The following is a 144,179-nucleotide window of genomic DNA, read 5'->3' as shown; positions in this document are numbered from 1 at the left end:
ATAATCCAAATCAACCATGAAGGATGAAGATGCATAGAAGGAAAGGGGAAAAAAAAAAACCCATCCCGAATCACAGCAATGAAGGGATGTGTTCAAACAAACTCCGGTGCAAACTGCATTTGGGTTTGCTCCTAAGTAAACAGAGTGATTGCAAGGAAAGGGATGGCTCAGCTGCCAAATGCTTACAAAGTGGCTGCATAACCTGGGAGAGTGTGAGGAGCTTTGTCCTCTACACGCAGATGTTTGTTCTCTTATTCCTTCCCCTCTGCTTCCACGTCCTTGTCCTCCTCCTGCGGCCCCGACAATTCATTAGTTCTCACCTCAGACTGCAAGCAGGTCCAGAGAGAACAGGCAAGTTCATTACAGTTTGGCACAAGGAGTGTGTTAATTGTGATACAGCTAAAGGCTGTTACTGCAGATTTAAAAAAAGGACGAGACACCTGTCTCCAAAGCTCCAAAGTGGTGACTTCAGCTTAAGCTGTGGACCCCAGAACTTGCCTGGTCATGAAGAAGCCCATTATTGACAAAGTATGGTGGAACATGAAAATAATTTATTTCTTGAATGTAGGGGCTTAATTTATTTTTTTTTTAACTCCAGGTAAATCTGAAAAACAAAACAAAAAAAAAAACACAACAGGGGCAGGGAAAAGGGGTATAAAAGCATGACTGGGCTATGACAGTCCTTTCACCTGAGGTCAGAAAGGTTGAGGTGCTCTCACACCTTTCCTCTGTGCTTGCATTTTTACGTTAGATGCAAATATTTAGGTAGTATAGAATAAGATTTACATTTCTGTTTCATACAAATTATATTTTGAGAATTAGAACTTTTCTTAATATTATATCCAAGAGGTTTTAGAGCAAACTTCTGACAAGAAGTAGTTGGAAAATTTTATCAAAATGAGCTTTAAAATGGGCCTTAAAGATATTAACAATGAAATACCTCAAGCAACCTTGGAAAATGGTGAGGATACTGTGAGTAGGGTGTAATACCAAGTCCTATTTTCTTTCCTACACAGAGAGGGAAGATTCCTTGGGAACTGCTAGAAAGAAGTATAATTGTATAAAACTGCAGCATTTCCCAGTTGTCAGAACTTTTGGAAACTCCAGCAGTGGAGGGGAATCAGGCCAGTACAGGGGTTGAGATTCTACTGGGGGTTTAAGGTGTGTTTTAGAGGAGTTCCATATCCTGCATGATACATAATGAAGGCTGAGGAAGAAAAAGCAGCAGCAGAAAGAGGCAGCTTGAGAAGGTGATGTCTCTCTGGCTTCAGGAGGTGTTAAGCAAAGCTGAAGCAGGCCTTACTTTGTGAGAAGAGTAATAAAGTGAATACTCAAGTCAGGTGAGCATCCCCTCCCAGCTGCCACTGCTGAAAATCAAATGGTCAAGCAGCAGCTAAAGGTCTGTTGGCTGTTCCCCCTGACCAGTCTGCCAGAGACTGTGCCAGGAGCCTCCAGAGAAATGCATGAGGTTTGTCTGCTTGATTTTTAACCCTTTTTGTGGGGATGGCACCTAGAGAGCATCTATTTGTGTAGTATGGCAAGGAGCAGGGAGGTTCTTAGTGACACCAGCCTACAGCCTGGATCTGTGTGCACCGTGGATAAGTGCCTGTGGTCTGTCCTACATTTAGAGTTTGGGTGAGCTGGATGAGTCCTGTTCTGCTCAGGAGGCTTATTTCTTACAAAGGTTTCTCTGAGGGCTGCCTGAGAGAAACCTCTTGCTCCTCTGAGTGCCAAAAGGAGGAAGCATGAGGTGTGTCAGCTCCCTGGGGCCGGAGTAGCAGGAAACAGTGTGTAGGCACAAGTTCAGCTTGTTTCGAGTCTTTAAAAAAAAAAAAATCATGATTTTCTGTTCCAAGTGATTCCTGCTGGAGGAGATGAGGGGTTTTCTGGTCTTTTAGTGGGAGCCCTAGTCTCACAGCAGGTACAGCTGGTCAATGTGCAATTGGAACTCGGGTTACATCTCTTGTAAATTTTCAGATATGGAGACAGAGAATGTTCAAGGCAGATATCTCTCACTTTCCAAGCACAATGCATGCTTTCCCTTCTTTCTTCAAATGCTGTTCCTTTTGGAAATCTCTGTGGAGAACAATGCAATAATCAGTTCTTAACATCTAATTATGCCCTTCCCTTTACAAAAGAAGCTCATATTCTTAAATAACACTTCCTGGCAGCAAAGAGCTCTGTGGCTCACTTTGAAAGAGAGGGGAAAACAATGCAACCCAACCCAAATATCTTCAGATCATTAATGCACAGGGAATTGGGTGCACAATCCTTTCTTAGCCTCATCAGTAGATGAAAATAATACTTACCCTTGAGCGCCTGGTGATGTTCTTGTACCGAATGCTGACAATAATCTAATCAGTTAACAATTCTTACTCTGATGATCATTTTCCTGTGAATTGTTTCAGGGGTAGGAAAAAAAAAAAAAAAGAAACAGAAAATATAAATAAATGAGGCTTTCTTGCTGGAGAGATGATGACTTACCAAGAGCCTACTCTTTACTGCTTGGTTTCTTGAAACAATTCAGATTCTTCTCCCTGCTGGGTGAAATGTCAACCTGCAGAGCAGTAAGCTAAAAAAGGCCGTTTACACTGAAATCTTGCCCCTGTTTTGCCCAGAGGCGTTCAATAGCATAAGTAAAGCACTTGAGGTCTGCAACTACTGGCCTACATGGCAACTTCTCTTTGTCTGTATTTCAGGAATGGGGTTGGGTTTTTTTTTTTAATATAGAGAATGTTGGGGGGGGGGCGGGGGGAGGGGGTTTGTTTGTTGTTTGTTTGTTTTTTTGGTTTTTTTTTTCTTCTTGTGGAGTAAATTTCAGCCCCCAAATGTATGATATGTGCTGCATTTGGTGCACTCTCCCCGAGGCAAACCAGGGGATCTGTAAGTGGTACTATTTTTCCTATCAGCCCTGGAGAGTAGTGTGGCAGCCCTGCGTGTTATTAATGGATAAAATCTGAGCAGCAGCCAACCCCAAGGTGAACCCTATGCATTTAAAACATTTCATCAGACAGCTAAGTATTTTTTTTTCCTTCACTACAGCGGATATCTCTACTGCCACCACTCAATAGATCCCGATAGAAGAGAGCAATAGCTGGACTCACTAATGTGAAAATTGATAGTATGAGCTCTCCAATGAAATATAAACAGCCCTGTGTTTCTTAAGTGTCAATATCACGGGGCTGGGCTGAGGAGGTGGTGTGGTGGATTAACCCTAGAATTATCCAGGAGGGGGGAGAAGCTGGTAAATAGGAAATATTTGTCCAATCAGCCAGGGCTCATTTCTGAAGAGGATAAGATGGGCTGCTGTTGACTCCCAGCTGCTGGCAGCCAGAAACCCAGCTCCACCTCCCTGCCCCTGCAAACTGGAGTGTTTCCGGAGGCACCAGGAAGGTCACGCTGGACTTGTCTGCCCTTTCCTTTCCCCCCTCCTGATTTGTCTTGAAAAATTGGATAAAAGAGAGCATGAGGAATGGTGTGAGAATCAGGGCTGCAACTTTGCAGACGCCTTTGCAGCTGCTCAGACAGACAGGCTGCACTGGGAGCAGCTCCTGGCAAGCTGCAGTGCTGCTGTCAAAACAGTGCTCATTAGAAGAGCAGCTTATTCTGGAGGGAAAACCTGCAGCATGCAGAACAAATATCCTTGCTTGAGGAGAGCTGAGACCTTGCACTCTCATTCCCTCTTACAGAAGCTCTTAACACAACCAGAAGGGCCCCTGCCAGGGAAGGCAGTGTCTGCATTTGGCTGTTTCCAGGGGTCAGACTGCCTCAACTCTTTCACTGTTGCTGTTTTCATGTATGGATAATGCAGAAATGCTACTTAGCACCTTCTGCTCTGGCTTAAAAGCTACAACCAGCCAAGACCACTCCTTTACTGATATCAGAATCACCTCCTGGTCTCCATGAGCTGGACAGGGCTAGGTGTGGGTTACAAATAGCCCAGAGCAATGTTGTTCTTTTGACAAAGAAATGGTTTCCATGGAAACTTTTAAATATATACCCAAGATTATGTAAGTTTATATCCAATATACCTCCAGAACATTTATATTGCTAGGTTGCAGAAACACATTTTTAAAAAAGAAATTACTTAAAGTTCTTTGGCATTTGTTCTTTTTGAGAAAAACAAGCAATTCTGCATACTGCCTCTCAGTATTTAAACGAGAAAATTATTGAGCTAAATGTGGACAAATGGGTGCACAATAAACCCAGTTTTCACTTGCAAGGGTTGTGGGAGGAGTGAAAATAATAAAAAAATACAAAAGGCAACCTATAAATCATTGCAAAGTCACTAAAAACCTCTTTGCAACAATATATTATATAAAGTGCTTTTCATGCCTCTGTGGCAGGAGACTTGGACTTTTTATCTTGAGTTTCTCTTCTTCAGCTTGTTTACTGAGTTTTCAATCTGCTTGTTGAAGCTTAAGGACTCTTCTACTTATGAGTCAACCCTGGAACCAAAGCACACAGTGGAGGATCATACCTAAGTTGAGTGTCCTTAATCCTGAGTGAGCAGACTGAAGATTTAGGAAACAAGCCAAAAAAAGACTTCAGGGGACTGAGAAGTCCCTTGAGAGGAGGGGAAAAGGAGGATGTTAGAAGGAAGAAATCACTCAGCTGCACAGGAAGAAATGGGACCAGGGGTCTCCCTCCCAGCATTTTAAAATCAGCAGGTTTTTGTAAGTTAAGCACCCACAGATATTGGTTTATGGTTTTGTCTATGCAAAGGATGTGTTCAGAAAGTCCCAAGTCATCAGGAAACTTCTCATTAGTGGCACTGGGAAAACTTTCTCTGTACAAACCCTTTCCCTTCCTGCACAAAAAAAAAAAAACAAAAACAAAAAAAAACAAACAAAAAAAAACTCCTGTGCAAGCTTTAAATTTAATTCTCAATGCTGCAACTCAGAGCTTTGGTTCTGTTGGAACCCAAGACTCAACTCAGTTGGAAAGGAAGAGGAGATAACAGTATCCCTGCTGGACTTCTTCCTGTTATTCGGTGAAGAATTTGAAATATCAAATAGAAATAAAATTTTTTTTAAATCATCTGAATTTTGAAAATTTTAGCCTGGACTTGGGAAAATTAAGTCATACCTTAAAGAGGAATGTAACATTCAGATTTATATAAAAATATATACAGAAATATATACAAATCAAAAGCATATCCTCCCACCCCAAAGCATAAGATTGATTTAAATATAATGAGGTTGCATCATTTAAAAAGGTAGTTAAGTAGATAGCAGAGGAAGATTACTGGTGGGTTCCTCATTCAATAATTAGATTTCAAGCTTCCATTTTCTTGTGTACAGACAAGGCACCTTTAATGCAGTCTGAATTTCATAGAATATCAGAAGCAGAGGAAAACACAAGACACCAAAGAATCATGAAAAAATAGGACAGAGAAAACTTTAAATTTGTGTCTGTAGGTTTGGTTAAGGGAACTCTGAAAAGTCCAAGAATTGATTGTCTGCTTTAGGTCTGCATGGACTTGTTACATGGAGGAACTTCAGCTTTTGAGAGGTCCCCTCCTGTTGGAAAAAGATGGAATTCTCATTAGTTTGAAGAAATATTAAGTGGAACATGTGAAAATAGTTCATCTGGTTTTTATACTTTATCAACAATAAGGGGTTTTTTTTTGTAGAAAAAAATCCCATTCTCTGAGCAGCTTCAGTGTGAGCTTAGTTTTCTGTTTATTATTAGTGAACACATCCCAGACTTCTACTGATGTGTTTATTATCAGTGAATCAAAGCTTGATTGATAAAATAAACTAATGTGGTCAAGAGTTGAGCTATTTGAAAAGTTTTTCTGAGTAGCTGAATCAAAGCTGAAGATAACCTATGCCAGCTTTCACCTCCTGGCTGGATGGAAAAAGGCAATTAGGAATCTAATTCCTCTCCACTGATAGATATTGAGAAAATCATCCTGGGCATCCAAAAGGAGCAAAGCCAACATTAGTCTATGAGGGATGGTGACCACTGTTGAAATCAGGGCTCTGGTATCCTCATGACATGGATTTTTACCTCTCTTTACTGTGTTTTCCTTTCTTCTCTTAGAGCATTTTCATGAACTGGAGTCTTGGATAGTTATATGGATACCCACCTCTGAAACTGGCATTAGCTAGGCAGAAAAAAATGCCAAAACCAGTATAAAAGATAATTTCACATGAAGGAAAAAACCGAAGGAAAGCAAGGCAGACAAGGCAAGAGAAAACAGTGAAGGTGGAAGAGGTTATGTACATATCTCATTGAACCTCATGACTGTCATTTACACCTGGACAGTGGCTGGATCATGGAGCAAGGGTAGAAATATGAACAGTGAATCATTAATAAAAAATGAAATGGTATTTGCTGACTTTTTAGCTGTGTGTGTTCTGCCTGGGTCCCCAGGAGGACACCTGGAGCTCAGTGACCATGCACTGGCAGACATTTGTGTTTCTGTCAGGTAATTTCAGGGAAAGGCTGATGCCTTCTGGAGCTGTAAATGTACAAGCAACAATTCCTTTCCATTTTCCCACTGAGCTTTGCCTACAAGCACACAAATTACTCCCTCTTGGCACAGACTCACACCCCCAGGAAGGAAAGGGGAAGCTGGAAAAGCATCTTTAGCACTGACTTGAAAATGCTTTGCAAATTGTCACAGGTCTACAAAAGGATCAGCCAAAAGCTAGTCCTTTTCCTCTGGGCAGTAGTGGCAATGTAAACCTAGCAGGAGTGCCCCAGTGCCCAGAAGTTCTCTAGTATGACCTGTTAAATGTTCCAAGAAAAGACAACATTTCTTGCCTGGCTTCACCAAATCTCTATATAGAGAGTCCTTAGATCTTAAATATATTTTAATTTGGCCTCATATTTGTCTGTCTGGAAATTATATTTATGATAAGCAGTGGATGTTAACTGGTCTCTGCAAGGAGAGGCAAATTTCACCTGGATTTAAGAAGCACTTGAATAGAAGGAGGTCTGGTTTTACCCTGCCAGTCAGTATCATCCGAGGACTGAGAGAAGGAGTGATGGGCACACTGTGGAAACTTTTCAAAACATCTCCCTTCCAACAAGTCTGTAAAAACACTGAGCTGAAAGACTTGAAGCAGCTCACTTGAGACTCATTTTCAGTGTGGTTAAAGTTCTGAAACCCAGACTGCAGAATCTCAGGAAGCAGCTGGGTTCCTAATTAAAACAAATTGTTAATAGATTTAGCAGGCCAAATTTATGCTCTTCAATTAAAACCACTGCAGGGCTTGGTGTGTGCTTGTGTGTGCTGGAGATGGGTGAGAGTTGGAGGAGTTAGGGGTGTGATGTGTGAGGGGCTGGGTCAAACCTCTTGTCCACAAGACAGGTTAATGGATTCAGAACCTCTCACTAACCAGAGTACAACAACTCCAGAGCAGGAGAGTCACGACCAACGTGGTGTCAAGGACACTCCATACATTCGATTCCTGACCACAGACTGTTCTTCATCTGTTTTCAGACTGCCTTCATCCTTCTGCATGAAGACAGACAGGCATTTTCCTCACAATTTTTTTTTCTTATTTGAAAGCTACAAAAGTTTCAATCAGCGTGATGGGTCCATGCTATTGTTTGGCTGGTGGTCACCCAGCATGAATTAGTCCTTCAATTAGCCCTGCTTTTTTCTGTGTGTTGTTGATTTTCACACTTCAGACCAGAGCATCCATTTGCTTCCCTAGAATGGCTCTTTTGTAGGCGTTTCAGTAAAACTGGAGTAAAAGCAATTTTGTTGTTGTTGTTATTTAAATTATTTTTATAGTATGACAATAATTCTCATTACACCAAATTTGATGAAATGATTTTTATTTCCATCTTTTTTCTACTGAGACAAAGATTGCATCTGTATGTTTTTGTTGCAAGAAAGAAAGAAAAAAGCCATGTGTTGCCTCAAAGCATTAAGCTGCCGAAAAGTTCTTTTGTTGCTACCAAAATGAGGCTAGCAGCTCATATATCTGCTTTTGAACAAGAATAAGCTAAAAACTGCTCTCATTTTGTAAAAGCTAATTTCTCTTTTCAAGTTAAATGGAGACTATGTCTATAGATAATTCCTGCTCCCCCCCTCAAAAAAAAAAAAAAATCAAATTTTATGTTTTCAAAACGCTGATGAGAAAATAAACTTAAAATGTGAAGCAATTTTAAATTAAAAAAAAAAAAAAAAAAAAAGAAAAAAAGGACAGGAGACCACATATCTCCCCGAGCCTGTCCTCAGCTGATCACGGGACTCTCACTGTGCATGACCCCTGCATGGTGCTCAAATGAAAATAGAAGCTCCAGTCCCACCTCCAGTCCTCTGACTGTATAGATATTTATTCATTTGTGCTATAAATGGGGAACTTGGGGTTATGGGTTCACTGTAGCAGATTCCAATGCAAAATTGGGCCCCTCTCTATATACAAACATTTGTAACAGCAAAAGACTCTGTGGGCGCTATGGCTAAATGCAGGCTGGCTGCTCCATCTGCCTGAAGATTTGCTGCGACGCTCATATTTAGTGCATTGCCTTGCAAAGTGCTTCCAGAGACATCTCAGTGGCAAGCAGACAAAATTCTCTTGCATTGTATTATAATGTGCAGAGCTGACCTGATTTATCCTCGCTCCCAAGAGCAGCGTGGGGAACGGGCGGTGTTTTAGTAAATTTTGGGAATGCAGCAGTCCCAGAGATGCATTTGGGGTTGTCATGCTGGCAGCCAGAGGGGAGGTGGAAAGGGGGAAAAGCTGGGTAGATTCCATGGTGCTGCACTAAAACCCTGGAAAGCTCATTTAGTCAGAGATTAAGCTCTGGAGCTAAATCTGAAAGTGAGAAAGGAGAGGAAAAGCTATTGAAAACTGAGATTCTACTGCTGACTATGGAGGCCACATGACCCTGACACATAACTTTTACTGAGTTGACTATATCTCACTTCCTTTAAGTGCCTGTCCCTCCTGCTCACTCTCAAGGACTTGGCCAATCTCCTTTTGTAAATAGAACAATGCTTTATATTTCTCTATTACTCTGGAGTGACTATATCAATAATGCAGGAAAGGCATCTGTCCAGCACAATGAGATTATTTTTCTGATTTCGGTTGACAGTTATGGTAATAGTTTGGCAAACAATCTACTCCACCATCAATGACCACAGATTACAGCTGTTTTTAAAAATCTCAGCCCCTCCTGGAAACTTAGAAGATTGATTACTTGGACAGAAAGAGACAGAAAGATGTGTCAAAAGCTTTTATGGCTGAAACTTTTAACTCTGTCTTGCTCCCATTTTTTTCTCCCCCTCCTGATTCTGAAAGTCGATGTGCAGCCTTATGAGTGCAGTGAGTAAACAAGGGACCGTGCTGCAAAGGGAATTGAGGAGCTGCTCAGCACCAAAGCCTGTGGAAAGCAGGATGGGAGGTGTGAAGGTGGCTGTGTGTCCCTCCAGAGCTGTGGAGGACAGCCAGGGCTGCCTGCCTTGTCCTCTACATGTCCTGTGGTTTGTGCTGCATCCCCTGTGCCTGTTGTCCCTGTGTTTGTGAGGCAGGACCTGGGTCAGGATGGTTCCTGCTTATGGGAATCTCATGGAGGGCGGGGTAAGATTTGTCCTTAACACCTGAATTTGTTCCCCTTCGTGATTTCCTTGTCCTCTCATTGAGCAGCTAGAGGATTTGACTGGGAGGCACCTGCAGGTTTGTAGGAAAATCTCTGAGAAAAAGCAGTTTCCTTTCATTGTACATATTATTTATCTCACGTGAATCCAAAATGGGACCTTACAATCAAATACACACCTTGCAGAGCTTAGCACTACATTAAAGGACTCAGAACTACCAATAGCCAGAGTGGAAAACACACTGTTTTGAATGTATGTGCCCTTTATGCAAGGAACAGAAATAACACCATGAGATCTGTGTGTCTAGCTAGCACTGGGATTTCAGATAGCAAATGTTCACAGTGAACTGCTCAGGGACAAATTTGCAGAACAAGAATTATCCTCAGAAATTATTCAGCAGATATTTTCAATTTGAGTAACAACAGAAGAGAGAAAATCAGAGGGTGCTTGTGGACAGGGCAATGAAGAGAAAAAAAAAGAAAAAAAAAAAGAAGGAGGTCAATTCATCAAATAAATTATTCCCTATGAATTATTCACGCAGGTCTAACTTAACTGTTATTCCTACTTTCCCAGCCTCACTACAGGGGTCGACAATAATACAGCTTTGTCAGTTTCTGGACTTTGATATTAGCAGAAATAGAATCTCAGGGTGCAGTTAGGTCTGCCAGAGTCAGTCAGGAGGTGAATTTGGTCCTACAAGTTGATTTTTCTCACTGGCGATGACTTTGGTATGTTATCAGCCATCATGAACGCAGGAGATGCAGTCAAGGAGGTTAGTCAGAAAAAGCTGACAATTACAGAAATCTCCTGATATTTCTTTTCCTTCTTAGTTACAGGGCAGAAACACTCCCAAGCAGTAGTGAATATGGATTAAGAATCTGGCTGCTCAAATTCTCAAATCTAATGTGGGTTCATCTGTCTTATGAACTCTTCACCCAAGCCCCAATTAGTATTATATTAGCCTCATAAAATATGGGATTGCTGTGATCTTACAACACTCCAAAATGGTCTATTAGCTCCCCCATTTCCTGATTCCATCAGATGAGAATGCCTGCAGTAGATCACTTGAAGGCATTACTGAATTAATTCAGAGAGCTGCTGGGGTACCCGGGATGTCGATCATGCACAGGGAACTTGGGGACTTCTATTACACACCCTCACAATTTCACACTATGAGTGCATGCAAACATGATCTGAGAACTTGTGCACCCAAACACAAAGAAACTAAACCTTGACCTCTTGCTGAAATTGATAAAAATCAGGTGCTTAAATCCCATGAAGAAATAGGGCCACAGTCTCGTGAATGGCCTTGGACTAAGTCCCAGGCAAATGAGATTATTATTCTGGACAGTGTGAGCACCATATTGCACCATCATATATTCTGAGCATAATGCAGTTTACAAACAAGGAATAAGTTATCTCCACTTTTAGAGTTCCAGATCACACAGAGGATTTTTCAGGTGGGCTTGAATAATTTTTTTTTTTTTTTTTTGGTAGGTCTATATAATCATTTCCTACTGAAAATTACTGACAATGTTGCTTGAAAAAGCCCTCTGTTAACTAGGAATATTTTTCAGAATCTGACTTCAACTAGCATTTGAAAATGTAAGTGAAGGTCTCAAGCCAGGAAGGTGTTTTGAAGGTTTTAGCTGAGGTGCCTGTTATATAATTCCATGGCACCATGTAAAACCTACTGCCATTTGTGGAGTCATGGCATTGCTTCCTCTGAATCCTTGCTAAATCAATCCAAAGTGCCATTTCCCATCTCCTTTCCCAATCATGGCTCATTAAGCATCATGCAGAATGTAATCTATTAGCAGCGATCTCCTTGGCTGGTGAGAAAATCAGTTATGAGTCGCTAACTTTTATAAAACAGAAAAAAAAAATAAAAATAAAAACAACATTATAAGGCCTGCCACTATTAAAGAGATTGAATGCAGGAGGTGTGTATTTATGCCATTGAGCCAACTTAAATGTTCATAAAGACGATGAAACTTCAGTATCCTGAGTCGTTGATTTCAAGCTTCAGGTCAGAGACAGATGACTTCATGCTGAGATTTATTACTAAGAGGCAAAGCTTTGGAGTTTGTGTCAAGGTGGGCTCATCCATCACTGGAAGAATTCTGCCATAATATTCTGCTGTCAGATCCCATCTACCCTTGATCAATCTATCAGTCGGCCTGCTTAGGAAATTGTACATAAACCCAATATAATCTGATTAGACATCCAAAAACAGCGTCGCTGGTTAATCATGCAGGTAAATTGTAGTGTGCTAAATGTGACTCCTTTCCCAGGGCACACACGTTGTGATGGGGGAATGTCCCCAGCCTGGCTAATGAATTTCTCATTCCTCTGTGCCTGGGGAATTGGTGTTAGAGCTGTGTCCCTGTTAAAAATTCAAATGCTTGGAAATCATTCACTGTGCGTGTGTGAGGCACTGGAGTTTGTGCTTGTAAAGCCTGGCTGTTGATTTTTAGATGTTTTGAGGTGAAAATATTGATGTTTATCAGCAGGTACAGGTGATGCTTTGTTTCCAGTGAATACTGTAGTGTTATCAACATCTGCTGGTACCTGGTTGTGAACTCTGTGATATAAATACTTGGACTCTGATCCAGGAAGGTGCAGTAGTTGACTTAAAAGGGTCCTCTGCTTTCTGTGAGTACTTAAAATCCATACAAGCAGAGACAACCCTGTCCACTCAATTGATCAATAAATCATGAGAACTCTTGAGCTACTGCAGCTCTGAAATGAGGATACAGGTGGATGTTGTCCACCAGAACTGCAGGAAACATTTCCTTCTGATCTTAGTCATGTCACCTCCCAATTCACTTCCAAGGAAAAGCTCAGATCATGCAGTCCAGACCACACCCTTGGCCCTATGATGCCAGTTTCAGTGTTGGGTCCTTCCAGGGCATAGCTTAGATTTGGGACTGCTGGGTTGCAATTCTGAGTTCCCACAGCTTAGCAACAGATGCTGAGCTTCAGTATGGCTAAGACACTAAAAGAGGAGAATTTTCCAAAATGAGGCAAACCAGTGAACTGTGCTGGCAATATAATTCCATTACTCTCAAAGAATTTGAGTCTGTTACAGCTAGTCATGTGGAACAGAGTTATCTCTTAAAGAAATACATTGATTTTTTTATGGTTGTTGCTTACTAATTATTATTACTATTATAATTATTATTGATGATAATAATAATGATAATTATTATTATTTATTTATTATTAGTTTGATGTGAGAACATTAAAGAGCTGGAGTAATGGAGTTAGGTAGCAAACACATCTCTAAAGTGAAAGAATATTCGTTTTCCTGGGGTGAAAAATAAATCTCCTCATAGTTGAAAAAGTGATTCCCAGATAAATTGATGTGAAATGGAATTAGGAAACACTTCACCTCATACAGGGTGTCCCCTGTGGCAAGCACAATCCTGAAAATTTCCATTAATTAAGGGTTTGAATCCAAAGAAATATCCAAAGAGATGAAGACTGAGGGTAAGGTGAGACTTGAAGAGCTACTGAAAGGAAACAGAAGCTCACCCCAAGATTTTTCTTCCAATGTCTCTGACTCACCTGTTTGGATAAGGAAACCTGTGCAGATTGTCTCGACACGCAGAGGCTGCTGGCCACATCCTTCAGCTTTATCTGAGTTTCTCTCCAAAAGGTGGCACAGACTCAGGACATGGGCAGTGCCATGATGAGAGATGACATTTCTCATCCCTGCCTTCTATTCATTTCCCAGTCTGAATTCAAGATTTCTGGAAGAGCTCATCAAAAAATTCCAGGGGAATTATTCAGATATGAGTTACGAGAAAGCCTGTGCAGGTACAGATGATGAAGGAAGAAAAGGTGGAGCCCAACAGAATGTAAAAATTTCCATCCTATTACACACAGGATGTTGCACAATGCAAGCAAGAAAAGAGCCTGAACAGCACCAATATTTATAATATCCTGAAGCTGAGTTGTTTGAAAGTCCAGCAGGAGGGTGCACTGAAGCTTAGCATCTATGTTTCAAAATAGAGGAGGAAAGGCAAAGAGAGCCAGGGACATTTTCCCTGGAGCCCAGCTCTGAAATGCCAGGCTTTAATGATTTTGAAAGAAACACATTTCAGCACTACCGTGGCATGAAGTACAGTGGAGATGCAGACAGGAGCCTGAGCAGATCCTTCTCCTAAATACCTGAGGGGAATTCTGTAACTGCTCCAACCTGCTCAAGTTCCTCCCAAGGGCAAAGTGTTAACAGTGTGGTGGCCTTGCTGGGGTCGGGTGATGCTGTGTATTACACCACCAAAATTGTACGAAGCAGCTACAGGGGGATTAACCACAGGTATTTGACAGCTGCTGTTAGGCTGAACTTTGCTTTGGAAATGAATACCAAGTCAAGCAGCATTGTTACATGAAACCACTACCTCAGATCTGGGTTACTGACCTGACAGGCCCTCCTTTGTTAGAGATTAAATTATTTGGATTTTTTTTTTAAACGGCTCCATTAAGGTAGAGTGTTGTGGTTGCTGCTTCAACTGCCTTGCTAATTTTTTATTCCCTCCAGGGCATTATTTTGAAAACTCCCCTGTATGTCTCTAGCCAAAATAAGTACACTCCATGGTAAGCATTGCCTGGGCATGTAATCAATTGATTTTTTAATTTTTTTTTTTTTTATGGTAGCAGATGTTTATCTGTCTCTGAACTGCTTAAAATAGCACAAGACCTGGCAGCCTTATGATCACATGAATGTTATAAAAGTGCTTGAACTTCAAGGACACTTGCAATGGCTGGACAAACCATTCTTTAAAAAATTTTGCTTTCTTCCAGTAGTGTCCATGTCTTTTGAGGTACAGTGATTTACTGTCAAACCAGCACCCCACCCTTGCTAGCACCAGGAAAATACATGAAAGTTACATTCCAGTAGAAAATCTAGGTAGCTCCATGACGTGCCTTGCTTGAAAGAATTCATATATATATCTTTCCTCTCCCCACCACTCACTTCTGGCTCTTTGTTTTGAGGTTTCTCAAGAGACCAGTTGCCTGGAAAATATGATGGATGAACAAATAAGCTGGGGGTAGAATTTTTTATTTGGGGATTTTTTTTTTTTTTGGCTTTTTTGTTTTGTAAGACTTTCCTACCTTCTGCAGATCCTTTTTAAACATGGTAAAAGCATTCATTTTCCTCAGCATTTAAACCTCAGAGTTTAATTCCCAATGAGGGAATGGCAAAAGCCAATGGACTGTGTGGTACATACATGGTTTGGATCTGTACCATCTTGCTGTGCTGAGCTTTCCTTGTCACAATATTATGGTGTAATGCAAATAACTCTGAATAACCCCGTGGTGGCTGTGACCAGGCTCAGGCACATCACTCACAATCCTTTATCTATGCTTGAGGAGACTCAGCTCTAGATTTTTCAGAATGTGTTCCCAACACTGTGTTATACTTTTTTCTTAAAAGTAATGTTTTGAAAACCTACAAAATCATATATTTCCTCATAAATTTGTCAGGGGGGTATAGAAGAAAGGGGCTGCTGCTGTTCCTTCATTTCTTTCTCATAGAAAACGAAAATTATATGTGAAAATTATATATGGGGAAACCATGACTAGTATTATCAAACTAAATATCCTACAAAGATCAGTAGAAACTACATTTCCATTGGTCCTGAAGTCTGACTTTAGGGCTCAACAGTACAGAATTAACTGTAGATAACTAACTTCAGGTCAAATTTAGTAGCGGAAGGTGAAACGGCCTTTTGCTTTCTAATTAAAATCAGTCACTGGATCCAGCCCCAGCTATTAAATTTAATCCAAGAGTCTTGCCCAAGATCACAAAGGCAGCAGGAGTACATCACAGCAAGAATTGGCTCTGGTCTCTTGGCCCCAGCCACTTCCCCTTCCTCCACCCCAGCCTTCTCTTTTGTGCTTGGATTACTCCTGTCTCTGCAAGTGAGTATCTGGCATGGGTGTTTGTGCATATCTGGACATCACCAAGCCATTTGGGTTTTGCATTAAAAGAAAAGCAAACAAAGGGAACAGTTAACCTTCCCCCACCCTCACAGCCCCAGTGCATGCTCTTTACTGACCATGGCATGCTGAATCCATTTGTTTTTATTAACCAAACTCAGGATCGGTGGGACAGCTAAAGGGGAGGAGGCAGTTATCAATAGATAATCATGCTGCTGTGGATTAGAGCCACTTAGCTATCTATTGTACCTTTGCTCTCCCAAGGGTCTGATTATAACCCTTGGCTACGCTTTAGATGATGTTAAAAACATACTAAAGCAACTGATATCCCTTCCAACCCCAAAGCACATGCTAAAAAGGGAGATTAATCTCCTTTGGCAGCTGGTCACCTACCTGGTGGTGAGCCACTTTCATTAGAAGAGGAAGGGCAGGGCTGTGTTATATATACTTGCTGCTAACTATACAAGTATGGGAGACATGTGACTTCACTGGCTCCGTGCTGGCCCTTGCAGCCTTGCTCCTGGACAACTTTGCCTGTTTATTGAAAAATGATTAGGGGCAGGAGAGAGAGAAGCTCATCAGGCAACTATTATATGGGATAGCTAAAAACCAAAACGTCCTGGCCCTCTACCAGATTCCACTAGAGTCATAAAAATCCATCTTGTGGACATGCTCACGTGAGTGTGGTGAAAGGCCTTTGTCAGTGCAATAGATGCAGAAGAGAGATGCAGAACAGTCTGATGTTTTCCCCACACACAGGGTAGTCAGGAACTCCTTGATCTCATCTCCCTTTCAACTCCTTCTGCGGCCTTTAGAAGGTCACTTTGCTATTTTTTCTCCATCTGGAAAATGGGAATAAAAATAAATCACATGCTTATCTAACTATCTCCTGGGGTTGGTGTGAAGTTGTTCATAAAACACTTTAAGCATTGAGCACGCTCTGTAGGGCTTGCCTTTATTATGAACTTTGTAAGTGTGTCCCAGATGAACCACTGCTGATGGGAGGATATTACTCCCACAAATTTTTCTGCCCATAGAATCTGGCAATGCAAGGGGACAAGAAGGCAAATGTTGAAAACACGTGGGGAAAAACAGTAATTATGGGTAAGTTCAGAATAATTCCAAATTATTTAGTTAGCAGGTCTGCCTGATTCACTGCATTCAGCTTCCTTTCATGCTCTCAAAACAAATCAAGAACCCTAGAATCTTTTCTGTCTCCTTCACCTGCATATTCCCATTCCCAGAGGCTGTACTGGCACATTTCCATGGCCATCCTAGAGCCCTGTGACCTTTCCTATGAGACAAGAGGCACAAGATACTCCATGTCCTCCAGTAATGGTTGCCTTCTGCACCAGACAGCTGTTCCTCCAAGCTTTTCTGAGGCTCAAAGTGGCAACAAAGCCACAAATGCCACGTTCCAAACACAGCTGTTCTAATTGGGCAGTGTGCTCTTCTTCCAGTTGTGCTCTTCTTCCACCCCTTGACAGCTACTGCCTCAACACATTTGGCACTGACACACAAAGTGTCACCTTGTGTTGACAATGTGAAGCCTACACTCACTGAGGCCGAGTAGTTTTCATGTTTGTTTATCCTATGAGAAGTGCTTAACCATAAAAATTCGAACATTGGCTTCCCTTATCCATTTTCTTCTCTGTATTTCACATCTTCAGATACTGAAATTTAACTTTTTTTCCCCTTTTAATTCAAGAATAGGACTTAGATCCAAGGATATTACTCCCTGAAGGAAATAATCAATAACAGGCTTTAGTTTTTTTCATTTATCCTTTTTTCTTTTTCACCCATTCACCCCCCTTTTCTCTTTCACTGGAGAGAACCAAACCTTTTAATACCCAGAATCCTTCTGACCCATCACTAATTGTTCCTATTTTTTAGGAGAGCTTGGCAGGTCTGGTGACATTATAGAAAAAGTCCTCCCTAAAGAGCACTGCCAATTTCAGCTTTAATTCCATCAGTAAACAACTTTGACTGTGTTGGGAAAATTCCATTAATCATTCATGTTCTGTGAAGAATGATACACAAAGGAGCTGTCAAAATCAAGCAGCTACTCTCCATTTGTTTGGTAATTAAGAAACTCCAGGCCATTCTGATGGTGCAGGGATGAAAATTCCAAGCCCAGCTAGAACCACTTCAAATGAAACTGTACAGAATCACCTGCACTTAAACACTAGAGGCCAGACTTTAAATCCCTCCTTCCACTTCTGTACTCTCAGTGGGTGTGTTTAAGGTCACTTGCACATCTAAATCCCCTATCAGAATTTTTCATGTTTAAATTATGTCAGCTGTCCTTGCAATTATTTGTGGGAATATTTGTGCACCAGGGCCTGAGCAAAGAATATCATAAAAACATGGAATGAAAAAGGAACAATAATGTAGGTGGGTAAAACTTCAGGCTGTGGGGTTTGTTCCTGAGGTTTTACTTTAGTCAGTGCAGTTTTCCTAGGACCCATCCCTCTCCTCTCCCCTGTTAGTTTGTCCATTGCCTTTCCTACCACAGGACATCTGATCCTTGGATTTCAGTGCATTACTTCTGAAGTAATTCACTATGGAAAATGGGGTATAATCATAGGATATCCTGACTTGGAAGGATCATCAAAGTCCATCTCCTGGCCCCATGAATCACACCATGTGCCTGAGAACATTGTCCAAGCTCTCCGAGAATTCTGGCAAGTCTTTCCTGGTAGGAGAATCTACCTCTCAGTCATGAAGTATAGTTGGCTTTTGAAAAATAGTTAAAGGTGACTTCTTACACAATGATTCTAAACTTTGGTGTGAAGCCCTTTGTTCAAGTTTCAACTGAGGTGGGAGTTAACACATTAAAGATATTTTAGGATTATGTCAGACTGGTCTGGATAAGTATTCAAAACTAAACTCTGCCTTCTTTGAATTGACAGGCTTTGGAAAACAAGGCAGAATTTGCCAGGGTTCTCCTTAAGAGAACTGCAATGTTTCTTGGTGAATTGCTGGTGAGGGTCCAGCCTATGTTCACATTGGAACCTGCACTTAGTTTATCTTAGTTTATTGTGGTTCTATTCAAGGAAAAAAAAAAAAAAAACAAAAAACAAAAAACTAACCAAACCATCCCCCCCCCCAAAAAAAAAACTAAAAACAAAACCCCCAGAAAAACCCAAAAAACTCCAAACTAAACCAAATAACCTGCTATGTTTAGCATGGTCTTTTCCAATCTTAACAATTCCATGATTCTGTAATGAGGAATAGCAGGGTGAAGGGTTAATTACACAGGGCAACAGAGTATAATTTCACATGCAGATTTGCTCCCACAGTGCTTCCAAGTAGGCTAAAATGGTAAACCTGGGTTGCTGAATTAGGCAATGATGTTCAGAAAGAAATGGGCTGAAAGATGATCGATTGACTGATTTAATCACTGCCCTTCTCTTCTTACTAAAGCAGAACTAGAGGTTTACACATAGAAACTTTGTTAAACTTTTACACTATAGGAAATTACTTCTGGGGATTTTTTATTTAAGCCAATAAATATTTGCTCTTCCATATAATAATTATATATGATTTTTCATGAATCAGTTCTAACACATTTTTTATCATAGAAATAGCCTATCTAGTACAGATATAAAAGCACTCTGTGCTACCTAGTGTCCAACTGCTACCTAGATGCCTCCCTAGAAACTCCAAATCAGGCAATTAAACCCTGTGAAGCCCATTCACTTTTAACTGATGGTACAAGCTCAACTGAGGCCCTTCAGAAGAATCTGTGCCTCTGGGGTTTGTAGTACTTCATGCTGCTGCCTTGGCTGCCTGGAGCTGAGGGCAATGTATTATTTATGAGAATATTATTAGATCAGCAATGATGATCACTAATTCACTGGTGGTGCTTGATTCTGGGCAGATGTTCTGGAATCAAAGTTGTCTGGAGAGATCTGCACAGTGGCCTGGTTTTTATGCTGAGGTCAGATTGCCTTGCAGACATTCCAGGCAGCCTCACTGGGCTGAGCTGTGGTGGTGATGGGGATCACCTCTGAATAGCCCCAGCACCATCACCCTCCTCTCCAGCTGCTCTCCTCTCCCATCCCAAAGACACTCCTAAATGTCCCCTGGACAGTTCCCAGACAAGAGGAAAGTCTCCTCTCAGGTGGGACTGGACCCTAGCAAAATAATGTAATTTTTTTTATTTTTTTTTTTTTTTTACAAAGTTTATAATCCCACTCATTTGTTAGGAACACAATGCCAGAAACACATCCACTTTTTGACATTTAAATGTGACCTTTCCTTAAAACCACAGTGTACTCTCTCCCTTACATGATGCTGGCTCTGACATTCTTAACCCACTTACACAGGACCAGTGCAGCTGAAGACAATCCAATGATGTAACAAACCACATTTGAAGAGGTTTTAATTTTTTTCTCTTCAAAATCTGGGTCTTGCCTCTGTTCTCTGAGGTCCTCATAAACACTTCCCTGGCTCTGTCAATCAAGACTGTAAAACTCCTAACAATTTGGAACAATGCAGGATCATTCAGGCTCACCAACTAAGTGGGATTTCTTCCTTCTTGTCCTAATATTGATTTCCTAGAAAATCATTCTGAAACCATAAGTTGCAATTTTTGGGGTGGGAAAAGATAACTAGCTATTTAGTTCTTAATCTAAATTAAGAAAATCAATCAATCAGCATGTGCTTCCATTAAAGGGCCATATTTATTTAGGATTAATTAGGGTGGTGTTTCCAATTATCCATCATGCCTATGAACAAGTTAAAATGCACGTTTCCTACCTGCTGCCAGGGAATAGTTATTATGTGCCAGCTGAGCTGCAGTGATTTGCTGCAAGTGCATTTCTAAGCCTGGGGCAAATGCAAAATTATGCACATCACTTTGCCCTCTATCATGGCAGGCTGAGTTTACCCTGTAAACTGGCTTTTCCTTTCAGATAAAAGCGTGCCTAGGAATGGTTGCTGCAGCTTAGCTGACTCATGCTAACTTGTTGAACTGTTGTGATTTGATCATCTCTTCTGTTTTGTTTTGTTTTGTTTTTTTAATGAAAGAGGAATTTTTTGCAAGCTCCTCATTCTCTGAAGCTGTTCCTTAGGATAAAAAAACCATCCATCATCAAACTAGTGACACAACTACAAGAGTGGGCAAAACTGCTCTTCTGCATATTCTTGTAGCTTATGGAAGGCATTTAATAAATTCCTTGATATCAGACAGTTTTAATCTACATGGCTGGTAATTGAGATTGCTACTTGGCATACATTCATCCTGCATCTCATCTCTCCCTCCTATGTATATCACATCATATCTTAATTAGAAAAGTGAGTAGGTCTGCCTTGGAATACACTAGGAACATGCCTCTTGAGGAAAAAAAAGCAAAGTCCTGTTTCATATGCCATTTCTTTTGACTACAGAAGAAGGATCAGAAGTTATAGCATGTACCACATACCCATGAATTTTTCTACCTGATGACAGTGGATGTCCTTTTCAAGAAAGAATGATCATCATTTTAGTACCTAAGTGGCAACTTGTTGAAAAGACTGAGGAGCTGAGGTTTTGCTGTACCCCAGCAAGTCTGGAACTGCATTTGGAGGATGAGTCAGTCAAGCTGTCCAACATGGAGAATCAGATGAAATCAGGCGTGGGTTCACAGGCTGAGTCCTAAACCTTGGGAAATTACAGGCCCAGAAGGGGATCTCAGCATAGCAACGTGGCAGAAATAACATATTCCACAGCAAAAATAAAAATTCTTCCAGCTCACAGGTCTCCTCAAGACAAATCTCAACTCCTCTGACCACAGCCCTAGAGAAAAAGAGTGTCTTTGATTAAAAAACGTGCTACACATCCACAGATTTAGAACCTGCTTTTCACAAACCATATTAGGCAGCCTTTTATTTACTAATCCTAAAGACAAAATAGTTATAGCTGATCAGACTCTGCATACCCAAACATAGGGACAGTCTGGGACTTGGCAGCCAAAATTTCAACAGGAAAAAAACTGAAGGAAAGAGTCAGACTGAGGAAGGACTGGTGGACAGCTGTAACCTGGAGCCATCCTCAAGGAGGGTAATCTGGGAGGAAATTATTGCCTGGCTCTGGCACCTGGGGGCTGCCTCCTCTCTCTTTCTCATGGTAGCTGAAGCTGGATGGTCTCAGCACAGTCAAGGGATTCCCAGGGACTGCCTGGTTGACTCTGCAGAGACATAAGGATTTCTGCAGCACCTCAGCTCTATGTGGATGGCTTTGAACAGCCTGGTGCTGGCATTGCTCATAGCCTCAATGATGGCAAAACCAGCTCCTTAAATTGCACAGTTCTGGTATTTAGCATAATGTCAGAGCACTCCTCCTCTGCTCTCCCTTCCACCACTCCTGCCTTTCCTTAGGCACACAGGAAAGCCTGTGATACTTTTTTTTTTATTTTTAATTTTTTTTTAATGACCTGTTTTCAGTAGGGCACCTTAAAGGTCAAGTAAGACATTTGATATATTTTAACACAGGCAGCTTTGGAGATGAACAGATTTGACATATTTAAATAAAACATCCTAATAGTGTGTTCTGGCCTTGAAGGCCTCAGGCAGCATACATTGTATTTGTTAGACACTATGGCTTAATTACTCTCATAAATGAATTATACCCATTTCAATTTAAAACCATAAGTGTTGCATTTGAACTAGGGTCAAATTAAACTTTCTGTCAATTATGCAGATTACTTAAGCAATTATGTAAATTGTTAATAAATTCTTAAATGGAGGGAATTTTTTTTTTCTGCAAAAATATATATTTTATGCATTACCAAGCTTACATATTTTCAGCAGATGAAAGTATGGGAGAAAAAAAAAAAAAAAAAAAGAGTGTGGCTTTAAATAGCTCACTTGGGATTTGCTGCACTATCTCCATCTCAGACACTGGTGATTTGGGGTCACCTGCTCTCCAGCTGGATCAGAAGGGGCCACTGAGTTAATGCCAGGGGATGGTTTTCCTTCTTTCATGGCATGAAAAGCACCACCAGGCTTAAGGCAGGATGCTGTGGTGGTGACAGCCAGCACTGTCACAAGCTGTTACACCTTCCCAGAGGTCAGTGTAAGCTCCCCCTCCATTCTATACTTTGTCAGGCATTTCCACAGATAAAAAAGCTTTTGGAAGCAGAGACTGTATTTTGCTTCCATTTTCTTTTTTATTTAAGGTCTGCCTCCTTCACTGAGGAAGAAGCAACAGCTCTGCTATTGATTTAAGTATATACTGGTTAAAGTCAAGAACAATGAACATATAATCAAAGTAAAAGCCTTTCTTTTCTTTCTCTGGATTTGTATTTCCTTCTGTTCTCCAACCACTGAAAGCAAACTCCTAGTCTTGCTTCTGTGAGGAAGAGAGTGGGATTACACTTAGGAGCATGGAACAGGCCACTGCTTGCTGGATGTGCTTTGATGTAATTACACTGAATTTATTTCTGTGCAAGAGTGTTTGGAATTTTCAGGGTTCCATTTTAGTCCTGTCATTAGGAGGCTCAACTCTCCCAAGACCTGCTACTCCCCTCACATCCACCAGTTTAATGCCAGTGTAACTCAATTGACTTAATTAGAATTACACCCTGCAATGAGAAGAGAATCAGGTCCATTAACTTTGGTGGGAACTTTCATTAGGACTCAGTTCAGTCTCCAGGGGTTTCTAAATGAATTAAAGCCACATCCATTTTGTGCCCCCACAGAATCCCAGGAAGGTGCAAGTTCCATTTCTGTGTCACCTCCGCCCATTTGCACTGACTTGCATGTTGCTGTTATTGAATCCTGCTGATTTGTGTTCCTCCCAGGCCAATTTTTGCCTGTCAAAAAACCACAGAGGTTTCCAAGCCTCTACAAAGACATGTCCATGATTTATCTCAGCCTGGCACTCGACTCACAGCTCAGTCCTGTTTCTACCGTGATGCAGTTGTTCCAGTGCCGGGTGGGGTGAGAACTGGAAATCCCACCAGGAAAAACAGGAAAGCAGACTAGTGGTTGGGTCTAGGAGTTCAGGAGCTTTTGCATCTCAGCTTTGGCAAGGGCAGTGTTCAAACCCAGAACTTGGGCGTTCCCAACTTGGCCCGTGACTAATTGAAATCCTAATAAAGGAAAGGCCTCTGCCCTCAATCCTCCGGGCCACTTACCTTGTGCAAATTAACATTTTAACATCAGTTATAAAATGTGCTACATCTCTGGGAGGTGGGTGGAGGGGGACATGAGGGAGGGGGAAGCATCTAATGCAATAAAATATGCATATCAAAGCCCAAAAAGAAATAGGGAAATTCAATGAATGCTAAATTATGGATCTACAGAGGGTCATCTGTTAAAATCTACACAGCAATGTCTTTAAACTCCAGAGTATTAACCAAAGGCACGGGGGCAAACATACCTGGCAACCCTTTACTTTTTATTCCTTGTGACACAGAGAAAATACTTTATGAAATACTAGATGAAAAGGCCCTTTCGAAGCTACTTTGCTTTTATGGTGCCTTTCTCTTGAGCTGTTCTGCATACTTAAAAGTCAGAGGCACCTTGAGTGGATTACATTTTTATTTTTTTTTAAAGTGCATTATAGCTTTTTCACAGCAGCCGACGTAACAGCCACCCGACCTGCGTTCCCAATGCCTTGTTGTCATCATGATAAGCATTTGCTGTGATAGGAAGGCAAAGAGAATCAACCTTTTTAAACACACACAAAACCCTCGCTGCTTTGTTGAAGCAAGCAGCAGCCCCAGCTCACAGGGATACACAGGGGCTGTAGACAGAAAGCTATTTAGAGCATTGAAAACAGGCTTATTACCCTGCTATTTTTTTGTGCACAGGATTTTTTTTTTTTTTTACCCTCCTCTCTCTCTCTCTCCCCCTCTCTCTCCTTTTTTTTTTTTTTCCCTGTGACATTAGAGAGTCCGAAGTGACATACATTTTTTATAGCTTCATAAAGTCGTCTCCTGACCGGGTCACCCTTCTCATAACTAGGGAGCAGAACGCTTGAAAAAAGCCATTCATCAACGTGAAAGGAGCCGCTGTCTACTGGCTCCAATATGCACACAGTCTGGCAAGATTCAGCTCAGTGCAAATGCTAAGTTACTCCTTTGCTAATGCCAAATGACCCGCTCACTTCTATTAGCACACAGAAGGGGACAAGAAGGGCATGGCTGCTGTCCGTGTCTGCATAAATGCCTCTCCAGACGCAGACCAGGATCAACACTTCTTGCTAAATGTACTGAACACGTTAAAAAAAAAAAAATTAGTTTCATATTTATACTAATTAAATATTCAATTAAACAAAGATAAAATTACGGGAAGAAAATTTGTTCTTGCCTAATGGTCTATGTCCCATTTATTACTTTTCCGCACATATACCATTAAAAGCTCTGCGAAGGGATGCAGGATTGTTACTCCTGGTTTACGTCTTCCCCTTGCTCCCCCACAGCTCTTTGTTCTGATCTGAGCCTGGAGGACTGGGGAGGTAAAACCAGGCAGAAGGACAAGTAGGCTTCCCTTTTTCTGCAGGAAAGCTCCCCAGTGAAAGGGCTGAACACAGACATTTGCAGAGGGTTTGCATAAGGGAATACACCAACACATGGGAAAATGGGAATGATTATCCTGGATAAGGCCTCTCTTTGCTATTAATGATGACCAAGACCAGATGCCTCCAAGGAACACCCTGGAGACCCTCTAGTGGGCAACTCTGGGATGACCTGCCAGGAGAAGAAGTTTCTTCCTGACCCTCAGTAATTAGAGTTTAGATTTCTGCCAGGGAGCCCGAGGGTTTATCCCAACCCCTTGGAAAAAGTGTGCTGAAGATGTTCAAAATGAACAGTAGTTTTTGTCATTATCAAAATAAATGTCAAATGGCTTTTTCAATCTTGCTTTGGACTCCAGAGAGGCTTTGTGGTAATGAATCTGATAGGTTAATAAGTCACTGGGTAAAAAAGCAACACCAAGGAAACTGTTTACTTTCTCAAATTTAAATGCATTTCATTGTTCTTGGGTTATAGGAAGAGTGATAAATCATTCCTTGATTTAACTTCTCTAAGCTGTTCATTATTTTGCCAAACTCTTTCACTCATCTTCTCTCTGACTCACCATTCCCCAGTGCTAAAGGGTCCTCCTGGTTTTCATTTATGCTTTTAAGAAAGAATTTCAATGCTTTTTTTTTTTTCTGGAATTTCTATGAATTTCTGTTCTGTATAATTTTGCAGACAAAGCAATTATAAACTGTTTATTCATACAGTATACTGGTACCACTACCTTACAGGTTTATTCCAAATGTTCTTTTTTTTTTTTTTTTTCTGTTTTCATGGAAGCTCTACATTTAACCATGGCTTTATTCACCTTTCCCTAATACTCAAAACTTCTGTAGCTTTCCTCTTTTTTTTCTCCCTTGAAAGATTGTAAATACAAGGGAACTCTGGAAACTACAGGTCTGTAATCAGAGCTGTGTGCTTATCTGGGATTTCCTTTTTTTACCAAACGTGAAGGTTTACAACAGCTGCAGGTTTGGGGGTTTTTTTTGTTTGTTTGTTTTTTTGTCTTTGTTTTTTTTTTTTTTTTTTTTTTTTTTTTTTTTTTTTTTTGTGGTTTTTTTCTGGGTTTTTTTTGGGTTTTTTTTGTGGTTTTTTTTTTGGTGGGGTTTTTTTTGCTTGTGAAAGCAGAATGCTTTTGCAAGAATAATGTAATAAGGCTCTTTACCTAGAGAAACCTGAGTTCACTGTAGCATTTCATTAGTACAAATAATATGCTGAGTATTTTTCTCATTATTAGACAGAACTAATTGTCTTCATCTTTTTCCTGGACAAGGCACTAGCTTTTAAAATAATGTTCATCAGAAAGTCATTTTCTCAGAAGCAAACTGGGAGTGTTTCAGCAGCAAGTAGGTCCAGAGGAAAATTAAAGTGCATTGTTAGTGCTTCCTGAATAATTTTCTTTCCAGAACTCACCTCAGCAGATCTCAGATATTAAGTGGAGGAGGCAGGCTCATCAGAAGAGGCTCTAAAGCTTTTGTTTTGAGGCAATCAACATGGTGTTTCTTATGGGCCTTTCAGGAGCTGTCAGTCAGAAGCAGCTTCCCAAACTGCAAGGATGCACATAACACTGCAGTAAGACTATGCTATGAAATTCAGAGATCCAACCAGAAGGGGAGGAAAAAAAAAAAAAAATCAAGCTCTCATGATTCCAAGCTTTAGGTCAAAAGTCCCAATGGAAAATTTGGAAGGCCTTATTGAGCCTTCTTCTTTTGTTGTTGCTGTTCAGGAATCTTCTCCAATGAATAACACTTCTTTCTTCACAAAGTCATTTTACAGTTAGATACATGAAGGTCAAAGAAAGGCAAGAAATGTGGGGGAAGTTCATGTGTGGAGTCAGTGGCTTGAACACAAACTGCTGACCCTGTTCCCTGATGCAGACGTGTTGCTGCCCTGCTTTGAGCTGCCTGTGCAGGAAATGGAGTAAAACAAAGATATTTGGGTGTCAAGGCAGCCAGGCTGTAATTGCCAATTACAAAAGAAGACTGTGAGGCTGCACTATTGATTGAGTTTTTGGAAGAGAAACTAAAGTAAACACAGTGTATTCTGTAAGCATCATACCTTCATTGTGCCAAGTTAGATAAAAAAGGGCCAGAGGATTTTCTGCTATAAATGGAGTTTGTCAAATGCTCCCCTTGACAGCTGAAAGTCTTTCCCCCAAAATGGTGTCTCTAGAAGGGTTTGCTTCTTTTCTGTGCCATTTTTCATGAAGCAAGAACCTCACAAAGAGAAAACAAAAACAACAACAAAAAGTTTTGATTGGTTTTGAAACAGATTCTCCTTAAAGTCCCAAATGGTTTCCAACTGTTTCAGATTCAAAGCAATTCCGAGTGTATGTGGAATTTAAAGCACAGAATTGGGCCATACAAATGGATGGAGTTTGAGCACCCCTCATTGCTCTTCTGCCATCATCCCCGTGAATGTTTTGTGACACTGAAACTCTGAAGATGGGAACTACCAGGCTTTAGCAAAGGTCAAATGTCTGCTTGGATCAGCTGGGTTAAAATTCACCTGCAGGCTGCCTGTCCTGTTCCGAGGCTTCTTCATCCTATCGTGCTTCCAGATGTCTCCCTGTTGTTTTCTGGGCATATTAAAAATCACACTAGAAATCAGCAGAGAGCAGAGGCTCCCAGTCCTTCAATCCAATCTTAAAATACAAACCATAAAGAAGAGTTATCTGTAAAGCAGAAGGGAATTTGAGGTTTCTTGTTCATTGCCAATGAACTCTTCTGAAGTTTCAAAAATTGTCTTCTAAAGCAATGAAAATGTAACTTCTTTTGCTAGTTCTCATGTTTTCTCTGCTAGATTATTTTTTGAGTATAAGTTTTCTTGTAAGATTTGCTAAACAGTCTAGTTACAGCCAGATTCATATTCACAATTTCGTTTGGTTTCACTGTGACTTACATATGAATTTGTGGGCAGAACTGGATGGCTGAGTAATTTATAGAGAAGGTCAATACTAGATTTGTGTGAATAATTGATTTTTCAGCTTGTTTGTGATTTTTTTTTTTTTGTAAATAGACTGTTTAAAGTCGAGCTGAAAAAGAGCCTTTGTGAATGTCCTGAATGCCTCAGTGAGTTGAAGAAAAAACAATCCACAGTGAAATATTTTATTCTTGGGAAGTCTTAATTTTAATTAACTTAAAGTGTACTGAGAACAGAGTGATTCAAGTTGAAAAAGAAAATTAACAAAACGTTACAGTTTTTCTTAGACTTCTTCAAAAGAAACAATTTGGTCAGTCTGACTTTTTCTTTTCTTTGCTCTTAAACCAAAAAGACATTTTGAAAGAAGCTTTTACAACCAAAATATTTGTCTAGCTGTAACTATTGCTGAAAAATGACTGCCAAGTGTGAAGAAATTAAGTTTTGTCTTTTCTGTAATTTCTGTTATTCTTCAAGTCTTTGGTTTTGCATATCAGATCTTGAGCTCTCAATTTAAATGTCAAAATATATTGAAATTAAGAGTGACCTGAAAGAAAATATATATTGGGTTCTGAGCAACCCTGGGTGCCCTAAGGGGGGGGCTAGACTTGTTTTAATGCAACTCCAATTGTTCAATTTTAGTTGAAACTCTGAAAACAAGAAAAACAAAACCAAGTAGAAAAAGAAGCAGCATTATTGGGAAATAACCCTTTTTCTCCCGATCAGAGGTCTAGTCCTTTCTCAGAAAAATATTCTCATTGACTTCATGTTTCTGTCCCTGAGGTCCCACATTGGATGTGATATTGTCCCCTCCAGACTCTGTATAATTTTCCAGCCACGCTCTCCCGACAGCTCTCACATCTCTCAATCACACAGCGCTGCAGCCTCCAATTCCTTGTAACAGCTTTGCCCCAATCTCTCGTTTCCATTTTTCTGCATCCTGCTACTTCTCTCTCTTTCCCCTGTCCTATCTTTTGCCTCCCAATCACATCTTGCTGTTGGATCACTTCATGCTGCATCCCATTTGCATTCTGAATACCAGCAGAGACAAGGTACCAATGTCGTGGGACATGACCCGCAACATTTAGATTGAGACGCACATTTTTGGATCACTCACCCTAATCCCAATTGAGATGAAACACATCTGAGCCACAACTTTGGCAGATGGCTCACAAATCAGGTGTTTTCAAAATCCTCCCCCTCCCCAAAAGTGGGAAGTATTTGTGTATGCTTTGTAAACTCCAAAACTCCCCTGGTGACAAAGAGCCTGGCTGTCTCCTCGGGCATCCAGGCTGGGCTTAGTTTTCAGGGAATTTCCCAAAAAACTTATCCTCTGTTTTCTGCCTTGAAATATTTTGGAAAGGATTTTACAGGGCACTTTGGGGGAGTGCTTTTTGTGTCTTACTAGTTTCTTGTCTTTTTCCTATTTAATTTTTGGAGCTCACCTCAACCTCTTGCTCAGTCTCCTGTAGATAATTAGCTTGAATGCCATTTCCATCCGTTGTGCTAATGTGAAATCAGACAATGTCAGGAACTGGTAGAATGGGTTTTGAAATGAGATTGCTTACTTTGTGAGTGTGCAGAGAGGATTTTTTTTCCCCTGGACTTGGGGAGCCACTGGGGAGATTGCTTCAGATATTCTTTCACTTACTTTTATGAACTACATTGTATAGAATTTACATCAAGTCAAGACTGATACACAAATGGCTGAGAGAAGGGAAAAACAACCTCACCCAAATCCCTTCACTCGAAACAAACATCCATGAGAAGGTTACAAAGGGTAGTTACGAATCATTTGGAAACTCTTGTTTTTCAACCATCTTTTAATAGTTGCTTGTCCCCCTGACAGTTGCTGCCTGCCCTCTTCCCAGTGGTGTCTGTATCAGGCAGAGATGTGTTAATCAGCTTTATGAAGTTTGACCATAGCAAGGCTCCTGCCTATACTCAGTCAATCAGGGTTTGGCCTGATGGTGCAGCTCTCCTCTTCCCTGCTCCATTGGTTGAGTTCATTGTTCCAACATCCTTGGTGGAGTCAGCCGGGAAGGGATTCTGCACGAGGTCAGGGTGCCTCTGTTTCATCCTTCTCGTAAAGTCTGAATGAAGCTTTAAATAAAGTGTCTTGTTATTTTTCTTCCTGATTTGCCTCCAGATTCCTGGGAACAAGGGGCTTAAGTCTTGCCCAGTGTTGTAAGTCGGGAGGAATGGCCAGAGAGTTGCAGATTTACACAGGCATAAAACAAGTGGAAGTGAGACCAGAGTCTCCAGTTCTTTTATCCCGAGCACAATGCCCTTTTGCCTTTGCTCTGTCTTCCACTGAAAAGAAAGATCCCTACACCCACCACCACATTGCTTTCCTACCACCTCATTACTCTCCTCTGAATGCTTCTTGCTTTACCATTTCAATGGGGAACGGGTCCAAAAAATTTACAACCTCTGTCTTGTCTCCAGGGGAGGAGAGGAACCCTGGAAGGTGCTGGGTGAGCTCACCAGCCCTCCAATCCCTCCTATTTCCTGGGGAATGTGCTTAATATCTTCTAGGCTGGGCCCCGTCCTTGGGCTGGGATCCTGTGTGCGGGTCTGTGCCCTTGTGCTTGTTTGAAGTCCTGTACCAGAGCGTGTCAGTGCCCGTCCCTGCCCGTATCAAGGCTCCAGACACCCAGCGAGTGTAAACCAATCTTCCCAGCGCGTGATGCATGCACAGCAATTTGTTAAATTTCCACATATGACACCTCCTTCCCCCGGCAGCCCTCCCCACATTTCCTCTCAGCGTAGTTGAACTTTAAAAGGCCCAGGAGAAAAAAGAAATAAGACTTTAAATAATTTATTTTGGAGAAACAGTCAGTGAAGAGGAACAAATAATGTTTCACTAAAAGAAGCGGGACCTTTGACACTCCCCTTTTCGCTCGGGTACCTGAAGGCCTAGCCGGATTGCATTAGTGAAATTTTCATTTGATGGCATTTTAATATTCTGCCTTGATGACTTTTTAGCAACATTTACTTTCAGAGGTCTTGAGTGCTCCCTCGGAGGAAATGAAACATGTCAAAGCCCATTACAAAAATCAAAATTTAAATACCTCGGCCACGTTGGGGCTCACACACAATCCCATCAGCGCTTAAACTGCGGCTCACAACTACTCATTCACTTGCTCAGTTGGTAATGAGTACATTTGATGAAGCATTCTGGGGTCATGGAACATACGTTAGTGATCTAAACTTAACCCATTGATTGCTTATCCACAGAGGGACCAGGGGAGGGGGTATTTTATTGAAATGTAATGTTAGAATAATTTCCGTCAGCGCTGAAATAACTTTTTTCTTTTCCTCTTTTTATTTTTTATTATTTTTTTTTTTTTTTTATTTAACAATTGCTTTGATGAACTAGAATGTTAATAAGCATGATGGGATGGCTTTTTATTTAAGGTGGGGAGGAAGGAGCCAGGCTGGGAATACAGAGCAGTTAGCTCAGTTCTTCAGCCACTCAAAGGCAAGTACAATGCTGGGGCTTTCTTCCTTTGAAATCTACATTTGAACTTCACTGGCAATCTTCCTTGTTTTAAAATCTACCTTCTTTTCTTACTGAAATATTGATTGGCATGATAGAGGGAAATGGAGATGTTCAGCATGATATAGTAGAGTAGTATAAAGAAAATGCTATATTATAAATATTATAGCTATAATTCAGCATTAAAAATTTCCATGAAGTATCTGCACTACATAAATCCATCTGTAGGTAGAGTGCATTTGGTTCCAGTGTGAAGGTTGGATTTTCTGTCAACCGTTCCCCTTTTCTCCTTATTTTTTAAGATGTCCAGAACAAATGGATGAGAATGTACATCTTTCCATCCTTTCTCCTCTCCTTCCCCTCAAAAATGGGAAGCCTTTTTCTGCTGTATGCTTACCTCATCTATGAGATAACTGTGATTTCAGTACCCCAGTGTTTTGCTGTTATCATCCTTAGTGCGTGATCTATAATCAGCAGCTCAGCAGTAGCTCCAAAGGTCATTTCAGGATTTCCATCCTTAAAGAAGATTGGCTTCACACTGCTCTTTGGCACCTTAGTCCAATCAGCACAAGCTTCCTTCATTTTTCCAGTAATTTGTGTCCTTTCATTCACATAGATCATCTCCATCTTCTTCCTTTCAATTCCAGTGGTAAAGCCAGCATTTAGACAGCAAAACGGATGCAGAATCCAAAAGCTCATTAGGATCCAGAATAACCTTTTATGCAGGAAAGGCCACATATCATAAAATCATTACAGACAACTTTGCAAAAGTTTTTTTCTTTTGCATCTTTTGCACTTTCTTCCAGCCAAACACTTGTGTTCCATAGTAGAAGCTCACATTTCAGCCTTAAGTGGCTCCTGTACTCATTTTAGATTTGCCTCTTGGAGTAATCCTAATCAGATGCACTACTGATAATTTTGAGGTGTTCAGTCTTTGGCACTGGAGTTACAGGAGTCATGAAAAATGTCTTAACTGAGTAATCTGTTGAAACAAGCTGCAAACTCCTCCATGTTAAGGACAAATAAAAATCTGAAATCTGGAGAATTTTGCAAACATGCTGAGCAAAATTCAGGACCCACACTGAAGTTCACAATGCACAATCACCTTTAGACATGATTTCATATGTGAGTGATAAGATGCCAAACAGCCCTTGAAGATGAAGGAATGATCAAACTTTGGAAAACAGTTTGGATCTCACCTGAATATCAATGATTCTTTTAGCTGATGGGAGACTTTCTCCTCACACACCATTAGATAGAGATTAGACTGGGCTGGCAATTCCCAAAGGCAAAATACAATAAAAACATTGTACATGGGGAAGGTTGTAACCCTTCCTTTTGTTGATAAAAGAGTGGCATAACTCTAAGGATTCATAACATTAAACAGTTGTAGGTATTGTGAGGAGACCACTATTAAATTGAGTCAGGCCCTACCACTATTTTGTAGTGGGCTTTTATTGCTAGGAGGAACACAGAATGCAGGAAGCATCTGGAGTGTAAAAGCTCTTTCTGGGATTATGAGGGACAAGTGGTTCAGTGCAATTTATACACGCTATAAATGTTGTCAAAAGTCCAGTTGTGGTCTCTTCCCAATTACTCTGCATTGCACTAACCAGAGAGGAGGAGGGAAAATGCTGATTGTTATAAACAAACTTTAGGAGCTCCTGCTATTCTATCTTGCAGTCTCTTTGGATATGACACAATTCATTTTGGCCAACTTAGCTGTAAATTATTTTAAATTTTTTTTTTAGTCATCTTCAAGAAATGTGCCTGCAATCAATTTTTTTCAAGAAAGAATAGTTAGCAGGAGCCGGTTTTAACCACATCTATTTAGTTAATGTCAAATAGCAGTGCAGGCAGTTAGCAAACTGGGGGAATTCTGTGCATTTGTGTAATGAAAATTTTTGGCATTCTATGAAGAGAAGAAGGAGGCATATTCTCAGAACTTGTTACAGATTCTTCACTCATCTGTGTTGGTAACTGGGTAAAATCAATACAGTGTGAATGAGGGATCCTGAAATCAGGTAAATGGGACAAATATAAGGAGGCTTCTGAAATTCTTATTCTTTGTGAGCAGCGTCAGACGTTTTGCTTTTGCAGAATTTGTCAGTATATCCATTACCAAACCAGGGAGCAGAAATTGATCTGTGAGAGCTGTCCTCATCACACAGTAAGAATGCAAAGCAGAGGACCTCATGTGCACTCCAGACTTTGACGTCTTCATGCTCAAGCCCACAGAAAACAGCAGCCGAGCGATTTGACTGTTGTGTGATAGATAGGCACTCTGAGACAACATCACCACTGAAAAGCAGCCTGGTTGCATTTGCCCTGGTTCTGCCAGTCTGACTCAAGACCTGCCCATGAATTTGTTGACCCGTTTCTCCCTCGTTCTGGTGCCCGCCCCGCACACCGCGTGCGCAATAAATCCATCGCGCACGATGCTGCTCTGCTCTTCTGTAACGTGAATTTATGCTAATGGCTGTCTGCATATGCTTATATCACATATCTATATTAAACTTAATAGTCTGTTACATTGCTTCTTAACCCTGTGTCCACACATGATTAACTTTTCTGATTTCTTTCAAAACCGTTATTAACACAGTGTAGCATTTCACTCAACATGTCACCAACTTTCTTTCCCTGCCTGATGCAGGAGTTGGGGTAATTATGCAGCCCTACAGCTCTGGCAAGTAACACTGTACAAAGAGAGTTAGGAGTTTATTCAGAGATTTGGGTAGCTGCGTCAATGTGCACTTGTGTACACTTATTTTTCTTTAAGGATAAGTGGTGATAAAGGGTGATCTTCCAAAAGCTGCTTTTCAGCAAAGTAATTCTTCATTGCATTGAGTTAAATAAGTCCTTTTGGGTCCAGATGTCAAGTTTAGACAAAAGACCTTCAGCATCTTTACATTTGTAACGATATTCATTAAAGTCTTGAAAGTTGGAGTTTAGGGAATCACTCAGATGACATGGAAGTAATTTGAAAACCTTCCTAGAGCCCTACAAGGAGACAAGGTTGAACCACTTTGACAATTTGATGATCACAATCATAAACATTCTTTTTATGTTAATATCACATTAATAAAATTAATTTACATATAGCATGAAGTATTGTCTTTGCTCTTAGACGCATATTTTCATTGGGAACTCCAATGAAGCTCCTTAACTTTCTGCTCAAGGGTGCACTGACACATTTTCTTCCCTCAGTCGTGGCTCTGTTTGTGGCTGTTAAAAGCAAGGAAGTTAGAGCTGGAAGGTTATTCCATATAGCATATGTTCTGAAGTCAGAATTGCAGAGAAAACTCTGCAGTTTCATTTTCGTGACACATTTTAAGGTTAAAATGCTACTGTCATTTATAAGCCTATGAAATCAGGAAGTTGTGCTGGAACCCAAAGGCCTTTGGAAAACTCTGCCTGCTGCAATTCACACCGAAAAGATGACTTTGGTATTTCCATCATATTTCATCTGTGGCTTTTGAATTTTAACTAGTTGGAAGATGGGACAGCAAAGAAAAAATCACAACAAATTGTACATCATCTCTACCTTCATGCAATGTACTTGATGCATAAAATAATGGGAGTAATAGGCACAGCCACTACTTTTGCTGGATGAGGGTGATTATTACTACACAAGATAAAACAGTGGTTTCCAAATCAGCAGCAGGGACAGCAGTCAGGAGTTTCTAGTCCCAGACTCCACACCTCAGTGGGTTTCACTCTCTACACTCCAAATTCCCAGGAAAAGAAGAGTTTTATATAGATTCAAATAACAAAGTGAATGCTGAAGTAGTAATTATAATAAGATAATATCTGAAGGTCATGCCAATACACAGGTGAATATATGTATGAGCCAGGTACAAATTTACCACTGGAAAGTCTTTTAGTGTCTCAGCCTTATGGCCACTTTTTTTTTTTCCTTCTCCATGCCTTCATAGTTTTGAACTTCCTGTGTGTTCATCACGATATCTTGCAAGAAAAACGGTTTTAAGACATTTTACACAAATCACTGCATAAACAGAACCATAAGGTTTTACAGGCTTTTCTAATAGCTGCATGCTAATTTCAAAGTGCTTTTTAAATTTGCTATTTATCTTGCTTTAAAGCTTTGTGACAACAAGATAGAGCAAATAGCAATAATAATAATAATAATAATAATAATAATAATAATAACCAGTAATGACAGTGGTGATAATTTTAGTGGCCCAAAATTAGACTGAATACGTCCCTGTGGATGTTCATCCACGACATTTAAATCCACTTCTTATGAACATAAAGGCTTCTCATAACTCACATAAGCAAGTGGTTGTTCTGTGGCTGATAGGACAAAGCTGTTTCAAATTCACTGTAAACTATCACAAAAAGGATCTTTTTCATCAGACACTAAACAAGGATAAGCTATCAATGAGTGTTTCTGCTCCACAGGCAGCTCTATGAAACTTTCTGAATGTGTGCTTGATCTGTTCTAATTACCTGGAGAGAAGTAGATCCACCTTCAGCTGCAGAGTTGGAACATGGTGCTCTCTCCACCACTGCTCCCACTTCTCCAGAACTCATTTCTAGCTCATGTAGATGTTAGGAGCAGCCTGGGAATATTACCAAGGAAATTCAGTGTCAAAGCATTTTTTTCCAAATTTGAACACGACAAAAAGTAGTATCAGTTGACAGGGTGTCCTTACATGTACCATTACTCTGCAATTTTTTGTTGACAACTGTTATCACTGTCTTGAACCTACAGAGCAAGCTAGTGTGTTTGTGTTGTCTATCAGTCTTGATATATGCGAAGTAAGGGGAAAGAAAAAATGAAAACTAGTGGAAAAGTAGTGCAAATAAACTCTAGCACCCATGCCATTTTTTATTTTCTGGTTTAGCTCAGTTTGTACAATAGCTTTATGAAGCTCATTAATGACAAATGTTATTTATTCAGCCCAATTTTGAAATCAGAAAAATAGCTTTTTTCATAAGATTAAAGCCGATGAAGAGAAATAGATTTTTTCTCTTTTTTTTTTTCTTTTTCTTTTTTTTTTTTTTTTTTTTTTGCCTGAGCAGGGATTTGAGAGGTGAACTATAAAAGCCCTGGTCTAATACAGTGAGCAGCTTGTATTCAAAAAACCTTTTCAATTCCATGGACAGGTAGGAAAGACAGGGTATCCTGAGGTGCTTTGAAGGAAACAGCATCAAGCACTCTGCTTGCTGAATGGACTGGCATTTTTTACACTTACTAAGGGGACAAATACATAATTTACTAGCTTATGTGCAAATGTACTTCTAGCTTCTGCTGGATCAGTTCTGGCTCACAAACTTCTGCTCCAGTACTTGAACTTACTTTATCCTTTAGTCTCTGGCCAATATTTTTTTATTTTTACTGGATCACAGTTAAAGTGATAAAACTATTTCTCTAGCATTATGTAGGGCTTCACTGGCAGCCACAAAGCTATGAAATCATTGTATCATCATGCAAAATAACTGTAAATGTTGTTTTTAACTCTAGTCCACTTTAAAAAAAGCTCGCCAAGGGTATTGGAGATAACCTAGATTGAATTGCTCAGATGATAGGTCCTGGCTATCCCAGAGGTTGGGATATATCTGATCCAGAACAGTATCATGTTTAAATACAAAACAAGTGGCAGCCAAGTCTTTATGAGTTCCCTAAAATACTGAGCTTTCTCTGGTGTAATGCATGTAGCCATTATGAAACAGATTTGGCACTAAGGGGGCAAAACCAGAGTGGAATACCAGAGTGCTCTTGGGATTGATTGTATCACAGCAGTGAACAAGGGAAAAGGAAAGGACTTTTGCTAGTGGAAAAAAAAAGTCTTGGCAACTCAGGGATGTGTTGTAACAAGAACTTGAATAAAATAAATAGGGAGCATTTTCAGGCTGTGGGGGCTGAATGAACACAATCAATCTTCCCTGGGCTGGAAATGCATGTCTCACCCACAGCTCCCTCTACTGAATTAAAATCCCATGGTTACTTTAGTTACACAGGGACACTCTGGCACGGGACATTCACTGGGGACTCCATGATGTGTATAAATATATATGGGATTTCTGAGTGGAAGGTTTGTGGGAGATGAAGCCTCCCACTTGCACAAACAACATCAAGAGGCAGCTTGATGTGGGCATGTTCAAAATTCAGGAGCCTCTCTGTTGAGACTGGATCTACATCCAGGTCTCAGCATGGGAATAAATTAGTCATTAAACTAATACTGCACAATGATTTTCCATGTCTCCTGCTGGCATGCCTTACTCTTACCTACCACTTCCTTATCAGTTCTTTAAGTTCTCCTTGCTTCTAGATTCTCACTTAAATTGTCCCTTTCAGAATGCTTTTGCTTTTCCTACTTTAAAGGAATCATGAAGGAAATAGCAGAAACTTTGTTTTAGTTGTCACTAATTCTGTATTCATTTGTGTTGTTACTTCACAATTATTTGAAGGGTCTTGAATTTTGGCTGGGGGAAATGCTTTTCTGCAAATTTCAGACCTCATTATGTAACTTCTGAGTAGAGAACCTGCAGTCAGGACTTCCAAGTGCAGGTTCATCCAAGTGATAGAGGAGTTTTGATATTGTGGTTTAGGGAGTTATTGTGCCCTACTTTGTGCATTTGACAAGTGTCATGTGGCTTTTTGGTTTTTTAATTATTATTATTGTGAAAACACCTAATATGAGCCAAGTTCATGCAGACTCTTGAATAAAAGATTTCATTAAAAACCTTTGTGTGGCTATTTATTATGCTGTTGATCCCTGGAAATAGAAGATGTCATGTGCAGGAGTCAGACCTTCAGCTCTGTAGAGTTTCTGCTAATTAAATTGCTAAGTGTGTCTGTTATTAGGAAAACCATGAGAAATGCAGCGAGGGGAGGGAGAGAAGTGCCCATCTTGTCCTTTCTCTGAGAGCAGCATTTGGAGCACTCCGACCCCCGGGTCTCAGAGAAGCTGGTTTCTATCCCATCTTAGCCAAGGAGAGAAAAAGGTGACGGGCAAAGAGTCAGGGCTGGGGGAAGTGTGTGGCCAGGAGTTCATCTGGAGACTTTCAGGCAAAACTTGCCCTCCTTAGACACACACTTCACCCTCTCCTCCCCCGGCAGCCCCACGCATCTGACATTTCTGTCAAAAGATACCCTGAGCTGCCCCTCCTCCCTCCCCCTCCTTTCTCATCCCTCTGCCCTTTTTTTTCCCCCCTCTTCTTTCCCCTTATATGTGAATAGTGAGAAAATGACTGGAAACAATGTGCCAGTTTGCAGCACTTTACACTGAGGCCCTTTTCTCCTCTCCCCTGACTCGCGAATGACTGAGAGTTGTTTTATTGTACAAAGATTCTCAGAGAAAAGAACTTTTATTTTACCCAATAACACAAGAATGGGCAACGGGCAAACAGTTACTGCCTTGTTCCCAGCTGCCACTCAGACTGCAGTGGGGGAATCACTAATGGGGTCTCTGTGCTGCCTCTCTCCTCTCCTCCGTCTCTCCGTCTAGTTTGGCTCGCGCCTCACTTGGCTGCCCATGAGCCAGGGTAAAAGGCTCCCAAGATAAGCTGCTCCAATGGGTTTCATAACCCCACCTATAGTTTCTCAGGGCAAAAAGATTCTGGTTTTTTATCATCAAGACTTGGCAGGCAAGCATACAGCAGGGCAAGGCCATGGATGGAGTGACACAACTGGTGATTTGTCCCTTTGCACCTTGGAAAAGTGGAACATAAGAGAAGAGCTGCAGCACAGGGTGCTCGTGTTAAAAAAAAAAAAATTACAAAATCATTTCACTAATACTTCATCGGTTGATTCATAGTTGATATCTAAATGTCAGCCTTTTACAGCTTAATCATGGCTTTATTAACCCCTTTTTCGTAGCTGAAAGGCAGGCTGACTAGAAGGAAAGAATAATAAAGATTGGAGGATGGGGAAGCTGAAATGTGAAGAGTGAATTAGACTTGTTTAGAAAAGAAAAGACTAGACAAGAAAAGACAAGCTGGGAAAGAAGGGTGTGAAAAAAAAACCAGAAAACATCGTGCCATTGGCTGTACAAGTGTTTCATATTCTCGGCAGCAAAGTACGAAACATAGTTGTTGGAGACATTGAGAATTTGGGAAAAAAAACAGCCTCTACTTAATTTCATCCATAATTCTCAAAGCTCATCTGTCATTTAAAATCCTTCCAACTTGTTATACACCAAGTCCTTGACTATGGATAGGATTTTTAGAGTCTGATGGAGTTAGGTATTTAAACTCAACGAGACGTGAATCGTCACATTTCCTTTGAAAATCCCACAGTTTGGGGTCTGTTTTGATTTGTTTGATTTAGCAGGATGTCATTAGATTAGAAATAAAAACATAAGGGGCCAAAAAGTTTTCACAATGGACGAATGTTTTCCTGAGAATTTCTAGCCATATATAACAGAAGTAAAACTACCTATACCTAAAGATATGGGACACCCTCTTATTACAGTACTTTACTTTTGCTTGCTTGTTAACACTTCCTATTTTTTTTTGAGTAAACTTCAGGTCTTAATATTAATTTTTATTGTTTATATTTTTCAGCAAAAAAAGTTTTCATTCATTTTGGGAGATTGAAAAGGTTTATATTGCTTGCCCAAGTTAAAGAATGTGCACTGACATCTTCACATGGGACACATGGGAATTGAAGAAAAATTTGTGGATATGTCTTTCATTATGAAATTTTGTCATGTTCTCAGCATATTTCTTTGTTGGGAACAAAATCTTAATGTTTTTTTCCTGTAGTTCCTAACATGAGCTTCTGCTCTGGATTCTCCTAAGGATCCCTTGGCTTCACTAACCAGGTAGAAAGAGGAGAATAATATCATAGAAATTGTGCCAAGAATAATAAATTACTGTTAATGATAATATCAAATCTATAACTAATAAATAGCTATAATATCCTTTATATATTAAGTAAAAAGCAATTGACATGCATTTTCTGGAGAGAATTTCAAAATTAGTGTTAGATCTGTTGGAATTTTTTTCTAAATCCTGGAAAAGCTGAGATACTCTTACTAAGGAAGTCCAGGTGCATTGAAATCAAACTTGCACTAGGCGAGTTGAAACCCTTTCTGTATGGATGCAAGATGGTTTAAATATCTTAATCCATTCTTGAAATATAAAGTAGGTCTTCTCCAGTTTCACTAAAGCCTCATGTGCTCTGTGCTTCAAAGGTTTATTTCCATGACTGTTTTAGGTGCCAAGTATGAAATATTGCATTTGTCTTTCATCCTATTTAATCTCTTTCTCCCTCTTACTAGGGACAGGAAACACTTATTTAGGAAATTGCAAAGATACAGGCAGGTATCTTTGAGTTCAAAGGTATCTTTCCTAAGCAAAATGAAGATTTTAGTCAATAGACAGCCTGTATCTGGTTGCATTGATTCTGCCCTGTTTTTGTTAGCATTGCAGAAAAGGAAAATACATTTCATATTATCCATGTCAGAATTTCAGAGGTGCATATCCCTGCTTTCAGTGGTAATGTTCCATAGACTGTACTCAGTGGCAATATTCTGGAGAGATTTCAGGAGGCTCTTAGAGAAGGGCTGGACATACTTCAGTCTCAATGTCTGTACAGGTGCAGTACCAAAACTTCTGGCTTGGTGAAGCAGAATATAAATTTGGTTGTACCTTGGTCACAACAGAGTGGTCAATGCCTGATCGAAGGCACAGACAGTTCAGACACAGACAATTTGCCTTCTGCACATCACTCATTTCAGGGATGCAGATTTGTGGACCAAATTAATTTGATATAGTCATACGGGAAAATTAAGGGTGGGGCAACAACTTTGTGTGTAAAGAGCCTATGAAAACATCAAATTCCAATTAAACCTTGATGCTTGGCCAATAAATTTCTCCAGGTAAGTGCTGTACATTGGCTTAGTCTCCTCCCTTTCCTGCTCACACAATCTCCACAGTGAGTGTGATCTTAGTTAACTGTTGCTCAGGTTGTAACTCAGAGAAGCAATTCAGGCTGCGAGAGCAACATTTCAATTATGTGAATAATCAAATTCAAAATGTTATTTGAATAATTTGAGTTCTTAAATTAAGCAAGCACTTTTTTTGCAAGTGGTCTATAAATTACATTTTCCGCTACATTGGCAGTAAACGGGTAATTAATATCTCAACTTTTCCTTCTTAATGTTGATTTAAGAAAAATAAAATAAGCTTAAAACATAAATGAGCTTTGCTTTCACAGCTCAAACATTACTGCCCCTTCTCAGCTGGCTGTGCAGCTCTGCTGGCTTTCTCTTTCCCATAACTGGATTAATACAAGTCCTTCTGTTTAATGTAAATAGAAGAATTTTAGAACTAAATAAAGTACAACTAAATGGTACTATTTTTTTCTGTTTATTTCAGAGAAAACATCTCTTCTTCTTCAAAATTAAATAATTTAATTTGTTGCTTCATGTCCTGTACCAACCAGGCATTTTGGTTCATTTACCTAACATCAAGTTAATTTAAATTTGACTACTTTCCTGAGAGAAAAAAATGTACCTGAGTTAAACTGTTACAACAATAAAAATTTAAAGTGTCATAAATGGAAAGAATATTTTAAAAATACGTCATCCAACTTCTCAGAAAAGAGTGGTGAAAATGCCCTTATTTTTTATTTTGCTGAAATAAAAAGAGTCATTCAAATGGATAACATGGGATGAATTTTTAATATTTCTCAACCAGGGAGAAGATATTAAGTGGACCACTGGGTGATATAAAGAAGGGGTCGCCAGTGACTACACCCATAGTTTAATCAGCTTACCCCTACTATAAATATTATGCTGATAAGGATGTTTATAAGAAACACACTTGCTCAAAGTGTGAAGGTTAAACACATGCTGTTCCCTTTGCAGGGTTAAATGTAGTGAAGTTTCACCTAAGTGACAATAAGATATATAAAAGACAGCAAGGGAGACAAAGGGAAGGAAAAAAACTGTATGTTTCCAAAGCTGCCCTTAGAAATAGTAGAAAAATGCAGGGAAATAAAACTATCTGTTTCAAAAGGATTTATACTTTTCATTTTTATTTAACCAATTACTTTTTTAAAAAATATATATAAAGCACCTATCTTAAATACCTTTGAAAACATATATATTTCCTATAAACTGTGAGGAGTGCATAGGAGGCAAATTATAATCATTCTTTATTTGATCACTTCTTTTGTTCATCCATCCATCATTTAGTGAACTGGCTTTGTTTACAAAATGTTTTAAAAAACAACTCAAAATCGACTGAATTCTCTTTTTTTTTTTTTTTTTTTTGCCTCTCAGACTCTATTTCCTCAGTCTCTGCCTGGAGCTACAAGCTGAGCCAGCAAGGTAGTGTGAAACTAGTGAAGTATCAGAGAGGAACAGTGACATTTACATCCTGGATTGTTTTAATATGGCACTTGGGAGATGAGGAAGGGCAAAAAGTGGGGGGGATCTACATAACTGAAAAGAAACTTCAAAATGCAGGAGAAGCCCTGATACATACTCAGCAGCACACAGCCTTTATATCACAGTTGTTTAAAATCTTCCATATGAAAAGTTTTCTATGATCAGAGCTCATTTGGATGCATTCAGTTCTCACATTTGCTCTGTCAGTGTCAACCCAGAAAAAACCTGTTGGCTGCTTGAACAGAACCTGAATTCAGTATTTGTTTGCCCCACTACATCTCACAGGGTACTGGAGGTCAGAACCTGCAGGAACCTTGGCCACACTCTTGTTCAACCCTGCACAAACCCCTGTAGATCCCACAGGTGAGCCAGTGTTCTTCCAGCTGGCATGCATTTCCAGCCCTAGGTCTTATGGAATGTTTGAGAGTATTTAGGTGATTTTCTATGTGTTCAGTCAACCTAAGGAGGTATTAGACAGGTTTTTTTTTTTTGTTTTTTTTTTTTTTTTGAGAAGATGAATATATGACCAGAAATAATTACTCCATCGTTTCCTACTGGTCAGAATTGGTAGTTGGTTAATTATTCAACAGTCTCTGGTGTTGCTGCCAAGCCAATGCTTTCTTCTCAGAGAGGAGCAGACAAGCTTGTTAGAGCAGCTTTCTTTGGACTGGCACTTTTATGTTGATATGGGTTTTATTGAGATGCCAGCACTTTAAGTTTAGTTTATTTCTTTATTCTCTTATTCTCTTATTTCTATCATTAAAAATGTACAACTTTCCCTGCATATTTGTGTTGTCAAGCTAAACTATATTAAAAATACCTTGGTTACAGTGTGCCATTCTTTTGCAGAAAATTATATGCAGGGTTTAATGTCTTAGTGGAATTGTAGAATTAATGTGTGCCTCTTTCCTGGTGCCGTATGTTGCTGTTTTCCACTCGTATGGAAATGCAGGTAATCCTATGCCCTCTGTGACATGGGCAAGTGCTTTACAAAAATGCATCTTTGACAGTTATCTTTCATACTTTAACATGACCAAAGAGTGAGGCTCTTAACCAGTAGGCCTTGTACTACTTTGGGATTGGACAAAAGGCAGGAGTCTTGTGATAGTAGTATCCATTTATGAGTTTGTATTATCATTTCATAAGGCAAAACAGAAGGTGATATAAGCCCACTGCCATTCCTTAGTTTTTGACGGAACATATTCATCAAAAAAGCATGCAGTCCCCTGAGCTTGCAGCCATATGCTACAGGAAAATGTCACCAGTTAAAGATGTATTCATTTGCTGTTTTGAAAACTCTGTTTGATATTCATGCATTCCAAGTGTTTTGACCTAGATTTCTGTAGAGGCATTAGATCCAGTACTGAACAGGAAGCTAGACAGCTGTTGCTTGTGTAGTCAAAGGAAGAATTTAAAGTAAGGGGGAAAAAAAAAAGAATAAAAAAAATGAAAACATTTATTAATGCATGCCAACATTTTGCACAGCCAATATGTTTAATACTAAATTAACTAATATAAGCATATGGAGATGCATTTGTTGCAAAGCTTTAAAGAAAAGAACAAAGAAAAAAGTTGGATGTATCTGAAGTTCACAGAGAATAGAATTTGCACTTTATCCTATAAATGAAAGCCTGGTGAAATGGCAACATACTTTAATTATAAGCTACTTGCTAATGTCACAACATTTAAGTTTGGGGGCTATATTGTAGTACAAACCTCTCAGTGAATGCCTTGCTTAATCCAGAAATTTACAGGTAATAATAATCCTTCCTGATTTTAGTTGCAGTCTATTTTGCACTGAAGTCGTATAAGCAGTTTGCTTCTGGTACTTGTAGGTTCCTTTCCTGTAAATCCAGGTACAAAACAGATGTAATGCAAATGTACACATCTAATTATTAAATTCTGGCATTCATTGTACAGTTATGTCAAAGTTTCTGCATTTTGTAATTACTGGATTTATACTGACATAGTTCATCTGATGCCTATAGGTCCTTTGGCCATTGGGTAACAACTGTAAATAGCATGGGAAACAAATATTGTCTCAGTTTGAGAGGACCTTAAGGGGGAATTCATCTAAACCAGCTTAAACCAGCCAAAATTTAGATGTCAAAGCTACTTGTCCAGGTTGTCTCTTCATAGCTCTTTGTAGCACCTACTGCAGATGTCTTTCTTGGGCTGGGCTGGAAAGGAGCCTGTTCCTTTCCTTCGACTGTCAAGGGGATTTGGCTGATTTGTCCAGATTAGGTGCCAAACCTTAAGACAGCTACAGACAAGACATTCTCCTTTAACAAGGAGGTAAACAAGTCCAAGGCTTTTTTTAAGTATTAGAGGAAAAACTTTTTAACTATTACATTCAAGCAGTAATGTGTTACCAATTTCAGCATTTTCTGGCAATGGATTTTATACTAAGTCAGTTCAAAAATAGAGGAAAAAGTGCAAATAGCTCTCCTACCTAAAACAGTTTTCATTTTTCCAATGAAAAATACAAAGATGGATTTCTCCTTTTCCCAATTTCTCTTTTCCTAAGTGTTTATCAAACAGTTTATGCAAACACGTTTCAGCTTATGGTTTATTTATAAACAGTTCAATTTCATTCTCCACAAAGGTGTGGAATTGGTTATTTATTTATTTACTCACTTATTTATGACTGGGTGAATGAAACTTTTTAAACGAGGGAAAAATGAATGAAGAATAGTGAAGAAATGATGCTGCAGTTCAGAATAAATAAATCACCAGGTCTAGATGTCATGAAATTGAATTCTTCAGTATCTTTATGAATAGTCAAGGTACTCATGGAAGCCTGTTGACAACTAAAAACCTGGATATTCCATGAGGTAGTTGAGCTACTCACACACAAATAAATGTATGTATTTGGTCTCAAATGATGTCCCATATAAATGTCCAGCCTCTGAGTTTGGGTGTGATGTAGTTGTTGTGGCATTCCCCATTAGAAGTGGTGCTCAGGAGGTGGTGACCTTCTTGCACTCTCAGAAGCCAGTTAAGGGAAAAACTTTTTGGGATCACCAGTCACCAAATATGATCCCACAGGTGTGGCAGAAACATCACGCTACAATTTCAGAAAAATGAGTAACACTTAATGAAGGTATTTAAGAAAGGCTGTGGAAAGATCATGGCTGTGAGGGGGTGGGTTGAGCAGTGATAAGAAACATAAGCCTTTGGTGGTTGGGATTGCAGGATTTTGCAACCAGAATAAAAATAACAAGAAAAGTCATACACTCTTCCTTTTGTGTTGATTTATGAAAAACTATCTTCCTGGCTGCTAGAGAAATTTCTCCTGTGAAGTAATCAATGAAACACTGGACTTTTTGTCAACTGTATAACATCTGTGTAACATCTCTGTGTGCAGCCCTTATTTCCACAGAAGTATCTTAAAAATTTATTCCACGTAATCCTGTTCAGTGGTGATTACTGTTGACAGTGAACTTTGATATGTTTGATACTTCCCTTTTCCAAATCAATCAACAAAGTTAGAGGTTTTTCAAAGTCTAGTTGATCCACTGGACTAGGCTGGCTGCACAAAAGAAATGTTTGGTTAGTCTAACATATGGTCAGCTTTGACACCCACCCAACTGTCCATGAATTCATTTCTGTCTGGATCATCTAGGCACAGGACCAGGATAAAGCTTGAGCACATTTGTCTGGTAATAAGATGTTTCAATCCTTCCACCCTTGCTTTCCCAGTCAGAAGACACTTTGCATCTTAAACTGACATATTTTCAATTTTTATAGTCTACTTTTGCAAGATCCTTCCATATGGTTACAGCTAAAATTCACAGAGGCTATAGATAGCTGGGCCAGTCTTTGTATTTATCCAAAATATGTCCGGTTAGGGAACAATACCTCTGTACAACAAAACAGGAACGAATAATGGGTTAGTTCTTTGCTAATAGCATACCTGACACAAAATATCTTGTTATCCAGCCTGAAGCACTTAGGAATTAGCAGTTGCATACTGTGCTATAGCCAGTTTGAACAGATGGATTTAGAACTGGAGACTCAAATATATCCCTTTTTGGAATTTGTCTGCCTAATTTACTCATGTTACTGTTACAGAGATACCAAGATAGCTGCTGCTACTGCTCTGCACTGTATTTACTCGGCTGCATTGCCACACAGAAATGTGATTCATAGACTCACAGGAATTGCAGATGGAAGAGCCATATTAGATCATTCAACCCATCTCCCTGCTGATGCAGAATTGCTCGCTACAGCTACAGTACATTTTCTAGTGTTTTGTCTGGTCTAGTTGTAAAAGTCCCCTGACATGGGACTTCCACTGCTTCCCTTGGGAAGCTACTCCACAGTTCATCTTTCAAAATTGGCATTGTCAGAGACAGGCTAGAGAACTAGAGGGACCATTGACCTGTAGTCAGTAGGAATTCCTCCCTTTCTAATCACTAGATGACCCTGCATGAAGATGCTGCACTGTCAAAATCTCATGGTGCTCATGGGCATGTCACAGATTTACAGTAATGGACATTTTGTCTTCTCATTTGCAAGATGAACTTTGCTTTTTCAAACCTACCAACTTCTGTTCCCTTTTTATTCCAATCCCTCTGGTGCATTTGCCAGCCCCTAACAAGCAATGGCTTGATACTAAAAATCGATCTGAAGAACCTCAGTTTCTGTCTGGATCCCTGAACTTCTAATGTAAAGTTCAAGATTTTCATTCTCACAGATTCCTGTCCAGTTGTCAGTGCAGGACTTTCCCCTCCTCATATCAATGATATTGCCTTTCTGGTTGCTCCTTTACTGCTACAGTAGCCTTTGGTTTATTCCATAAGAGTAAGACAAAGGAATTTTCAGTTTTCATCTTGTTCAGAAAAAGTCTGGCCAAGGAGGTGGGAACTGTCGTCAATCAACACCAGTAAACAATTTCTCAGAATGTCAGAAAACTTAAGAAATTGGGGAAAAAAAAGACTTGTTGATTGAATGAAACATTGCACTTAAAAATGTGAGTACACTGTAAAAATGTAAATAAGCAGAGAAAATATTTAGAAATGGAATTTTGAGCATCTCTTGACAGAATACTTTATTTATCTGACTTCTTTATATACGGAGAAAAAAAAAAAGAATAAAAGTACAGGGAGGCAGTTCAGTTATCTGTATGTATACTGGCTTTTCATTCAGCATCTCTCCTAAAAGAGGTGATATGACCACCTCCCATCCTTCCTGATTATCTGCTTTTATTATGACTTACCAAAACAAGGCAGGCCAATATTTAAATATTTCCTTGAAATCAGAGGGCTCTCTGCTGAAAAATTAGATTTCTCTACAGTTCAGGAATGGTAGGAAATGGAGACTGGAAGATAAAAACTAAAAAAAATTAAGAACAATCAAAATTTACACAATATTAAATATGCATACACTTTTTGGTGAATTATACTTTTTTCCCATGTTCTGAGCCAGAACTGGATACACCAAATACCAAGCAAAAGGGGCAGTTGTGTCAGTAATTCTAACTCATCTGGAAGCAATAACTTGAGTGAATCACAGAGTAAATCCTTATCTGATGAGATTTCCAGCCCAATTCTTTTAGACAAGAGAGGTTCAGATAGTTCAGATAAGGTTTGGCAGCTGAATTGGTATTTGTCCCAAGCAAACCTCCAGAGGTTCACCAGTCACTGGCAATAAATGAAAGTCTTTATCAGGTGATGGTTGTTTTGTGGTCAGCATGAGATAAATTGGTGGTGCCAGCCCAGGTCCTGGGAGACAAATGTCTCTGTCCAAATGCCATCACCAGCCTACTCAAAATCCCAGCAAAGGCACTGGAACATGAAGGTTTTAACAAGCCTTCCTCCAACGAGGGGTAGCTTTTGCTTTTGCCCTGAGGTAGAGTGGGAACCCAGCTGCTTTCAAGGGCAGCAGCTCCAGCATGTTCATTCTCTGGAGCAAAAGGCTCTTTGAAGGAGACATCAGTGGAGAAAACAAGCTGCTTGGGATGCAATACACACCGTGAGATCCACATCCATTCCATCTCTTCCCCATTAGCTTGTTTGCCTGCAATGCCAGGTGTTCTCATTAGCCATATGTATAAATATTTGTCTAACTTTTTATTTTTTTTTTTTAATCATTCTGGTACTGTATGTATAGGAAGAAGTGAAGTCAATCTGCTTGTGAAAATCAATGTTTGAAGATTTCCTCTTGGCTGCTGGTAGCTGGGGCCTCTTTAATAACTCCTGTTGCACTTGGCTGTTATCTCAGAGTCCCTTTTCCAACTACTAGAAACCAAATAAGAAAAAAAAGAAAGGATATGGATGAGATATTGACCTTCCACATGTTGTACATTTTACCAATAAGTATTAATGACAAACACACTAAGGAGTGTAATCTCCCATCAATGAATCAATACAAATCCCATTAACACTCGATGAGGGGATAAGATAGACTTCAAGAGTTTCACACTTACTCTTTGTATAGGACTCCCTCTAAAGGCTCTGGAAGTCCTTTTTGCCTCAGGACCATCAGTATATTGTGGATTTAGTGAAATAACAGTTTGCAAGAGCCCAGAAAACTACGCTGAACACACCTTAAAATTCCAAAATCTGCTCCATACAAAAATTGATTGCTTACTTGATGTGTGTCAATTCTTTTAGAATCTGGAAACTAAGAAGCATATGACATCAGATGTTCAAGTTGCCAGCAGGATAAAAAAACAAAACCAAACCAACCAACCAAACAAACAAAATAATCAGAGATATTTAAAGTTTCAAACTTTTTAGAAATACAAGTTATTAGTTTTTTATCAGCTGTCTCCCAGCTTTCTCACTTCTGTGCTTTAACTTGTCCCTCCAGTTTCACAAGTGATACCATCATTATATATACAAAGACCCACCCTTGACCTCTTCCCTTGTAGATCTACAATCATCTGCAATAGTGATTTAACTCACAATCCCTGCACTGTGCAATTTCTGCCTCTGCTGAAGCCAAAAACTGGAGCTAAACTTCATGGGAACTTGCAAGAGACTTGAGTACAACGATTTAGCTCACTGAAGATAGCCAAGGATAAATTAGTTAAACAAAGCACTGATGTTACTCAGAGTAATTGGTTTGAGTTAACCATTAGACCTACTGGGCAACTTGAAAAAGTTCTTGAAATGCTTTTGATGCCAACACTGTGGTGGGAATAAAAGGAAAATTGCTTACATATATATAAATCCTCTGGGCAAAATTTTCATACCAAACAGTCTTAATTTCAGCTGATAAATCAGAGAAAAAAGAAAAATCAGATTCTGAGCTGTATGTTTTGATTTGGAAGGATCTTTTGGTTTCTCATTCCTGAAGTACTTGGTGGGGAAATGTTCAAAGCCTCTGAGAGTAATTTGTACTGAATATTAATTTGAGGGAGAGGGCTTTGAAAGCTTTTCCATAAATCAACAGCAAATTTAGGTACCACGGTGTCAGTGAATTGAATAAAGTAGTTTTCCTTAGTCTTCTACTTCCCTTTCTTCATCCACTCTCTTGTATTTATGTCTCCCTGAAAATCTGGAAAAAAAAAAAAAAAACTGCCTGCAATTCCATTCCTTACTCTCTGTTTTTCCAATTAGATGTGCAGTCTGTGTTACCAGTATCCTGGGAAGACAACCAGGCTGCCTGCCTCCTTCCTGGTTTCTCTGAATTGCTCCAGCCAGCAAGGAAAACATTGTGGGACTTTGTTCAGAACAGTAACAAACTAAATATTTATCTTCCCTCTTATAATTTATGCAGCATGGGATTAATATGGAAAGTACCAAGATTGAAAGGTCAAGTGAGCTTGCAAACAGTGATTCACAATGATATATCATTGCACTTTACCATGTCCTGCTTTCTAGAAAATGAACCAGCAGCAGTGATGCACCTAAAGAAATAATCTGAACTGTGTCATGGTCCAGTTTTCAGTTATATATTTGTAACTTTCATTTAAATTTGCTGTAGGAATAATTATCTCTGCTGAAAATTTTAAATGTGTGTTAGTACCAGAAGAGTCTATACTTGTGCAATTTTTTGCAAGCACCTGCTGATCTTTTTTAATTATTCAGTGAACTGGCTATGTCATGAAGATATTATGGTCGTAGGATCTTCTGGTGCTGGACCAAGTCAGAACAGCCGATTCCTACCACCCACCTGGAGCAGGCCAAGGACTTGGGAATTCCTGGCTTTCCTCTCAGACATATAGTAGTAAAAACACATTGTCCTTTCTCATGAAAGACTTTTGGGATGGACAATTTGTCTCCCTCCAAGCTGCTGGAGCCACAGCTCTCACATTTATACTCAAAGGAGCTTCCCTGAAATTTCAATAATTCTTGTGCCTTTCCCCTTGTATGGCCATTACTGGGGAGACTTCAAGTGAGGCCATTTCAGTTTTCTTTAGGCTTAAGATCCTTTAGGCAAGACTCCTTACTATGTCCTTTATATTATTCACTTAACTGTGCTCTGCTTCTCAGGCTGGAAAAGACCCTGTCCACAAGCATTGCATCATGGGCCAGAACAGCACTCTAGTGTCTACTCAAAAGATATTTTAAGTGTTTTGCTTAAGTTGAATGACCCAGGCTCCTAGTGGATGTAGTGGGATCTCCATTTCTTGAAGCCTTCAAATCAGGAGTGGATGCCTTTCTGTAAGATACTCTTTAGCAGAAAATGATTTATTAGCCTCACTACAGTGGGAAATGAGTGAAATACTAAGACTGGAATTATAAAGCTATTTAGCATAGGTGACCTGATGACCCTCCCTGGTTTTAAAAATCTAACAGCTTAGCCAAAGATCTGAGAAGTGAATATGGCTTTTTTATAGGCACGGTGTAAACAAGTTTATGTGGATGTTTTGTGAACCAGGACTCGCTGAGGTTTTGCTAGGTCAGATTTGAAGCACTTTAGAGCATAAGGCCAATTCTTCAAGAGTACAGAAGTCATAAAAGAATAATTAAAAAGAATAATAATATCATAGGTAAGAGCTAAATAAAGCAGTGGCGCAAATCCCTCAAATGTCACATTCTTTGGAAGAAGAGAAGTGGAAAATTATAGGTGTATGGCCAGAAAAAGGGAGGGGACATGAAGCAGAACCATCAGCCATCAAAATCTTCTGGTTTGCTGATAAGAGGGGAATGAAAGACTTCCTGCACACAGGGAGCAGAGGCCCTGGGGGCCAGAGCCAGCTGGGAAATGCCTAATGCTGTTTATAGAAACCCTGGCAAACAAACAGCTCCTGCCGGGCCCAAAAGTCATAAAAAGCAAGGGGAGGGTGCCGGTCCCGACCCCTCTGTGCCTGCCTGGCCTGACAGATTTAACAAGTCCAGCAGTCACATCAAAAACATCCAGAGTCTTTAGATGAATGAGCTGTTTGTTTTTCTTCCCGATGGCTTGATAAGAGGTCACAGGATGTGTTCAATTTATTTTCTCTTTTTTCTCTCTCTCCCTTTTTTCTTTTTTTTTTTTTTTTTTTTTTCTTTTTTAATATATAATGAAACAATAGGTTAAGAGAGAAGCCCCAGCCCAGTCCCAATAGGTCTCCCCGTCCCCCGCGCTGCTCCATTTCCTGCCTTTTTTGAAGCAGACATCCCGCTTTTGTTTTCCTCCGGCCCGGCCAGCGCGTGTCGGCCCGGCGGCCACCAAACAAATGAGTTTTTGGCCAGTGTCACCTCCTGGCCGCCGCCTGCCCGCCCGCCGCCACTCGCTCACGGCCGGCGGCTTCCTGAGGCCTGGCCGGCCTCGCAGGAAGAGATGGCGCGGCCCTGCAGCCGGCCGGGCGGAAGGGATGGAAATCCCTGCAGCCGGCCGATTGCAGGCCCGCCATGCGGCCCGCGGCGAGCAGCCTTCCTGCCGGCCCGGCCGCGGCTCTGCCGTGGGGCTGCAAGGCCGTGGCACGCCGGCTCCCACACGCACGCCGCGGGAAGTGCTGGCAGCTGGAGATAAGCTCTGCTCACGCTGCCGGTGCTGCTGCGCTGGCTGCCACCGCCGCGGTGAAAGTGGGGAGTAAGGCCAAGGCGCCTGGGAGACTCGCTGCTCTTCCAGGGCCTGTCCTGCCTGGAAGGGGACGCTGGGGTCAAGCACCAAGGGAATGTGCTGAGATCCGCCATCCTCCACTGAGGTGTGAGTGAAGGATGCTCAGAGCTGGAGTCAGGTATCGCAGCTTTCACAGCCCTTCCCAACCTGCCAGCCTGCCCAAAACTGGGATGTTCCAAACATATGTATTCCCTGCTTTTCAGGGAGTTTGGTCCCTGTTTCTAGGCAATATGATACCAGGCCTTCTCAAAGGAAATATGTCCCAAATGACAATAAACAGGGCTGGAATTCAAAAAGCAACCGCTGCACTGACTTCTTTTAAAGTTCATACACACCGTGTCTGTGTCCAGAAGGAGTTAAGCAGAAGTGGGAAGAACAAATTTTCCCTTCTGGCTGGAGCTGCCCAGAAAGAAAAGGAAAGAAGGATGATGGTATATGCAGGTGTTGGCAGACCACAGACACTGTGTCTCTGCCTGGGTGAGGGATGAGGGGATGGCATCTTCAGGGATGAGCTACTCCTGTCTGAAACTTCCTGTTTCATGTCAGCCCAACTTCTGATTTTGGTCTAAAATTGTAAAAAAAAAAAAAAAAAAAAAAAAAATTCTCTTAAACTGCTCATTAAGGTTCTCAGTTTTCCACCTTCCATCTGATGACCTCTTTATAATTCCCTATGTAGGAGTGACCTTTTTTTTTTGCACAGAGGATGCAAAGCTCATCCACCAGGCAGTGCATGAGTTAAAAATATATTCATATAGACAAATTTGAACACTAAAATAAAATTGTCTTCCTGAGGTCATTGTCTCTGTAGACCAAATTGAGGGAGGAAGTACAGGAATGTGATGCTGATTAAGATACCACATGCTGGGCAGGTATCAGTTTAAACACTTTAGACTGTTACCTGCTCAGCAGGGGAGACCTGAATCCACATTTGATGATTAGACCATATTTATGTCTCAGCTCAGCAAGTTTCTATACATTGGCCTGATGAACAGAGTGTATAAAACTCACACTGGTATCTCCATATTCATCAGATGGGTGAAAAAAAAAAAAAAAAGTTTCACAAGTATGTCAGATTTCTCAATATGTGGGTGTCCAGGGCCCATTATCCCAGGCTTTATGGGGAAAAGAGATTCCACTCAGTGTGCCCCCTTTCACATTTGGGATGAATCATGCAGCAAACTGAGTCATCTCCAATTGATACTCATTCACAGTTGCACAGGCAACAAAACAAATAATTTGCTGCCTGATGAAGGGAGTTTCTAGCACATGAAAACTCTGCAGATATAGATATGTACACAAATATATGCATATCTATCTATAAACTGTATACACACCTATATAAAATCTATGTATAGATGTTTTGCAACTTTGCACGATAAGCAGTAGCTGTGTTACTTCACATGGTGTTTGAAGGTCTCAAATTCTTATTAGCATTCTTGATGGGTTCTTTCAGCATGGTTTACTCAGGAAACCAGGCTTATGCAATCACAGTCTGTGTATGTGTGTACGCGTCTGTCACCATTAGACATCAGATAATTTACACAGGAGAGAGGCATTATGAATGTCCCTAGACCAGGAAAAGCTTCCTGGAGAAATAGCTGCTGACAGTGCTTTCACCTTAAAGAAACAGAGTGAACTCAGCTAAGAGACACATCTCCACTAAAAATCTTCATTAGGCTTTATTAAATCCTGTACTCGTTGAACTGTTTGCTTCACATTGAAAGAATTATTATGAATAAGGAGTCACCAAAGAAGCAAAATGCTGCTCATATTTCTTATTAATCTGCTACATTTTTTACTGCTAAATGTACACTTTTAAAGGTTCTATTCTTCAGTTTACAAAATTTTCCTCTTGGCTATACACAAGCAGGTTTGCAGCTCTGGGCAGAGTTCAGCTTTCAGGATATTGCACTCCCACATGACCCAAAGCATCTCACATGACACAAGGGTCACTATTTCTGTTTGGGAGTTAAAGCTGCCCTCCAAATGCTCATGAGTGATGTGTGAGAGGAGCCTTTAGCCCACATGCTCTGTAAAATAGAATTCCAGAGTAAGATCTGATTAGCACAACTTCTGCTGATGGACCTTCGGGAACAGCCCATGAAAATTAAACCCCATAAGACCCAATTATGAACTTAGAATTTAATATGATGTTTAATATAGGACAGTAGTTTAATTTTTTTTTCCTGGTGTTTTATGTTTTGGGTATTATATATATATATATATATGTATATATACACAACTTTGGCACTGAGGTTTGCACAAATAGCAAAGAACTGGGCTGTGCTGTTGCTTACACAGAAAATCCAACTCAAACAGCTGTGATTGCACCTGGAGAAGTCCTGGCCCCTGCCAAAATCCATCTCTGACTTGGACAGTTACTCTAGCACCCCGTTAGGCATTTGTGCCTATGTACCCACTGCCTCAGCTCATTGCTATAGTTGGATCACAGACAATTTACTGGAGTTCTTTTGGGGTAAATAATCCAGGAAAGAGGAAAGGAATTATGGTTTGAATTGCTGATATTTCTAAACGAAAAACAGCAGTTGCCATGACAATGAAAATGTGAAATATTCAAAGAGGTCAAAATTAAAATACATGATTTACTCTTCACAAAGAAAGTGCTACACACACACATAGCTTGTGGATTTTAGTTTTTCTGATTAAATTTTTAATTTTTTTTCTTTTACATTCAGAAGACCATCTCTTGGAGTATCCTTCACTGTTAATACACCTTCAAACTGACCTCTGCTGTGAAGGCCGTTTCTGAAATAGGGGCCTTGTGCTTACTAGTAATTTCTAGAAAATTAGAAAAATGTGTCAAACATCTCTAGTCCATCTATACATCTGTGACTAAGTGGGAGTGAACAGGCCTGGAGAGATGGAGAATCCCCAGCTGGGAAAAGATGAGAGCATTTGCTTCTGGAATACTAATATGTTGGCAGAGATGCTTTGGGACAGACAGACCAACAATCAGTGCTTTGTGTTTCCTTCTTTTCAGATTCTCCAGAGAGGGAGGGCTGTTTTGTTTTTTATTTTCAGTTTTAGCCTCCCTGTAGCATATTTCCAATATAGCCACCTTGGCACCTCCTTTCTCCTTCTTTTCATGCCTGTGTAAGGAAGACTAGCTTGTAACAGAAGATTGATTCAGTATCAATATAATAAAACTGTCCACAGGTTCCACCCACAAAATTTCAAATTTGACCCAAAAATCCAATACTTTTTGGAACACTCAAGATGCAAAACCAGATTTTATTTTTCCCCTTGTGGTAGCATACTACAATGAAAGAAGAGATTGTCATTAAAAAAGAAAACAGAACAAAACAAAACAAAAACCAACAAAATGCCCAGAAACTCCTCCTTCCAGGCTGGGACTGATCTCTGTTTACCTTGGGGGTTGCAGACTGGCAGGAGAACCTGCCATCTGAGCATGGCACGTGCCAAGTTCTCCTTGCAGCCGAGTCCTTGTGCTGTAATTTACTTTCCATGGAACAGGGAAGCATCCAGAAGGATCAGTGAGGTGTAAACCTTAAAGTGCACAAGGTCTCTTTTGTTCTGAACTCATTATGTTGTTATTCATGTCTGTTTTAGGTAGGAGATATCCATGGAAGAGCAGCCAAGTCTCTTCTACCTTCACCCTTGGTCACTGCTCCAGCCATAGTGGACAGCAGCATTCAGAAGCCTTCAGGAATTCACAAAATCAATGAAGAGTAAACCATGTGTGAGTGGGAAAAGGGAGGAGAAAGGTCAGCAGAGGGACCAGCCTACCTAATGTCTGGGGTTTGTTCAGTGTGGGGTGGGTGGACCAGGGCAAGGTTTTCTCAGAAGCTGCTTCTCCATTTACTGAAAATAGGTTGAAGAGGTTGAGCCACTTAAAATCAGGTTAGTTTTAGTTCTTCTGCTGTGCTTGCTCAGGAAATGTCACCAGTGACCCTTACCCTCACTGTATTTTGAAGAGGACAGATTCTGCTCTCTGTGGTGCTGCTGGAAATTTCAACTGCAGTAATTATGCCAGATTCCCTCTGCCCAGATCCTTACCAAATTGTGCATGAATCTCCTTCACTGTCACGGGTAAAACCCAGTTGAATTAATAAGTAATGACTTTGGGTGTTCAGCTTTTTTTTTTTTTTTTTTTTTCAGTCGTGTAGAAGGCTGATTCCTTTTATTAAAAAAGCAACAATTTGCCACCAGAAACCTTTGAACCATTCATTTAAATTCCTGAATTTAGGGCAAAATATTATGTGTGCAACAGACTCAGCTCTCCTTATCTCCATAGCCTGAAGTATTCCAAGTGTTACCTGCTGTAGAGTGCACATCTCATTGCAGTACATGGGGCTCTGAAGTGTGCCAAGTAATAAGCTATAAAGAGAGAAGCAGGACTCAAGCAACACAAGGATGCAAAGCAATATTTTCTCTTGACACCCAAGGTCATGGCATAAAGAAACGTGAAACAAAGGAGTGTCAATTTTTGTTGGAGAAGAGGGTACAGTGCTGCTGTACTGAGCTAACAGAAATAAATTAATGTGATGGCAAACTTAGAGTATCCTCTTAAAATGTGTTTGTAAGTGTGTGTGTGCATGCAGGGGGATGATGCTGCATTGCTCTCTATATTTTCATGGCTAGCAGAAACAGGCAGCTCAGACTGAAAAAGAAACACTTTTTAAAGATAATCTACTCTGTATAAGCTATAAATACCGACACATGAGTTTTGCAAGGAGCTCTGGGTTAAAGAGATGAGAGGAAGAAGTATGGTTTGCTGCCCAGTGAATTACTCATCAATATAGTCTTAACTCATTTGCAATTCCTAACCAAAACATATACCCAAGACGATTTTCCAGGGTTGATTATACTTATACCTGGGCCCCTGTAAAGCTGGAAAAACTATTGTTGCATTCTTCCATTCTCTTGACTCCATGGTATGACTATCTGTGTATAGGGAAATAGAAGAATCTTGTTTGTCTGATTATAAAGTGTAAATAAGCAGTAAATGCAGAATAGCTGGGTTTCTGATTGTTGTGTGCCAAATTTGCCCTGTGAAGGCAATGGAAAATCTTCTATTGGCTTAGGTGGGGTTTACATCAGTCCCTTAGACATTATCAATCCAGCCAGAAGGATTCATAGCATTCATTCTATGGCTCCAACTTACTTTAATTCTTTACCTAACATTTCTGAAAAGCAGACTGTAAGGGAGCATTTCTTTATAGTTAGGAAAGCACACAGTGCTTAATTTTAATGGAAAACTCTTTTTTAAACACAGACGGATCCTGCTGTGTTTGACAAATATGTTCCAGAAAGAAGCTCAATCTAGATGTTATGTGTAACTTTATCTTATTCCCTTTTGAGCACTACTGTTCTTGCAAAGTGATCTCTCAACTGCCCAAAGTCATTACACTTTTTCCCTTTCACATTGTACCTCTGTAAATGTCAGGCATAACTACATTTTTATTTGCAGAGATACCACTGCTATGAATGAGTAAAAATTTCCTGCTCCCCCGCCTCCTTCTCTTTACCCTGTGCGCTTTCTGCTAATATGATTTGTTGAACAAATTGTTCCATTAATCTGGGGCTGTTTGACAGAGTGAGAAAATAAGTGCCAAAGTGAGAAGATTCACAAGAATCGGAAATCTCAGTCCCTCTTTCTCAAGGTAAATAGTTATTATATCAGGGTGTCAGACTGGTGAAATGGATGTACTTTCATTCTCAGTTTGTAAATGTCACTTTTCCTCAGCCCATCAGGGTGACAAATGAGGTGTGGGTTACAGTAAGAGTTCATTCCTTGACAAAGTTCTTTCTGGCTTATTTCAACGGGAAGGTAACCTCCCCTTTCTGCCCCCCACCCAAAAGCAGGGGGAGGGGGACACATCTTCAGACAGGAGGGAAACAAGAAACAAGGCAACTTGGGCCTGAATAACCCCAAATTGCTCCTGTCTGCTGCTAAAACCCAGTATAGGTTTCTTCGAAAAAACAAATCATGATACACTTTGTTTGCTTTTCTACTCTTTCCTTGCTTGTTGTTCTTAGCAAAGACCCATATGACATACTTTTACTGGTGCTTATGTCAATATTTATTGAACAAGTGGTCAAGAGAGGCCACTTTCTAAGCCCTGTGCTATCCGGTTGTTAATTACCACACTGCAATGTGTTAATGAAGAAGAACACCCACCTCTTTTGACAGGTAATTGATAAGAGATCAGGAAGCCCAGTGACTGAGAGGAACATGAAATGACTTCTTTGATTGTCCCACAGATCACAGCCTGCAAGGAGCTCACATGGCTCCTGGGACATGGCACAGTCACAGGGAGAAGAGAAAAGGATGATCTAAACAATCTGAGCACCAGGTCTTTTTTGATTTGTGAGTCTCTGATAACCTTCAGGAAAATAAGATTTGCAGTAGCTCATGAAAAGTCTTCCAAGGCTGAACCATTGTCTTCAGGACATAGACTGTGGGGTTTTTTTTCTAATGGTTAAGTAACCATGAAAGAAAGCTGCTCCTGCCAGAATTTGCCATAGTAGTAATTCAGAAGGATATTTGTTTGAGGGACTCAAATCTTTTCTTTCAGCTTGTAGCAGCTCTTAGTTTTTAAAATTACCTGGTGACTCAATCTGGATTCTCATATTGAGAAGGGTTTATGGGGTAATTGTGCTTGGTGCTCATGAACACAACTGTTTTGAAACAAAAAGATGTGATTTTGCATGAAATTCTGGAGAAAAAGCAGGAAAAAAGTAAACGGGGATGGATTCTTTTTTTAGTCTCAAAATGAAACAAAATTTTCTTCAAAAATTAGGAAAACAAGCAAGCTGGATGTAAAAAACAGGAACAATCAGCAGACCCCACTTGTATTTTCTCAGAAGCTTATCAAAAGCAATATGTTTCCAAGTAACATTTTGCTTTTAGTGAATCAGCATTTTCTGATGAAAATACATTTTATTGCAAAATGTCTGCTCCACTGGCACATAATCCTGCACATGTCATAAGAAATGAAAAGGGTTGAGGGTGAATGGGAACAGGGACCTCCAGATCTGGATCTACTGCTTGAACTGAAAGGCTCCTAAATGAACAGCTATTATAGAATCCTGTGCGTGTTCGAACCCTCAGAGGGAGATATTAATTAAATGCATGTAACATGTTTCTTTTCCTGACTGATAAAATGTCAGGCTTTGAATTAGCTTGACGATGACAATGCTTATGATTCAGAAATGGAAATTTGCTTTTCATTATTAAGAAAACCACTGTACTCCAACACTCACTTGAAAGAATCTATTTCTACCAACACGTCTGCTGTTAAATTCCCATGCTAGAATATTTGTTAGAAATTAACATTAAAATGGAGACTACACATAATCAAAGCAAATCTATCTAATTTTTTCTCTGTGTGTGCATTTCCAATACATTTATCTCTGTAAAATCCAAGTAGCAGATAATGCTGAATTTTGTGTGACATCATATGCATTTCAAACATATCACAGTCTCATCACCATACGATTATCTTTTCCTAACAAATCAGGCACTAAAAGGCCTTACTGAAAATAGAAATTTCAAAAATAATAGTACAGTGAATAAGAAAAACAAATCACTTCATACTGCAACTTTATTTTTTCTTTAAAATGTTCTTCTCTTTTTCTCATCAAGCTTGCTCCTGCACGTAAATTGTTCTTTGAAGACCTATTTTCTCTAGTACTGGCTAAAATAAGCAGAGCAGTTACAGTCAACAATATTCTGCCCACTTTGCCAGAGCCTTCATAATTTATGTCTAACCTGGATAGGAAAAGCCCTTATAAATTTCAACAAATGTCTCATTAATTAACACCCCATCTCCCTAAGCCACAGAGCAGCTGGTGAAAGGAATTGTGTAGGTTGATTCTGTAGATATAAACTAGGTCAACAAGAGGGATCCATACTCACTATTGCAAGTTGATATTTCTCTGGAGGGTATTAATAGTTTCTCGGATCTTTCAGCTTAGGCTCATAGCTATACAAAGTCAACAGTATAAAGCTGCTCAGCCTATGTACTTAAATTAAATAAAAATAAAATATAAAAAGCCCACAATGTATTACAAGGTTTCTTTGAAATCTGGTGCAATGGGTCAAATCCTGAAATCCTTCCTTAGGCCTTTAGCCAAGACAATAGGGGGCTTTCTATTGATTTAAATGAACTTTGTATTTCAGATTTTTGCTGGTTAATACTTGATCATGCAAACTCTTTACTGATTACACTATATATTCATGGAGAGTCTGAAGTCCTTAGTTAGGCAACTCTTTCTTCTTGCCTGCATGATAAATTATCTAGAGAGCATTGTTCTCTGCTCATTTCTAAATACTCCTTTAGCCTATTCAGCATGCTAATTTTAGGGTAATTTATTTTTTCTATAACTGTGCATAACTGTAATAAAATTAAATTAAAAATATAAGGCTGGACAGCAAGGAATTAATATTACAGGTCTATCTAAAGCAAGAACTGAATACAAGGTGGAAAAATGAGAGGAAGAAAATGCCTGGGAAGCATTTCTCTTGCTATAGATGTCTTGCATATGAAAACCTTGTCTGAAGTCATCTGAGGAGGCAGACAGGCAATTTTCACCTATTCTTAGTGTTAGTATATACTATATCATGATGGGATGCAGGGAAAGGAGAGGAGAATGCAGTGGCTAGCAGGGAAAGATTAGCATACAAAATTTAAGCAGGATCTGATAGCAGGAGGAGGGAGTCAATGGGCAGGCAGAGCAGAGGAAGACTTTTCCACGCTGGCAGACTCATTTCAAAAAGGTGCAGAACCAGGAGTGTAAGACCAAAATAAATGATAGCAAGAGGGTGAGCATTTATCAGAAAAGAGGGAGAGCAAGCAGGGGATACAGTAGGATGTGAAAACAGCAAAGCAGTCAGGAGTGAAGCCATAAAGCTCCTCAGAGGAGATAATCCTGCCTCTAGTGAAGTCAATGGGAGTTTTGCCATTGACTTCAATAGGGTCAGGATTTCACCCAGGGAGTGTTAATATGATGTGGAAAGAGATAGGAAGACTGGGGAGATACTCAAGAGAGAGAGCAACATGGTCATAGCATATAACATTAGCATATTAATGGCTATGGCTGTTTTATTTTACAGCTCTGTATGAAGCATAGAGACTATAGGAACTTTAAGAATACTAATATGTCCCTCATTATTAACTAATGCAATGTCAGGAATCCTCCAAATACAGATCCCCCACCCATCCCTGCCACTATCTCTCCCTGCAATATCTCATGAAGGAGCTTGAGTCAGACTAATTTTTTTTTTTTAAATCAGAACAAATATCATTGTGTCCAGTAAGCTGAATGTATTGATTGAATCCAAGCTGACCACAAAATTTAATTGCAGGTCCTGAATTATTTGAGGTTAGGAAAAGTTACATTATAGTTTCTGAGTTAAGCTAAATAGATCAGGACTTTTTATCTTGTAAAAGAACAACCTAGAAGAGGGATAAGGAGGTCAGAGATAGGTCTTTAACATCCTGACTGGCCTGGAAATGGCAAATAGATAATGAGTGCTCACTGTCTGTAGTAATGCAAGATATAAAAGTCATCAAAGGAAAGTAGCACGGGGTATATTAAAAAAGAATAAGACTTCTGTCTTTGTAGCACAAAGGCAACTTGCAAATTCCTTGCAAAATTATTTAGGGGTGGTTGTATATTTTCAAAAACAATCTATGGAGAAATTCATGGAATCAAAATACATTGAGAGTTATTCAATGCATAGAGGATTTTCCTTTTATTTGAGGATTTTCTGGGCCATGGGGATTTTTTTCTAAAAAACAGCACAGAAGTTTAGAATAATATGCTTACATTGTTCCCAGGATATCTGCTTATATCCAAATCCAGAGAGCACACAGGGTTGTACAGCTCTCAGATCCAACATGGTGCAACAATCCTCTATTCTAAGGCAACAGAGGTGAATTTATTTACATAAGATCTACATTTCTATTTTTTTCCTTTTTTTTAAATCTAATATTCTGCGACTACCAGGTAAGGGATAAAACTGTCTGCAGGTAAAATTTGGGTTTGTCAGAATAACTCCACTGGGCAGCTCTGGAAGGTTTAGCTTTGCCATCGCTCACTGAAAGGAGACAAGGGTGCCAAGAAATCGACAGCTTTGTTGGCTGGGATTTTGCCTTCTACTGGAAATTCACTTAGGAGCTAATCCAAAGCCAACTAAGTCAATGAAAAACTCCCATTAAGTTTAATGGGTTTGGGATCAGGTCCTTAAATCATATGTAGGCAGCTAAATCTGCCAGTCCTTTAAAGCTGCATAAATTTACCTGCTATTCCCCAAAGCACAACTGCATCCCTCCAACACCTGTCTGACAGAACTATTGCATATAATAAGAAAACCTTCCAGAATCACAAGTAAGCTGTGAACACCAGCCTGCCACCAATCTCTTCTGATGCTGAGGTAGTTAGTACCTGGGACTGCTAAAATACCATAATCAGGGACAAGGCTGAGATATGAAATACAAGTATTCCATCTGCTTAAGCTGAGCAGCTCACAAAACATTAACCAACTGCTAAGTTGCTGCTTTTCTACAAACTGAGTCATCCTCATCACACATTACACTGGGTTTTAAATGATTGACAGGAAAAAAAGCTAAGAGAAGCAGCTATTTCTTTACATTTAGTTGGTTTGTCAGGGCATTTGAAAACTTCTGGATTAAGGTGAAAATGCTTAAGGATTAAGTGGGGAGTGAAGGGAAAGGGAATGAAAACATTTTAGTGCTGTGAATTTAGAAGTCAAGCAGACACGCTCAGGAGAGCTAGCAAGACCTTTACCAATATGCTGTATCTAATCAACAATATCATTTAGAGTTTTCCACTTTATGGAGGAAAAAAAAGTAATGTTTGAAGGTTTCTCTTGCCAGCGCTCTATCTCATCAGGGCCTTAATATACTCAGCGTGTGTTTTGCAAAATGAGATTTTGCAAAAATCAGGGTCACCCCTTGCACCCAGGCAAGAGGTATTAAAAGATATTCATCTTTACAAAGAGTGTCCTGGAATGATGGAAATAAATATTACTCTCAAGAACTTTTGAGAGAGTTACCAGAGGCTCGATCACACCAGACAGTTGTGAACCATAACAAGAGACGACTGGGAATGTATTATTCAAATGGAAGTGCTGATATTGATAATATTCACATTCAAAAAAACTACTGTGAATTGTTTTGATGTTCCTCATCACATGAATAACAGACCAAGAAAAAAAGAGGTACCTTTCTGTACTCCTAATTTATTTGCACTGTGGTAAGCAAAAGGTGGCTTGAGGAGGTCAGGAAATAATTATTTCATTCCTAGGCCTATTGCAGGTGTCTGGTATGGTGTTGAGTACTTGGTTTTCTGTTTATTTCCTCATATAATTTTTTTGGCAGTAAATTATAAACAGAGAGAAGAAAAACATCACATATTATCAGTTTTACAGGGAATACTGGATAGTTCTGTCATGTAGCAGGAGATTAAGGCATCTTCCACTAACTGTAGAAGCTTGGTTTGGAAGACTATAGGAAAAATTAAGGAAGTTTTTCAAATGCTTGAAGTAAGTTTAAAGACCCAAGGGAGGAAAAGGCAAGTAGGAAGAACAAGAAGATTTCATATTATCACTTGTAGGAAGCTGTTTCTTTTGCAGAGACCCCCAGAGCTGGGAAAAAACAAAACAGAGAAAAACCAAAACACAAAAAAGGAAATGGTGAATCATTAATTCTCATGCTCAGTTGTTTTCTTTCATGTTTGCAATTCAGAGTAAGTATTTTATGCCCATTCTGGGACTGGAAACGTTTATATACACAGTACCAGCAGCATCAGCATCATAATAACTGAATAATTTATATTTTAAAAAAAACACCCTTGCACATTTTATAAAACAGTATCCAGGTATTGCTGCATTTGCTCATGTAAAGGGCCACAGCAAATCTCTTCCTAGAAAATGTCCTGATGTTTAGGGGAAACAAAAAGTGCAGTTAGCTAAAGACAATTACTACCTCTAAATAAAAAGTTTGAGGCAATTTCAGTTTATTGGTAAAGATTGGTTCATGTAACACACAAAAGTAGAAGTTATGATTCAGGCATCTCTCTCATAGCTCTGATTATTTCCCTTCAAGCCCAAAATAACAAAAATCCCCTGGCTCGTCTCTGACCAACACGAACTTTTTGGGCAAACCATTGCTACAGGCATCCTCCACTGAGCACCAGTTCAGGGTCTGCCTTTTCAGAAAAGAGGCTACAGAAATTAGACTGATTCTTATGCCAATGAGTTTGTTGGATTAAATTTTTTGAGGTACTTGTTTAAAATAAGGGGAGCAAAAAAAGCTGAAACTAAGGGCATGAAACATCACATAAACTTGATTTACTAATCAGCCAGTCTGCACCCTTCCAAGCCCTGTAAAACACATGTAGGTTAACATTATTAAATCTCACTTAAAAATAGGTTGGTTTTGTTAAGTGTGGCATGATTTTTACTGGGTGTTCTGCTCTCCTGGATCCTGGACCTTGAGAAGCACATGTGAGTACATGTGTCACTTGCTGATGTAGCCACCTGGCTGCAACCCTCCATCAGGTTTTTAGCTATTCCCACTTATTAGTAGGGAGGATTTTTTCTTATTTTAACCTGAACATTGCAAATGCATTTAATTTTCCATTAAAATGCATGCACAATTAGGCATAGCAGCAATGAAACATTCCCATTTGGAAATGTCCTGCCCAAACCCACACAATTCAGTGTCACATTTGGTACCAAGGTTTTTTAGTACATGACAGTCCATTATCCATTAGTTTTGAATCTCTTCTGTTAAATGCCTTGTTTCGGTTAGAAACTGCACAGTAGGAAATTAAAACATGTTGATAGATTGGAAAGTTATTAAGCTTCCTTGCAGTGTTAAACAAGAATTTACAAGAATTCGCTCTCCAGATTTATCAGGGATATATTTACAGTACTTGAGTAAGTGTGAATATTACTCACTGGAGATATTTAGTCACATACTGTATCTCTCTGAAGGGAGACCATATTGCATTAAATGTCTCCACCATGTTCTGTAATTTGAAAGATAAATCCTTGAGTGCTGATTAGTCATATATTGATACAGAACATCTATTATTTTGGGTCTATAAGAAGATTTTCATCTCTGTAATATTAATTTCTTGGCTATCATCATGCTTTTTCTTAGCAACCATCTTTCATTATCATAACTCAGGCCACTCGATATTGTTAAATTTCCTCATGTACAGTGCCAGAAATGGCATTGCAGGTGGGGGAGGTAAATCTTACTTAAATTAAATGGTTTGGTGTGGGCTTAAAACAAGAGCAGATATTGCTAAGGTTTTGTGTGAAGTTTTTCCAGTGACACATTTTGTGGCATTAAGGAAAAAGCTCAGACTCACAGGGACTCCATTTCTACATCCGAAAACTGGGTTGTAATGTAATTTCCCAGTGACATGGGGATACGTTGTTTTTGTTCCCAAATTATTATGTAATATATTAGTTAATATAGGGTCCAATTGCTAAGATCAAAAATAGTATTTAGCACCTCGACTCCCACTGAATTCAAGTATCTGGCTCTGCTTGGGTATCTGGTAAGGAAAAAAAAAATAGCTTCCCTGTCTTGCATGTGTATTTCTGTCTAGTTATGAAATACAGGCAGCAATGGTGACCAGAATAACACTTCAATTTACCAAAAGAAAAGATAAAATAATTTTGATGGCTTTGTAGGTAGTGAGAAATATCAACTATATCTGATACACGAGCTTTACTCAATACTCAAAGCCAAAATAGCTCTCGTAGTCCCATAGCTCAAAGTTGAAGTTAGGAGCAATTTTTAAGCATTGATTTTTGACTAACCATCAGTGTAGCACTAGATTTTTCTGTCTTTAAATCACAGCTGGGAACAGTATTCTCAAAATACTGTGGTTGAGTAAGAATCGAACGAAGTTCCATGGAAAGTTACTTTTCACAATGCAATATTGTTCCTATACATTAGAGAAATACCAGTTCTCCTACTGTCTTCAGCCTACTTGTCAGGAGAAAAAATTGTCATGTTTTCAGTTTTTCTCATTTTTTTTTCTCCTTTCCATTAAAAAGCAAAGGAACAAGATCCCCAGAAAAATAACTGCCCACTAACAAAATCCACACAGGGACCCTAATTTACTTCTGTCCAATGTAAATGTTTTGCAAGTGTTGCAGCAAGAGGAAGATTTACTTTTTTTTCTGGATAACAGGCACAGCGAAGGTATTTGGTGCTAGATGCCCTGATACTGCCCTGCTCACACCTCCCAGCTGTGAGACAGAGGGACTCAGACCCAGGATCTCATCCCTGTGCCTTCCCAACCCTCCTCTCTTTCAGCATAGGCAGCCCCACATCTTTTGTGATCAGAGAAGCTGCTCTAACACCCGCAATTAATTTCTCCTATTGGGACATCATGGGCTTCAAACAGTTCACAAGCACAGCAAAATAGATGGCAAGACTCCAATTTTCTTCCATGAACTTTCTAGGTCAGAAATCAGGTTTTAAGGGCACAGGAGATCATACTGTCTGCCTTGCTCTATAATCCTGGAAAAGAGACCTGTCCTAGGCTGACCAGCTTGTGAATCGAGGACACTGTTTTTCTTTAGTTGGCCCTGAAGAAAAAATAGATTTTTCTTTCGGCTCAATGCTCAGAATTCTTATGGAAATAAAAAAGGTGAAAAAAGGGAATGGAAACAAAAAGAAAAGGGAAATGGAGGAGGAAGGCAAAGGGAAAGGAAAAAGGGAAGGAGAAGGGGAAGGAGAAGGGGAAATGAAAATAACTTCTACTGTGTTAAACGCAGCTGGATATATGCCTGCCATAATTTCACACACAAATCTTAACCTTTCCTCCCTCAGCTCGACCAGACTCCTGTAGTTCACAAAATGTTATCACAGCCGAGTTGAGCTGGCTGCACACTCATGGCCCTCCGAGCACTCGGGCCAGTATGAGACAAACCAGCTGTGCCAAATCCTGAGCTGAAGCATTGCCATGAGGTTCATCTGGTTTAGATCAAAGGCTATAGGGCGACTCTCATCACAAAGCTGGGAATAGGAGACCTTAAACCTTTTGATTCCTGCAGTCCCTCAACCTCCAGATAAATTAAAATATTTAATCAAAATCTAATGGCAGTGATCTTGTTTGTAGAAATGCTTTATTATCCTGTGCATTTTAACCACACTCTGCCTGGTTCCTAATGCGACCTGAAGAACTAGTCGGCATTTATTACAAATGCAAGGCAGAAAGCTTCTGGCTCAGCAATTAATCACTGACATAGAGGAATTTCTTCTCTCCAGGTGGGGAACCCATCCAAAAACTAAGAAAAATAATCGGGCTAATTAATTCTTATCTGCAAAGAGCAATTAGATAAATGACCTAAAAACAGGCCTGTCACCCCTAGTGAGGTGCTCGGCTCCTAAATAGAATAATGTCTCTTTGCCAGGCCATCTCTGCAGTGAAATGGAGATCACAGGGAGGAAGGGGAAAAGACAGCATGTGAGGAGGGAATGGACTGATAGGGGAGTAGGTTAATTAGAGCTGAGACCAGCCATTGATATAAAAAAAAAATTAAACCAAAGCTCTGCACTCGGGTAGATTTGCTGTGATCCCATCACCTTCACAGCTCTGCCTTTGTGCAGCCAGAGGTACTAAGGAGAGTGAAGCCACGTCTCCAAGCTACTTCTGAAGAGGAAAACCACTCACCAGGCTTGTCCACCACTGCCTTGCATTTCACCTTGGTGAGTGGCATCCCTGACATGGCATTCTTATTAACTCTGAGCTGTGTGTCTGCGGCATGGAATGATGGTGCCAAAGTGAGATGCAGAGTAATCGGCTTCAATTAGTTTGCTCCAGCAGATTTCTTCTGGTTTAGTTAGGAAATGTGCAATGCAGAAAACTTCATGAGTGAGCCAAATTAATCTAAGCAGCACAAGTGAGAAGGCAACAAGAGTATTTGTACAACAGACCTCTGGTCAACTCGGCATCCCCAACAAAATCTTGCTGTCCTTTCAGACATCTCATGGCCAGACAAAAGAGGAGAGAATCAAAAGAGGAAAGAAAGGGCTTTGGGGTAAATTCAGATAATACTGAGAATTTGCTTTTGCTCTCCTGTTCACAAATAAGTTCCTTGCTCCGTGGCACAAGGTATCTTTTCCCTGATCCTGCTGTTCTGCTGACTTATGTCATGACACCATGCCATGTCCATGGCAGGAGACAAAGGGAGGCATTGGAGGAATTGATTCAGGCTTATTGAAGTGTATTGAAGTATTATATTGAAGTATAAGCCTAAATGATCAGACACAAAATACTATAGCAGTCAGATTAAAACAATCCACTCCAGTTATAGTTAATCAGGGCTTTAGCCTCCAAGGAGCTGATTTGAGACTAACAAAGTCTTTTCCAGCTCCCAAACCCCATGCCAATCATGTTACTCCTGCCTTGGAGCTGTTAACAATACCAAATACAAAAGTAAATGCAAGTGTGCAGATAGTTTTACTGTTTCCAAGATCCAAAGCTTCTTACAGTAAAAAAAAAAAAAAGACTAAAAAATCACTATCCCTAAGGCCACAGATGCTGGTAAGAGACCTTTGTCTCTGTCTGAAACCTTGTGTGACCAAGGTTCTTATAATTTATACAAAGCAGATGCCTGCTTAAATGCTTTACTCAAAGTTGTCATGGCCCCTACATCCAAGCAGTTAACAATAAATTACAAGGACTAATGGATTAGATTAAGATGCATGAAAACATTGTATATATTCTGAAAAATGATACTTCACAAAAAAAAAAAAAATCCAACAACAAAAAAAAAAAAACCCACTGTAAAAGCCCCCACCAACCTGTGAATGTTTGGAAAGGAAAAGAGATATATATTGCAGTTAAGTACTTTGCTGCTTGCATTGGCTGAAATGTGGCGGCACAACAAAAGCAACCATCTGTGTTTAAACACAAAGGAAGAGAAAAGCAAGTCTGTGTCAGTTTAAATTTATATTTTCCCTCAATGATGCTAATGTGAGGTTTAAGGCAGAGCAGAGCCCACAGGATGCCTAAGGATGTTTCTGGAAGATGGATGCATGTGTGGAAGATGGACAGCTCAGGCCCAGGTGTGAGCTTCTGCAGGACTGGGGATGTTCTGGGGAGAAGGTTTGCTGCAGGAGCACGATTCCTTCCTCAGCTTGTGCTCACTTTGTAAACTTTGCCACAATTCAGAGAATAAAGATAAATAAGTTTCAGTTTGGGCTTTTTGCTGCTTGTCCATTAAAATGGACAAGGCTCCAGGTACAGGCTGTTGAGGGAGGCTAATTGGAAGATTGCTCTAATGAATATTCTCTCTTCATTTTTTGTGAGGATGCAGGAAAGCTCTCAAGAACTGGAAATTCAGACATGGCTGCAGTCCATAGTGGCTACTTGCTAATACTGCTGCATAATAGAAGTGCTGGGAGAATCTGAAAATAACCCAGGAAAAAATGAAAAAGTAGCTGGGAAATTTGCAGGCCAATTGGTGTTTTCAGATACAGTATCTTTACAAGAAATGCCAGTGGCACATTATCCAAACATCAGAATAGAAAGATGGAATGATACCAATCAACACAGATTCACTAATAATTAAATTAAATTTAGTAAAGAAAAAAAATCCAAGTGTGAAAACATCCGAACTGCAGTTTTCCTGCCAAAGTTCTTCCCTTTTATTTCTGAGCCTACTTTGGCTTTATCAAGACCCAAACCAAGATTCATTCCTATATTATCTAGAATATGTTGACTGCACTATACTGGTAATATTCATGGCCACAGTAAAACTAGAGTTACCTGGAACTGAAAAATTTGGGGGCAACTGGTACATAAATGTCCCCAACCCACTGCAAATGTCTGCAAGGGCTGTTTCCTCTACATGCATCCTGTACAAGGACTGGGAGTCAGGAGAAATGCCTTTTTTTTTTTTTTTATCTTTCAACCAACTCACTTATGTTTAATTTATGCAGAAGTAGGTACAGCCTCCTTCAGCACCAGAGCATTAGGGTGTTTTTAATGAATAACTTACTAGAAACAGTCACCTGCTAACAGGTCAGCCTCCCTTTTGTGTTTCACTCTAGTTTCATTAGTAAAGAAAAAAAGGCCTTTGATTGGATTAATGGAAATAGAACCACAGGGTCTAAATTATAAAGTATCCAGTGGTTATTTCTAGTAGCTCCTACTTTCAACTAGGACTATGATTTTTATCATCTCAGGCTCAAAGCTTTTGTGTTTGACTGTCTTGGACTGCAACATGGAAAGGTTTTTCTTTAGCAGAAATCACATTTCATCTTTCTCTCTTCAGAGATGCAGCTAAACAGCCTCTGGCTTTAAGGCTATCACCCTACTTGATCCCTGAGCTGCTGGGGCTGCTCTCAACAGAAACTTCTGAGCAGACTCCCTTTGGTTGTTTGCTTTTTTCTCCCCTCCACTCTCCTCCTCCTCCTTGTATCCCTGCACTACCACCTTCCAGCAAGGGGCTATTTTTATTTATGTATTTATTTCTTTCCATTGAAACTGCAATATGTGGAGGTGGCTACAGGCAGGACACAGAGCCATATGCTCTGCCTAACTTATATAAACAGCATCCTGGGTGACAGCCTTTCCTGGCCCATCTGCAGCTGCCAGGGAATCCATTATTTTTCTGGTCCCTGGGGAGAAAAAGTTCTTGAGCATCATTACTCCTAGGCAAATGTAACTGACTCTACCATGCACCCTAATTTGCTTCCCATAATTATAGGTCGCTCACCCCCCTTTGCTATTTATAAACCCTTTTTATTTATTTTTGTACTTATCAATAATGAATGGAGGCTAGTGAATCATGGGGCTGTAAATTTGAATATTATGAAAATGCTAATAACAAGGTATCATAGGCAGCAGCACCCAGGTCTTATCAGCTGGTCAGATGCTCTATTAAGCAGCCAGTGAGGAGTTCAAGCAAATTGGTTATGTTAATGTCCTGTAGTACTTGGGGAAGACGAGGAGTTAGCAATTAATTTTTTTCCTCCTTCTTCCCAGGCTGCAAGCCGACAAGGCAAATTTATATTCCTCCTATTCTGTGGGACCCCAGCTCGCAAGGGGGGCAAGGTGAAAATGCAAGAGGCTGCCAAGAGCTTTCTGAGATCTAATTGAATGGTGCAACTGAAAAAGCTGCTGGGAGGGCGAAGGGGTGAGCAAGGAATAAATAAATAAATATATAAATAAGCAAGCAAGCCCCAAAACAATGGGAATGAGGTATTCTTCCCCATTCATTCAGCTGACAGTGCTTTTGCAACTTAAACCTGTTTTATTAATTATGTTTGACATTTCCTTAATTAGTTTCATTTACATCCCATCAGCCCCTACCAGACGATTGCCCCATACATCATTTCACCAGAGGACTGAGATGCCTACAGAATTACAAAAACAGCCCCCCTTACTGCAACCCTCAGTAACTCATCACTGTATATTTCACAGATTTTGAGAATTAATCTTTTCACCTCCTATTTTTCTTAAAAAATATATGGGCATTTCATCTTTTTTTTTTTAATTACTATGAAATTTTCAAAGGAATGTGATGCAGGACTAAATTTCTAGTTTCCTTCCACACATACAATTTGCTTTGTTTTGCAGTCCTTATGTAGCCTGACATTGACAAAATATGGACTCTAGTGAAGGATCCAATTCCATGGACTCTGTCTTGGCTCCAGAGCTCTGCTAGTAACCCCAGTGCTTTCCCCAGTTAGCTCTAGAAACTCACAGTATTTTAATTTATAGACAGATTCTTGCTGCCCCCACAGTTGTTATGCAGTTTTCCATATATTGATTAATTTCTACAGAAGCCATGACAGACTTTTTACAACTTTAGTACGAATGAAAGGGGTTTTTTGTTGTCTCATGCCGTTGCTCAGAGCTCTGGCGTGTTTGTCCTACCTCTCTGCATCCCCTCCAGGGGCTGGTGCGTGCGCTGTCACTTTGCACGTCGAGCAGCCAGACACAGGACTGGCATTAAAGCCAGGCATTTTAAAAGCACACAGCATTTTCAAATCAGCTCGGTGCCTTGTGCAAAGAACAGAGCAAGTCACGGCTTAGCAGGAGGAGCATGGAGTGCTTTCAGTCTGGGAGCTGCACAGCCAAAACCACACGGTGCTGCCTCAGGAAATCCAACCTCCTGCCAGAGCAGAGCCCTGCTCGCCCGACCTGGGAGCCACCTGGCAGGAGTCTGGCCCTGCTGCCCACTTGGGCTGTCAGATGTCTGGTGCAGAACCCAGCTCTGCTGTCCTGCTCTCGGCACACAGCGACTGGCTGCTCCTGACTGGGGTGAAGTGACAACCTGTTTCTGCTAATCCCAGAACGTGCTACCAGGAGCTGTCATTTCAGAGTCATCACACTCTCTGTTGATATCTCTGAAGTTAATCATGCAGAAGGAAAAAGCTTGTATTAAAGCAGATAATTATTCCCCAATTCCTTAGTAATACATGCAAAGGAAAGTGATTCTTATTGTTTCGGCAAACTGAGGTATTCCAGCACATTTTTGTTTAATATTGATGCCCAGGTATGTTTCCTCCTTTACACCACCTAGATCAGGGTTGTTACACTGTACAGTGCCTGAGAGGTTTCTTGACTGTGAACTGCTGTACCTTATACTCAGCCCATACTTATGTTGTAACATTGACAATAAGTAACTTGGTTATCTTGATTGATTTGAGAAGTTTATCCAATTAAAAAAGCAGCTGAGGAGATGTTGTCCCTATCCAACCACCTTCCCGTCCTTGCAAGGGCTGTCCAGATCTGTGTGTAACAGCAGCACAGGGATCTGCCAGCTCAAACCCTCCCAATACAAATACCAGATGGACTTACAAGCCCCAATAAAAGAAATATTAATGCAACATATGGAAATATATTCACTAAAAGAAACAGACTCAAAGAAATATTGATGTGCTTGCTTTCTCAGTGGGACTCATTTGTAGGGCAGAGCTTGCTGCAGTCTCTTAACCACATTTCTCAGCCCTTTTGGCTCTGGGGCCAGGTCACGTGTAGCCAGGCAGATATTTCTGAGCTTTCAACAGGATCCAGATGTCACAGATCCTCCTGGTGCTCTGTCCTCTCCAACCTTCACGTGGATGGCCCTAGCCTGGGTTATAACCAACTGTCTCCTCAAATTAAGTCTGCCCAAAACTTTAAGCCTTCACTTTAATAAAATTCTCTCAGCCCTCAACTCTCAGAGGGGAGGCAGAGGGGAGAAGATGGGGGAATAACATTCTCATTTCACCTCAGAGGTTATTACATCTGTGCTTTGGGAAGCAGCAGACATCAGGGCTAGAGTTCCACAGTTGGACTAGACATAGAGAAAAAATCTTGCAATTTGTTCTGAAACCAGAAAGATTTCATCCTGTTTTGGAAGCCTTCCAGGTAAAAGCCATGTCTGGGACCCTCTCCAGATTTTCTGCAAAGCACTGGCTGTTTCATTTCCAGATCATTTCAATCCTCAAGATCAAAGGGAGCCTGATTTTAAAAGCAGGAATTAAGTACTGGTGAAGAAGAAGGCAGCTTTAACTTTGCTGTAGCCATGCACACAATTCACAGAGGAGTTTCATCAAAAAGTTTGGGGGGGTGCTGGTTTTGTTTTGTTGTTTGTTTTTTGCTTCATTCCTTTCCTTCTTGTTCTCTCTTATCTTTGATCCAAGCATTTCCCCAAGACACTGCAAGAACATGGGTGTGAGAGGAATATGAAGCAGATTGTAGGGAAAAGGTTGATAAGTCCCATTCAAAATTTGCTGGTGTTTTTCTTTCTCAAGTATTCAGCCCAGAAGCCGTTCAGAGGAAATTTGGAGAGATGAAGATGGGGGATGAAATGCAGATCCCTGTGGGACCACAAACAGCCCTGGGTGTTGTTCTTTGGGCTCTGGATTCACACAGTGGCTCTTTTTGAGCTCCTTTTTAATAATGTCCTCTTCTGTCACTGATGCTCTTTCATGGCAGGTTAACCTCAAAGGGTTTAGAACATTTCCCAGCTTTCCTGTTTGGATTCCCCTACAAACACATGAACACAAATCCCAATCCCTCCAGTTCAATTATGAATAGTTAAAAACCTCCACTAAAGCAGTTTGGTAGATTTATCAGATGCTGCTTGGGCTTCAGATTTATCTCAAATAGCATCAAATGGCCAAAAAAGAAAAAAAAAATCAAACTATTTTTCTGTCACATGCTGTCATACATTGTCAGGGAACCTTGTGCTGTAGCTGCAGTGAAGTTGAATCTGATTAAAAGATCAGCAAACAAGGCAGGTTGAGGGGAATTTGATCTCATCATTGCTATGCCTGGAAATACCTGTCATCTTCTAGGTTGTCCTGCACTGTGACACTCCTTCTTATCCAGTTTGCCAATGGACATTCATGGTGACATTCTCTGCAAGCAAAAAAGAGGAAAATAAAAAAAAAGAAAAACAGGGATTTGAACCATACCAATTTTATTTTCAAGTTCTGTATTTTTTTTCCTCCGAGATCAAGTCTAAACATAAATACCAATTATCAGAGCTACAGACAAATGAATAATTTGTTGTAAAACAATCCTGATTTATTCAAATGAGAGTAGAGGTGAAATTAGAGCTACGCAGGATATTATGTTAAAAAGCACACGCACACAAAAAGAAAACAAAATGTCTAATTTTAACATAGTGTTGTTATCTGTGATTAATGATTTCCGTGGGTGTATAACTCTTATGCAAAAATGCCATGTAATCATGTACATATTTGATTAAATAGCTTAATTTGTGTTCATTTAAAAAAAAATAAAATAAAGCCAAATAAGCTAGATAATGAGTGGGCGTGTTGTAGGAAAAGCAGATGGGATTTGAGGCACTAGCTGTGTTCAAAGGAAGCCACCAATTTCACTTCAAGAATATTTGCGTATGAAAGCTGATATTTTCTAGAAACATTCATGAGTAGAACACAGAGGGAAATTTTGCCAAATTCTGCTGTTTTTAATGAAGGCATGCGGGGGGGAAAAAAGTTCAGCTGAGCCCAGTTAAATTCCCACTCCATGGGAAGAGCATCTTTATTTATTTATTTTCCTATATTTACTGGGAATGTTTTCTTTCTGTGAGTCAATTATACCTAAAGCATCCTTTTGTTTACTTCTGAGCCTCTGTCAACAATCTCCCCTTCCTTTGCCTTCACCTGTGGAATTAAATAGTTATTTTTCCATCACACAATAAAAAAGACACCTCCCCAGACTGGAAATAATGGGATTCTTTTGTGGCAAAGCTGTGTAAATCACAGTGTCAAATGAATGGACAAAGCTTTAATGGGGCTAATAAACATGTCCCTCTGTATTGAGCAAGGGGACTTTTTATGAAAATGATCAAATAAAGTAATAAAAAAGAAGGGGCTTCCCCTCTGGGTTTATGAGCTCTCTTGTTACACATCATGTATGACACACTGACTGGCAGAATATATGATGGACTGTCATACATTGCAGAATGACTTCAATTAGGATGATAAGATGACAAGTTCCCATAGTTCATATCTGGGCTGGCTGTGGGTTTTTTTTCAATGGGGCTCTTACTTTGACCTCTTTCTATCTAATGTTTGATATGAAATTTAAAGGGCCAGTTGAGGTCATAGGAGACAAAATATGACTTATGTCAGGGGAGGGAGAGGAAGGCTGCTTGTTTCTTTGTTTTCTCTTATATCCATGGGTAGGATCCTGTAATTCAGCCTCTGACTCACTATTGAAAATAATTAATGCCAACAGTTCAACCCACACTCACAACTCCAGAATTATAAACCAACACGTACAGCCTGCCACTCAAAACTGACTGAAAAGATCACTGCAAACCCCCTAAAAACCTACCAACAAATCTGGAGGCACATCAGACAAGGTGACATGTGATCCAACAGCCACAAGTGACATTTATTTGCTTTATGCTGACCAGTCCTGCATGTGGAATTACAGGAAAGACACTGACTCTGGGCCATAAAGACACTCTGGAAGAAGCAGAAGGCTGAAATAATTTGGATTTCTGGGATTGTCTAGCTAAAACCTTGGTTTGAATCTCTCTATTTGGCTGAGACTTGTAGGAAACTTTAATTTGAGGAAGGATTTGTGCCCAAGATGGATGGTGAGGCAGTGCTGTCAGCACTTTGAATCTTAGAAAAGAAAAAAAAAAATTGTAAAAATTAGGAATTACTTAGAGTTTACAGATGGTTTTAAGGGTTTGAAAAACTTAAAATGTTTAAAATAATCCCCCAACAACAGCCAGTGTACAAGCCCTTCTTTTAGGGCTATTTTAGGGTTCTTTAAAGAACTATGTTCCAATGGTCATCAAGAGCAAATATTGCTCTTGTAAGACCCACATATAATACTACTGGGTCAGGCTCAATCTCAGACTGCTTCTTCTGTGGCAGCTATAAAACAGACAGCACGAAGATGGAAAGCTATTCACCCTCTGCAGGGCTAAGCAGGCTCCCTGATATTGCTGATCCTGGGGAGCATCATCTGCCTGACCCCAGGGATGCTCCCTGGCTGAGCAGCTTCTCCTCGCCCACTCAGGCTCTGACCCTGGCATTTTACATGGCTGCATGATTTGAAACAGCCCACCAACCTGGAAAAGGGAAAATGCTTTCCAATGGAAGATCACATATTTTCCAGGTGGCCTGTTCTGAGGATTCAGCATTATTGCAAAGGATTTGCCTTCAAGTCAAAAAGATTGCTTGTGTACGAGTCTCAAAAGCAAATCAGGAAGTGGAAGGAGTGGGATAATGGAGGCACTTATCTCTGCACAAAGTCACAAGTTTGATTTGCATAGATCCTGGCAGAATGACTCTGACTTTGAAGAATGGCACATGTCATGATACGGCCACAGCAAAGAATGCAACTCAAACATGCTGGAAAAGAAAAGCCTCACTAGGTAGAAACTGAATAGCAAAACTCACTTCACTTCTCCTTAGCTCTGAAAAGCCACAAATATCAGGAGGTTCCAGGAAGAATTTCCTGGGATCTACTCCTTGGGATAAATCTAGGTCTAAATCTAGACTAATGTGCCCAGAAGCTCCTGTTGGAGGAAAAAGAGAAAGAAAAAAAGAAAAGAATAAATGGGGAAAATTCAGCTGAGTTTAATCTGAAGAGTGTATCCATCACCAAAAATGATACAAATCAGCTATTACTGGATCATGCAAAGGCAACTCCACTACCTGTGATCCTTCCTTCGCTTTCTAAACCTCTTTTCAGCCCAGCCTAATGAATTGTCAGAACTGTCAGACAGCTCCAAGGAATGACAAATGTCTATGATTTGCTGCTGCTACTCTGCTGAAAACACCTGATGTATATAGTCCTGAAATCCTCTGTTTTGTATTAAAGGCAAGTGTAAGCTGAAGGAATTGGTGTGCATGTAGAGTTATTTTCTTTCCTTTTACATAAATGTATCTTAGCAAAAAGAATATGATAAAAGAAAGTTCATGTTGAATATTAAAGTACTCCTAAATCAGGAAATGTCAAAAAATAAGGCAGAAAATACAGCCTCAACCATATTGAACATTTTACAATCCCATATTTAGTTATATTATTTAATATTGTATATAATAACTCTCTATGACCTGATATAAAACTTGCAATGATATATCTTCCTACTTGCATGATGTTTTCTTAATCAGAATTACAGATAATGCAACACAAAGCATTCTAACTCCACAAAGAAATTGTTTGACACACAATAAGATCAGTCAAATAATTAATCTGACAAATATCAGAGTTTGAGTTATACAGGCTCCAAACATTTATTAACTTGCAGCCAGATTCTGTGAACATTTGTCATTGACTTAAATGGGTCTAAGATTTCACTTCTTGACGAGTGACAGGCCCTGATGGGTATTTAGTCATTTCTGCTATACCAGATTGGCACTGTACTTAATACATTTGCTAATTCTGTCATAGAACTTACTCTCTATAACATTCCCCTGCATCTTCCCTGAAGAAACTCTTGTGAATCTGTCCCTTCAATAACACATACAGAAAAAACATAGTTTTGAAAAACAGACAGTATGACTCTTGCCTAATTAGTCACTTGTCCAGCACTGTAATGCATTTAGAAAAGGCTCCAATTGACTGGGAGAATAATTTTTGCTGCTTCAATGCTTGTTGGATGGTATTTTCACAACAATCACTTTGTTTGTATGACTTTATGGGGAAAAGAGAGAGACACAACTGTGGCACGATCCTTGAAGGTAACAGACAGTGAGAGGCTGATCTGAGTAAGGTTGGGAGTGTCACAAATCGTGTTTCTCAGCTGAAAGACTGGAGACAAAACACTGAGGTTGCAGAAAGATGAACCAACTGTGTAGGAGCCAAGCAGAGCTGACCCTTCCTCTCACTGTCACAACCTGTCTGAGACAGGCTTGGCTGCTGGGAATACAGTCCAGATTCAAAACCCTGCTAAAACTAGGAACCTTAATCAGGACCACGAGGACATTTTGTCATATTTCTTGTAGACCACCTCATTTCCACACTGGGAAGAAAAAAAATAACATGTTTTGTAGGTCAAAAGGCAATGCCAGCCACCCTCCTGCAAGTGTGCACAGTGATCTCTGTGAATGGCAGAGCCAAGGGTGATGCTTCAAAGATGGAAAATGAAGTTGAGCTAGGTCTTAATGTTTTATCAATGTCATTAATGCTTCAGGCTCTCTGCAAGCCAAGAGCATCCTCAAGTCTTATTTCCCAATGAATCAGAAAGAAAATGCTCGCCCAGCCCTTGTAAGTCTAATTAAAGGGAGGGTTGGGAGAAAAAAAACAACAACAAAAAAAAGCCTACAAAATTTAAATTGATTAATTGACTCACATGAAAGGCTGTAAAATGGAAGGCCCCTTTGCTGTGTGTCTCACAATAAAGCTCCCCTGGCACACACTCGCACAGCTGCTACCTTGGTGTGGATGTCTGCAGATGATACAACATTGCCATCCCTCTGGATATCATCCCAACCAACACATTCCTCCTCCAGCCACCCCTGTGAGCCTCCCTGCTTTACAGGCAGGGAACTGAGGCACAGAGAAGACAGACAAAGACCTCCAAGGCATCAGGCTTGCTGGCACCTACTGAAGTCTAGAGAAATCAAGCCTCTAAACGGGGGTCAAACACTGGAGAATTTAATCTAGGAGGCTCTGCCCTTGGTGGTCAGTTCCAATTAATCAGGGCATGGAAAACAGATCCCCACATATTAAGTGGCTGTCTAAATTTTGGCATCCTGCCTCCTCTCCCTTATGAGCAGACGTGGGTTTGGGCCAAGGCTGCCTGAGTGGAGGTACTGGGATGTCAAAGCACCTGGATGGGCTGTGTGAGGATCTCCCAGGGCATCAGTGCTGCTGGAATAGCAAAGGGGAGCTGCTGCTTTCACAGCAATCAGAGCTGAGCTCCCAAAAGCAGCCTCAGCAAAGGGCAGGAGGAAGCTCTGAGACGCTGCTGGTCCCATGGATGCACTGCAAATGAAGATGTGTATACCCAAGCAGGAGGAATAATGAGAAATGTATGCCGAAGAGATTACTGGGTTCCTCTGTTAGATTAACTCGAGTTTGACAGTGGCTGGGTTTGGGAAATCCTCTATGATTTAAGAATAAGAATTCTTCTCTAAGTGGCCTAAAACTCACTGCTATATCATCACTTGCTGTTGTCAAATAAATAATCATGCGAAATCAGCTGCAGAGAAAAGTCTGCTGTAGAAGAGAGTTCATGCATGACATATGATATATCTTTTCACAGGGACAGATACATCTTTCTTACAGCCAGCATGCAGCTTCCTTCACTGCACCTTCCCTCCCATCCAAATCACCTCAAATAAATGTGAGTTCTGCTGTGTTCACAGTAATTCCTTCATTTTTAAACACATAATGGAAATGTATAACTAGTCCTCATAAAAATTTATATCTCAATTCGTCCCTTTAATTTATAACAGGCCCTCCAGGCAGTTATTATTCAAACATTAATAAAATGCCTATGGATCACCAAAAGCATCAATTTTCAGATCCACCTCCCCTCCTATTTGTACATATATAAAGCCAGATTAGAGTTAATGCCACTTCTGTGTCTAACAACAATTACGCCTTTAATAAGATAGGAACAAATGATATATTATCTTAATCATGTTAGGAATTTGAGTTCTTTCCATGAAACAAAGTTGAATTTTTTATGCCCTTTGTGACAATTGTTACTTAACAGCCTATGTGTTTGGATATTGCAGTTTATGCAAATGTTCATGTTCTATAAATTTTAGATTTATCTCCATTTATCATTCCACATGTTCTAATATACAGACATTATGGTTTAGTGTCTGACTCTGCACACAGGCTAAAATATGATTAGGATACCTTTCATTTATTTATAACATGGAAAAAAGGATGGGGGGGCAATAGCTCTTGTAGAGGCAAGATCCTCTACTTCCATAAACCCATGTACTGTGCAGAACTGCAAAAACCATCTTAGAATTTGGTCTTTCAGTTACTAACAGCTGAATTTCAAAGGATTGAGGTTTATAAGGGAACTCTTCATTCTGTGCTCTAAAATCAGTCACAAGTTCATTGTATATCACACTTTAACAACTATTACTCAGGAGAGTAATTATGGCTAGTATGAGCTCTCCCATAGAGAGACAAGGAGACAACTTGAATGCACAGTTTTTGGATTGAAGCCATTTTAGAGGATCATTAGGATCATAAAGATTTGTAGGAAAGAAAACCCTGGTATTTTTCATTTTTCTGCTAGGACTTTTAAAGCTCCTTGAATCTGGAGAAGAGAGCAAGAAGAGCAGATCTTAGGCCATAGATTCATCCTGCAAAAATCACTACAGTTGGATTGACCTCAAGGAAACCATAGCAAATTATCTAATCTGAGAAGCTGGATCTTTACATAACAATGGAAAAAAAAAAAAAAAAAAAAAAAAAAAACACAAAAAGCCCTCCCCAAAAAACTAACTACAATCTAAGGTCTAAAGCAGGTTAAATTTACCCATAGACTTCATCCACAGGAGCTCACAGTGATGTTTCAAGTGGATGCTGAGCTAAGGGGGAATTACCAGGAATGGAGCTGTTGTTGTGGTTTCTTTACACTAACATAGTGAAGGGCAGGAATTCAGCTGTACCATCTCACCTTTGTGATGGAACCTGTGCTGCACCCAGGTTTTTGCTGTCCAGCAAATCTGTCTCCTTTAGAGAGTTCACAGCACTGTCTGGAGGATTTTATTGCTGTGTCTCCCACCCCTGCCAGCGGGAAATTCCCATTCCTTCACCTGCATTTCCCAGGCAGTGCAGAAAAAGCTGATGAAGACCCAGGGAGGGACCAAAACTAAAGTGAACCCCATTAAGACAGGAGCTGCCTTCCTGTGTGTTTCATTATTAATACTGAGTTCAATTACTCTGATTTCTTCTGTTGATGAATTAGTAGCACCAGAATCAAGTCCCTGGCTGATACCCATTTGTCTTTGCTTATAAGTGCTAATGTGATCCTGTTCCTTTAAAATCAAGCTCCTGCTTCAGTCACTTTACATCTTTGCAGCACTAACTGTCTTTTCACTAATTGGCTCTGTGTAAATGAAACAAGCTGAAAAACACTGTGGCACCAATAAATATTAATAAGTTATTGTTTGTTTTCTTTACCTTGCTTATGAATTCATACAAAGACAGTGCTAAGACATTAACTCCAGTCTATTAATTGCCACCTGATAATTGCCACCTGATACTTTTCTCCTGGATAATTAGGTACCCATTAGTTCTAATCAAGTAGTTACTTAATTATTGCAGTAATTAGTCTAATGGACTAGCAAATTGAAGCTTTATCACTTTTGGATACTTAATGTTCCTGACAGAGTACTTCACAAGTGTCAGGGTTCCTGATTCAGCAACCTGCCATCGATGAAGCCCCTGCTGCCATCTCCACCCACCCACACTGCTCCCTGGACACACACAACACAGCTTGGGTGTGTGAAGCCAGAGCAAACATAAATTTGAGCTCCTGCTCCTTCTCGTTCCCCTTCCCACCCCTGCCTAGCCTCCCCTCCTGTGCTCTTACTGCTCAGCTCATTCCACGCCAAAAGAACTTTGTTGGGAAATTAAATAACATCTTGGCATGGAGATCACATGCAATAGGCTGTACAGCAGCATGAGTCAAAGAAAGGAGCTAATGTTGGCAGGTGTGGGAAGAAAAAAGCAACTGTGAGGGGAGAAATAATAAGGAGTGTTCATGAATACTCATATACAGCCCTGCTTGGAAAGGGAAAGGGAGAGGAGCAAAGCAGAGTGGTGGTAAATGAAGGCATGGCTCCAAGGTCTGGGACTGGTAATAGGTCTCTCCTTCATCTCCAAATTGGAGGTACAAATTGGAGATTTTTAGTGAATAGAAAAATATTGAAAGTCCTTTTTTTTTTCCTGCCCATGGCCTCTGTATCCCAGAGTTGTTGGGCAAGAGGCCATTTCTCTGCCCCATAGTTTTATAGTTAATATCCCACTTAATTCTAACTCAGCTCTCAATCCCACAGTTCTACAATATTCCACTGAGAAATGCCATCCTCACCCCTGTGCTCTGTCCGTGCATCATCTTGTGCACTGCTTGCTTTTGAATACTGTGTTTGAGATGGATATAACATGCACAGACATTTAGAAGCATTAAATGTGAATTAATCTCTCCCCCTGATCATCTGATGCAGATTCTCTCCTGTTTCTTCATGTCAGATTTGTATCAGAATTGATCATCAAACCCTTTGGCAAGTGTCATCTGCCCCAGACGCTGCAATGTGTGACATATAAGCATTCATTGTACTGGGAAGGGGAAAAAAAGATTGATCCTGACCAGAAATAAAGAGGCTAATTCCATTCAATAAAAGCTTGACAACTTGCTAATGATTAAACTACTTCACATATGTGGTAAGATTATGTATTCTGAAATAGATGTATTTATCTGTCTTGATCAGATAGCTCCTGTTTCCACTGCTGCTAACAGTGGAGCACAGTCCCAGATATTACCCAGAGGAACAGGCTCTGGAACATGCCCTGGCTGGGTCCTGCTGGAGCCTTTTGGGTTTCCAAACAGCCAGGTACCTGGGTTTGCTTTTTATGGATGGCAAGGTACAGGCTGCTGGCACTGAGGAGAAATTAGTGGTGCTCACCTGAGTTTTGACCTACTATGGAACTGGAACAAGGGCAAGTTGTGGGTCAGATGTCTCTTATGTGTCAAAAGCTGTGTAATTTATAATTTAGGTTACCACACAGAGACCAGAGCCCCCTAGTCTATCATTTAATGCACACTCATGGGCCAAATTAAACCCCACAACCTAGAATCCTCACAAAATATGGAACTTATTTTACTTATTGACCTATCCTCAATATGTTCATGTCACCAGAGCTGACAAGCCAACAGTTTTCAGGGAAGACAAGTAATTCAGTAACTTTATCCCTCCCAATTCTTCTCACTGCATGAAAAGCAGTGTCCTTTTACAGTTGCTTTGCATTCTTACCCAAAATATGATAGACCATGACAGAGAGGTCACTGGCTCCTGAGTTTTCTGCCACAGCTCCACATGCATCCATCACAACCAGCTGGGGATGTCATTTCCTCTGAAGTTACTCTTGAGGTAAGAGTCAATAAAACCTCATGCTGCTACTGGAAAATCCTGCCACGAAACTGCTTAAACACCTGTGTGGGGCCACTGAGCAATAACAATCCCATGCACTGAAAGCAAAATTAGGCAAAGCATATTTGGCCCATTAAGAAAACATATTGCTTGAAATTACAGTGCCCCAGGATGCCTAGATCTTGCTTGTGGTGCTGGCTCCAGAGCAGAGGGCTCCCAGCTCTTTTCAGCATGGAACATTTACTGACCTGATTTCAGTGGCTAAGAACAGTCTCTGTCAAAGAAATCTGGCAGAGAAATTTTTGATGGTGAGAAACAGCAACATCCTTGTCCATCAATAGCCCTAAGTTGTAAATGATGCTAAAAAAATAAGCAAAGCCACCTGAGGAAGGCAGGAAACCTTGGAAAATCAGTGATGTTGGATCCATATGGGCTCCTGAGCACTGCAGGCACCCAAGACCATACATGTGTCCCTCAGCATGCAGCTGAGAGCAGGGAAACACTGACAGCCTCATCTGATTTCCCCAAATTACCTGGGCTTCTCTGTCCCACTGGAAACAGCCTTGGTGCAGAGCAGCTTCCCCGTGGGTGCTGCCCAGTGCATGGGCTGCACTTGGGGGACAGGCTGGGGGAACCATCACAAAGGTCTCACCCAAACTGTGCCAGCTCTGAGGCTGAGCAGAGACTGCCTGTCTCCAGCACTATTGATCCTGCACAAGCACTAAATTCACTTTTAAGGGAGATAGTGAGTAAACCATACGTGACAGATGTTAGTCACACTGCTTAATGTACTACTTGGAGGTGTTCAGATGCTCTCGTGATGGGGTGCAAATAAAATCAGGGCAGAATAGAGTGAAACAGCCTAAGAAGATTTTTAGGTTTGGAAAGCTAAAAAGATGGGTTTTTAGCTTGAGGAGGAGTAAATTTTGTAGTATTTTTCCTTCTGGATCTGACATCATAGATTTGCCCTCTGGATCTGATTTCGAAGCAGACTTTTAGAATTCTTTAGAAATTACACTGCAACCAGCAAATTGGAGGGCAAACCAAGAATACCTTTTATGTTGAAAATACCAAGAAAAACAGTTCAATGGTTATTGAGAGAGATGCAGAACTCATCAAGGCCAAATTGTTCAGAAATCTTATGAAAGAGGAAAAAAAACCCCAAAATAATAAAAGCAAGAACTTTCATACCCTTTCCCCACTTCTCTCTGTGCTGTTTCCAGCACTTCAGTTCACAGGCTCAGTTGCAATCAATTTTAGCTTGTAACAATTCAGCAGTTTAAGATCTCCATAACAGTTTAGACCACCGCTGTTCAATGGGCTGCACTGCTTTTGGAAAAGCCTGAGTTGAGCTGAGGAGGAGAGTTAAGTGCAAAAGGAAGGAAGAATCAGGGAGGCAAGCTGCTTCCAATTTGTCTATCCAGAATCTAAGATGTTTTTATGGAGTGTGGGTTATTATTGGAAAGAACTTAGTCTTCACCTCTTTGAGAAGCTTTCTGAGTGCTTCCTTTATGAGTTTTGTCATTTTCTTGCTTGGAACTTGTGGAACAAATGCCAGCCCACAGGATACAGGGGATAAGGCAAGATCAAAGGCAACCATTCAGCTTTCTGCCACTGAATAATGCAGAGCTGTTTGCCTGTTTGGGAAAGTCAGTAGCAAAGTATCTACAGGGTGACCACTAAGTGGTTCCTCATGAGAACCTCTGATGAACACCAAATGCAAAGCACCTTTCACAAAGGTGATGGGGATTCTTCTTAAGTGAAATGTTTAGTAACTAAGTCATGAACAGTCTGGCCCTTACTCCCTTCTCCTGATGGCCATGAGCAGCCACATCCTGGGAAGAGTTTGGCACCCAAGCAATTCAGTGACAAAACTACACTCAAGGAGCAGTGGCTGCAAGCAGAACCTGAGGAAAACAGAATGATTAATTACTTTGGGAAGACACCCCAATCCATCATTTCATCCAAGCCATAATTTCATCCTTCTGGCCATAACCAGGCAGAGAGCTGGGAGCAGCAGCATGAGCAGCAAGGATACAAAAAGCACAGCCATCCTAATCTGAACCAGCCCCCAGAAACAGCCTGGGGGTGTTGGGTGGCCACTCACTTTCCCTTTTTGAGCAGCAAGTTTCCTGCTTTCCTGCTCACCCTGCTCTCCTCATTTGCACCATTCTAGTGTGCAATTGAGATGGTCTGAGGGTACCAGTAAAGACAGAGAAGGACTGATCACTCTGAGATTTGGCTGTATGGGTTGTTGAACCCCAGGATTTGGGGCTCTTTGCCTTTTGTTGTGTTTTGGAGGTTTTTTACAGGTTGTTCTCAGCTGCCTGTCAGACGGGGCCATGATGAAACCCAACATCTTGCAGAGACATAAAATGGAAAACAGGCAATTCATCAGAAAAGTAGCAGCTGTTTTACACCATCACTAAACAAAATCATCGTACACTAAAAACTAGATTTAGCAGTTTAAAAGAGCTACTAACGCAAAATTAGCTGGAGACAACAGCGTAGTTTTGTAACTGACAGTGCTTCACTCCAACGCCCTAATTCATGCAAAAACAACTTAGGAAACATTAAACTGCTGATGCTTTTGGAAAGGGGAAGAGCATCCACTTTCAATGGCTGCTTAGGAAGAACATGCAGATTTATTACATCATCTTTTTTCCTTTTACAAATTTTAAATAAGAATTGTGTCAAAACTGCCACCTCTTAAATAACAACAATGCTATAGTCCTCCTGACAGAGGGAGATACCAGCTTTCAGCTTTTATTGGCAAGTCATTTGTATTTATGGCAGGCTGAAAGCCAGTAAAAAGGTTTTCCAGAACTTTAACAGTGAATGAGATGGAATAAGAAGGCCTTGAGCACTTTGGATCATCAAATACTCCAATAACTGGATATGGCTGTGCATACAACCATAAATTCATACACATGGAGAGGTTATAAAGACACAATTGCCATGTGAATGCACTTTCTGTTGCCTTCTGGAAGCTCATATGTGTGTGTGATCCATTCTAGATCCACACAAGCTTTCCTTTGGCCCAGCTGTGTTTCCCATTGAGGAAGAAAATTTTCCTGTGTTGTAGAAATATCCTGCCCATAACCAACACATAAGAATTAAAAATCTGCCTGGCAAGAGATTCAGCTGATCACTCTACTACCAAAGGATATGTGGCTTGGCTGGAGGTCTGTCATCTTGTAACAGTGAAGGGGTGAGTCCTGATTGCTTGGGACTAGATTTAATTTGTCTGTACAATTACAAAGATAAGAACTTGGTTTATTTTCCCATGAAGTAGCTGCCCTACTCTGGCTGAGGTGCTTCCATATCTCCCATATTGTCAAGTCCCTTCATCTGTGTGATCTGACCCTGCCTGTCTTAGGGGATTCTCCCATCAAGTCCCATCAAAATCCTGCCTGAGGGAAGAATTCAGGGCTGGATATAGAGTGAAAAAGGAATAAAGTTTTAGCCAAGGTCTGGCTATTTGTTCTGTGCAGACAAGTTGTGGCCCTGAAGAAGTCTTTTGTTTCCTAAAGAATTGTGAGAGTGGGAGCATAAAAAGTGCCCTGTACTTCAAGGGTATTTTTATTTAGATGCTACTCTTCAAAAGACTATATATAGCAGTAAGAGTCTAGTTGCAATCTAAAGTTTGAAAAGTTGCAGACTCTTGCAGACAGTCTGATGGATCTAAATTTTTCAGCTAAACAACATCTATGCTCTTGACCTGAGACCTAGATTTCACATTTCAGGAATTAAATGAGCATCATTTTCTAAAAGACATTAGACCAAGGCTGGGCTATCCAAAGGATGGCTTCACGATTTAGATGAAGATGTTGTCATGTCAAGGAGACTTAAAACCTGACATATCTTTTTTCCATTGAAAAGCCAGACCTAGTTTGTTATATCACATTGTAGCTTCTTATGTGCAGGAGACAAAGGAAAAGTGGAGGTTGTTCTGGATTCAACATCTCTTAGAGGATTCTCTGCATAAGGCTCAGTGCCCTTAATGATCTGGCCTTGCTTTATATTACTCTGTTCAAAATTTATCCTCAGATTGTGCCAAAACCCTGCCAAAATATAAGGGAAATATTTGTGATCTCTGCCAAACTGTGAATCTTCTGTGTCTGAGATACCTCAGATGCTTTGATTAGACTGAAGGAGCTGTGCCTGAAGAAAGGGGAGTGGGAAATTAAAGGAAAGCTATTCCTTACCTGATGCTGCAGAGTTCAGGTGTGTGCCTGAGTCCTCATCCTCCTTCCATGCAGAAATCCTGTTTTTCTCAGGAAGGTGCTCAACCTGCTTTTTTAAAAAAAAACAAAATTTAAAACAGGAAGTAAATTGTGATGCAGGCAAGTAAAGGAGATCCTTCTCTCTGGAAAGGGCTGTATTCAACCTCAAGGAATTGGAGCCTCCACTTTTTTTGGCTGCAAATAGAAAAACTCAGCTTGTGGCTCACAGGTGCATCCCAAAGTGGGATTCCAGGTGGCCCCTAAAGCCACCCAGATGTGCCACTGCAGCAGCCCTGGGGGGATGGAGACAGAACCTCCTGGCAAGCAAGGCACAGAGCCAGAGGAGAGAGTGACTGATCTTGTTTCAGATCAGATGGATGGCTCTCAGTGACCTGTAAAGACACTCCCTGAGCCCTGAGCCCCAGCATTAAGAGCCAAGACACCACTAGCACGTCTGAAGTAGTTATTAGTGACTGAAGTAGCACTTGTCAACTGCAACTTCAGTTTCAAGTAATAGTTTAACAGCATCTACTAGAAGAAAGGTTATATCTCAGTGTGTCTGGTGTGCTGCTGACACTTAAAGGAAATAATTGGTAGACTTAGAGCAGGGGCAAATGCCAGTGGTGGAACAGGGGAGGAGGTTGGGTACTGAAACAAAACTTCAACGGTATCATGTGATACAGGAGCCAGGAATCCATCCTGAGCCCTGGCATAAAAAGTATGAGGGAGCTGTAACCCAGCCTGTGGAAAGAGCTCTGTTCTCCCCACGTGAGCTGGGCTGCTGTGATTTCTAAAGACCCATCTACAGCTGCAGTTTGCAGCCCTGTCCTAACAAGAGAAAAAAAACATGTTGCCCCTTGATGCTGTTGGCCAGCCCTTTGGAAAGCACATGTAATGCAATCTCCAGCTGATATTTGTGTGTGTGTGTGTACTCATGTGTACTGTGGAGAAGGCAGGAAATAGTCTGGAATGAAGTGCAGAGTCTCATTTTACCTGTACTTGGGCTGTGTGATGCTAAAATAGAGGAAATAGCATGCAAATCCAGCAGTCCTCTGGCTGTCATCACCTTCCAATTAGCTGCATTTGATTTTGGTGGGTGCTGAAGGATTGTGTCAGCAGGTGAGGTGGGATGTCTGAAGGGTGCTCTGGTGTGTGCATGCTTGTGCCTTGTGCTGCTGGCTGGAATGATGCTGGCCTGCCAAAATAAAAGCACTGCTGTCACTCTCTGGCCAGAGGAACTGATTCTGGTCCTGGTCATCTTACATTTCTGCAAACATTAGTGCAACAACCACAGAATCGTAGAATATCCCTAGTGGGAAGGGACCCATAAGGACCACGGGAGTCCAACTCCTATTTGATCCACCAGTTTTCAAGGTCAAAGCATGGGTGTCTCAAATACATAATTTGGAACTGTCTTTCTGGTTCCTGCCCCATTCTGCTCCCCTACTGCCACTTAATAACCATTTTCTAATTTATGCTATTGATTACCTGCATTGGACGAGACATCTCACAGTCCTCATCACTGAGCTTAGGGAGCTGCTCTACTTGCTGCTGTTGAAATAAAAAATCTTTCTCTTTTCCCAGGAAATGCTTAGGCAAAACCAAGGGAGGAGGAACTGGCAAAAGAACAGGAGAAATAGCAGAAGAATATGCACCAGCATAAAATGCAGCTGCATTCAGGGAAGAAGAGCTTTGCAGACTTGCTTCTGTCTGTCACAAGGAGACAGTGTGTCTGTCCTAGCCAGCCAGCCTGGGGGGTGGGCAGGATTCTGGCTCCTTGGCTGCCCCTCTGACCTTCTGGCTGTGACCAGCAGTGTTTCATCAGACCAAGCTAAAGAGTGAGGCAGAAGAATGTCTTCAAAGTAAGGAATAACTTGCATTTGTTGAACAGACTCTCATGGAGAAATATCTCCCTTCCAAGAGGGAAAACAAAACAGCAACACATTGGTCATACTGATAAGATGGAGAAATTACATGTACAGAGTAATTTGGAAAAACGTACATGTGATTTAATTTGTCCAGAAAAATAAAGAATGTTTGGACAGATAAAATCCAAGTAATTCATAACCTCTGTAAGAGTTTCAGTTGTGTGGAGCACCAGGAAATTCAGCATCTTTCCTGCTTCTTATAACTAAAACTCAGAAAGACATAGACACATTCTGTAGGTAATAAATTAGAGAGAAGTGAGCCAGCTGAAAAAACTCCTTACATTTGGAGCCTTAGTAACAAATATGAGCTCCAGGTCATGACAGAAAAAAAAAAGAGAGAAGCAAAGAGGCAAGATTTTGTGGGGAGGAAACTGGAAATTCAACTGTCAGCTTAAGATGACAGCTCACCATGACTGAGTAAAAGTCAAAGGCACTGCATGAAGTTTCAGTTTTGGACAAAAAGGAACAAGTCCAGAGTAGACTTGTGAGTCATTGTCAGAGCATGGATGCTTGAGTTTGGATATGTAGATAAGGCTGCCAAGAGAAAGGCAGGGGAGCAGAATGGAAGAGAGTAGGAATTTTTGTTTGTGAAGCAAACACAAAATTGTAGGGTGGGGAGATGATGAAAAGCTGGAGTCAACCAGAGCAGTATCAATAGAAGACTGAGGGCTGAGTGCTCAGAAGAACAGAATTTGTTCTAAAAGCAAGGAACAATGGGAGAAGAATTTAAGCTGCTGTTAATAACAATATAATATTTGACTGTAGCAAGAATACCAATGATATTCTGAGCTATACACATCTGTTTCTGTTGGGTTGGATTATCTTAAGAGAGAACATGCCAAAAAAGCTTAAAAGAGCCCTGCCACCTTTGGCACCTACCCCAAATCAGGACTGCACATCCACCCCATGTCTCACTAAGACTGAGAGCTTCTGTCCTTGAAATGTTATATTCATTATCTGGTAGGAGTGGACAGTCTTGTGTATCACAGAGCAAGGAAGAAATTTGACATCAGCATGTCACAGGGAGGGGGGAAAAAACCCAACTCCTGAGAAATGCTGAGAGAGTGTGTATTTTTGGCAGAGGACACCAGCCAGACATGTCAGCTGATAGCATCCATAGAGCTAGAAGACTGAAAATGAACTGCAGTACAACAAACACAGATTTCACAACTGAAAGCAGCACACTGACATTTATATTAGCTCCTTTTGACATGGCCTGATGAGCTGGGCTTGGCTGGAGCAGAGCCTGTCACAGCAGCCACCATCCACCCCTTCTGCCCCAGCCCTCCAGCACCCTGCCCTGTGCCTTCCTCACCCTCCTGGAAAAAAAGGACATCATGCCCATGCTGGTGCTCTTGGCTGTGAGGAGGTCAGTCAGTTCCTGGGCCAAATGCTCAGCTTTTGGGTGGAGGCAGGGCTTGTACCCTGCTCTGATTGAGGGGACCCTGTGGCCACCAGTGCAAGCCAGGAGGGCTTGACAAGCCCCATCTAGAGAAGAAACGTGCTGGGGGCAGCAGAAGTTCCCCTGCTCCACCTGTTCTGCACTGCCCAGAGTGACTCCTTTGACCTTGGGGGAGTTACCTTGATTTACCTGAAGGGCACAGCAGAGTCCAGCCCGATAAATTCCGTCTGGTTTATGGCTTTGCCTACGAGAGAAAGGGAAGTTTGGACCTGCAGTCCCCAGGGCTACTTTGGGGGCTGACTGTCAAGGTGTGTTTTTTATTGTGTGTACTGCTTGTCTGATGATAGGAACTAAATTGAGAAGAGGCTCATTTCTCACAGGCCACTGAGCAACCAGAATGTGCTAACTGTCATACGTAGGAAGCACTCAGGTGTCGGGATTGTCAAGAGAGAAAGTGCAGTGCCTTTTATTAACTGCAAGAGCAATCAGCTCTGTCTGGGTCTGCTCAGTCTTGTGGAAACACATAGTTCACACTGGGCAATGCTCAGAGGCTTAACACAGGTATCAACACTGTGCCTGCGGTAATAACTTCACATCAGAGCTGTTGCATTACAGGCTGCTGCATAGTCACAACTGTACTTGTGCTGCTTGGCAGTCTGATCCCTCCAAGGCATTTGCTAAGCCTGAGTAGGCTGAAAATTGCACGACTCCATTGCATATTTAAAATGGATTTTGTGTTGCCCTCTCAGGTTTTGCGTGGTGCATGCAGGGGCTGTGTCACCCTCTGCCTGGCGTGGTGTCCTGCTCAGAGCTGCCTGTGCTGCTCGTCCTCAGGTCTGAGCAAATGCAGCTGCTCCCAGGGCTTTGGAACAGAGAATACAGCCAGGCAGGCTGGTGCATGGCAGAGGGACCCTAAAGAGAAAGAGGGTGATGAGTATTCAAGGTCAGATCTGGAGGGGCTTTGAGCAACCTGGTCTAGTGTGAAATGTCCCTCTGCTCATTGTCTGTCTGCTCATGGACTAGATGACCTTAAGAGTCCTTCCAACCCAAACTGTTCCATGATTCTGTAAAGATGATTTCAAGACACTTGTAATCTTTTTTTCCTGAAATTAAGTTCAGGTCCACTGAGCCCTTCCCTGGAGGATGTGAAAACATCCTCGGATTTCAAGGGGAATTCAATCTGATCTTGATTTGAATTTGGCTAACTTGAATTTAACTAAAATTGGGTTAGATTCAAACACAATTAAAAAAAAAATCAAATTACACTTTTGGAAAGTGTTTCTAGCAGCAGCATCTGTGCCATTTAATGGTGGCAAAAGGGTCAGATGTGGTCCAGGTTTCATTTGCATCCTGACACTATGTCACTGCTGGACTCTGTGAGAGGAGCTCTGGGACTTTCTTTTCTCAGCTGGGACATCTCCAAACATGACCCAAAGCCACAATCACAAGCAGATCCCTGCAGCATGCATAGGAAAGAGGTCAAGTATCCCTCAAATCCCTAAATTGCTTCCACACTGCCTAGAGCTTATCAGAAAGAGTATAAAAGGTTCAATCTCTGCCAAGGAGTCCCTATATCCATACGAGCTGCTACATCTCAGGAAGCTCCAGAAGTGTGGGGGAATCTCTAACCTGTTGCCTCAGCTGGGAGTTGTCTGCCTGAAGTGATGGGTCTATTACATTTCCCTAGCATAAAATCAGCTCACAATTAAATATATATGTGTGGGCAAAGTTCCAATCTGTTTACTTCCCCGCTCTACCCAGGGAGAGCCCTGAGAACAGCATTAAAACAAGAGGCCAGCTGGGCCAACAGAAATGTTCACGGCTGGCTGCAGTGCAGCACTTAGCTGCAAACACAGAAAATAGCCCAGGACATCAGAGAGAGAAAAATGAAATACACCAGGCACGCTGCCACTGCAGTGCCTGAGCAGCTCCCTTTCCACATGGTTGGGGTGCTCAGATCCCTCCCTGGTGCCTCCAGGCTGCAAAGCTGCCTCGTGGTGCTGGGGGAGATGCCCAGCCCCAGAGCCATGCACACATCCCCTGGGTGTTGGAGACAAGAGAAGTGACACATCCTGTCACCAGAGCAGGGTGGGTCAGCTGTACAGCAGCCTGTGCCCTTAGCAGGTGCCTCAATGTCAAACATATTAAAGCTGGTTATTTTCAGCCCTGTGCCAAGTGCCGTGCAGGCTTCTTCCTCCCCTACCCCCATTCTAATTAAATTTATAGGCAGCAACTACGAGCTGGGCTAAGAGTGGAGCTGTCAAGTTAAGAGAGAAGCACCAGCACTGCAAAACCCTCCAGCTGGAAAGACAGAGTTTCTGATGGTTGCTGTATTTTCTGGAAATTATCTCTCCAGTCTCATCTCTCATGTGTTTCCCCATATATCTCACCTCTCCCTCTGTCTCTCACACACCCAGGTGCACACACACACGCAGAGGCACGTGCCCACTCTCTGAGTTATGTGCTATAGTGCCTCAGTTTGGTGGATTACCCCTGTCTGTACAGGAATATATACAATATAGCTGAGGGCTCTATCCTTCTGCCAGCTGCATCAGCGTAAGGCAGGCTGTTCCAGCAGTGAAAATGCCTCATTTAACCCTAGATACAGGCAATTCTGATTTTTCAGTGGAGCTGGTGAGAACAGCAGGTTCGCAGCTCTCAACTGATGGTCCTGTGACTGCATGGTGCAAAGTTGTCCCAGAGTTAGCACCTCATCCACCACCATAAGACTTGTTAGAACAGTGCTATGGGCATGTCCTGGATAAACTGGGGCAATCTTGGTCACTGTTCCAAGATTAATTTCTCCAGCAAGGCAAAAAACTGAGATCTTCACATGGTTTACAGTGAACATTTCCTACAGCTTTCAGCTTTACATAAGACCAACCCTGCAGGTCTCAGCATCTCACAGAAACTCTCTGATTTTGCCTGAGTAGTGCTTCCAGAGACATCAGCACCTTAAGGGATGAGGCAGCCCCAGAACCTGCAGATGCTCCATTCCCCCTCTTGAATTATTCTGCAGGGGTTCCCCTGACCTAGACTGGGAGAGGTGATAAGATTGCAGACAGCAGCAAAATGGCAGCCTGCCAAACAAATATATTTTCTGCAGCCTTTCCAAGGGTCATGTTACTTCAAACTGCAGTGTGTTCTTACCTGCACACATGTGGCTGGTCCCTTTGTGGCAGAATGCTCATCCAGGTCATTTCCCTCTGGCCACATTGGAGGAGGACAATTCCAATAAAGCTCTCTCATCCAGAGGTTGTTCACAAAATCACCAGGGAAGGTAGCTTGGTGGAGGGTTTCAGTGTGCTGTTGCACTCCTTGCAGCTGGCTTTGAAGCAACTTAAACAAACTGCAGGATGATGTGATTCTGATTGCTACATCTCCTGGATGAGATGTTGCATTGCAAAGCCCAAACCTGATCCCCAGAGTTTTTCAGTAGAAAAACTCCCTCAACCATTCTACTACCACTGCAATTCCTAAGATGGTTTTCCAAAATTGAAAAAAATCAGACAAAGATGAGATGAAGGATACATGAGGGATTGAAAGATAAAAAAAATTCTTTTTGGTAGAACAGGGAATCTGCAAGAGGTGCTGAGTAGCCACAAAGAACAGGAGGGAAGATGGAGTTCTTTGCAAGTATTAGGTTTTCCCTGTTACTATTTGCTGCTTTTGTCAAAGTAAAAAAGAGCAAACTAAAATAAACTATCCAAAACTTCATGACTGATAATGCTAGAAAATCTTTCTCTGGTTGCTGGTGGTGGTTGGTGCAGAGAATCAGGCACACTGATGCCTTGGTACCATCTTCAAGTAAAATCTAAAGAATGGGGACTGAGTGCAGTTTAGGTCTCCTCACAAATGGCTTGAGTTTTAAGATGTTTTGAGATGCAACCTGGAAAACTTGCCATCCCTTTCTCACCCACAGAGAGGATAATTAACGCTGTAAAATGCAGCAGGTGACATGTACCCCTTTCTGATGTCAGGGGCCCATTTTAAGGTCAATGATTGAAATGCCCTGCTGGGGTCAGCTGAGCCTTTGCATCTCGTCCTAGGATTTTACTCACCAAGACTCTTAAGACCATGCACATTCATTAGTTTAAAAGAAGATATAATTACCCACCCAAGCTCACCATGTTACATTTCCTCCTAACCTTGCTCACCTAAGTAGGTGGCAATGAATGCATTTCCTAACAGGTGATTACCAAATTAGCTGATTGATAAACCTTCATCAGCATAACTTTTGGGAAAAAAGTGAAGTTATAATGAGTTGATCTTTTACTTCAACGTGAGGTAATTTTATAGTCACTTAACTTGGCCAATTTATTAGGGTTGGAAAGGAGAAAAAGAGAGAGCTTGTATTCCTTTGAACTCGTATTGCAACAGAGGCAGACAAATTGGAAGATTTCTGAATGTACTTGCATTTTAAAATCCACATTAATTATAAATCCACTTATTCTTTGTAAAGGCAGGGTCTGCAGCCTGGTTGGGGGAGGGAATAGGGGGTCATGTATAAATTGTCTCCCAAGGACCCCACTGAAATTTCCATAGCATTCGCCATATGACACTGATGTGTGAAAATTGACATGAAGATTTGAAAATTGGGACCGAGGGAGACCAAGCATAAAATAACTTCAATTTTGCACTCTCTCTGTCTCTCGGAGGAATAGTGCAGTGGACTGACCAACACAACACAAACAAGTGAAGGGGAGAGAAAAAAATATTCAGGGAGAAGGATAGTAGTTATTAAAGAGAAAACACACTCCTCACTCACAGAGAGAAAGGATGATCAATGGATTTAGTCACAGAGAAATTCAAGCAGAAAATTGCTGCTGTTTTTTATCTGAGAGGCAGAAAGTTTAACCAAACCAGAATCCTCTCAACTCACACCCAAGGCAAACAGTGAAGAAAACCACTGTGTTTTGGAACAGTGGAAGAATTCTTTTTGTGTGTGTATGTGTAAATTTTTGTTTGTGATTTTACAAGTGTTACGATGCCAAATAAACTGTAAGGTAGAATCCTCACCTCCAGAAAAGAGCTTAGTTTTATTCTATCTCTATTCTTTCACTCTTTTTATGATTCTGAATGTGATTTTCCAGAAGTTAGTTTTGGTATTTTGGAGCCTCCTGCTAGCACTTGTATACACCAAACCCAGCTTTAGGACTGGTTGCTTATGCCTCCCAATAAATAGATCACCTTGCAAAGGCAGAAGTTACAGTACCAAAACATCACTGGCCTATGGAAATAACACCAAAGTTCTTTTCCTGAATTATAACTGCTGTTCAGGAAGTAGATATCCATTGTTTTCTTAGCACTGACTAGGTATTCAGCAGCTCACATCTTTGGGTTATTGGTCAAAATGTTAACAGGTGAAAAATTCAGCAGGACCACCCAGATCTGCTGTATTGCACTGCAGACAAATACCTGCCCTACCTGCACGGCCGTGGGGGTTTTGCAAAACTAGATTTGTCATAAACTTGGTCTTAAAATTCCACATCTGATCTGCTCTACTTTATAGAGACACTTAACACTTACCATGATCATGATCATTGGAGAAGAGTCCTATTGCTACTGCTGCTATTTCCCTTTTGGGTCACAAGTTGTGTGCTGGTCCCTGTTATCCCAAAGACGCCTGCAAGGCAATGGAAGTGCAAGTCTGTGTTTTCTGCATTCTATGTGGATAGAGAGAGAGATGAGACCATGGCTTTAGCTTTAAAACCACTCACTCTCCAGCTGCTGCAAGTCCTGAGGTCATTGTCAGGCTGAGAGGATGCACTGTGCAGTCCTGAGCACTCAGCCCTCTCCCCCCAGCCTATTTTTCTCGGGATTACTTACTTTATTTTATTTAGCTTTGTGGCACATAAGGTTCCTTGTGCTTGCTGATATGATGATCTACAAGAGCGGCGTTCACACGCTATGGATCTCATTTATTACGAAGTGAAGTATATAATAATGAAAAATAGCTGCAGCTATTCCTCCTCTCTCCAGGGTATCTCAGCACCCTTATGGATGACCGCACACACAGGCAGCTCCATAGAAACAAATGGAGGGGAAATGGCAGCACACAGCTCCGAGCTGGAGGACTGAGTGCCTTTGGTCTGGAGCACGCTTGATCCATAGCTCCTGTTGAAGGCACATTACGGAGGGTACTGAAAAAAATATATTTTTTTTTGCAACAGCGAGCCTAGATGTGGAGCAGATTGGCCTTGTAGGAACTGGGGAGCGGGCAGAGAGGAGAATTCTCTATTACAGCAGCCTGTAGGAAGCATTTGTCAATAAACACCTTGAGGATTTTCTATAGAGCCCAAAGCAAAATGCCCCACGATTCACAGTCAAACACAAGAGCTGCCCATCATTGACTCTTAATGCTCTACTGAGCATGAAAACAACAGCATGGAAACAATATGAAAAGGCCTTGCAGGTAATTTCACAGGGTAACAAGAAATGCCAGGCTTATTGTAATTACTGGCACTGGCAACAACGGAGTTAGTTTCATTTAAATGCTGGGACCTTTAGGGCAGCTTCTCTGCCTCACACACTGCCTGGGTTTTATAAATTTTGTGCTTTGACTCATCTGATGTAGTTACATAAAATTAGGTGATTTGAGTTGCACTCAAAATGTGCCTTTGAACTTCTTTGCACAACTACAAAACTAGGGTATTACATAAATAAAAAAATAATAAAAAATGAAATTGGAAATTTACATGATGAAGGAAAATAATGAGAAACTACAAGAATTCAAAATACTAGAACAATAACAAGGATGATGATATTAATAATGTTTTATTATCATGTAAATAGAAAACAGAATGCAAGGACACAGTATCTAATGATTTCATTACTTTCTTTTACAGCCTGTTGCAATGCACTGGCCATAAGGCAGTATTGACTTGAACTATAGTTCTGTAACGTGTCTGTCTTTTATTTAAATACTTACATCCCTTTGTATTGTGCCTGAATATGGCAAGGTTGATGCCATCTCCCTTTTAATGAACTCATATTGTTAAGTTACTTCCAATTTACAAAACTGTGTGATCAGAATATGGCTCAATACTTCTATTAGCACTTTTAAATCACTCAGGAAATCATTCTAACAATTTTTTCTTCACTCCAATAATAAAACTAATACTTGTAATGTGCATGCTTCCTGGATTTTATTTCAAATACTTTTTAAAGGGCCTGAATTTCTCACCTTTAGAACTCTCTTAGTTTGTATGATATCCTTGGTAGAGACCCACTCGTTCCAATACAAAGGTGATTTAAAAAAGATTTTCTTTACTTATTTATGTATAATCACAGTGCAGATTGCATCAAATGCATAAACCACTCCTGGCTGGTTTCACGCACTTGGGAGATAGTCATCTCCCTCTGAAGTTTGAGATGAAATATTCAAATAAGAAGAAAATAAAGTGGATAACACCCACCTTAAAAAGGTCTTCAGAAGCCTGCTGGGCAGAGTTTGAGAAGGAAAGATAGGAAGGATATACTGCCATTTTTGAGAAGGGATGGAAGAATCACCTCAATTACTACCATGGAGAAATGTTTTCAAGGTTACTTTTAAATCCAGAGCAATAGTAGCAAATACTTTGCAAGCTGTCCTGAAGATTTTAACTAGAAAAGTGATATTCACAGAAGCAAAAAAGACAGTTATAGGCCATTGGGTGCAGTGTAATTGGCACTCAGCCCCAGCCACAGAGGTTGGAAGCTCTCTCTGAGTTTGACACAGGGCATATATTGAAGTTGGAGGCAGTTTAGTGAAAGCTCATTTTCTTGGACTATATAGTTCTGTCAAAATGCAAGCGCTTCACAAACAGCTTCAGAAATAAAGAGGGAAGAATAAAGTTCCCACAATTCTGAAATGTCCACTTTTAACAGTTTGGAAATAGAGTTTGAGGTTTGTGTTTAGTTTTTATATATGTGCATTTTAAATAGTTTAATATCTATATATGTGATACCCCCACACTTTTAGATATACAAATAAATAGGTTGATATGTCTGGTTTATATATATAATATATGTGCAAATATATACAGGTGTACATAAATAACTTTTCCTTTATTGGAATTTTTTTAATTAGAATTTTCCCTTATTGGAATATTTCCCTTATTGTAAAATTATTTTAAAAGCTGAAACACAGAATAAAACACTGTCTATAAAATGGATAATCTAAAACTTCAAGCATCTCAGAAGGGAAAGGAGATTAACCTCAAATTATTTTTGTAAGTACTGATCTGCAATGGATTAATCAGACTTTTCCATTTGGAAGAAGAAAGTGAAGGAAGAAACTATCTGACTAATCTTAAGGTAGATGTCATGGGTAAAATCAGCTAAGTGTAGAGAGAAACAGCCCTTCTTGGTTTGTAGGCATCACATTTTTTTTACAGACAGACAAGGCTTCTTAAGGACATTCTTGATATCTTAATACCTCAATCTTGTTCAGTGTCATTTCTGAATGAGACCATTGTTGAGGCAACAGTGAGTTGCATAGCTCCATCAACCTTCTTTAATTTGCTTGGAGATTATGGGAAAACCTCTATAAATCAGTTTTATGACCTCATGAAAAACTTACAGTTGTATGGCATCACTTGCATGAATTATGAGATAGCCACAAAAAGGACCAAAGATGTCAAGGACACCAAAGTGAAGCTTTATGTACCCTGGGACATGGCAGCACATGTCACAAATCTACACTTGGTAGAAACACAGACATGGAAGCTAAAACTCTCTGTGTCTCCTAAGCATGAAACAGTCCTGGAAAGGCTGGGAAGGAATTGTAAAAATAATCTTGATGAGAGTCATTAGTCTGAAGATGTAACAATTTAATTCTTCCTTTGCATTAAAAAAAAAAAAAAAAAAGCAGAATGTGCACAGAAAAATATGCTTAATGAGAAAAGAATGCAGGTCAAATACTCTATTATTCAAATAAAAAGTTTATATAATGTCTTTTGTTAGAGACTTAATATAATCTGAATATGCTGCAGCTGTAGCCACATATTCAGTATGTTCACAAAATAGACCTCCAGTTGCTCTTTCCTGGAGTTCCTTCTGCTTTAACATTACATCTCAATGTTTTTCTCATATTTGTCAAAACCTAATCCAATCATCACTGAACTTTATGTTGCTTCATGGTACTGTAAACCCAAAGCAAAGCCTGAATTTTGCAAATTGAGTTGAAAGCCTCAGAGACGAGCACCTGGAGGTCAGGCTCTTTGTAATGTTAAAAGCAGAGATAGTCATACATACCCTGACTATTAGGTGCTTCCATCAACACTAAAACATTTCATAACATCAAACTGATTTTGACACTGCTTCTTTTTGGAAGAAAACTAGAAGAAAGATTCTGACTGTGTTAAAGAACCCATGCCAAATTTTTGAGGGGGACACAGCAATATTTGACTTTACATTTTAATTTGCTATCATATAATTGAGAATTATTAAAAAAATTTTAACCCAAGTAAAATATTCTGGTTTTGTCAAAACATTTCTTTCTTTTATTGACACCAAATAAATCTTATGATGTTTCCTGGCATGAGTACTGAATGTTTCCATTGTCACTCCATCCAGAAGGAGCCAGGCTCCCAGATCTCATCCTCCCTGTGTTAAATGAAATGTTTATCCTCCATCAAGTACTGATCAGGCTAAACATAACCCTGCTGAGATGTGCCAGGATACAGGAGGCAGAAGGTCCTGGGCTCAGGCAGAGTGAGTCCTGGCCAGGTGATGTCCTGTCACCTCCCCTGTGTCCCTGCAGCCTTGTGCACACAAATGCAGCTCTGCAGCACCTGAGGAGGGAGGATATTGCTGGTGCTGTGCTGGCTGTGCTACACCAGAGCCCTGCAGCCACTGAAGGTGGCTCTGACACCATCTGCTCCCCCTTTTAATCCCCACCTTCTCCCCTGTCTGGCCTCACTTCAGATTTCCCCAGGACTGCTCTTATACCTTAGAGCCAAGCAGACTTTCAGTCCAGGAGAGAAGCAGACACTGAATACAAGATATTTGTGCCCAGTGTTGTAAACTAAATGGTCCCATTTTCTATTTTAACAGAGCTCAGTGTCTCTCTTTGGAACAGAGAGCTGAGATGGAGAGATAGACTTTGCCTTCCTCCCCTCCCCTGGACTTCTCAGCTTCATGTTTCTCCTAATTCTCTCACTCAGGCCCTGCTGTTTGAGTGCCTTCTCTCTTTTTTCCCTCTGCCATTATTTCGGGTGGTTACTCATCCCATTTGACTCCCCCCAGGGTGTCACCAAGCTGCTGCCAAAAGCTCTTTCCTCTCCTGTTGTGTTCACTCTTGCTCTTTTTTTAACTTTTAATCTCAGCCCTCAGTGAGGTGTGCTGAACAGCCATGATGAAGCATTCAGGATGTTAGAAAGTAAACTGCTGGAAGAGGTTAGCAAGAGCAGAAACCAATAAAGCACAAGGAGGAAGTCTGATACACGGACAAAGCAATTGGTAATGATGTGAAACAGCTGGGTCAAACAAGGGCTGTGCACAAATGAAAAGATTCACCCCCAAACACCTGAAAAGTTTACCTAACCTGCTTCTCCTTGGCAGGAGTTGGTGTGTTGCTGTGAACCACTGCTAGCAGCTTTATACCCTGCTTTATTTGCACATCTCAACACCCACATGAGCATCTGCCCATCAGCAGCAGGGTGGATTCCTTCTTCAAAAGAAACTCCTTAAATCCTATAAGCCTCCTGTTTCCTTTTCTTTTCTATTCATTGCTGCTGCTTACCTGAAAGTGATTTCAGGCTAAGTTTCCAATACCCTCTCTTAGCACCAGTAAAGCCACTGAGTTCAAAGGGGTGGCCACAGTGCAAAGTGGCCTTGTTGAGCTCCTGCTTAGTCAGAGAGCAACCAGATACTACAGCTCCTACTAGAGAGGGCAAATTTCCCAATTTGCAAGGCAGGGGAGGCTTGCTTACAAGTGGAAAATGCTTTTTGTAGATGGGTTTCAAGTTTGAATTCTGCCAACTGACCTAGGAAAAGGTGGAGGAGAAACAAATAAACAAACAAACAAACAAACAGAGAAAGAGAAAGAGAAAGGAAAAAGAGAAGAATCAACTGTCAGTTCAGATCAACCCATTTTCATGAAAAAACAAGGTTTTTTAAAATGGATAGTCCAAACCAATAGGAGACAATTTGGGTATAGCATTTTCAGATTGTCTACTCTCCTTTCCTCCCTTCTCAGGGGCCAGCAGTGCAAGAGGGATGCATTTTTCCTCCTTTTACACTTGCAAGCCAAGGCCCTTTTCTGGCTTTGCTCTTCCTACATCTCAGGGGAAATATTTTCATGAAATTTCCCAGAAGGTAAAGAAGTCCCTGTTGGTCCCTGTTGTCTCTGTGTCATTGCTGACCTCCTCTGAGGAAGTGTCCTGGCATTTCCACAGTGGCTGAGGTCCACTGACCCGAAGGGAGCAAAATTCCAAGAGGCTGGCTCAGATGGCACATTGGACAGGACTTTTCCCTTCTCTGGGAAGGCAGCCAGCCTTCCAGCTGCAGCCTGGGCCACCTCACAGCAGACCTGCAGGGCACTTTCCTCGACCTCACTGAGAGCAGCCTTTATTAAAAGGAGAATTACAATATTAATAGAAAAATTATTTTGCTGCTAATGACAAAGAACTCAGTTTCTTCATACTTGGACACAGTTATATTCCCAGCTATGCCAATCTCGATATTATCTCAGATGGATACTTGTTCCCAGGAGGCCCTTAGGGGAGTGACCTTATGTCCCCCTACCTCTGATAAACCACTGCCTGCATGCATATAAATCAATTAACACCATCAGCTTATGCTAATTTTGAATTTAGATGGCATGCTGGAAGTAAACAGGGGTGTTTATGCCTGTCTAGAAAGAGACCACAATAAAAATCTTCCTTCTTCCCCAATTTACACACACAAATATACCCACACACACATCAGGATCCAGCAAAACCCCAACTTCAAGGAGCCTTCATTTAGCTGCATGTGCTCTCTCTGTTTTCTTGGGCAAACAGAGCAGCCAAAATAACACCCTGCAACATATAAACATCCCTTGTCAGCCATTTGCTTTCTGGTTTGCTGCTGTGCCATTCCCATTCCTGCTTTTGTTGTTGTTCTGGTATTGCTTTCTTTAATTTAGGGTACTCTGAGGGATGTGATGTTACCAGACTGGGAAGAAAAAAGACATGTAGAAGTGGAAAAAAATTACTCTATTCATGAATACAGCTTCCTTTTTATCATAGCCTGACTATCCACAAGAAATAGCACATCACAGCTCTCCCCCCACCCCACCACAGAGCATGACTTACTGGTGTTAATGGTCAAGAGCCATGCCTGAAAGGTTGGGTCCAGAGAACAGCAGCTGGGAACACATCCAGGAGGGAGACAGAGCCTAGAGACACAGAGGAGGATCAAAGGAGCCCCAGCAGCCTTTGTGATCAGGCCAAATGACAATTGCCCTCTTCATCTCTCCCCTGGCAGTCAGGTGAATGGTGATGGTGGCCAAGCCAAGGCAAGCAGACACCCAAGGAGCTTCAGGGCCCTCCAAGCTCATCAGCAAAAGCTCCTTGTGCTTCCTTCTGGAGGACTTTTCCCTGCCCAGGCTCTGTCTGTGTCTGGACAATGAGTGGAGTGTGAGGATGCTATTTGTAGAGCAAAACACATCAGTATATGACATGTTTTAGTGCAAGACATGCAGAACTGTGTGCTGAGAATCTATTCTCTGCCATTGACATATCTCCATGATAAACATATTCATGAACTAGGGGTAATTTTTATCTCTGATTAAAACTGTAAGCAAGCACAACTCTTTCTCAGTTGACAGCTCTGGGCAAGGAATGGATATGGCAAAATTGTCTAAAATACAAGTCAAGTTAATTTCCTTGGATCCTGCAATTCTCATCAACATGGGCATTTTCTGACGATCTGATGTACTTACCAGCAGTGCCCAGCCTTCTATGCCAAAGCAAAGAAAAACAGAGGACATATGCTGAAAAATTTGTAATATGGTCCCCTAATCAAGTGCTGGCTCCATCCTGTATCCTGTTATAAATTGTAATCTACATTGTGTCTACTGTACACATGTCATTATTCTTTCTTCCACTCTGCCTGATTGCACTTAAATAGTTTTTTAAGTCATTATTGGTTCTTCTATTATTTATATGTTGCTTGGTTTGGTGGTTATCTCCTTTTCTTTTTAGCAGACAGACCCAAGGTTACTTTTATTCCTCATATCCAAGGAGCCAATTAATTTCCAGCATTCCCCAATGCCATCCCAATAAATAGAGGCTGCTGTAGCCATATTTCCTTCCACAGGGAGATCAGGATGTTGAGCCAGTTCTGAATCCAGTCTTAGTTCTCCATGGTTGAGATATTGAGATGATGGTCTCAGCTGAAACCCTGTCTGCTCACCTGATTATTGTGTGTGCTGCTTTCCTCATTGGTTTTCTATTGCACTCTGAGTATCTGTGTATCATTTCACTCCCAGCTCAAAGGGACCCCATTTCTGAGCAGTGTTACAATGACAATATCCATGGTTGGAGAGGGGAAGCTGAGGGGCATTTTTATTTTTAGTGGGTTTTTAGTGATTTTAATATTTTTGCCATAGACTATTTTTTTCATTGTGTAGACTCCTTACTTCCTCTTTATAAATCCACAAAATACCCTTAAAATTATCTTTCATTTAAAACTGTTGGGGGCAAAAGTGTAGTGTGGAGCAGCTTTCATGGGAACAGGTGTCCTAAAAAGAGAGACAGGCACAGGCACACCCGGGGCACAGCCCCTCTATAAATAACACAACTCCATAAGTAAGTCTCTGTAAGAGTTTTAGGGAGACATGATGTTCCTTTAAAACTGAGCAGTCAAGCAGCTTCCTTGCTTGGGGGCAGAGTTAGGCACACACAGAAGTGGTTTTTTAGGGTGGCAAAGCGATGGAGAAGCAGCATTTATGTGGTCCCTGCCCTTATACCTCTCTGTGCTCTGTGCCTCGTGGTGTCTGTGCTAAACTGTCACCTTCCAGAGCGGGGGAAGGTGGCACTGTGCAGGTGGCTGCTCTCCCCAGGACAGGCAGAGTGATGTGACTGGAAGCTGGCCCAGCCCCACGCTGCTTTACGCCATCCCAGCTGGTGGCACTACATCATCCCTGCAGGGCCAGGCGGGTCCTTGACGCTGGCAAAGGGGGAGGCAGGGATCAAGCACGAGTCAAGGTCACCAACACGAGCAGCCATGCAAGGGGGAAGTGCATCACAGGCAGTGGGGAGCCCAGCTCCATGCTGAGCCTGGGAGCAGCTCGGAGAGGATTGCTGTCAATCCACAGACACAAAACTGGGATTTCTCTCCTCGAGAAACAGGGAGAAAACAAGGCATCCTTCAGGCAGCAAAGTGCTGTTCAGATCAGGCTTCCAGAGGGGAGCTAAACTGGAAGGCAAAGAGGTCTGACATGGGCAAAAAACACATCATGAAGGATAAAGTGCAAAATCTTGCTGGCCAATGGCAAGAAAATCCTCTGTTTGTGAATCTAATAGGCATGTGACACACACATGGTGGTAGTGGTTGAGCCTTCCCATCTGGCACTGCTGATTAATCAAGTGCCTCTAAACCGAGGAAACCTCCTAAAATATCCATCGACAAGAGCTGAGAGTGTGAGAGAAAGTAAGACAACTCCAACTGTGTCGGCAGAGGCTGTGCTTGATGCTAACAGGTGGTGACGAACGTTACGTGATTTAGAGCTCAGAGGGGAAGAGGAATCTGAAAGATCAAGTATCATTCCAAAACACTGACAGACTTTGGGATCCAAACCTCAGGCTTGAGGTCTTCCAGGACAGAGCAGAACATGAAAATAGGGAGAGGAAGTGCAGAAATCGGCTCCAGTTCAGCATTCCCTGCCTTCAAGAACTCTTCATTACAAATAGCTCAAAAAGAAATTAGTAGCTCACCTGACATGCCAGCACGCTTGAGAATGCAGAACAATACAAAGTCTGCTTTTGTTCAGATCTCAGACCAGTGTTCAGACCCCATCCCTTGCTAGCAGTAATACCTTGCATCCTTACATGTTAAGTTGCAGTGACACTCATGCCTATACCCTATACAAATATTGGTTGGCAGGATGAAGACTGGCAAAAGTAGGATCTACAAGTGATTTATGAATGCAATTCAGTGGCTCTTGTTTATAAACAGCCTGGTTTGCTGAGTTGCTGCACACATCATTCCTACAAAGATACAGGTCTCAGTGCTCTGCACACAGCAAGAAATCTGCACAGCAAGTGAAGGAGGAGAGGTGGAGTAAATTAAATAGCTCTGGAGATGAAAAAATTCATTTTCCTGAAGTTGCAGGACTGAAGTTCAGCAATGGAAGGAATTCACTGGCCTGGCAAGCCTGGATGCTGTCACAGGAAAGCACTTTGGGACAGCCTTAGCACTGTCCCCAATATCCTTAGCAGTTATACAGCCTGCTGTTCTCCTCAAGCACAGAAAACAGTTTATCTCTCTTACATCCAGTATTAAGCAGTAATATTAACCAGCCAAAGCTTTGCTATTGAACCCAAATAAAATGTGATTGGAATATGGGTTGATGAAGATCTGGTGGGGGAACTGCATAGAGCAGAGAAGAATTCATTTTCTTTTTCCATTGTGTCAGAATGAACCCCACGAAAAGAGGACGGTGCGGCTTTAATAATAAAAACGGGAAAAAAAAAAAAAAAAGAAAGAAGGAAAGAAAGAAAAAAAGAAAGAAAGGTGCCTCAGTTGTCTCGGCAGCTGATCAACAAAGGAGCAGTCGTGAGCTGTAACCTCTTGGAGCTGCAGTTTGGAACATGACACATGTCAGGCTATGATAAATGGTGCGGAGTGTGTGCAATTTCAAGCGCAATGCCCTTGAGATGCTCAGGACCCCGATCGCAAATGTTATTGTTAAATTAAACCTTAAAGGAAGGATTGGGAAGGGGAGGGGTGGGGTTGTGCGTGTGTGCATGTGTGTGTGTGTGTGTTTATATATGTGCATTTATTTATTTATATATATATATATCTGGATTTATGAAATGCACAGAAGAAAAGGGGAAAATGGCAAGGTGAGGAGAGAAAAACTTTATATCTCTTTTAATTGAATTGTGCATCTTCTAGGTCTGGTTGAGCTATGGGAGAACTTCAGGCAGGGTTTTTCTATCCTACAGGCATTTTATTGCTTTTGCTCCATCACAATTTGATAGCTAGAGATCAGCTAAAGTAGGCAGGTGCAAGATTGGAAAACAGGTAAATAAATAAATAAACACATGCCACAGATGTGCAGTTTTTCTAGCTCAAGTGTTCTGCGTCCAGGTACCTTTGAATCCAAATGAGTGAAGTTTCAGAGAGTACGGAGTGCTGATTTTTGGGAGCTGCTGGTCTCTGAGGGCTTGTTTGTTAGTTGGGTTGTTGTTTGATGGTGTGTGTTTGTTCTTTCTGAGACAAATACTCACTCTCAAAAGCTGCTCTGAGAAAGAGGCGACGTTTACATCCACATCCCACTGCAAGGAGAGCAGGGACTGAATTTTGCAAGTCCTTCAGGCAGATTCCATCCCCAGCCTGCAAGAATGGCCCAGACGTGCAGCTCATTGCTTCTGTGGTGTCAGAGTCCTTTTTCCTGTGGTTTTGGAATGGGAGTGGGGACTGAGGCAGTGAACAGTGTTTTAGACAAGCAATTGCATTAGAGTGGTCAAGGGGTATGAATAAGGAACAAAGCAACCTCTCCCACATGCAGAACAACCTTTTGCCAGGAGAGGTGGCAGGGAGAGCTCCACAAGCCTTACCCTCTGAATTTTGCATTGCACAGGTGGTGGGGACAGCAGGGACTGGATCTCCTGAGCTCCCCTCTCTGCAGCTTCCAGGTGCTTTCTTTCTCCCTGTAAAAAAGTGAGAACCAACATGCTCCTACCTTGAGCATGGACTCAAGGACCTGGACTTGAATCTGTTTCTCTTTCCTCTTCTTTCTGCTGCCTTTTTTTTATATTCCATCTTTCCCATGCGTAGGGGAGCCTCCAGTCCGAAACTCACACAGATTCCTCAGAAGTCCTCTCTTTACTTTCTCCCTCCCCCACCACATCCATGCTAAGTGCAATTAGTGTAGGCAGTGCAGGAAACACAGTGGAGAAGGGAGCTGTGCAAACGAGGGGGAGGACACGGAGTGGGTGAGGTACGGGGTGGGGGAGCTGGAAAGTGTTCAAGGGGAAATGTTTGCATGGCTCGCGTAATTGAAGGGAAAAAAGAAGCAATGAGCACCCTAAAGCCTCCACTGGAAAAGGAGATGGGAAAAGCCCTTAAATCATGATGGAAAGTAAATTCAAGCAAACAGTAAAAGGTAACAAAGGACTAGCAGTGACTCATTTAGCAAGATATATTGTTTGTTCTAATTTTTACCAGGTACAAGACAAACCCACTGGTTGGGAACGAGCAGCATAAGAGACCTCCATGACCTATTTGAAACACTTAGGACAAGGAAAACAGGCAGCAGAGATCTGGCTGCACCAGCAGTAATCCATCTGCTTATTGCTCCTGGTTGCCTCCACAGTGACTCATTGTCCATTAAAACTTTCAGAGTGACATTACAGCATTCAAACCAAGGCTCAGATTTGGGAAATACAACATATTCAAAGAACATATTAGATACCAAAGTACCAAGATTATTTTTTTAGATGCATCCTATGAACATCCTACAGCTTCTTTTGTACTTTTTGGCTACTGTTGCCTAGCGTCCAGGAAAACTCAAGTCCTTTTTCGGTTCTTTGGAACATTTCCCCCATGTTTCTTGTTATTAAAGAAAATAAACATTAGACAAAAGCAGACTTTATTGTATCTATAAATAATTCAATGCAGATGGATTCATGGAAAATACCAGAAGGCAGTTTTTCAGAGAGAAAGAAAGAAAGGGAGTGGTCTAAGGTTAGATGGTGAGAAAACAGAAAGAATGAAGCAGCAAGAACTACAAAATGTGATGAGAAGAATAGACACAAACAAGAGGAAAACTAATAAAGGCTAGCTGAACATAAAGATACCTTGGAATGACAACTCAGCCTCTTTTAAAAGGTTGTATCCTTTAGTTATGAGTTTTCTGCTACCAAGGAAAAGAAAGTATTTGCTATGTATCTTGGGAGGGTACCAGAGACTTACAGTTAATCATCTCTCATACTAATGTGTTACCTCTCCTAACTTTTCCTTTTGAGAAGAGATGGCAGGTGATGATGATGTTGAGACAATTATTTAATGATGTATCCCTCTCTGATGACCTATCATAGGATCCTGTGGACTTAGAGGCCCATGTGGATGGATGCCTGAAAACTTGCTGATATTCAGTGTTCTGTCTCATCCTAGAACACCTGTTACTTTACAACACGGAAGGTTATATGAAATGAGCATTGAAAAACAGCTTGGCCTGTAGGTAGGAGGAGTGGTGAAGAAATGAGTGGTTGGAAGGAATAAGGGCATTTTTTGGAGGAATGAAGCAGCTTTGCTTGATTGCTAACAGCTGTTTTTAAGCCACCAATTTTTGCTGATGTTGCACCAGAAAAGCCTGCCTTGAGGTATTGCTTCTGCCAGGCAAAGTGGGATAAAAGCCAGTTAAGAACACAGCTGGAGCCATTGAAGCAAACACAAGGCAAAGCCCAGGTTATATGGGATCCCCCCCTGCACCATATAAGACACATGAGGCCTCTTTGTCCCATCACTGCTTGGACAGGGATTGTATTTTTGAGCTGTACCTTGGCTTTTGTGTCTGTGCATAACCAAAGGGCAATGGGTACTGAAGTGGAAGGCAGAGGAGCTGTAAACCAGGTCTGTGATGAGAGCTGAGCGTGTCTCAGCTCCCTAGGAGTGCTTTTGGGAAAGGTGCTGCAGCACTGAGCTGTCTTCTGCAAACACAGGGCATCAGGAGAGGGAGACAGGAAGGTTTCCAGGGAAGAGAACCACCCACCCACAGGCGGGAAGAAAGGTTTACTTCAGACATTAGAGAAACAGAAGTAGAAGCACAGAGAGAAATCTTCTTCTTGCCATTCTGCTGCTTTGCCACATGCTGTGGGAGCAGCACATTGTTCTCCAGCTGAACAATGCCCAGTTCCCACCATGTGCAAAGGGAAAAGAATGTGAGCTTTGCTTTGCTTTATTATCAACTTGTGCAGTGCAGAGATAACTGCACAGGCAGCTCGGTCCCCGAAAAGCGAAGATGAATTTTGATCAAAATTGGATTACAGGGCATTTCATTTCTACTTAAGAATGGTTCTGAATTGGTTTCCCATTTACTCAATATCCACAAAAATAACAAAATAAAAACTGTCAAGACAGAATAACGCTGCTGAAAAGAAAAAATAAAGCTCAAAAATTTGCCGAAAAATAATTGGACTGAAACAGCTCCAAGTCAGATTAGCATTAAATCTTCTTAAGAATGATGAAGGCTCTTGCAACCAAAGGCAAGTTATTTCATTAGGCTGATTCTGCATATTTAATTCTCAGTGTGCCAATTTAATGTAATATTTTTTGGTTATCAGGCACCGTTCTTTCTTGATATATAATAATGACATTGCATTTGGTTTAAAAGTAGAAGTCCACAATCAAGGCAATCACAGACTATTAAGTGCTCAGTCAAGTCCCAATCAAACTGTGTTCAAATGGGTTAAAGGGAGACGGTCAGAGCTGCCAATCCCAAAATACAGCCCAGCCCTCCAGCCTATCCTGAGGCCAAAGGAATAGTACTCTCTTGACTTCAGCAGACTCTGTGATGGAAAATATTTCTGTCCAAAACAGAATTGGCCTGTAATCTGGGTAAGCTATTCAGAGCAAACAGTAGCAAATTTAGCCTTTTCTCCTGTTCACAAATCATCCATGTACGGACTTTGTTGTTTTAATGCCTTTGCATGCATTTGTCTGACAAATACTAAATATAGAAATAGCTCAGCAGCCTGGTGACATTGATTATATCTTATATTATCTACGGTAGATTGTGGTATATGACTGGTCCTTTAGGTTAGTCTGCAATTTAGCCATGGAGCAAATATGTTAAAATACCAGTGTAAAATGTACTAAATCAGATCCTCATGAATTTTAAAGCCTGGAGTCTGAAGCTCTTCCTCAATCTGTTTACCAAATCAGTGCGGCTGCTCTCAAATTAAAGTGCAGTGCCCCATAAGCAAGATCAGTCTTATGAGCCATCATAAACCCACTTTGCACTTGTAAATGGCAGCTGATTCAGCTGTAACCTGAAAGGAGCTTTTGGGACCAGAGTATTAAACATTTCCAAAAATTTCTTACCATTGTCAACCTTCTATACTCTTTCAGAGTCATCCAGCATGCCAGACTGTGGGCTCTGAGATAAGTGTCTGTCCTCAGCAGGCACCTGTTGAAATGCATCAGCAATGTTTGTCTTAAAACGTTTGTTTTACAACAACATGTGTTTTTAAATGTGTGTTCTTGTGAAGGGATTGATTGAAAATAAGGTCATAATACTGGAAAGAAGGAAACCTGCGTTTTTGCCAAACAATGTAGAAATTTTGGGTGTGAAGGTCAGGTATGGAGTCAAATTCCATTTAAAGGGTTGAAGGCTTGGTGTGATGGCACAGAGACCAATGTCAGTGTTTGCTACTCTGAGTTTAATTTTGTCAGAAATTGCTGCTTAAGGACTTCAGGTTTCACCTCTCCATGGAGGACATAATGTACATCTTCTGGTTTAGTCTTTTTTCTGGTGCCAAGAAGGCAGAGCCAGGGCTATAAATGTCTTCAAAATCAGACTAAGAGGACTGGAGCCTACCCGTAGGCACAGGCTGCCCAGAGAAACTGTGGATGCCACATTCCTGAGTGTTCAAGGCCAGGCTGGACAGGGCTCTGAGCAATCTGGTCTAGTGGAAGGTGTCCCTGCCAATTCCAGGGGGGTTGGGCTGGGTGATTTTTGGAGGTCGCTTTGAACTCAGACCCCTCTCTGTGAGATGACTGAAGGTTATCCATAGATCCCAAATGCCCTGAGTGGACATTGAGCCAAGAGAATACTTGTTCTATAGTTACACAAAACCTATTTATTACCTGTGAGAGATCTGATCCTCAAGTATGTGCCAGGGAAAGGAAAGTATTCCCTGGGTCATGTTGTCTCCTCTTGTCTCGGATGCTTTGCAGTATTTCACTCCAAGAAGAAAACTTTTCTTGCTGATGTGCCAGTCTCTTGAAAAAAAAAAAACAAAAAACAAAAAACAAAAAACCAAAAAGACAAAAATTCCCCTTCTGCCGACATTCCCTTCCGAGTCTGGGAACCTCTATTGTCTTTTCTCTGGTAATAAATGATAATAATTAAAGGCAAATACACAATAATTAGTCACACTAGGTTTATCCATCTGGCATACCTGTATCTCATCACTGTGTCTTTGAAACAGATGACAAGCACCATATTGCACAACATCCTGCTAATGGGTCTGAGCAGGGAAAAAGAAGGTAAAAGGGTTACCAAAAAAAAAAAAAAAAAAAAAAAAAAAGTAAAGAAAGTTAAAGGAAAAAAAAAGGTTAGCAACAGGGACTGACATTATAAACATTACAGAACATTTTAAAAAATAGTGGTGGCTGACTGTCAAGTTATAAACCACTTAGTGGCAGATGGGCTTTCGACTGGGGGTTAGGAAAACATGGAATATGCAGCCCTTGGCTTAAACTATATCCTCCTTAAAATACCTGTTCCTGACATACCTACTGTTGAAACAAAGATCATTTCCTGGAAGATTTTAGCTGGGCATGCAGATGGATGAGGAAAACAAGCCATTCTAAAAGCTACCTGAAAATTTGGTTTTGTTCTGAGGATAAGACATTACAGACCCAGCAATCAGCTATTTTGGTCCCTCTTCTCTAGATTGATTGATGCACACCAGGAGTCTCTCCATTGCTATCAGGGCTGCCTGAGAGAAGGCAGAGGAAAATTAATACAGCAAAGAATTTTCAACAAATATTTACTTCTTTAAAAAAAATAATGATCATACAAGTCTGGCATTTGATTTCTGGGAACTTGTGAGAAGCAGAGGTTTACTTGTATAAATAATCACAGGGAGCCAATTTCAGTCACATGCATTCAGATTTCGATTAAACCTCCACAAGAGCTTCGACTCCCTTTCAAAGGAAAAGCAGACCCTGGCATGCTCTGAGAGCTGATTGTCTGGTTGTAATGATTTTTGGGTTGCAGTGCAGTCATGCCCAAGACACCCTCTGTGGAGCTGGGCCCAGCTATGTTACCTAGCTGCATAAAAACAAGGAAAACAAACAAAGGCTGTGCCTGACCAAAAGCCTTCACAACCTTGGTGTAAGATGAGCATCCAACACCAAAGTGATTTTGTGCTTCCCCAGGTCTAACCTGCCTGAGCCTTGCAGAGCTGATAGCTGAAAGCTACCAGATGGCACTCTCTAAAGCAATAATATTAATTTTTGAAGTAGTCTATAATATATTCTAAAGTAAAAAAAAAAAAAGTAATTTGTAATTTACGCCCACTACCCATCCAGACTTCAAGGCAAAATCTTCCTTCAAGCTGCCGATCAAGCTGCCCTGATACTTGCACTCTGTGAAGAATTGTATCTGGCTGGGATTTAGGGGACATCTCAATTCTGCCTTTGCAATGAAGGTGCCTCTTCTGTAGGTGTTAATGAGCTGAACTCACCACAATCATGGGTGGTTGATGTGGTGCCAGCAGCTGTACTGTTCCCTGTTGAACATCCCAATCTCAGGAAGAGAATAACCATGACCCTGGCCAAACTTCCCTGCACTCAGGCAATGGATCCAGGTGTTTGCAAAAATGGTAATGGCAAACTGGTTCATTTTCATGTAGTTCTTGTGCATTAGGTTCCCTGATCATACAGGAAGATTTAAAAAATGATGGAAAGGGTGAAGGGAGGTTCTCCCCTAACACCTCCTACTTACTCTGTCCCTGACCATATTAACATAGGGAATGCATCACTAACTGAGTTGGGAGAACTGATTTTTATTTAGTATACACCTGGAGCTTATCTTGCACAACTTTGCCTCCCAGAAGCATTACAGCCAAGCTAAACCCACTGGCATACATCACACACAATAATCTGTGATGCTCTTGCAATAGTCTGTAAATGCAAAATATTTCATTGGTTTACAAATGGATTTTCTCCCTTAGTCTAGAAAGAACCATGAGGCTCTGGGTTGGGGAACTTATATAAAACCACAGCAAAACCCTGGAGTTTGTCATTAATTTTTCCTAGGTAAATTAACTGGGGACAAGCTTTTCAAAATACTTCCTGTACATATTTTCTATACAAAGAGACCTCTTGTTTGTTTCTCTCTTCCTCTGGACAGTCCCTAGTGATGATTTTCACAGCTCTCATGGAAGCAGCTCATTGTTCTGCAGAGACTTAATTAAAGTGTACTTCCATGTGAAATTAGGCTATTGTATTTATTTAATCTTTATGGTAATTGCTGTAGAAGGGCTGTGACTGTCTGCATCCTACTCTCACACCCACGTCCCTCCCCACCCCGTGGCCACCACTCCCTGAAGGAAATGGCAAGTTGTTCTGCCCTGGTTGAACTCCTCATCTGCTCAAGTGATGCATTTGAACTTTAACCCACAGACAGCAATATTTGCTCACCATGCCAGCGTTGCTCACAGGCTGAAGGTGTGCTGGAAATGCTCTGCAGGGACAAATGTGTCCGTGGTTTCCTTCTCCCAGGTAGCAGCTGATACTGCATTGGCTTCTTACAACTGTACTGACTTATTAGCAGAGCTCATGTGGTATTTCACTTCCTGGGCCAGTCCATAGGTCTTTCCTAGGTTAAATTTCATCTTGAAACTGTGCACTCCATTGTCATGGGAAAGCTTTTTCTTAAAATTAAAAGCTAAATGTCTATGGGTCCAGCTCAATCACCTGAAATGTTAAAGATACAATGTCGATGAACATACAATTGCCAGGTATCATTTATGTCCAAATATTATCCAAGCAAAGCATAAAGCTCTGGCACTTGATTGCTAGGAGGAATTGTTTCAATTTGTTTTCAGAACGTTTCTACAGTGAGATGGATCTGTTTTCCAAAGAGATGTCGGTAAATTGAAAACACCAGGTTTCATGGAGTCCACTGTGCCTGGAAACGGATGAGTGGAATTGCAGTGAGGAATAAAAATTAAATAAATGTAATTAAAGCCTCCAAATGGTCTGATGCCAATGTGATTGGCATTTTTTATTTTGTCCTCAAAGACTGAGCTCCCAAAAAGCATTTGTCCTGAGATGCACCAGCAGACAGGCGATCTGCCCCCTCTCAGACCATAGCTAAAGTTCAAGTCTGACTCAAGAGAGTCACAGCACAGGAAGAGGAAAATTGAGGTCTCTGGCTCATCACTGCAAAGATGAAATTGCATTTTCTGTCATACTCTAACATCCTGTTTAAATTGCTATCACTGCAATCCTCTCACATACAGAGGATCCTTATTTAACATAATTTTTCATATTGGTTGAATAAAACACATGAATCCTGCTTCTCATAAATCAGTTATCTGAAGGACAGATTATAATCCAAAGCATTTCCAGAAATTCTCTCGTCTGTCTTCTGCCAGGTATGTATTTTATGCAATTGATAACTTCCACTTTGTTTCCATATGAACTGACTATTCTCTTTCATTCTGTCCCACAGGGCTCCGTGCTGGCCCTGGTGCTTCTGAAGCTCTGAATTGGCTTCCTCTTCTAAATCAGCATGAGGGGTGAATTATTATTGCAACATCACATCACTATCACTCAGATTCACTTTGATTTATCTGCAGGCTGATCCCAACAGCCCAGCTCTGCTCTCTTGCTGGGCTGATGCAGCTATTGTTTCAAATCTGGTGCTAGAGACACCATATCTGTGCTCTTTCTTTGCAGTTTGCCTTTCTGGGTGGTGGGCTGTGTAACTCCATCCTGACATAAGGGACATGTCCACCACTTTGGAAGAAGATATGAGAAACCACTCACTAGGCAAAAATGGAATAATTCATCTCCACTGCACTGCAAATGCTTTAACCTAATCCTTTGGGCACAGAGAATTGCTTCAACTTGAGGTTTTATAGCCATTCAAAACTTTTTTAGTGTTAACCCTGACTATTCCTCTTCTCCATGTAACTATCTGATGGCTGTATAGACCCCACCAAAGTCTGACCCTGAGGAAATCTTCCCACAAAATTAATTTTTCTGACACTCTAATACCTGAGCTAATATTTCTTACTCTGTTTCATTTCTTATTGCAATGACAAGGTAAAGAAAGGATGATTCATAACTTCTGAAAAGGCATAATATTCAAATATCTGGAAGCTCTAGATGGGGTTTGAGGATGACCCTTCATAGGTGCTGTGTTTGCATGTCATATGAGGCATATTTCAGTCTGAGATGTCTTCCCATCTTAGGAAAATACCAGATTTAGTAGGTACCTAAAGCAACCTAAGGTGTTAAAAAATGAGTAATCTGCTCTTTTGCTTGTTTTTCCCTGGAGCAGGCTCAGTTTTTAGGTAAGGGGAATCTGGGGGATTGTTTGTGGGACTTCAATTTGTCTTGGTTTTGCTCCATAGCTGTGACCTCAGCTATCTGCAACTACACGTTCCCCCTTGTGCAAGCTTCCACCTGCACCCCTCCAGAGTATATCTCCTTAGACCCCCACCCTATTTGGAATTCCTTCTTCCCTACAATGCCTCCTCTCCTCAGAGAATTGCTCTTTTACTGAGCTTATTTTTGGACTCCAAAGGCAGGAAAGTCAGGAAAGGCAGAGATGACAGTTCTCTTTGATGCAAACCAGGTAATACAGCTGCACTTGCTGGTGTGCTGTACCTACAGGAGTGTAGGGAATGCATCTGAAGGGATGTTTGATCTTCCATGACTATCTCTTACAACCCCCTTTTTTATATGGTTTATATGCACTCCACGTGTGTCCAGGCACTGCAGCACCAAGGACTGATCTCAAACAGAGCATGGCTGTGCTTAAACTGGCCAGTGTTATCCTCCAACCCCTGAAAAATCCATGGGGCCACACCTTACAGGGCCTAAAGGAAAGAAACAAGGAAAAACAAAACAAAAAGCCCAGCGACTATGAACGGGCAGAAACTTCAGCTCCATTATCACTCCCCTTCATCTGCTCAAAAACCCTCGCTGCAGGGGTTGTCATGGTGATGCAGGTTTGACCTCTCACTTTTTACTCTTCCAGGAGCTAAAAAGGTAAAAATGAGCCATTCTGTCTCGAATGAAAATCAACCTTCCCCAGTCAAAGGACGCCGAATTGCTTTTTCCCTTTGTCCAAGCCGGATGTTTCACACAGAAATGTGTAAATAACCAGCCCTGGCACCAGGGAGCACCAGTGGGATGTGGCAGTGCCATGGGGCTCTGCAGGAATGGTCCAACACTAAGTCTCCTAGCAGTCACAAGGTGCCACATCCTGCATTTCCCCCTTGTCACCTCGTCCTGTCTCCTCAGCCAGCTCCTTACTCAGCCACCTCAGCGTGGGGCTCGTGCTTGTGGCAGCTCTAGGGCAGAAAAATCAAACTATTGATTGGACCACGTGGCAGCCTCATAAGGCACTATTAGCAGCCTGCTATAAGCAGGACCAGAAAGGGTAAAACCATTTATTTTTATTAATATTCTTGAGAGTTGGGCCTTAGCAAACCTGCCATTTCCCTGGGTTGGCAGCAAAGTCGTTGCACCATCTCCTTGCTGCTGGATGGAGCTGGCAATGCATGTGGAGGTCCTTCTGTTTGTCTGAGGGGTGGCCTGATGTTGGGATAGAGCCCTTGTCTGAACTAGGAGCAGAAGTAATCTCCTTCTGTCGATGACTATTGAATCTAAGTCCTCTGCTTTGATAACCAAATCCTTCCCTACTTGCTCATTCCCCCCATCCTGTCTTTCCTCCCACCACTTTCACACAGTGCCAGGGTAGCTTGACATGTGAAACCAGCATGACTTCAAATCAAATATTCAGGTTAACGACAAGCTGGCCTTGAATGAAACATTTGAAGAACCTCTGATGCAAATTCCCTGGTGCTTAACACAGCTCCATCAAATCTCTTCCTGCACGAGACTCTTTCTACCAGTTCTACCTTAAACAAGAGGTACTGAATTTATTTGACAGAATCAAAACAACCTAAGGTATATATATATAAATACACACACACACATAGATATATATTTTGCATGTGTATGTATGTTTATATATGTCATATATACATAAAGCACCAGCCTTAATATCCTACTAAACTGCAGCTGAAGTCTGGAGTCATCTAAAGTTCAAATATTTCCCATGATTTTGGTATGGAAGTTTCTGAGAACAAGTATTTCTGTATGGTGTACCAATGCAGAAGGTCCTCAGAGCAGCAGTGAACAGGAGTTCAGCTGCTCTCCAAACACCACTGTCCTCAAAGCAGGGACCATCTCTCTGAAGATCCTTCACTCACACATCCTTGCTTACACTTTTCCCTCCTTACAGGTGAATCTTTAGTAAAATGTGTTCAACAGGCAGGGTCTGACAGTCCTTCCTCCCCCCTGTGCACTCACCAACCCCCAGACAGGCTCCAGTGCCTGGGCCATCGCCCTTTGAGGTTTTGTGCCTGAGCCCCTGAGGTGTTTCAGCAGAATTAAGGCACTTCTGCCTCCCACATGCTCCAGAAGCAGAGCTGTGCTGAACACCAGGCTCCTCCAGGCACAAGAACATCACTCAGACCCAGCCAGACCTTCTCAGACCTTTCCTTTTGCTCCTTTGCAAATCTTCAATACTCACTGAGGCACTAGGGCCTCCTCCTTGCCCACCATCTCAATCAGTAACTTCAAGTGTTTTGAGAGCTGAAGAATACGGGCAGCCACGACCCACCTTTGTCCTTTGCCAGCCTCTCTGGTGTGTGCAGCACCTTCCCTCTCCTCATCACACACAGCAGCCTGGGCTGTCCTTGTCACAGGGCTCATGCTGCACCTCTTGCTCATTTCTGGGAACAGCCACAGACTTTCCCTTTGAATCCACCACCCCCTCCAGCTCCAGCAGTGACCATCCCTGTAAGAGTCACCACGACCTCCTGATTCATTCAGGGGAGGCACATCATGAAGGGACACAGCAGATTGCTTCTTACTCCCTGCAAGAAGAGCATGATGCCCTGAATTATGAAAACAGACAGTATAAGTGACAACACCTCAAGAGTTTCTTGAAAGGCATTCCACAGGTTAATTATATCTGTGAAACTTTTCCTTTACAACAGTACAGCCCAGTGAGTCTGATTGACCTCTATAAAAGGTGGCTGTCATACTCCATGCAAGCCATTTCTCTGGCACAAACAGGCATTCTCTAAGAGTAGGCTTTACAGGAGAAGAAGAAACATTTTCTCAGACATACCCCTTTGTTTTAATTTCGGTTATACAAAAAGCAAATGCACCTCTACTTAGAATTTGGGATGGATTGAAGTAAATAGTGCTCTGATCCCATTGTTTTGGTATTGTAACCGTCTGTAAATACGTGAGGGGAAATTATGAAGGTGTTAATTTCTGTATATTTATGTTCAGAAGTTCAGCCCTGAAATGCAAATTAAAAAGAACTTACCACCACTTTTTCTCTCTCTCTGATATCCTGCATTTTCCACAGCCTGAAAGATATAAGATATAAGTCATTAGATAAATGACTGCTAGTGAAATGCTATAGCTGCAATGTAAACTATGAAGACAAAATCCATAACAACAACAAAAAAAATAACGCCTCCCTCGGAGAAAAGTTCTGCTTTTCACATTTAAATGTACTAGTTATCAGTTATTCTTGTTCACAGGGCATTAAAATACATGCTGTTTCCTAAGCACTGATGCAGCTCTAACTAGACTCAAGTTTGGAGCTAAAATAGAACATTTTTTACCATCAGTATAATGTAAAACTGTTGTCTAAACATCTCTCCCCTTACTAGGTCTCTCTACAGTTTTCTCCAGAGAATCCTGCTTTTTCTTTATAGCATCATCATTTATGCCTTTGTTTATTAGTGGAATGAACTTGTCAGTAATTCTCTTCCCACCAGCCAACCTTTGTCCCAGCTCCCTACGTGCTCATCTCTCCAGCTTGGACCAGACACAATGGAGAGAGCTCCTGCCAAAGCCATTTCAACATCAGCCTGGACTGTTCAGCCTGCTGCAGGACGAGGAGGTCACCCCTGGATCCTCCCGGGGGTCACTGTGGGACCAGTGAGCACTGACCAGGGCTGCAGTGGCCATGCCCAGTGCCTCTGGTGCCCAGAAGTGGCACTGTGAGGTGGAAGGGATCTCACAGGGTGCCCTGAACACACAGCCACAGCCACAACCCAAGCATGGGGTGGGAAGAGGTGTCTGGTGGAATCCCCAGGACAGGCAAATTCCATGCTGGGCTGGGCTATAAGGTGCTGCCACGATGCTGGAAGCAACTTTATTTCCCCAAATCCCTGAGATATGAGAGTGATTCTCAAATTCCAGGACTCATCTACTGATTTCAGCTCTAAATTACCAGTTTAACCCGTACACTGCCTGAAAATGTCCTGCAGATGCTCTGACTTTCAAAAAGACAAAGTTTATCTCCCCCCAGTATTTTGTTTTTAACTCAAGGCTGCAAGGATACTCAAGTCTGACTTTGAGTCCTGCCACAGATTTCCTTCTGTGATTTTTAGGTAAACCAGGTGGGGAAATCTGTGATAAATAAACTCTTGCCTAAAGTTGGAGCAGAGTAGTAGCAGAGCCCCTGTGAACAGCTCCTCTCTGATGGGGGGATTCACTGCACGAGTGACTTGCTGTGGGTTGAGAAGTTGCTGCATTTCAGCTGATCCATGGTAACTGTCTGTCCATGGCAAATGTGAGATAATTTAAGGGAATTTAATCCTTTTTCTTTGCCAGTCCACATGATGAGTTTGTGCAGGGTGGTTGGTACACAGTAAATTCGCACCGTAATTTACTGTGCACTAATTTCCCAAAGCTTTTAATTTCACAGTGTCTCAGTTTCCTCATCTGTAAAAGAGAGATAATAAATACTTTCCTTTCTGGCAGGAGTGCTTGAGATCCTTCAGCAGTAAACATAAAAGGAAACATTTTTAAATAGTTACTTACAGAAACTTAATTTTTGGTGTAAACCGTTATTTGTGTCTGATCTTATACTACAACAGCATGAGACTAGATGTAGAAGCAAATAAAATTTTAAAAGTAAATAACTTCTGTCAAAAATAACTAGGATACTGACCACAATATTATTTATATGAACTGGAAGAGCAAATATTTTTTTAAAGCTTTCTGTTTCAATCCATCTGTGATTCCTTATAAAGAGAAAAAAACTAAAATTATGTATTTGCCATAAAGATGCACTAGACTGTTTTCTTTAAAAAGAAGCAACATGTGTCAGGAAGGCCTAAACCTTCTATTTCTCAGGAGGCCTTAAACTTCTTTTAGAGCGAGTGATGCATGATCAGACCCAGAAAACAGTGTGGTTTTATTTCAGATTTTTCTAGACTGTAATAGCCCAAGGGTATGTGCTATAAACTGGAGGAGTTGGAGGAGACCTGTTTTTAAGAGGAACGTGGTTAGGTTTCTGTTTCTGATTGGAAAGTTTAAAACAAACTTCTAGGGGAACATTTCAAAACTAGTTGCAGTTTCAATGATGACTAAAGCCACATCACAATCCCACTCCCTGGGAGTTGTCCTATTCTTTCTGGTGCTGCTGAGACTTCAATAAAGGAAAATTTGCCATCAAAAATTATTCTTCATGCTGAAATCATGAGTATAGTATTAAAACCTAAAGACTGTGGAGGTCAGGAAGAAAAATGAAAATCAAGAACTTTTTTCCATTAGCATCCATATACTGAAAATTCAGATTAACATATAAAAAGGAAACACTTGAAACTTGTGCATATGGATATAAGACTCTTTTTTTTTCCCCCTCAGCTGCTGAAGAAACTTTTAGATCTGCTCCTGCTCTAGTAACAAAGCAGTTTAAATTGAAAACGCTTTCCATTTCTTCCCTCTCTTATTCTTCAGGTATTTCTGAGTGATATTTCACACGGGCAAAGAACAGCTAATTCCAATCAGCGGTTGCCTCCTTGAGAGAGTTACAACGAGGTGCAAGCCAGCTCTGCTCTCTTCCATGGTACTCAACTGCCATCCACTGGAGGAGAGAGGCAGAGGCAGGAGCTCTTCCCAACTATTTAATCCACAGCAAAAATAAAAAAGAAAGTATGAACTCGGGTCTTACTTTGCTTATTTATCTGTTCTCTTGTATCTCCATAACACGAAGCACAATTGAAGTTAACAAGTCTGAGAAAATACAATTGACAAGAAAATCCTTGAATTTTCTTGACCAAGCAAACACGGTAGTGATTCTTCTTAAGCACTGTCTATAAATCCAATAATTCTCAATAGCCATATGAAGAGAAGGAAAAGGGAAGGAGTGAAGGAAAATTACTTTTAAGATAAGAACACTGTTTGAGCCAGTTTAGGATTCTTAGAGCACAGTCTTTTGCACTAGAAAGCACACAGGAATCTCCTTTAGTATGCTTATATAAATGTTAAACTCACAAAATATCACTTATTAAATAAAAAAAACTACAATAAAAGTCTCTAAGTTTTGACTGCAGCAAGAGTAACAGCAGAAAACAGGCTGGCTGCAGCCAGGGATCTTGTCCATCTGCCTGACATTTTGATGCCTCAGCTGACTTGAATTAGGAGAGAATAACTTGGAAGATTTTTGAGTGCATCCAGCCCCAAGTTAAGAGAGTCCTCTGAAGCAGTGACTTATATTGCTGAAGATCATGCAGGGAGCTCCCGGTTGTGCTCGTGATGGCTTTATTAGAAACACAGTGGTGGATCTGTGCCATATAAAAACCATCCGGGGAGAGCTTCAACACCTGACCCCCCCCACCTTTGCAAGGAACAGAAATATTTGGGTGCAAGGAGGGAAAAAAAAATAGCTGTGAGTGCTTCACCACTCCCTGTAGCTCCCACCACCGCGCCCTTTCCCCCCAAAGACGCGCCTCCCATGCAACACATGCTGGAGTGAACTCTTGAAAAATGAGTTCCTCAGAAAATGGGACGACACAGTTCCCCGTGCAGGCAGGCAAGGACATTTCGGGACTCCTGCAGCTCCACGCTGAAGGATGCTGCGTTTGATAGGGCTGAGATCCTCGGCACCCTGCGATCCTCGGCACCCTGCGATCGAGGTTTTCCCTCCTGGCAAGGCCCTTGACAGCTGGGATGGGCGGCTCTTGTTTGATTGTCACTCTCCATCACGCTCAGGGAAAGCAGAGCTGGAAAGCTGGGTAGAAATATCCTTCACTGCCTCCCCTTCTGCAGGAGCCTGACTTGTGCTTGACTCGTGCTCTGCAAACGCCGCAGTCCTCGCGCAGACAAAATCCTACCAACTCGGAGGTTTCGTTTGCCTGGCTAAAGGCTGCAGGATTTGACCTCTGGAAGCTCATGCTAAGTCCTCACAGCTCTGATTCTGAGTTTAAGCTTTGGCCTGGAATAACAATGACTGTGAGGGAAGCAATAGGTTATGAGCTGGGTTAAATGATACCTGCTTCTTGCCAGAAAGTCTAACTGTATTCAAGCAACTTCTGTCCTCATTTTGCTTTAAATAAATATATAAAGATGTTCAAACTTCCTATCTGAGCTGCAATAATGAAAATCATGTGCACATTAATTTGTACAGGGGTCACCGAGTCTCCCCAGCTCAACGGTTTTCAAACACAGTGCGTAGTAAGCCCATAAAACATTTATTTTTCATAATTTATGAAGCATTACATATTGTGAGTCCACAATGCCAGCTGACGTAATACGTGATAAATTTGAAATAACAAAACATTTCTCATGTATTTTGCTCCTGATGTGACAATGTGGGACATAAATTTAAAAGAAAGTTCCCTTAGAAGACAAAAGCAAGGCAAAAGAAAAGGCTGCTCTTAAATCAATAAATACTTATATTACACCAATTTATTGAGCCATTCCCCCACTCCAAGGCTGTGGCTCCCAGCTTTTTGAAGCCTCTTGCTACCCCTGCTTCAAAGCTGGAATGAAAGGCTGCTGGGGTGGGTCGCTGGTGCCCCCCACGAGTCGCGGGGGTGGCGGCGATGCCGCAGCTGCCAGCGCTGCCCTGTCCCTCCCCAGGCTCCCAGCACAGCTGCTCCCTGTCCTGAGCCTGGAAAAACCTCCCCAGGAACGATGACAGGCAGCAGGGCACAAAATCAATACCGTGGAAAGGTAATTTTCCTCCGTAACAATTATCATCCCTGTATTCCCAGGAAGAGTAGCAGTGAAAGGCTTTGCACTTTTGAAGATAACTTTCTAGTGCTAATTTAGTAGGCATGCAAATATGTAATTGCAGGATTATAATACAGAGCACAGAGTACTGCAGAAAACAGTTAGAACTCACCCATGTGGCTCTGAAAGCCAGCTGATAAATTCTCATATTACAGGAAACACCTTACAGGCTGAAGGTTGAGACTCTCAGCATCTGTAAAATTGCCAAGTGACTCCTACCAAGCACTGAGTACCTGGTGCTCAGCACTATTTGCTTTCATTTTGTCTTGTTTTGTTCAATTCAGTGCACCAAAGCAATATCTGCTTGAAGAAAACACTGCAGTCCAAGAAAGGAAAAAAATGTGGAAGTTATTTGAATGCATGATGCAGAACGGGAGTGAAGGACAGAGCAGGGTAAAGAGGTTCAGGGACTTTGTCTGGTGTCACTACTCTGTTTTATAAATAAACACAAACATATTTAAAGATCGTGAAAAGGCAGCTTTGCAATAAAATAATGATCTTCCCTTTTAAGTTCAGCTTTTATATTTGTGGAGATTAAACTTTACACCAGAAGCCCAAATGAGAGGGAAGAGAAAATTTAATCCATATGAAAAATATCCAGCGGGAATGATGTGAAGTTCAGTGTGTTGGAAGTCAGTTTTCCCAGGAAAGACACAGCACATCCACCACAGCCAGGCGTGCAGGGACATCTACTGGCAGAGCAGCCAGACCTGGCCTTGATGAGTACAAAAACCTCATTTCACACAAAAAACCCCATCAGTTTTAGTGACAGCAGAAGGTTTTGGCTGATCAAGTAAGAGGAATGTGTACAGAAAAGGGAGAAAAAGACACTGACTTGTCCCAGGGGTGAAATTAAGCTTTTGCACAGCACATCTCAGGGTGGGGTGCCCTTAGCTCAGCAGCCGTGCAAAACCATGCCCTTGGCAGGGATGCTGGGCACACAGTCAGTCTCACCCTTCCCAACACTATTCCTGCACCCCTCTCCTGCAGATTTGGCCCTGTGCACAGGGGAAGCAAGGCTCAGGTCTCAGCACAGAACTGTCCTGCTTAGCCTTGGGGACAGCAGTGAGATTTGCTGTTTCCTCCCTCTACCCCAGCAGCAGATACCCCAGGCAGAACATTCCCAGAAGTAAAAGGCTCCTTGCCCCCTCCCTGCCCTTTAATATAACCACAGGAGAAAAGAGACATTTAATCCCATCTGGAAAGATATGCACACCAGACTGATGAGACAGAGCAGAACCAGCCTGACCCCAACATTTGAAACACTGCCTACCCTTCTCGAGACAGGGTGAGGATCACAAGCCAGGCAGCCTTCCTGCAAAAAGATAAGAAGTGTTTGTTTTTCTCATCTCCAGATCAAGACAAATTTCTCAACTCCTTGTAGGAGTCCTGATTCTATAACTCATAAATGGAAATAAGTGTCTTTCTCCCCACCCCCACCCATGGCGTCTTCTCCACATACTGTTTTCTGCCCTCAGGGTATCTGTTCTATACTTCCAAAAAAAGTCCATCTGGTTATTTTACTGTAACACACTTATCAGAACTGTAAGATCATAGAAAAAACATTTGAAAAGGACCTCTGGAGGTTTCTAGGCCAGCCTCCGGCTTCTTGGAGCTTCATTAACATCAACACCAGATCAGACTGGGGATGCTTTTTGTGTAGGTGATCCCTGAAAGTCACCAAGGAGAGAAATCCCACCACTGCCCTGAATGACATGCCCTAGTGTGGAACTGCACTCCAGGTAAAGAAGTTTAATTCTAGTTTTAGACATAAGACATTAGTCTTGAAGTGAAATACTCATCCTTAGTGGCTGAACATTGTTCAGCAATATTGAAATTCCAGCTTGTGCCTGGTTTCAAAACCACCCATTGGGTTATTTGCATCTCAGTTTTAGTTCAAACCATCTTTTCCTCCAGCACAGACCCTCAGAAAGACCACAACTGGGATAAGTCCAGATTTCTAACACACCTCCACCAAACAGTGGGGGAATAAAAAGGTTGAGAGAGGTTGACAGATCAGGCAGGAAAGCTGGGCAGTGAGGGACCACAGTGATGTGCATTGACAATGACACAGAGACCAAAGATGGGACTTCTGTAAACACCATGGACATTTAAGGCCCATTTCATCCACCCTAAATATAGCCACTTTTACTTTGATTACACAGGGCTTTCAGCTTTCTTAGGGTCTTCCCAAAAGCAGCTGCTAAAATCCAGCTAAGTGTTTCTTTAGAAGTAAAGCACCCACAAAATTTTTCACTTAGTTGACATTATGAAATCAGAAAATTATATGTATGATTGCATTCCTTACAGTTATATACTTAATTTAAAACATTTCACCTGCTTTTATTTTTTTCTTTCTTTTTTTTCCCCCAATCATTACACAACATCTGAAAGATAAGAGAGGGAAATCATTTTCTTACTTTAAATACTTATCTCAAGCTCTCATTTTGAGTACATTGAATACATGCACTGTGCTAAAAAATGCACAAGGGAAAAAATTCCAAGGATACAGCTAAGAGATTGTGAGAAGAAAAAAAAACAGAAAACAACAACAGCAGATCATAGAAGTGCCTGAAAAATGAGAAACAACAAAAAAAGGGACAGAACTATAGCACGGTAGAAGAAAAAAATAAATATACCACATAATTTATTGCAGGGAGAGTTCTGAAGAAAATGTCTTGTGAAATAAATATAATGCTCATGAGGACAAGAGATCTCATTCATATCCAATCTGTCTTGTGTAAAGAACTAGGCAATAATGTTCAAGTAAGTGAGTCACTGCGAGCTCTCCCAGTTCGGCTGAAGATTGCTCAATAGAAATAATAACAAGCCTCAGAAAAAAGACAGTGTAAGTACAGGTGGGAAAGGGAGACAAACTCAGAGCAATAAGTACATACAAAATAGCGAGATTGCTGTACAAAGTAAAGGCATGATATGTGTCATTCTCTGCCTTCCAGACTATTCCTCTGTGCCAGGGAAGGTCTGTGCCCAGCTTCCCTCTGCCCCTGCTTGAGACAGCACAGATGTGAGCAAGCTGGGTAAAGGGTGATTCATTTATGGACCCAGAGCCAGGGATTCCTCAGCAAAGGACCTTCAGCTCCATATTCTGTTCCTCATAATGAGCCATGAGTCCCAGAAAATGTCAAGTGCCCTTTAATGCCAGCACTGTCCTGGTGGCAGAGGATGTGGTGAGGATCAGGGAGGTGGTAGCTCAGGATGCAGGTGCTTTGGTAAATGACAATGACATTTGCCATGAATCAGCTACATTTAACCTTTATAAAAGGGGATAACATTTTGTGTCCACGTGGCCTTCCACAGGCAGACTGAGGGTGTTTGAAGTCATGGCCAAACATGGACAACCTTGGCAGTGCAAACTGCTCCTGGGCACACCAGGAGAGCCCTTGGGAGAGATGGCTTGGGGAGGACAAGAACAGCACCACAGAGCCCTGGGGCTGCCCAAGCACAGCTGCTGGCACAGTGACCTGCCAAAGGCAGGTGAGAACAGAGGGCACAGCCATCCTACTCCCCTGCAAACCAGCCCTGCCTGCCAGGAGCACGGCTGGATCCTCCCAGAGCCCACAGCCCCTGCCTGGGCACCCTGTGCAGGCAGAGGAGAAGAAACAGGAATCTTCAGCAAGTGATTCATCATGCTCTAAAATCCGAGCCTTGTGGGAATGCTTCAAAACACACAAGTTCATTTCCTCCCAAAATGCAGCAAAACTGGATTTGGATTTTTCCTTAACTGCTCCTGTCCTCACAGGTCTCTCAGAAACGTTTAAGAGGAAAAAAAAAAAAAAAAAGAAAAAAAGAAGATGGGATTCAATACTTTCTATGTAAACCTGCTTTGGCAGGTGTGAGGTGGGGAGAGGGGATTAACAGGATGGCAGAAAGATCCACTGATGACTGCATCTGAATAGGGCATTTTCCAGCCCAGGATTACAGGTTCAGAGAAGGAATCTTCTTGTGACTGCTGCTTTTAGCTGCTACAAATGTTTGCACAGCCAGGTTAAAATACAGTAGGAAAATTGTTTTGTCTGGTTTTGCTTCCACTTATTCCTCAGTTACTGGAGGTGAGGCAGCAAGGAGACAGCACCATGTGAAAACCAGCTGTGGGGAGAGGCAGGGAGGATGTAGGGGATGGGCATCAGTATCCAGCTATTGGATATCTGCAGTGAAACCATCCTCACCCCTGGCAAAGCAAAAACACCACTGGAATACAACTCTGCCTGGGTGGTCCAGCATGTCCAGGAGCTCCCAGGAGGAGCCTGAGTTGCAAATTTAAATACAAAAAATTTATGATAGCCTGAACTATTTAGAGAGAAAAAGGCTATCAACTCACATTTGGAAAAATGTCCTCTTGTCTGCACTTTACATTTTTCAATCTAAATTTGGAGTTTTGGCTACTGTGATTTTTCAGGGTATGAGATGTGGGTGGGTATTTTTGTGCAAGATAATGTATATCCAAATGATACAGACTGTTGCTAGAGCCAGAAAGATGTTACAATGTCAGAATTGTGAGGAGAACAAAATATGCATTTCAAAGACTAAGAAATAGAGAACAACACCACCATCTCAGTGACCTGACCGAGGTTAGAGCATGAGTCACTCACGGAGGCAGGCGGGGAACTTGCTTCTGTGATCCAAGTCAGAAGCACTTGGAATTCACTCACTGTAAAAAGACTCAGCAAGAAGGGCCCTGAGGGTTAAAAAAAACCAGAATGGAAATATTTACCATGGTCTATGGGTGCAAACATTGGCTTAAATGGACACCCTGATGTCTCTGGAGCACTTGTTAGCAAGGGAATCATTTACAGCAAACAGAACTACAGAAGCACTGGACTTCTAAAATGCAATTAGTGGATCATTTTTCCTTCTATACCTCTCTAAGATCTCTCACCCTGCTCTCCAGCCATTGCAAATGTTTCCCTGGCAGGGGATACATTGCTGTGCTCTACAAACAAACTTCAGCTGGTCTTATTCTTATAAATTCAAAGTATTAGGGGACATACAGTCATGCAAGTATTGTAACATCTCAATTGAAGTCAATGGAACTACAAAACGACAAATACTCAAGGAATTACCTGAAGACATTAAAATAATCAGCCTGACTCTTGACATCATGGAATTAAATGGAAGAGAGAATAAGTATTTGTGATGTCTTGTTATAAAGGAATATCCCACCACCACCTTACACAAGTGATGTGAATGCAGACCAAAGAACCAAAAAACACAGCAGAAAAGGAAAATTCATGAAATTCATTTCAAACATTCTGATTCTTTCAGCCCCTCTTCATGCTTTTAGAGAGCTCTGTGATGACAATACAAACAGTAGCTCATTTCTCAATCAAATTCCACCCACATCAGTGTGTCACACTTGTGCCTGATGAGCAGGAAAGGGGTAGTGGTGGGGTGCTACATACCCAGGGGCATGTAGATACACAGAAATACAGATACTGCCAGTCTCTTGTCAAGCTTTTAGTGCCTGCTCTAGTCCTAGATACAGGGCTGAGCTGGCAGCAAAGCAGGTTACTAATATTGTTCATAAAAATACCAGAATCTTTTGAAATTTCAGAGGGGAAATGTTCATAACTCGCATATTTAATTATGCTTTCTGATATGTCTCTGAAATAAATCCAGTGGCTGTGATGATTTCTGTCTTGACAAATGGCAAACTGAGGCTGGCTGACCTGATCTGCCCCCAGCCACCCTTCTGTGACTGCTGGGACCGAGCTCTGGGTCCCCTCCCCTCCTGCAGCCGCTCCTTTCCAGGGCATAATTGCCACATCAGTAACGATGAGAAGATTTTATTTGACTGAAAGGCTGCTCTAAGTGCCCAGCTCGCAGGCTACATCTCACCTGCAGGAACTTAGGGGCTGCTCAGACACTCGATTTCATGATTCATTTAAAGCGATGCGAAACGCTGCTTTGAAGCTCCCCCCCCTCCCCGTTCCCTCTCCACATCCAGTGACTGCACAGTGAGTGGAATTATACCCAGCATGTCAGTGGACAGAGATGGTTTGTAAAAGCTGATAAGCCTCGTTAGGGTTTGCAACTTTGTATGAACTTCAGTGATAAATACTGCGTTCGTGAAATGCCAAATACTGCTGGAATGTTGGCGTGAGCACGACAGAGATTACAGCTAATGTGGGAGCGCGTAGGTACACTGTGCTGCAAATTACAGGCATGGTGTGCAGCCACTCTCTGGGAAAAGTGGTGGGGTTTGAGCCAGGGGTATTTCCTACAGCGCAGCACGCAGGGATCTAATAGAGCTAACAGCTTGGAGTGAAATTAATGAAGTGGGAATGATGTGATGAGGATCCTGCATGGATGTGGAAGGAAGAGACAATATTTGTCAATATTTGTTCATGGCTCTTACTCATAGTTACCTGCTCTGGTGAGGATGAGAGTTTATGAACACACCCAGCCAATGGCTAATGGCTAGAGACTCCTTTTCCCTTCATTTTAACAAAGAAATTACAACTCCCATCAAGAGCAAACTTTCAAATTGTCTTCCTTTCCTTTTTTCCCTACGTGATCAAAAGGAATTTCAGAACGATGTCCCACACTCAGATGAAAGCAAAGTTTGATGTTCTGAAGTGCTAAACTTTCCCGCTTTGACCTGCACGATTGAGATGAAGGAGAAATTTGTCTGTAGTAATTAACATGACAAATAACTGTGAATGGGAACTTGCTGTTCTGAATGACAGCGTTGTCTTCTGCTTCGGGGTGAGAAACCCAGGGCCAGGAGCCTGGGGATCTATCCCTTGCTTCCATCTGACTCTTAACACGTTTGAAAATCTCTGCCTCTCACCTGGTGGAGACAAGAACGGAGGGTGGTGTCCTGCAGGAGCACAGCACCTTGGGATGCATCCTGCTACACGCTGCAAGATATTGCAGGGGAGGGGAGAAGAGCTGACTGCCCAGAAAAAGAATAATCACCAGTGATTAAAGGTATTTCATGAGCCCTGCCTTTCATGCTGACAGTTCTGCTATAATCATTCCCAGCATACTGCTCTGCTTCTGTGCGAATTCATCTGTTGCCAATTGCCTTGTAGTTACTTTGTGAGCGTGTTAGTCGGGGACTCTTCTCTCCTTTGTTTTTGCAGCCCTCAAACACAAGGAATCCTATGACCAGGATCCTGGATGGTTTGAGGCACCTAATAAATAATTGTTAGCATTCCAGTACCCGAACTATGCTTTGCAGTATCAGGAAGCCTGTACAGCAAGGAGATAACTGATATTAGCTAATTGTTATTGAGTGGCTTTCAGGCAATAGATCACGGAGGTTTTTCTTTGTTTTCAAATAGGCTGCTTTTGTGTCTTTTTTTTTTTTTTTTTTTAATTACAGTATGAAAATGCAATGCATTTTATCACTAACTTGATAGTAGATGGCTCCAGCAGAGAATTCTAAAACTTTCCAAGCCACAGGAATAGATTGAATTGGGTTAAGCTGCATTATCAGTGTGGAGGGGGACGTGTCCTGCTGTCTATGCTTCACCCATTCTGCACAAGGCATTTGTATCTTCAGACATATCATTTTGGCTTTGCTCATCAGATCAGCATTATCTGCAGGAGACACTCCCCAGAAATGCAGCAATCCTCACCCCATTCATCTCTCCCTTCTGCTGGCTCGTGCCTGGTGGGAAGCGAGCAGCTCCTGAAACCCTGCCCCAAGCTGCCTGTAGCAGCAGCATCTGCAGAGCCGTGTGGGAGGAGAGCAGAATCATCCTCACCCTTCCCAATTAAAACTTCATCACCAGCACCAGGATAACAATGCAACAGGAAAACCCTGGATGCTGTTCTGGCTGGTAACCGACATGACCTCCCAGCTCAAAAAGCCCAGTGCCCTCTTCTCGTGCTGCTGTTCCCCACAGCCTCACCCAGGGCGCCCATCACACAGCCAGCCACAGCCCCGTCTGGATCTGTTCATGGACCTGCCCGGCCCTGGTGTTCTGTTACTGGGACTCTCTGTAAACAGAGGTGCTTTGAATGACTCCTCGTCTCTTACAAATTGCACGGGCAGAATGAAGGCTGCAGGACTGAGTGACATAATTGTAAGACAAAAATTACAAAGGCTCTTCTTTCACTTACCCTGGCAGTCTTAGAACTGAGCTAGACTTTCACACGCGGTGCCAGGGCCCATCAAAGCTGCTTTGAAAAGTCTTTTTCTTGCTGCTATTTTTTTTTTTTTTTCCTAGGGATCCTTGATGCTAAGTAAATTTGCATCAGGGTTGCTTTGTACATCACAGTCCTGTGTATTGTGATGGCCAAGTGTTCCCCCTCCAATGGAAGTTGCTGATCTTGATGTTTTGCACAAAGCTTGAAAAAATACAAACTCTTAACATTATATTCTGTGGTTTGTTTGTATTTTGTATCTTCTCACTTACATGTCTTCCACCCCCTTCTTCATCTCATCCTTTAAATAAAATTCACAGTACCTTGAGGCTCACATCTGAAGATCCTGGGGAAACCTCTGCTCTCATGTTCAGTCTAACCAGTCACATCCTGTTGAAGAAGCTCTTCTGTATCCCAGTCCTGTCCCTGGGAAGCAAAGGTCACGGTTAGACTAAGTGTCCAGATGTCAGAACAAAGGGACCACATTTGTTTAATGGATTATGGAGTCCAGAGAGATATTTGGGACCTAGTGATATTTCCAGTGGGTCATGTGTTCTGTGTATTTATCATGTTTTCCATCTGAACAACATAAAGTCTAGCTAGATGCCATTGTGATGGGTGGCTGATAGCTGTGTGTAATAAATAATTTTTAAAAAGCAGAAATCAGTCACATTACCAAAAAATGAGTCTGGCTTCAAGGGTGCTTTTTGTGTCCCTATATGTAATGCTGTAAAAACTTTTTTTGCTCACATGGAAAAGATTTTTGAGACTTTTGTAAAGTAGAAATCAGCACCACCAAAGGCTTAATTATATAATGTAACATTCTCAAAGCCCTCACATTAGCTCACTGATGCTTAGTGGAAAAGGCATTACCTAGCAACAGTCACTTACAAATCACAGAAAAAGTAATGGAGATTATATGCTACACCACTATATAGAGTCAAAATTGTTAGCAGGATGTGCTTGCCCTTTCATTTGATGTGGAAAAATCCATTGTTTACAGGTGTGAGGGTGTAAGGGATGCACTTCAGGGGGAAAACAGGCCTGTTTATCCATCATTAAAAAGTAGGCTTTAAAAGAAGCCCAAAGAGACACATTAATGTGTCCAGAGAGAGAAAACTACAACACAGACACTAGAAAAATTACCTCTACTTTTCTTTCTCTTCAAAGAAATTGCTCTTCATATGTCATTCATTCTCAAGTGCTTAATTAAAATGATTAACCAATTTTTAAGTGCTGGCAGGCTTGAGTTCCCCAGCACCAATGTCCTGCATGTGACTCACACAAGTTACTCACATGAAGGTGTTCAGCAGTTCCTCAACCACCAAGATTTGGTGGACATTGCCTCTGTATTTTGTTTCCATTCCACTTCTGTGCACCACAGTGGCAAAAACTCTTAGAAACTGCAAGAGAAATACATTGGTATTTAAGAGAAAGAGTTATTAGAACCAGCTCCATATTGCAAATGCAGCTAGCAAAGAGAGAGCTGGGTTTTATTCCGAATTATGCTTTGTTAACAAGTTGTTAACTAAGTTCTCACTCCAGAATATTTAGAGCCAGCTAAATAATATGTGTCAAATCATTGATCTGACAAGTTTCACAACTTTTTTTTTTCCACTTTAAATTTCAAATATCTATTCAAAAAATAGCATGTTCAGTTTTTTCGCTCAGTTTTAATTACTGGCGACAGCAGGGGAGGGAGAAAGAACAAAGCTGAATGCACAGACCCCAGAGGGAGTTTGCCATCTCTGACCATTAGGGGAAAAGAGAAAAAACAGGATCTTTTCACTTGGAAACTGAGCCCACTTCGTGTGGAGGTCCTGGGAAGAGAGGAAACACAGAGTCCTCCCAGTGGAAGAATCCTCCTGTGCTGTCACTTTGCTGATCACTCCTGTAGGCGGCTGCTATGGCAGAAAACCTGGTACAACAGCACTGTTGGACTGAGGCAGAAGTTCTGCAAGGGTGCAATGTTTGTTGGGTTGGGAATTATACAGCTGGCACTGGGGACAAAAGGAAAAGTTACAGCACAGAGCTCTGCTCATTATACAGAAAACTGTTCAGAGACAGGTGGCTTCGAAGGATTGTGATTCTAAGGGATGAAACTTTGCCTTGTGTGTGTGTGTGTGCACACATTGATGAAGATTTGTCTCAAAAAGCAAAGGAAGTGTTTCTGGTTTCCCTGGGCAGTGCTCAGGCAGCCAGCTGTGGCTCAGAGCAGGCATGTGTGAAGAGAGTCCCCCATCTCCCCTCATCCCACTCATCAGTCCAGGATTTTGATGATGATGATGTCCAAAGCAATGTCTGTGAGGCTGCACTCAAGATAATGCTTTGGGACTCCTCCCATGACACCGAGGGAGCAGCAGGATTTCTATCTGGGCCTGACAAAGCAAGATGTATTTTCTAAGTGAAATACCTTAATCTAGCTTGCTTAATACAGCTGAGAGCACCTCAGTGGGCACAGACCATTAGCAGATCCAGCTGGAGTGGAATTTAGGCAAGGCCATAACTTGCTTATCTATAAAGATTTTTGCTCTGTGACAATCTCCTCTCCCACTTTTGGAGATCTCAGACCAACCAGGGCTGCTGTGGGTACGATGCTGCTCAGTGCATGTTCAAGCAGCACAACTGGATTCCTCCCAGCTCCAGTAATTATCAGGTACACACGAAAGAGCCAATCAAGCACCCAAAAGGACAGGCTGCCCTCTGCTCCCCCCGGGTGCAGCTGGCTCCTTATTTCAAGCACAATCTTAAATTACAAGGAAAAAGGATTTGCTGCAGAAGCAATGTTGTTTGGTATCAAAAAAGATTCCTCCTTCCTTCTGCCACCTCCCCCCATCTGCTTTTCATGTTTTATACAAAACTTGCTGCTCTGAACACTCCTGGATTTTCTCCCCTTCTAATAATAAAGAAGCGAATCTGATGTCTCCCACTGATGGCTTTCTAACCTTCAAAAGCATGTGTTTATCATGAGTTTCAGCTATCCAAAATAGTTTTGACCTGAGGTTACCATGCAGGCTCAGCCTGCTTCGAAGCAGGTTAAATGGATGATAAGCAAACATTTCATTACAGACCCTTAGTTGTTGTAAGGATGTGCAAATCCCTGAGAAAGATTTTCAGCATATCCTCCCGAGCAGTGTGGGGCTTTGGACCTGGGAGGTTCACTCAATCAGAGCCCTGCTGTCACTTGGCAAATATCTCCGCTGACTGTGCCCTGCATCATCACTTTGTGAGGCCCTGGGTGAGCCTTGGGGCTGGGGAGAGATTCCTCCCACCTGATGCACTCTCAGGGATGAGATTTTTTAAGTCTTAATTGAAAACACTCTTTTTTCGCTATCCTGTCCCTTCTCTGGTTTCTGTCTGAGCAGAGGAGTGTGGAGAGGTGCTGATGGAGAGCTGGGTGGCCCTGGGGGAGATCAGTCCTCCCCCCAGCCCCTGCCTGCTGCCTCATGTCTCAGAGCTGCATGCATCCAGCACTGCAAACCTCCTGCCAAAACTATTTTGAGCAGCACTATTGATGGGCTACCTGTGTCAAGTGAAAATGTTCCAGTGTGGGCATCACACAGCCTCACCCCACCAAAAGGCAAATGAGCACTGCTCAGAAAGTGATGTTTATTCTGCATCTTCCTCAAAATAAAAGATATGACAGCCCTAGTGTACAAGCACACCCCAATCCCAGAAAGGAACATCTACAAAGCACCAGGTATTTTGTCTCTCTCAGCTCTGTCTCTTTCCTAAATTAATTCACACAACAGCCCTTTCTGAGTCACCACTTGCTTTAATCCTGAGCAGGATTCACAGCCCCATTTTCTTTTGTCCTTTCTCTCTTCTATACCCATCCAGGTAAAATGTTCTCAGTGCAAGAGCCGTAGGCTGATTAAGGATAGAAAAAGGTGAAGCCTGGGAGAGAATTCACAGTGTACACCCAAAGTGGGCACATCTTGTGCCTCTGGTTCCAGGAGGAGTGCAGGGCACTGTGTTCTTGCTCCGTGTGCTCCAGGTTCATTATCCAGCCAGTGGATTGCTGTTCTCAGTCAAGTTTCCCATAAATGCATGAAGAATATTGCACTGCTGGGGATGGAGCTTCCCAAATCTCTAATTCCAGCCTAACTGCATCAAAGAAATCAGTGCCTCTGCTCTGAAGCTGCATGAGTGACATGCTGACATAGCTGTGCTATCTGGCTTAGTTTCATCTGTCCCCAACAACTACTGGTCTCCAAAATTATTTTCCTTCAATCTCAATCATTCCTGGGGTTGGGCTGTACATAGCAGAGCTCAGTACAGCCCCTTATTCCTATGGTGTCACTGGGATTAGTGTGGATTTACCTGTTTTTTTAAAGAAAAGTGTGCAGGAATACGTCTAATTATGCTTTGCTAAGTATGAAATGTCCTTCTATTTAGCAGATGCTTGGGCCCTACTTTGACCTAACACTGAGTGTTTCAAGTAAACTGCCAGCAGCCCCGTCAAACTGTTGTGGGTAATTTGGAGTATGAAATGTGTTAAATTATTCAAAGAGCTGAATAAGCATAAACAGGCAGTACAACAGGAGAGATATGCATACCCAGCGATGCTGGTGTGACATTTAATACATCATATTAGCACTCCTGTTAGTACAAAGAGCTGGATGCCTAGCACAGCAGCCTGCAAATTCACAGGCAGAACACAGCCCAGCTGCATTTTGTCCCCCATATAGCCTTCCTCCAATGGTTTTCCTTTGAAAAGCAAAATACTGCTTGTCTACGGCCAAAGGTGAAAGTTGGGAAGCAAAATTTGATTCCTTCCTGAAATGCAAAGTGCATGAGGTCTATCTAACCCATCTCTGCTTCACTCATGCCAATCATCCTGCTGAGAGTATCCTATCTTATTTAGAACAGTGGAGTAAAAAAAATCAGAATCAGGCTCAGAATTCTCTGATGCTGGCAAGTGGACCCCAAGACAGACAGACTCTGCTTAGTAACAGAGCTGAAGCAGCAGGGAACACACACAGGATCATAACACATGTCTAGCTCAGAAATACACATAAAACCCCATGTCCTAGTAAAAGCTGACACTAATTCAACACAAAACCCTGCCTTTTACCTACTGTGGAAGCAGTCCATTATTTCTTATCCTTCAAAACAAAGAGTGTTTTCAGGTTATGGAGTATTTCTGAGTTCTCAAGAGATTACACTTCAGGGGATGAATGAGATGCTTCTGTAGTCAGGGTTTCGTGATGATGAGTAGCAAGGGGGGGGTGGGGGAATTATACTTTGAAAGCTTTTTCCCATTCTCTGAAAAGAAAAAAAAAATCCAACCTGTACTGTGGAGAAGTTTGGACCTGGCAACCCAATCTTTACTGCTTGGTTTGTCAATGGAAATAAAAATAAAACTTAAAAAAAAAAAATCCATACAGCCAACTGCTAACAAATAAATGGAATGATTTCTCCTGAGAGTGGATGGAAGCCCCAGTGATGGAGGTAAAGTAGCCTGGACAAAGCACTCATGGATGTGAAAATACTGTCAGTAGCATGCCTGGATCAGCAAGGGATGGACTAGCTGACCTTGAAGCTTTTCCTTTTCTTTTAATTTTCCCCCTTTTTCTTTTCTTTTTTTTTATTTTTTTTATTTTCCTCCCTACTGTTTTAACTAAGGTGCTGTGGGGCAGCAGAATTCCCTTGTCCCAGGGGGAAGTCTGATTTTAAGTGGTTCTGGAAATAGTTTGCTGGCTAGCATAGAGCCACCAGTTTTGTCCCATTTGGTTTGTGCTAAAATTTAACATTCTCTTAGAAGGTGAGAAGAGACATTGGTACTTTTTTTTTCACACTCCTTTGGGACAAATACATTGCAGAGTGTCTCTTGGCTCTCCTCTTCTTTGCTTCTAAACTCCACTTAGTGATAACATGGGATTGATGAGTCTAACTTCATGAAAAATGTTTACTAGCTTTGTTATCATGAGTGCTTAGTGATACTAAAAGGAGCATAGCTCAGTTTTCAGATGGTGAAGGGGAACTTGTAATACAGGCACTTGGAAAAACTCCATTTGAATTCATAATCTGAGCCAATTTTCATTCCTTTTGGAGTGTACTACAGAAAAAATATTAAATGTCAACTTGCCAAAAACATAACCTCTGCCCATAAATACAATGGAGACGGACAAACATTGTGTGGGGAAATGTCAATTCAAATTCAAATCTTAATATAAATTTGGGGTTTGCAAATACTTTGAGACATACAAGTTGGCTGTTTCCCTAGGAAAACGTATCAATTATTTAGGAGTGTTTGTGAGAAGCCAGCTTAAATTCATAACAAGACTATCAGTTCAAGAAATATGAATCTAAACATCAAGTTCACTGAGTCAGGCAACAAAACCAAACCAATCTCTCGATCCAAACTGAACCAACACCTAGAACCACCACTGCAATTATGTGAGAACCATTTGAAATTATGAGTTGATACAGAGAGCTTTCTTGCCTTCTCATAAATATCTCAAAAACAAAAGAGGGGGGGAGACAAAGCCTGTATTCTCCATTTCCCCTCTTGCTTACAGCAGTCTTTCTGATTTAGGGAGGATCACTTCTCTGAGCCAGCTCCTCTTCCTCATAAGGCAGCTGGGAAGAGAGAAACGTAGGCTGAGTCTATATTTGTGTATCTGTTTGGATTAGAAATGTGCTTTTATCTCCCTGTCACCCCCACAGTCTGCACTGTGGTGCGTGTTACACAAGGTCAGATAAAAATAACAAAACTTGAGCCCAAACTGTTGAAGGAAATTCATTTTATGGGACCATAGTGGAGGACACAAAAAACAAATCATCCCCCAAATATGTACAGCATAGAAATCAGGCCCACAGCAGCAGCTATGGCCCTCCTTGGAGTAGCTCAGAAGGTGATGGATGACTTATTGATATCAATGCCATCACATGGGAGGCAAACCCATCTTGGGAAAAATTGGGAAAGGCAGCGAGACCATCGAGGGCTAGTTGACATAGCTTGGGAGCCAAAGTGAACTCCAAGGTTCATCCACTTCCCAGCACCTCAGCAATAAAATAAATCCTATTCACTTCCATCACAACTGAATTCTTGTTCAACTCTGCCACAGTAGCCAGCTCTTATTAGAGAGAGGGCACGTCAAGAGCCTTTGCTTAATTCCTGCTCCCAACTCTGCATGGCACTGGCTGACATCCTCTGGCAGTGAGAGACTCAACAGGCTTGTGAGATCCTGGAAATTGGTTCAAAGAGGCTGGAGAACACTTTTGTGAATCTAGCTGCCTGCACACAGGAGCTGAGTCCCTTTTCCTTGCTGACTTTATCTTCAACAAAACCGCTGCATAAAGGACAATGTATTTATAAAGAAATAAGTAAGTGCAGATTGGTTCCTTTTAAACATTTTAAGCTACCTACTAAGCTAGGTCTGGTAATAAAAGTTAAAGCAAAAAACCTTGAAAAACTTCATTAACAGAGAAAAAATAACTTTAGTGGTCATTGCTATGGCTTAAATCAGAAGAACTGGGAGGGTGAGGAGAGATTGCTTTGAAGTGCCTTCATCCTCCAAGGAATATGACTATTGCTGCAGTTTTTTGCTGATGTTCATTCTCACAACTATTTTGTGAGTCACCTGGAACTGGTTTCAAATTTTAAATATTACAGTCTAGAAGTCTTATTGCATCTAACCTCACTGCAGCTTTCTTCTTCTAAATGACTTCTACAACTCTTCAGGGCTTTTTGTTGGCTTGGGTTTTTTTCTTCAGTTTTGTTATGTGTGTGTTATTTTTCAAACAAGTTCTTCCCACAAAGCACCCCCTCGAAGCAAAAGCCCCGACCCTTTCTAATTTTTTTCTCTTGGATATCAAACTATTTGTGTCATTCTTGTGCATACTACATGAAATATGATGAAAGATAAGTCACAGAACTAAAGAAACAATTAACTTTCTCTTTTCTTCCTGCTTTACTTATGTAGATTTTTCAGTTTCTCTGCAATAGCCAAGCTGCACTTACTGTTTTCTTTACTTTCCAATTGCTGATGTCAGTGATGCCTTCATACACACTTCATCTAGCCTAGAAGAGTGCAAGAAGAGCCAAAGCCAAAAAAAAAATACTGAAAGCTTTCATAACAGCCTTTATCCAGCAAGTTGCAAAGAGGGCTCATTTTGCACTTTCCCTGTATTTAATGAAAACAATTTCAAAGTTGAATTGTCCTCAAGCACTTTCAGTTTTGTTTTCTTCTTCTTATTCTCCTTTCTTGTTCTCCACCAGTGAATGGACTCAACAGCAGTAGAAAGCCAAAATACTCATTGAGCCCTTTCAATGGGCCATAATGATACTAAGGCAGCATAGAGTATTAGGCAATGCAATGTGAACAAACCTCTCTTTTTATATAATAATCTGGATTTTACAGGTCATTCCTGGGAAAACTGTACACTCATCTGTGCAAGTTTTCCACAGGAGCATACAGAGCTGTAATAATTTGGCAGAACTTTCTCATTTTAGCCCTAGAACTGTCATTGTCAAACCAATTCCGTGTTTCTTAATGACTGAGAGGTAGCAAGAATCCATGCTGAAAGCTCTCCAGGGCCTTTAAAAGGTTTGTGTGTTTGTAACAGCACATCTATCTAATCTGCAATGCTCACTTAAGAACACTAACTGGTAGAGATAGGCACAGGTTTCCAGTTTCTTACCTGCAGGGCAGTGGTTAGGTGGTTTATGGGCAAGATCACCTCAGGTTGTTGCCAACTTTATCCTGTTATTCTGGGTGCTCACATAAATGTCTGAAGTTGTACATGTCATATCAGCAGCCACCTGAAGGCTGGATGTGCTATCCATCCTCCTCCTCCTCCACAGGAATGGGGGAGAAAGCAGTGGGGATACATCCAGTGCTTCCAGCAAGTGCTAAAGGGGAAAGGGGAGAACAAAGTGAGCAACACAGTGACTTCATTAATAGATTTTCATGCACTAAATCAGTTTGCCCTCAAGAATCAAGAACAGAAAATCTGAGTCCATGAGCATCATGCAGAAAAAGATGGAGTGCAGATCAGCTGAAGGGATTCCTGATAATTTTAAAGGTATTTTTTTATAGTCTACTTAGATTATTTAAGCGTTTTCATCAAAGCAAATGAATTGCCTTACCTGATGTGTGGTGTTTCCAGATTCTTCAGTATTCCCCTATCCATCTCAGATCACTTCTACATCCAATGGAAAGTTGTTGAATACAGAAAAAAATACAAAATCAGGACAATCAGAGTAAACTGGGACGCCTGAATTCAGTAGCTGGAGGATTTTGTGTTGCTTTCAAGCCCAGGACAGTTTGGGATTTTTTTCCTGCTATAATCTGGCCAGGGTCACATCAGGTTCTGGTGGCACTTCAGCAGCATCACACCACAAATGGGTGACCCTGAGGTGACACAGTCTCATGCCTGGGTGCAAGGAAAAGACTGGATCTGACTTCAGGGTTTTGCAGCTTTGGCAGTTAGATCAACCCCTGTTCTATTAATAAATGAAAGTTCACCTACAAGAAGACACACCCCACACTCAGAATACCAAGTCTCTGTTTTGCTAATCAAAATTAAAAAGTACTTGTGATTAATTTGGAAAAGTAGCATTATGCAGGTGACTATGGCATCTGCTTGACATATTTCCCATTCCTTTTTCTATCACATGATGAAGACTCTCTGTACTAGTAAAGCAAGGTATTATAAATTCAATATCCAAATTTTCCACCATGCCAGCAATTGTTTTAATCCTGCTTCTTGTGCCTTTTATCTCTCTTACAAATCTTGAAGGGAATCAGATTCATCATTACACAAATGGCCTTTATTTCTGGCTGTTAAAAACCTGATGATGAGCAACATTTCCAAGGAAGAAAAAGCAGTCAATTTCCGAAGCATGTGCAGAGTTAATGTCTGCAGTAATTGCGACTAAGTACGGTAGAGCAGAGATGCTCTGCCAGCTGGAGCCAGGGATTAAAAAGGAAACATCTGTGCTGAGATTATAGGAACAGAGGAAGCTGTGGGAAGGAAGGAAGCAAGAATGCCCATGTAGGTCCACCTACCTCATTTGAACTTCTCCTTTCCCCCATGGTTTTGTTTTCTTCTCACTAAATTCTGTGTATTTACCACCATGAGTACAAAGAAGATTTCTCTGCTGTTTGACCTTTCCTTTAGACCATCCTCATGGCTACACATCTTATCAGAATGAGTCTTAAGAGCAGGAGTTGGACATATCCTTAAAACAGTATTTTTAAAAGTGATTTACTGAGCAAGGACACTTTTGAATATAATGACTTAAGATAGAACTTTGGGCCTCAACCAACAAACTACTTACAAAGAAGCTAACTTTAGACAGACAATAAATTCCCTTAGTCTCAGTGGGACTATACACAAACTTAAATTTACATGAGTTTAATTATTCAGCTAGACTAGGAGCTAAACAAGCAGGAAGACTATAGCCCAATAGCAAAATATTGCCCATTATATCAGAACTGGAATGCATCACTGTAGATATTGAATACTGCATTCAGTAAAACATGCTGAATGTAATGATAAATGTGTTCTTTTCAGGTATCAGAATTTTAAAAGCTGTCCTTCCTTTAGGAATTTTTTTCCCTTCATTCTTACTTAAATAGTGAATGAAAGCTACAGGAGATGCATTCCAATAAAGGAATAAAAAACTCTGGTGGCTAGGTAATATGTTAAGGAAGATGAAACATACTTAAAACAATTTTTAAAACACATCAAGGAGAAATTTCTGTACATGCACAGACACACATTTAGCTAGTCAGTTTAAATTCTAATGAAATATTTTATGCTGCTTTTATCCCTTCCAGTACTGAAGATTTACAAGTTTGCAGTAGATTTGCAGAAATTGTCCTTTGTACAGGAAGGTCACAAAGAGATTAGAGGACTC

General features: G+C 41.2%; 2 long non-coding RNA genes across 9 annotated transcripts; both read right to left on the bottom strand.

The window, feature by feature from the left end:
* Positions 1–47,899: 47,899 nt before the first annotated feature.
* Positions 47,900–120,530, bottom strand: LOC130257536 (uncharacterized). 7 transcript variants are annotated; one of them, XR_008841340.1, is made up of 16 exons: positions 120,483–120,530; positions 119,766–120,021; positions 115,541–115,816; positions 112,976–113,832; positions 112,211–112,295; positions 108,724–108,816; positions 108,394–108,557; positions 103,878–103,974; positions 102,886–102,939; positions 97,499–97,595; positions 95,120–95,297; positions 92,159–92,213; positions 89,633–89,834; positions 88,622–88,709; positions 75,136–75,213; positions 55,953–56,652 (listed from the first exon to the last, which is right to left on the bottom strand). It is a non-coding gene; the product is annotated as an uncharacterized LOC130257536 (long non-coding RNA). The 7 variants fall into 7 exon arrangements; XR_008841335.1 differs by lacking the exons at positions 55,953–56,652; positions 102,886–102,939; positions 103,878–103,974 and adding an exon at positions 47,900–49,052; XR_008841336.1 differs by lacking the exons at positions 102,886–102,939; positions 103,878–103,974 and having other exon boundaries at positions 95,120–95,318.
* Positions 120,531–121,604: 1,074 nt separating this feature from the next.
* LOC130257398 (uncharacterized) lies at positions 121,605–142,723 on the bottom strand. Of its 2 annotated transcripts, XR_008841321.1 has the most exons (6): positions 142,404–142,723; positions 141,956–142,166; positions 134,603–134,709; positions 133,630–133,732; positions 133,283–133,510; positions 121,605–121,894 (listed from the first exon to the last, which is right to left on the bottom strand). It is a non-coding gene; the product is annotated as an uncharacterized LOC130257398 (long non-coding RNA). The 2 variants fall into 2 exon arrangements; XR_008841320.1 differs by lacking the exon at positions 133,283–133,510.
* Positions 142,724–144,179: the final 1,456 nt, after the last annotated feature.

The sequence above is a fragment of the Oenanthe melanoleuca genome, chromosome 10, assembly GCF_029582105.1.
Source record: "Oenanthe melanoleuca isolate GR-GAL-2019-014 chromosome 10, OMel1.0, whole genome shotgun sequence".
NCBI lineage: Eukaryota > Metazoa > Chordata > Aves > Passeriformes > Muscicapidae > Oenanthe > Oenanthe melanoleuca.
The sequence above is the reverse complement of the archived record's forward strand: the minus strand, read 5'-3'. Positions and strand labels throughout refer to the sequence as shown.